Raw genomic sequence first — 136,813 nt, forward strand, 5'->3', positions numbered from 1 at the left:
GTATCAAACCAAGAGTTGTAGTATGACCAGCAGGAGACAATTGATGGCTGCAGTAAATTTGGTGACACTACAGTAAATAACAGTGAAGTTATTGAATTTTATTACTAATAAAATAATAATAAAAATAATGAAAATTCCTTAAAATTCAGATTTTGTATTTAGCATCAAATCAAGAGTTGTAGTATGACCAGCAAGACACAATTGATGGCTCCAGTAAATTTGGTGACACTACAGTATATAAGAGTGAAGTTATTGAATTTTATGACTAATAAAATAAGACAATAATGAAAATTCCTTAAAATTCAGATTTTGTATTTAGCATCAAACCGAGTTGTAGTATGACCAGCAGGAGACAACTGAAGGCTCCAATGATTTTGGTGACACTACAGAGCACAAGAGTGAAGTTATTGAATTTTATGACTTAACAAAATAATAAGACAATAATGAAAATTCCTTAAAATTCAGATTTTGTATTTAGTATCAAACCAAGAGTTGTAGTATGACCAGCAGGAGACAATTGATGGCTGCAGTAAATTTGGTGACACTACAGTAAATAACAGTGAAGTTATTGAATTTTATTACTAATAAAATAATAATAAAAATAATGAAAATTCCTTAAAATTCAGATTTTGTATTTAGCATCAAATCAAGAGTTGTAGTATGACCAGCAAGACACAATTGATGGCTCCAGTAAATTTGGTGACACTACAGTACATAAGAGTGAAGTTATTGAATTTTATGACAAATAAAATAAGACAATAATGAAAATTCCTTAAAATTCAGATTTTGTATTTAGTATCAAACCAAGAGTTGTAGTATGACCAGCAAGAGACAATTGATGGCTCCAGTAAATTTGGTGACGCTACAGTGTATAAAAGTTAAGTTATTGAATATTTGTGTAGTGCCTCTCTTCGCTGTTGCAGCGGTTTTGCTATTTGCAGACGGTCCCCGCACAGCCGTCTGCTCATAGACAATGTTATTTCTGCAGCTTGAAAGACAGCGACTTTTGATAAAACTGGCCTTGTAGCACATTGTCTAGCTTACAACGATTTGAAAGAGGCATTGTTTATGTTTTTACAACGTATATCCCATGAGTTATTGAGGCCGGAAGTCCGAATCTGTGAATATCTTGCCAACTTTACCTAACTGTTATGACGGGAGGCTGCTGAGGGTCTGAACGTTTCTGAGAACAAACACGAGTTAAGCTCGAAGTTCTGCTCTGGATCTGTTCCACTGAACTCACAAACTAACAACACGCAGTGGACGTGCTTTCATGTTGTGGATTTTCTTGGCGAGACAATAAATAGTTTTCTGACTCGTTCTTAAATAGGCAGCCTGTGTTAAGTTGTGACTGTTGAATTACCAATGCGAACCAGTACATTGTCCCTTATCACTCACCGTATTCCAAGCGGGAGCAGCAATGCATGCTGGAATATGTTGTTTACATCAGTTAATAATGGATGTCAATGTGAGCGGCAGATCAGCAAATAAAGCTCCAATAAAATCTTCAATAAGTTGTCTTATTTCTGGCAAACCAGAACATTACAGTGACTATCCCCAGTTGACATGGGCGTGTTTCCTGAACAATCACCTGGTGTTAAACACCTGGCAGAATAACAGTGATCTATATGGATGAAGCGGAATGCTTGTTTAACTGATCGGTAGCACAATGAGTAAAACGGTGGTCTCATAATTTTATCGCTGAATTACGTGGTTTGGAATCCTCTCACCGTACTTGAAAAATACGTGTTTTTTTTTTTATTTCGGCGCGCACATTTCTTTTTATTGTCCGTAGATGATATTTACATGGATATAGACTTTATTAAGTAGTTATGCCGACGTTTGTCGACGAGGTCTTCTTTATCTGGTATCTTCATTTCACGTTAAAGCCAGGTCTGATCGTGACGAATCTGCGGACGAAACATCTGGAGACGACAGCTATCGCCAGTTAACCTGATCACCAGTTAAACTGTAACATCCGGAGAAGCAGAAAAAGCTCAAAAGTGATTATCGGTCCACCAAGGACCACAACGGCCGGCGTGGGTCAACCACGAGTCGTTGGAAGAGGTTTAATGGACGCTATTTACTGGCACCGCATCGGGTTCAAGATTAACTGGTGTTCCGATCAACTGGTGATACCAACGTTTCTGAGACAGATGTTTCGTAGGCGTGGCTTTTCAGGACCCCTTACCCACTGACCAGGAAATAAACAATGGGACAACTTCGTCTAAAATGAGATTTCTGCTGTTCTATAAATTTCGGTCATGACAAAATAACTGGAAATAAGAGACTTTCTCATTTTAAAAGTCATGCGCTGTCGGGCTACATGAAAAAAAAAGTTACGTCAACTCGGTTGGGACCAGTGGAGCTGCGATCACTGTTTACTGTTAAAACCTGTTAAAGCAGCAGACAGGAGACCAGGACACGGTGTGCACGTTATTTAACAAGAAGTTCACCAAACCGTGTGATAAGAGAATGCTGAAGTGTTGCAGTATAACATCAATATATTGATACAGTATTGGCAGGTTTAGATCACATTGTAGCTACACTGTCTTATTTAAATACACAAACGTCAAAATTCTACCAAAACAGTCCAACAGTATTTAACGTATTGAATTTGAAATGCCGCAGTTTAGCAAAATTCACAGGACATTTATGTTCAAACCAGCAGCAGAATTTTGTTGTGTCATACTACTCTAAACTGACATGTCATTGAGAAAAGACCGCAATTCCTTTCGGTAAAACACATGTACGGGGGTTCTCTAATAGCTCAGCTGGCTGAGCGGGTGATCTATAGACAGGAACGTGAACTCATTGCGGCGGCCTGGCTTCAACACCAGGTCACGGCTTTTTGCTTTTAGGTTTTCTTCCTACTTTTCTGTCTCTCTATTAACCTGTCAACTAAAGCCAATATAAAGGACAAAATAATAACTAAAAAAGAGAGAAACATTTATTCACAGCTATCGGTAGTCTCCATCTGTGGGTGGATACCCCACACAGGACGTGTGTGTGTGTGTGTCTGTGTGTATATATATAATAAGTAAAATAAATAAATCCTGAATAACGGGGAAAATTAGATGAAGCATATCGACGTTCTGAAGGCAGGAATGAGAAATCTCTGGTTAGAACGTGATCAGATGGTTTATAGAATGTCATTGTTTTACTTAAAATGTGTTTAAAAGTAGAACAATTCAGATCCAACTGGTTAATCGAAATAATCTTTGAAAACAGTAGTAGTACTTCTCTTGCTGTTTCTGTCTAACCGTCGGACTGAAGCCACAGACTGTCACAAATTAATCTGGTGGAGATCGTCACACTCTACCGCAGCGAAGTGATATTTCCACCCAGTTAGGTGGAAGTCCTCATTAAACCGAGTATTTTACTGGTAGACTGAACAGCTCTGAGTCCAAACAGAGCAATAACGACAATGTTAAAGCTGACAACAAGAACATTTCGGAACAGTTTATTGACGTCTGTGTGTTTTGAACAGGCATCGGTACAGTCACCTATGCTATGTATTGCCGTTGTAACCGCTGTCAATCGGAACACCAGTTAATCTTGAACACCGGCAGCCCTGAGAGTGCGTCCTCCGCCTCTGCAGACACATGCCATTGGGGGTTTCTTTCTTTTCTCCACCCTGTAGAGATTGTTCGCCAGTCTCAGTCTGAAAGGGGCATCAGTACTCAAAATCCTGCAGATTGCCATCTGTGCTCCAATACTGTCATCTTGTGAGCACTGTATGAACACATTACATTAAATGAATACACCTATTATATTGTACACAATCTGCTTTTTGTCCTCAGGAAGTAACTAGTTGCCTACAAAATATGTAGATTTGAGTGCTGATAGCATAAGCCAAAATTTTTTGTCAAGCCCAGTTCAGACAATGTTAATTTTCAATCACAATTCATATAGAGTATGCTGAATGGGGACTTTTCCCCCCTTGCAATGATTACATGTTGGGGTCCGATAAGTAATTAATGGAATGGTAGTACCCAATTTAAATAAACCTTAATGCAGACGCTGAATGAAACATTTCGGTCCCATACTGTTCCAGGAGAAACCCTTCAAATACGTTTTCTCTGCTGACATTTACAGTCTAAAGTGCTTTTACAAATTGTATAAAAAATAAAGTAAAAATGAAGGATTGTGCCAAATCTCTCTTGCTTATCAATTTTACAAAGTGAAAACACTGTGTAACCAAGCGTATGTTGTGTTTGTCATGTATGTATCACTGTGGAACTGTTGTCATCCCCTCTCCCCAACCCCCCGTGGTGTTTCCGATCGGAACTTAGCATTGGGAACACAAAATGGCGGCCTCCGTGTTACGAGTAGGACGACTGGGTGCTCTCAAGGTAATAACATCTGAATTGCCTACTTGATGTTTTAAATGAGGTCTGCTTGGATGTCATACCTTCAAATATATTACCAAGCCGTTTATTCCATATAGTTGAGGTGAACTGCTTCTCAGTCGCTGGTTGCGTCGTTCGTAGACGGTGGGTTCGGCAGCAGCTCTACTCATGACCCTGTTGAACCTGCAGAAGTCAGGCTTGTAAAGTTACTTTACAGTTTACAAAGTGACACTGTTCACCTTATATATGTATATATATATATATATATATATATATATATATATATATATATATATATATATATATATATATATTTGCATCCTTCCTGTTCCAGCTCGTGTGCCACGATTAGCAACCAGCAACCAACTCTGCAGTGAGAAATCTTATTTTTAGGACAACTGCACATGAGTAAAGTAACCTGTCAAAAAATATCCGCTCTAGCTAATCCAGCAAATGAAATACCTTCATCACACTTATTTCTAATATCATTTAAAAGTTGAATTGCTGCAAAGTAGTTATTTATGTGCATCGGTCAAAATAGCCACTACACAAATAATATAACCAATGCGCAATGTTTTAAATCAATTCATTTTCATTTGAAAGCAATATCATCTTTCATTACATCAGTTAAAGGAGAAGATCACAGTACCATAGTATTCCAGCTCTTGTTACACTCACTACAGTTAGAACACTGAGATAACTGACTTGCAGTCACTATACCCACCCAAAGCACAGTCGGAGCAACTGTTATGTGGAATTTTATGGCATTTCAGGTGAAGAAATGCCTTAGTACATACTGTACTGATGCATCTCAAACAATTAAGTTATCCTGAAAAGATTTTTTTTTTCAGTAAGGTAAACTTTAATATTCTGTATTGATTACATGTTAAGTAAACCATTTTGAGCAATTCTCTTTTAAAAAAAAACTTTTTGATAACTATGGTTTATAACTCATGAAAATCAGAAATCTAGTATCCTAAATTATTACAATATTTCCTAAGATCAATCAAAAAGTAGGATTTACAATACAGAAATGTCCACCCTCTGAAAAGTATGTTCATGTATACACTCAATACTCCTTTACTATGAATTACTGCATCAATGCAGTAATGCAGTGTGACATGGAGGTGATCAGCCTGTGGCCCTGCTGAGGTGTTATTGAAGCCCAGGTTACTTTGATAGTGGTCTTCAGCTTGTCTGTATTTTTGAGTTTGGCATTTCTCATCTTCCTCTTTGCAATACCCCACATGGGGCTCTATGCGGTTCAGATCAGAGACTCATAAAGCTTGTCAGGAGATCGAAACAGGAAGTGCTGTAAAATCTCCTGGTAGGTGCTGAGTTGACTTTGGACTTCTTAAAGCACAGTGGACCAACATTAGCAGATGACATGACACCTCAAATCATTGCACACTGTGGACACTTCACACTGGACTTGAATTCTGTGCCTCTCCACTCTTCCTCCAGACTCTAGAACCTTGATTTTCAAATGAAATGCAAAATTTATTTTCATCTGAAGAAAGGACTTTGGACCACTGAGCAACAGTCCAGTTCTTTTTCTCCTTTTCCCAGGTAAGATCTTCTGATGCTGTCACAGATGCAGGAGTGGTTTGATATGAGGAGTACAGTAGTTGTAGCTCCTTTCCTGCAGACATATGTGCTTGGTGGCTCTTGATGCACTGACACCAGCCTTAGTTCTTGTGAAGCTCTCACAAGTTCTTGAATCAGATTTTTTTTTAACAATCCTCTCAAGACTTCGGTCATGCCTGTTGCTGGTGCACTTTTCCCTTCTCGTCAACTTTCCATTAATATGCTTCAATACAACACTCTGCCAACAGTCAGCCTTTTCAGTGAGGACCCTCTGTGGTGTATTGACCTTGTGGAGGGTGTCCATGATCCTCTTCTGATTAACTTTCAAGTCAGCATTGTTCCCTATGATTGTGGTTGCGTGAACTGAACGAGACTGATAGATGCATGTTATTTGTACTGACTGAACAGCAATTTACTTAATCTCAGAATTATATTTTGTAATACTTTGAGAACCTGGATTTCTGATTTTCATAAGCTCTAAGCCATAATGACCAAAAATTCAACAAACAAGAATGTTTATGTTTCACCTTACATGTAAGGAGTCTACAAAATATAAAATTTTCACTTTCTTAAATAACTGATTGAAAATATTAAACTTTTTCACAATATACTTATTGTTTGAGAGGCACAAGTGTATGACGCTTGCTTTCTTCTGTTGATATTGTGTAACACTGATAGTGGTGAATAAAAGATTCATATGATACAATAGATCAGTAAATATGTAGGATGATGTCTGGGCAAGATAATCCTAGAAAATAAATTATTTGTGCAATCACACATACTTTATAGAATATCAAGGTATTTGTGTAGCTATGAAAAGTCTTACTACAGGAAAACATACTTTTTTATTGTTTTGTAATGCGTATTAAATAACAATATTGTTTACCAGTAGTTAGCTATTTTTCTGTGCAAGTTTTCTTTATTGGTTTTTTGGAGGTTTGTAGAGAGGACTGAAAATTGACTGGAAGTTTGGTACTGTACTCATACCAAAAGCTGTCTTTACTCTTCTGCAGTGTCTCCAATTGGAGAGCTGGGGCATCTTGAGGAGTCGCCCAGCTGCTTTTTTCTGCACTCAAGTTGAAGAACCACCAAAACCAGCAAAAAAGGCACAGGCTGCAGGCAAGAGTAAGGCCGTTTGATTCTGTTCACTGTATGAAATTTGACATGTTGGGTTTTGCTGGCTGGTTGCTTTTTTGTGTTACCATAGGTTTACATACCATATGTGTGTGTGTATATATGCACTACCAGTCAAAAAATTTAGACACACCTTCTCATTTAGTGGTTTTTCTTTATGTTCATGATGAAATACATTGTAGTTTCTCACTGTAGGCATCAAAACTATGAATGAACACATATGGAATTATGTAATAACCAAAAAAATGTGGAATAAGTCAAAGCGTGTTTTATATTTTAGATTCTTCAAAATCGCCACCCTTTGCTTTGATTACTGCTTTGCACACTCTTGGCATTCTCTCAGTCAGCTTCATGAGGTAGTCCATCTCATCCCAAACCATCTGGACTGATTTTAGTTCAGGTGACTGTGGTGGCCAGATCATCTGATGCAGCACTCAATCACTCTCCTTCTTGGTCAAATAGCCCTTACAAAGCTTGGAGGTGTGTTTGGGGTCATTGTCCTGTTGCAAAATAAATGATGGTCCAACTCAATGCAAATTGGATGGGATGGTATGTCGCTGCAGGATGCTGTGGTAGCCATGCTGGTTCAGCGTGCCTTAAACTTTGAATAAATCTCCAACAGTGTCACCAACAAGCACTCCCACACCATTATGCCTCCTCCTTCATGCTTCACGGTGGGATCCATACATGTAGAGACCATCCGTTCACCTTCACGGCGGGTGGAACCAAAGACCTCAAGTTTGGAGTCATCAGACCAAAACACAGAGTTCCACTGGTCTAATGTCCATTCCTTGTGTTTCTTGGCCCAAACAAATCTCTTCTGCTAGTTGCTTTCCCTTAGTAGTAGTTTCTTAGCAGCTGTTTGACCATAAAGGCCTGATTGGTGCAGTCTGCTCTGAACAGTTGATGTAGAGATGTGTCTGCTACTAGAACTCTGTGTGGCATTTATCTGGGTTCTGATCTCAGGTGCTGTTAACTTGCGATTTGTGAGGCTGGTGACTCAGATAAACTTACCCTCAGCAGCAGAGGTGACTCTTGATCTTCCTTTCCTGGAGCGGTCCTCATGTGAACCAGTTTTGTCGTAGCGCTTGATGGTTTTTGCGACTGCACTAGGGGATGCATTCAAAGTTTTTGAAATTTTCCGGACTGACTGACCTTCAGTTCTTAAAGTAATGATGGACTGTTGTTTCTCTTTACTTAGCTGATTGATTCTTGCCATAATATGGATTCTGATAGTTGTCAAATAGGGCTGTCAACAGTGTACCAACCAGACTTCTGCACAACACGACTGATGGTCCCAACCCCATTAAGAAGGTAAGAAATTCTACAAATTATCCTTGAAAAAAGCACACCTGTGAGGTGAAAACCATTTCAGGTGACTACCTCATGAAGCTCATCCAGAGAATGCCAAGAGTGTGCAAAGCAGTAATCAAAGCAAAGGGTGGCTATTTTGAAGAATCTAAAATATAAAACATGTTTTGACTTATTTCACACTTTTTTGTTTACTACATAATTCCATGTGTTCCTTCATAGTTTTGATGCCTTGAGTGAGAATCTACAATGTATTATTGTAGATATAAGCAGCTTGATAAATCAAGCTGCTTATGAAGTTAGGTCATTACATTCTCAGTGGCATTTAAGGACTTAAAGAGTCACCATTGCAGAGTCCCCATATACATACTAAGATATTACAATCCAGGTTAACATTAAAGTCTGTGTGAAGTAAATTCGGAGGTTTGTTTCTCAACACATAATACACATCGGGAAATAATTGCCGCAAATGTGTGAAAGCCTGTGAACAACACCGATTAGCCACAACATTAAACCAGCAAGTTAATATTATGTGGATGTCTGATGCTTCTTAAACAGCTTTGAGCTGTTTAGGTCTGAACTCCAAAGATCTCTGAAAGAGTCCTGTTTGGCACCAGTATATCAGCAGCAAATCCTATAAATCCTAAAAGTTGTAAGGTTGAGCCTTAATGGTTCATACAGTCAGGTCCATAAATATTTGGACAATGGACACTGACACAATTTTCAGCATTACAGCTCTGTACACCACCACAATGGATTTGCAATGAAACAATATATGCTTTAAGTGCAGACGTTCAGCTTTAATTTGAGGGTATTTACATCCAAATCAGGTCTACGGTCTAGGAATTACAACACATTTTATATGTACCCTTCACCTTTTTTAAGGGATCAAGGGTTGGGGGTTGGGGTTGGTTGACGGACGGAGGTTCGGTCCATGAGGTCAGAGGCGGTGAGCTAACAGAGGAAAGAGCCGAACTTTCGGCTCGGTTCATAACGCCCAACAGGGGGCGGGGGTGGAGGTAGGAGGGGGCGAATATTTGGATCTCAAAATTAATATCTGCATACCACCATTGGGACCGAATATTCGGATATTCGGGTCCAGCCCTAGCAACAGGTTGAAGTTTCATGGAGAAAAGTAAGCAATGAAATTTTTGTCAAACTTTTCAGAGAATAACTGAAAACATACTTTGTTGTGCTATATCGTGATATATATCGTTATCGTGATATAAAATAATCCATATCGTGATATATGATTTTTTTCCATATTGCCCAGCACTAAGTCACATCATCAATAAATATAAGAGAACCAGCTCCATTGACAGCCATATATGCCCACGACATTATACTACCACCTTTACTGATGAGTGGGTCTGCTTTGGATCTTGTCTAGAGCAGAGACAGGGACAGAAAGACACTGAACAGGCTTATCAGGAGGGCTGGTTCTGTCCTTGACTGCTCCCTGGACTCCATAGAGGAGGTGGGTGAGAGGAGGATATTGGCCAAGCTCACATTTATCATGGACAATCCCTTTCACTCACTGCATATGAAGATGAGAACCAAAATGAGAACCAAAATGCTGAAAATTGTGTCAGTGTCAAATTATTTTCAGACCTGACTGTACTTACTCATCCAACATATTCCACACATGCTCAGTTAAACTGGGATCTAGGAATTTGGAGACCAAGCCATCATCTGGAACTCTGTGTTCCTCAAACCATTCCTGAACAAATTTTGCAATGTAGCAGGAAGCATTGTCTTAATGAAAGAGGCCACTGTCATTAGGAAATACTACTGCCATGAAGAGGTTTACATTTTCTGCAACACTGTTTAGGTAGGTATACGAGTCAAAGTAACAACCACCTGAGTGCAGAAATCAAGATTTCCCAGCAGGACATTGCCTCACACTGTCCCCGCTGGCTTCCCTTTTTCCTGTAGTCCATCCAACTGCCATCCCTTCCCAGGTAAATGACACACACTCACCCAGATAGCCACGTGATGTAAAAGAAAACATGGTTCATCAGACCAAACCACTTGCCTCCTTTGCTCTGTGGTCCAGTTGTATTGTCACATATCAATTGTTGGCTCTTTCAGTGGTGGACAGCAGTCAACATGGACCCTCTCACCAGTCTACAGCTTTGCAGCCCCACACACAGTAAGCTATGATGCAGTTTGTGCTCTGACCACTTTCAGTAATAGCAGTACTAAGGTTTAAGCAGTTTGCGCTGCAGTAGCTCTTCAGTGGGACCAAACCACACAGGGCAGACTTTACTCTCCATGTAAATCAGTGAGCCATGACTGACCCTGTTGCTGATTCACTAGTTGTCCTTCTTTAAACCACGTTTAGTAGGTACTAATCACTGCATACCACGAACACCCTGCACGACCTGCTGTTTAGGAGATGCTCTGACCCAGTTATCTACCATCACAATTTGGCCTTTGTCAGAGTCAATTAGACCCTTACAATGATAATTTTTTCTGCTTCCAACAAATCAATTTCAAGAACTGACTGTTGACTTGCTGCCTAATATATCCCACCCAGTGACAGGTGCCATTATAATGAGAAGATTAAAGTTATTCACTTGACCTGTTGCTTTTAATTTTAATGTTGTGGTTCATCAGTGTGTACTGGATTGTGGATTTGGATGATTAAATGTTTTTCATTATTTTTGTCTTCGTGATTTTTTTGGTTTGGTCATAAGTCCCATGCTGCACTGGAGTCCTACATTTCATGGCCTATCCCCCATTATTTAATTGTATTAAACTACGGCCCACTAGGGTGGTTCTCATGCTTGACTGGGAGTTACTACACTTACTACTGCCCACAGTTAGCTTGCTAGAAATGCCTACGTCCAGCAAATGTAGCTTTCCTGGATGCCAGTATTTGCAGAACAGCCAAGTGTCCTCCTGTAAATTAACTAAGAATGATGAGATGATGAATAGGTGGATTGGTTTCTTTAAAGAGCCACATTGAAGAGAGAGCTGAGGATCACTGCTAGTGTACAAGCTGACAGTCAGGTCTTTAGTGGACATGCCACCAGCATGTCACTGCAATTCTGCTTTTTTCACAGTAATGAAACCTAATTTTCTAAACTTGGTGATGTGTTGTAAACATTCAAATTTTACTGATGGTTATAAACAGGTTTTTGTGTTGTGACAAAGTACAAACAATTTTCATTTACTGCTGTTGACATGGACTAAAGTTTCTGGATTTGGAAATTAAATGTTGCGCTTCTGTTCTGTAAAAAATTTAAAGGAAAATTCCTGAAAAACAAGATGATCTTTTGATTTGAATTTTTTTTTTTTAACTGTCCATGTCCCATTTACCATTTTCCTCAACAGCAGAAGCTCCAGATGAGAGAACAGCCCTGTTAACCTGCAAGACCACAGTTGCCTTCCCAGCTAGACTTTTAGAGCCTAGAGTTTTTCCAGCACAGTCTCTAGGTATAACTGGACCAGTGGTTGGTTGCACTGCTGTTGTAGAAACAGCAGTAGCTGCAGCAGTTGCAGGCACTGCCAGTGAAATGGATGCTGCTGAGCCAGTGGTTGCAGTACCTGTGGCTGCCTCATCAGATCCAGCTCCTGAACCAGATGTTGCTCAAGTTATTCCTGACATAGCTCCACCTGTAGTTGACACAGCTCCTTTAGCTGTTAAACCCCAGGTTGAGACAAGCAGTGAAACCTCAGCACCAGATAACACAGCCTTCCCTGATGCTGGTGAGGCGGCAGCAAATGAGTCATCCTCCTCATCGTCCGGGGACTCCGAATCTGACTCTGACTCAGACTCAGAGAGTGAGAGGTCAGACGTGAAGGCTGATACCAGAATCTTTCCACATGAGATATCAGAATCCACTGTAAAAAAAGGGGCAGAAGTCCACGAGGTCACACGCGCAGAAGTGACAGAAGACTCTAATGAAGCTCAGGGGGAACCTGAAGCTACTCTCACATTTGGTGCTGATACTATACACGAGACAGCTGCAAACTCAGAAGCAGTTCAAGGTACCAGGAAGGCACCCACTGTTAGCTCTGATGAGTTAATTACCTCAGTGCCTGAGATCTGCACTACTACAGAAGATGCTGAAGAGGTCACCCGCCCAGTAGCTTCAGCTGAATCTGCAGTGGAAGCTGCTCCAGAAATGATACAACATAATGCAGGTGATGCATTTTCTGCTGTGTCTGATACTGAAGTAGAAACTCCAGCTGAAGTTGTGACCAAGGCTACGACTCCAGAAAATGACCACAGCGACAGTAACACCAAAACAACAGAACCTGCCTCTGCTGAAGCTGCTACACAAGCTGGAGACAAGCTTGCAGATGTTGTTGAAGCTGCTGCAGAAGCTGCTGAATCTTCAGCAGAAACTTCACCCGCAAAAGCTGAACCAGAGATTATAGAAGCTAAAGCCAGTCCCACTGAAGAGGCTGCTGAGACTGCAACTGAAGTTTCTGCCCTTGCAGAGGGTGCTGAGCAACTGGTGGACTCTGCTCCTGTCGTAGCTGAAGCTGCTGAAGAGGAGCTGCAGGTGGAGGCTCCTGCTGAACAGTCTGAGGGTACACACAACACCACCCTAACCCCAATTCTCTATTTCTCCCTGTTTTCTTTGTGGGTCTTTGAGCCACCACAGATGATCATACTTTTCTCTCTATCCCTTAGAACCAATCTGTGTGTACTAAGTGTTACCCAGGCATCAACTCTCTTACATATAATGGGTGCTTTTGGGTTTGTGGCTTTTATAATATCCTCTCGGAATTCTTTTAAATAGCCATTTTTTTGTTTTGTTTTTATCACTGTAACGTCTAACCTCCCATTGCCTTGGTTTCCAGTTTCACAGTTTTGCATGGGGTATATGTAGTGTACACGTTTCACTGTGCTTTCAGAGTTTTTTTATGCATTTCTTTTTTTTCTCATTTTCTGCATTGCTCCTCTTTTTGAGCATTGCTTGCATCCTGTTATTGACACACTAGAACAGCTACAGTCTGTTTTTCAAGATGAATGATCATGGTGATATTGCTTGTTGCATCCTGTTATACTAATCCTGCTCACATTTTGCTTTCTTCTCTTCCTTTTGTGACTCAGGAATCTACCACCTGTCTTTTTAAAAAAAAAATCTGCCTAGCCTCGTTTCCAAATCCGTCTTCACTCCCAGAATATTTCACTCATATTTTTATTATTTTGGCTCATCTTTGTTTGTAATGCCTCTGTGTGCATGAAATGCGGGTTAAAGGTGTCAAGTTAATGTTAATGTTACAGGTAATAATGGCACTGTTTGGTTTTATTGTTCCAGTGTAAGCTATTGCTGACAGTAATGTGTCCCTGACAGCACCTGGACGAGCAGAAGCTGGGAATGGTTGGAGTCAGTGGAAGTATTTCAGGAAACAGGATTACAGATGTTTTAAAAACCCATTAGGGCTCAAATCTTTAACATTCCAATAACTACTACCGTTTTGGTAAACTTTTCTGTCCAACACTTTCCTGACCAAATGGGTAATCCTACTTCCTGGAGTAACCCCCTCCTCACCATTGTCATTAATTTTACCACTTGGTCATTTCTTTTTATAACCTTGTACATCTCTTCTTTACCTGGAAACCTATAGGATAAGCACAGCATTAAATAATGAAAAATGTAAATGTCTTGAAATGTGTTTCTCTGATTATGGATATGAGATTATTTATGATGCACTGTTTATAACTTTACTGTCACAGCATGCTAACTGGTTTTCTAGATAAATTTAGATGTTAAAATAAATTAATATTTAAAGAACATTTTGCACCTCTTTTTAATCAAGAGTATCAAATCCCATGTTTCCAATACACTGCGACTTTGATTCCCTTTTTAAAACCTGTTTCATGCATGTCTGCCAGTATTGTTATTTCTGTAGTATTGGCTGACTTTATTGTTGGCAAACCAGTTTACTTTCACATTCTTTCCTCTCACAAACATGATCCTTTGGGGCATTTCACACCAGTGTGTCTCCACATTCTGTTGGGGGTAACTTGGCCTGCTGCCATAGGAAATGTCCCACCATAAACCAGCTTTTGTCAGCACATGTGAATATGTAAATGTTCTCTCCCCTCAAAAATCTTTTGAAATATTTACAAAACTAGCCACAAGTCCTAATATCAGGCTTTGCTGGCTGAAGATCAGTAACAGTTATGACACAGGATTACATCCAGTGTTGCAGTTGGCTTACCTTGTGGATTTTCTGTTTTGAAGCATGCACAACAGTAAGATTTTTATTACTCATTTTTGCACAGGACTTATATGCCATTTTGCTTCTTCCCCTTCTGCAGAGGCTATAACAGCGGCACACGTAGAGCCTGAGGAGCATTTTGACAACAGCACTTACAAAAACTACCAGCACCACAGCTACACCCCCTACACATTTGCCGACCTGGATGTAGAGATGGCCAAGTTTCGTCTCCCTCAGCCTTCCTCTGGCAGACCCTCACCCAGACACTAGAAGAACTGTCCTGGCTGAAAAAAATTGCTTAAAGATGATGGTGGTGTTTCACTTTATGTATGATCATCCCCAGATCTTAATTAAATTCTGGTGTTACAATGTCATATTAATAAAGTACCAAATGAGTAATGAAGCCTGTTTTGCATGTTGTGATTCTGTTTTCTCTTACATAAAGGAACAGGCATATGAAGGGATAGGCTAAGATCAAACACTTCTTTAATGCTGTTTTTTTGCCTTGGGTTGGGGGGGGGTTGTCATTTGAATAAAGCTGAGTGTGCAAGTGGTTTATCTGTGCTTCTATTTTAATGATCACAATTTTGCGCTTGCGCGTAATTCCCTAATTATCCTTGGTATCCTCGTTTTTAAGGAATAAACAATCACTATCTGTCATGTTTCTGTGCAGATTGTGAAACGTTATGAACCAAGGAACGTAAAGCTGGAGATATAATTCGAGAATGTGTGGAAATTGGGGCAGTAAATAGCATTTGTCAAGCACAAAAACCCCTAGCAGGGTGCAGAGGGACTCTCAGGCAATAGGACGTCATGTCTCCGCCCACTTTATACATATTCATGAGTCAAGCGCCCCTGCGTGCCCTTGCGCGATGACGCAACGCGACAACTGCGGGTCCCGATTGCTGCAGCCGCTTGTCAGTGTGACGAAGATTGGCACTCAGGTAAGCTGTCACTCAAAATCCCTCTTTTTCAGTTCCCTATCAATCAAACAATCTGGGCCGCACGCAAAAATGCCCCGGGGCGAGGAGTACGGCCCTAGTCGGGGCAGCGGAGGGTGTTTTAAGAAGGGTGGCAGAAGCCGCACAGCTACGGGGGAAAAAAAACTATACAAGGGAGGGGAGTAAAGAATATGTCGGCGTTTTGGGGGCAGAGGAGGATTGTAGGAAAGCAAAGGGCGAGAGCTAGAAACGAGGCCCGACAGCTGTAACGTTAGCGTGTAGGGGAGGGGAAGGAGAGGGCAGCTGTCCCCGCATGAGTGATTGACTGATGGGGGAAGGATTTGAGGATCAACCGGGCTAGCCTGGTGTGCAGCCTATGCTTAGTATTGTTGCAGTCGAATTGCTATACACAGCTGACAAGACATACATACTAATTTACAATGTTGATTGTTAACGCTGAAGCGACCGAAGGTGTCCCATTTCGACAAAAGCTCCATTCGTATCAATTCGCAGCAGGGTCTCTTTTTTTGTACCTGGCTAGCTAGGTTAGCTTGTTTTTTGGCAGTGATTCACCTCGCTAAATATGGCGCTTTGCATTTTGGCTATACAGTACCAACATGAAAAACACTTTAAAGTTAACAGTTAGCTACCTCGCTAATGTTAGCTCGGTCGAACGAGTGCCTTAGGTTAACCACAGATTGGGTGCGCAAGCTAACGCTAAATGTATAAATATAGCTAAATATCGAGGGGAAAAAAGGTTTGTTGTAGCCGAGGTACTTAGTTTATGAACAATGCTGTCCCGGTTAGAGGATGGTCGGCCAATGTTACCCCAAAAGATTTGTTAAACTTTTATCTTCCCTTGCCGTCTCGATCGGTGTCTGCAGCTAACGCAGGCTAAAAAGCTATGTCGTGGTGGGTGTGTTAACAGCAGTTGAAGGGTAACGCTAACATAAGCTCACTATTATCATTACAACATACCTCAGCTTCTCAATATGAGTCTCCTGTCGTTTTTGGGAGTGGCCCATATAAGCTATATGGAACTACTAATAAACTCTGACCAAGTGACTCTTGACTCTTTTTTTGAGGGTCCCACCACGTTACCTTGATTTGCCCAGATGTATATGCATTTTCAGCATGCAACTTTTTAATATTTGTAATATATTGCTATTGTTGTCTTCGTCTTGCTGTAATGTTAGTAAATATTTGTTAATAAGACTGTTGACTTATAACTTTATACCCATCTACCATAAAGTTATTAACAATTTGGGAAGATAAGCTTATTCTAATTTAAACACACAAACCCAGTAAACAGAGCTAATAACGTTAATAACCTTTAATTCTCACACCAGAACAGTCACTTTATTTAAAGGTCTTGTGCCTGCAGGCAGTCTAATTGAAACTATGTGCATTGTGTAGGTTGGCCACCTATCCCTTCTCTCTATAATGCCCCAGTGTTTGCAGCGTCTGCAGTGAACGTGATGGCAGCCCAGTCGGTTTCCATAGACAAGTACCCAAAGGGCGAGCAGCAGGTGAGAGGGAAAAAAATTGGTTTGGGAACCTTCACAACCTGCCCCTACTGGGTGAACTGCACTTTTTTTGTGCTTGTTTGCTAAGTAAAAAGGATAATGTATCTAGCCATGATAAGTCGGCCTGGATAACCAAACAAAGGGAAGATTTTCTCAATGTAACACTAGAGCACAGATGACATTAATGCTGTTACTTCAGCTTGTCTGTCTGTGGCAGACCACCACAAAAATAATCACTATATGGGAGACATCAGTGATGTTTTATGAATCTGTATTTGTTCCCAGCATTTCTATTTTTGTGCTTATGTAAATTACTTACTAAACATCTACTATACAAGGGCCAAATTTGGGGGCATTGAGACCTAAGAACAATCTATGACTAATGACAAGTTGTCTCACCCCAAGCAACTCCTTATTTTTAGGCTATGTGGTGTCCATCACATCGTTGGGATTTGATTTATGCTGACAGGCATTCTTTGTTGTTGGTAGACAGACATGGTGTGAAAATGTGTGAAAGTAAAGGAGAAGAAACTTGGCTCCTAAGTAATGAATCTGCCTCCAGTGGATCTTTGCAGAAACATTATAGTGTGTCTTGTTATTTGCATCAGGTGAAGGCATAGGTTAGGGATTACATTCTCATTTGCCTTTAGGTTATAACACCAGATTTAGTAATGTTTAGGTCTTCACTGAGATTATAAAGTAGCACTTTCTGGTTTTAGTCTAGTCACCACATGCCTACAAAGTTATGTTGAAAGACTGGAGGGTATGAGAATTCAGATGCATATTTAACTGAATGTCTCCACCAGAGATGCATAACAAGTCATTTTCCGGTCAAAAGTATAATAAATGCCCTTGAGTGCCACCCACTGATAAATTCTCTCACAAACGAGAGAGCTCGTGACACTATCTTGTTGATCAAAGCAAACAAGTCCTCATTCTTCAATTGAGTGTAACATGAAAAAAAACTTTTTCAAAAGGCTTTCCTAGCTATATCCTCATGACGTTGCAAAAGCTTCATATTGAAGCAAGGCTTGGTATTATGTTTTAACCTCTTGCTACACTTGGTCTTCACATGATGTCTTTGTGTCTCTCATTCTCTGCCTTTCTCTTCATCTTTCCCATCACTTTCTGTCTGTCTTTCTCACATTTGTTTTCCCTCTCACTGCAGATGCAAGGTGTAGTGAAAGTAGACAGCGATTCGGAGCAGAAGTTTATTGAGGGGACATTGGCAGAGGTGCCCAGCCCAGCACCCACAGAGCCACAGACACCCATGGACGCAGACAAAGCATCCATATATCGGTAGAGATACTTCTGTATATTTGTTGTTGAGAGAAACATAAAAACAGACAGAGGCTTCATCATCTTCATTTAAAACACCCTTCTAACTCTAAATCTGTCTTCTTCAGCTGGGAAACTAAACTGTGACTTAGAAACATCACATGCCATCTATGAAGTCCTACCCTCTATTCATGTGACTTTCTTATTGCTGTTTGGCATTTGAAATTGTGGCAGGGTGTGCTAACAACTGCTGCTTATTTATTTTATCTTTGTTGTTGTCTGATCTTGTGTAAATTTCTGTAGCATTTTGGTCTCACATATTCACATATATATGACACTATTATTAGTTTTTTTCTTTGAGTTTTCATATTCATGTTCTTTTACCGGAGAAGCCATCAAACAAGGCCAGAAATGAGGGTGTGGCTCAGCATCACATATGTGTGTGCGTGTGTGTGCGCATGTGTGTGCTTTTCACAGGCATCCCTTGTTCCCTCTATTGGCCCTGTTGTTTGAGAAGTGTGAACAGTCTACACTGAGCTCTGAATGCATCACCTCAGCAAGCTTTGATGTGGACATTGAGAATTTTGTCCGCAATCAGGAGAAGGAGGGGAAACCTTTCTTCAGTGAGGACCCTGAACTTGACAACCTGGTGAGGCATCACTGACTGTGAGGTCTAAAAGTTTTGAAATTTCTGGTTGTTGTTTTGCTTTTATGCTTCCCTCAAACACTAAAATTACTGTACAGTGAACTACAAATTGAGTTTGCACTTTTGCAGTCTGCAGCATACATGGAATTGTTCAAATAGAACAGCTTCCTATAACAAGCACTGGGTGCACTATAAAGTGGGAAGAGACAAACATATTGTGGCCCACAGCTTCATCTTCACAACACCACTAATTTTGATTTTGGTTTTAAAGTAGTTAGAGTGGTAACAGAGTCAAGTTTCTCTGTTAATTATTCTGTATCTGTTGAACCCTCAGCTCCTACTTTATATCTAGGTGATAGTTACTTGTAGAGCTAATAAGCAAATGACAAAATGATGGTTTTAGTTTTAAGGTATGACATAAAATGAATAACAAAGGTTACACACATATTTACTTCTCTTTAACCTTTGATCTCCCCAGCATGGTGACATGCTGTCCTGCCAAATCCTTTTGCTTTCCATCAACTAGAATTCGTTACCTTGTCAGAATGACTATACGTCACATTTTGTGTCATTGCACTGGCAAATTTGACTTTGTGTTTTAATTCAGGTAGTTGAGTGCAGCATGGGAGACCACTTCATCTAAACCTGACCTCTGAGGATGCAAGTGTCCCTTAGCTGGCCAAGATTGACACAAATACCAACACAACCTGGCATAGATATGTTTTAGCCTTTAGTGTATACATGTATGTTTGGTGTTTTAGCTTTTGTTCTTGATGGTCAAATCACTGTCTAATCCATCCACTATATCCTCTGGTTGACCAGTAAACATCCAAAATAATTAGTACCTAAATGTTCAGTTTGCTTCACAGGGAGGTATACAACAAGGTGAGTACAGATACTTTAGTATAATCCAATGCAAATACAAGCAATACTACATCAAAAATGTAACAAAATTCTGAAAAGAAGTAGGATGGAAGTGGACGAGATGCAAAATGGAACAGCTACATCATTTGTCTGAATGCTTTGTCATAAGACTTCTAAGAGGAAAAATGGAAGCACATTTAGCTTATGAAAGACTGCTATGGTGCACTGCCATGAACCCTCTGTGTTTTTTTTCTCTAGATGGTGAAAGCCATCCAGGTGCTGCGAATCCACCTCCTGGAGCTGGAGAAGGTGAGTGATCTGTGTAAAGACTTCTGCAGCCGCTACATCGCCTGCCTCAAGACAAAGATGAACAGTGAGACCCTTCTGAGTGGGGAGCCGGGAAGCCCATATTCCCCTGTACAAGGCCAGGCCCAAAGCTTTTCACCCACCAAGACTCAGGTATGCAAAGGTGAACTGTAGGCATCATCGCGAAACAAATTTAGGTGAAGAATCATGTACCACAAATAGCTGTCCATGCTGTTGTATATTAGCAAATTATAAAAGTAAGTTTACAAAACCTATCAATGTTAAAAACTCACACATATGACTCAGGCCTATTATGTATGCATGCATGCTCTGTAGACCCCCAGCTCCATCTCGGGGACCATCAGCCCCCAGGGTCAAATTGTAGTGCCAGCATCAGCCCTGCAGCAAGGAAATGTTACTGTGACAACTGTCAACCCAACCCAGGTGGTCGCAGGTATGTCACCATGGCATACAACCCCTCCCTCAGGTACTGTACTGTTGTGACTGCAGCTGAGATATTGTCATGCACGAGTGTGAAACGATCTCATTGTTGCAGCCTGCACTTTAGCACTTTACAGCTCTGCAGTTTATTATAATCTGAATTTATGTACATGTGTTCATTCAGGTGGCACGGTGTACCAGCCAGTCACAGTCGTCACTCCTCAGGGCCAGGTGGTAACACAGGCTCTTTCTCCTGGGACAATACGCGTCCAAAACAATCAGGTAGTATATCTTGCTATCTGTTCTGTATACATTTATCCCACTGATTTACTATTGGTATTATTCTCGTCCTTGCTGGAAGGCAGGCTCTGCGGTCCTGAGTGAGGCACATAGGCTTGCTGATGTCATCTGGTATTGCCTATTTGTGACTTGGTCTGTTGTCAAAGTCAGTGGCTTATACAGTAGACAGCGTGGAGGCATGACAGGAGCCCATAAATGACCCCAAGTCAAGAAATTTTTACTGGTGTAAATTTCCAACGTTTCAGTCTGCATATAAGTATCTACTCAAAAGCTTTTAATTGGTTAGAATTCTTGATGCTAGTTATGCTTAACATGTACAAAATGCTTGCATTAAGTAGTTTTACAAAGTGGCTTCAATGTCTCTGCTTTAAAATTGTAAACAGATAATTTGTAGTTTACTGGCATTAACGGTGTTATAGATAGTCATTTTATAGATGTGAATGCTTTGACTACATTTCTTGATTACTCTTTATGTCTGTACATCTTTTGTGATGACATTATTGTCTTGTGATTCATAACACCCAATTAGAAAGTGCATTTCATGATTTTACATACAGTGCATTAGATGGGGAAAATAATTTGTTATTGTTCTAAACAAAACTATTCTGCTACTCAGGCATTATATATTGAATGTTTTAAAAATGTGTTTTATTGACAATCTCAAAATACACTTGATATCTATGGGATATGATTACTCAACTGCAGTTGACCTATGAATGCATATCTTTGTCTTTGTCAGATGTTGTCTGTTGATAAGAGTAAACTTTGGAGGTATTTTTGCGATTGCTGTGTTCACTCAATGCAAATGATTTGAAGTTTTGACATGAAGTCCATATTCACACTGTAATTTCAACAATGTGTTGCTGTTGAGATGAATTTAGAGAAAGATGGCTAATTGGACATCTGTGTTCTCAGCTTCAGCTGCAGTTTCACCAGGACTTGAACCTCTTTAATCATGATGACAGCTCAACCAAGAACAAGCGGGGTGTTCTACCCAAACATGCCACCAATGTCATGCGTTCATGGCTCTTTCAGCACATTGGGGTGAGTCTGCGGGCATCACATCTTCTCCATGTGTATCACCCTTTTTGAAAAAAAGTACTGATGCATTTCTTTCCTGTTGTCTGATGCAGCATCCCTATCCTACAGAAGATGAAAAGAAACAGATTGCCACTCAGACAAACCTGACACTTCTGCAGGTCAACAACTGGTGAGTTTCCAGGTGGTCCACTAAGGCACTGCCCCATACCAATTAACTACACCATCTTAAGTTTATTTACAGCAATGTTGGTGATGCCATTAACTTTTTTACCTATTGTAGAAATATAATTGGTCAGACACTTATTTGCATTCCATACCAACAGGCCCAAAGTGAGTAAGGTTTACCTTATGTCAATTTAATGTATCATTTTGTAGGCTGAAAGAACGTAAAAGTAAAGCTTTTTTTTTAGTGAATACCAGTACAGACATCCTTTCCAAATGTCTTCTGTAATTTAACACAAATGACAAATGTGTGGTTCAGATCTTGGTGTCTTAGGCCTTGTCCACACGTAGCCGGGTATCTCACAAAACGAAGATATTTTTCTACGATTCGGCCTATCATCCACACGAAAAAGCAGATTTACGTCATCAAAAACGATTCTTTTTAAAAACTCCGACCAAAGTGAAGATTTGCGAATTCTCCGTTTTATGCGTCTTCATGTGGACATCAGTAACCGGGGTTTTGCGTTTCGAAATGTCACCACCTGCGACAAAATATGTTCTTACATCACATATGCGACCTGTGTCGCATATGTGACGTATGCTGATATCAATAAATCTTAGAGCAGGACTGAAAAAGGAATAGAGCAAAATCATTGGATTAGTTGTAAACAACCAGTGCACACATAGAAAACTGTCATTTTAAGACTTACGGAATATGTGATATAACTTACAAGAAGTTAAGAAAATAAAAAGAAACTTCTAAGACATAATCAAATGAAGATAAACCAAGACGTCCATGCTGTGTTTCTTTCTCTATTACAAGCACTTGAATTCTGCAAATTGTAAGAAGCCGAAAAGAAACTTTGCAGATGATGAAAGACAAACCAGAGCTCTTTAGAGGTCCCCTACGGCTTTTAAAGAGCACCTTAGAAAAATAAAACTGAAACAAAATGTGAGGTATATAAGAAATAACAATTAATTAATAATAATTCGGTAACGGTATGGATGCTCTCACAAGGTTTTGGGCGCTGTTTCTTGTACAGGCGCTTTTTACTTGCTTGTTTTTACAAGCCCAGATACTGCTCCACATTCAACAACACAGGCGAAGGACGACGTTAAGGACGGTTATTCTCCACCACCTTGCTAGGATTTGGGGAAGTACTGCCACCTAAAGGTCCGGCATGCTTATGAATGTGCTTAAAAACGCACTTACGCGGGTAGGTGTGGATGAAGTTTTTATCTAAAAATGAGGTGGTGTGTACATAAGTTTTTTTCTAGACGGAGGGGACAGGATATTCGGTTTTACAAAAACCCTGCTACGTGTGGACAAGGCCTTAGAGAACAGCTTTCTGACTAGACCCACAGTTTCAATTAAATCACAGTCAGATGTATTTTATCACAAGACATATTCAGAATTTTGTTGCTTTTAAGTCTGTTTCAGACTGAAAGAAACAAGTTTGTTGCTTGAATCTAAGAATTTGGGGTAAAGATAGTCCACACAAATTCCAGCCAGTACCAGAAAGAGAAAACCAACCTGCATCATCTTGTGTCTCCAGGTTTATTAATGCACGGAGACGGATTTTGCAGCCCATGTTGGATGCCAGCTCCTCTGAGACACCCAAAGCCAAGAAGAAAACGCCTCAAAACAGGCCACTGCAGCGCTTCTGGCCTGACTCCATCGCAGCAGTCGGAGGGAGCCAGCAGCAAGTTACCATGCCAGATGGTATGCAGCAGAAAACCTGATCTACAATTAGAACTGATTAATTAAAAGCCAATGAGTCACAAAGCGAGGCAGCTATTTCTCTGTGGGCAGGTTTTTAGATTTAAGGCAGAGAAAGGAATGTAAACTAATTTCAGGAGAACAATTAGTTAGTGATAATAACAAATGTTCTTTCCTGAGCTATTTTTTAGCACAATCTCACAAAATATTTAGAAAATCAAATTCTTGTCTACGAAAGTGCCAACATAGGAACCATATCTCACAGATATGTAACTGGTTTTGTTCTGCACACTGGTAATCCAGGATATCTGCAGGTCTTAAAAAGCATTGAACTAAAAACATGATTTCTAAAACAGAACTCAGTTTTGGGGTCACAGTTCAATGTGTTTTCAGGATAGCAAAGAAAGGAAAAGAAATGCTTTAAATGTCATTTATTTTGGAAAAAATAAAACATTCAAAAGTGTGTTATTGGCCATGTTTTGTACTGTATCAGTTAAAGCAAGTGTAAAATGAATGAAATACAGACGTCCTTTAAGACCGGCACATCATATTCAGAATTGACCTAAAAGAACCACTAAAGCCAGCAGTGCAATTTGAGCTTTAGGAGTCTGCAAAGTAAAGCTACCTTTCTCTCTTTTGTAGACACACAGCCATTTGGTTTGAATCAACTTTATTAGAATTGTCACTGGACAGAATCAACTGGGGCTTCATGTTTACACATAGTGGCTGTTGTTTGACCCACATAGTATAAGCAGAGAAGTCACAGATTCTGGCTGCATGAAAGCTAGTAATAAATGTTTACTAAAATTTGCATATTGTCTGCTCAATTTATCAACTAAGCTAGAACATTCTGCTTGAAACCTCTAGAATGTTCAGTTTTAGACTGAAATAGGAATGGACTTCTGCTACCGTTTGGATTACAGATAGTACCGAACTGAGCAATTATCCTTCCAACTAAACACCTTGTCCTGATTGATTTGTGACTAATACATGTACCAACAGATCCCTATTTAGAGACATATCATTTCTAAAAGTATTACATATTGCCTCACCTACCCTTCTTTTTGTTGGATCATTAAGTTTTGGAATGTTCCAGCCAAATGACAGACCTGTCCTGCTTAATTCAACAAACAGGTTGCATAAAATTAACATGTCTTACTAGCCAGTGATTGAAACTATTTGTCAGTCACAAAAGGCGACATCCAAGAGTAGCACTACAAAGTAGTTCTAAACTGTTGAAAGCTGCCTGTTAAAACAGTAAATAAAGAGATCAAAGCAACAGCAGGCAAGCAATGTATAGTCTTTGAAAGTTGCCAGTTTTAGCAATAAGTGGTGTGTAGATTTTTACATTTAAAAAAAATCTAACAACAGAACAGTATTGATGAAAGATTACACCTTCTAATTGCAGTTTTTAAATAGTAATTCTCTCTAGTCATTTCCTTATTTTCAGGTACAATGGTGACAATGAACGTTGAGGGCCTGCAGAGCCTGACGTCAGACGGCGCCACACTGGCAGTACAGCAGGTTATGCTGGGAGGCCACAGTGAAGACGAGTCGGGGGACAGTGGAGATGAGGATGATGACACAGATATGGCTGGGCTGGGCCTGGACAACAGCGACTCATTGCAGTAGAGGACACAATCCCTCACACACTGATATACACATTCACCAGACATGCATAAATAGGTCTACAGAGCACAGGTGCAGGAGGTTTACATAGAGCACAAAAGCACAGGACCTGCCGGAAAATGGTCCTAAACTCTTCCAACCCTTCATCCTGCTGAACTGCTGTATGCTTTGTGTGTGTGTGTTCATCAGGAGTTTCATTTCAGAGACCGTTTATTTTCCCATTAAATTTAGTTGAGTGCACTTTTTTGTATATTTAAGCTCAAAAAGATTAAATCAAACGGAAAAAATAAGTGTTAAAAACACATACGGCAAATTTTTATGCTGTCTTAGTAAATATTAATTGACTTTATTTTTCCTTCCTTTCTTTTTTTATCTCTACCTTTTCCCCAGTTGAATTCTAATTTTGGATGCCAACACAAGTTGTATCTGTAAGGGTTTGTCTTCACTTTTTGCATGCTTGTGTTTCAAGTAAATGTACACACTTACAATTTATTCCACGGCTCTCCAACAGGTTCCCACAGGCCAAACAGAGAACAAGTGGAGAGATTGAAAAGAAAAAAAAGAGGAGAAATGCTTATTTTTATATACAGACATAAAATTTGTGTGTTTTTGTTTCATTTTTGCGTTCACCTGTTTTGTAAGGAATATTTATGTACAGATTCATAATTGAAGCTAGCAACCCTGCTTTTCAGGGTTATATGAAGTTTTCTAAATAACATAAAAAGGAATTGAATGGTCATGAGAATTGCTATTTTAATTGGTTTTAACTTACAATACTAACAAGGCCTTTTCTGTTCTTTTCTAGAGATTTCTAGCTAAAAAGCACATAAAGAAAATCTGACCCTTGGAGAAATTGGTCAAAAAGACACTAAACTACGCAACACTTTTGTGCTCTGTAAAGCATTGTTAATACTTTTATTTTGTGTACTGCAATACCCCAGTTGTCTGAAGATATTATCTTACACAGTAATGTGACTGCAGTGCTTCAGCGTTTTAGAAATATACAGTTCAAGTTTAACTCACATTGTGTATACCATACATCTTTTAATCGTTTTTACGATAGTTGCGTAGGCACCACTTTCTCAAATCCACAATTCAGAACACTATGCTAAATCACATGGTCCTGAGATGGAAAGCCCTGGTAGGGCAGTTTCCTCAAGTGCAGTGAGATATGAAATCCATCATCAACAAGACGCAGTGGATGTTTTGCTCACATTCAGCTTTTATTTATGTACATGTATATGCTACTGCATTGAAAACAGAGAGCAGTTGGAAAGTTAGTCCTTGTTTATAGCCTGCCTGAAGGAATGGGAGTAAGCACTGTAGCCTCTGTCGGCCCCCCTGCCACTACAAACAATGTAGTGAAAAATTTGAAATCTCATTAGCAAAGTGTTGATATTACTGCACAAATTGGGGTGCCTCTTCTTTAGATAACTGTAATAATGTACTGTACAACAGTTTTCTGTTAATAGGTGCAGTAATCTTTTTTTCTATCCTTGTAAAGGTGAGACCCGGTTGATTTAATGTGGCCTGAAGGTTTAGTGACTCTAGGTGGGCCTTTGTTGAGCTCTCGGTTCTTCACTTGTGTCTGTCTTGCTTTATATGAAGCATTGTTCACTTTTCTCGTCTGTTTTGCCTTAGAGCTTTCTATTTTGGAATAAATGATGCCCAACTCTCTATCGCCCGCTGTCTCTTTATTCTGCTCCATCAGCTTTGCCTCTGTTACTGTTACATAAGCTGCTGTAACAATGTAAATTTCCCCTGGCGTGGGGAGAAATAAAGAACTTTATCTTATCTTATCTCCAAACAGGATTGTACTCTTGGGTAGTACTTCAGTTTGTCTCTATAGGTATCTTTTTATTTTGTTTTATTTTTTAGAAGTAACTTCGTGATTCAGTTGTCTTTGCTCAGATCAGGTGTACTGCGCGCCTCTTCTTTCTGAAAAACAAATGGGACAATGCTAACACATGAACATAGAACAAGTATTTTGGGTTACTGAGTCAGGTCTGGGCTGCGCAGTGGTGTAGTGGTTAGTACTTTCGCCTTGCAGCGAGAAGATCCCTGGTTCGCGTCCCAGCCTTCCTGGGATCTTTCTGTGTTGTGCATGTGTGGGTTCTCTCCGGGTGTTCCGGCTTCTTCCCACAGTCCCAAATATATGCCATTCTAAATTGCCTGTAGGTGTGAGTGCGAGTGTGATTGTATATGTAGCCCTGCAACAGACTGGCGACCTGTCCAGGGTGTCCTCTGCCTTCGCCTCAAGCCAGCTGGGATAGGCTACAGTACCCCCTGCGACCCTAATGAGGATTGAGCGGTGTATAGATAATGGATGGATGGAGTCAGTTCTCTGGTAAGGTTTATCACTATTGGCTTAATGTGAGTTTGTATTAAAGACATCTTTGGTTCCATCTTTACAAATATACATGACTAAGCACTGCTTTTAAGCTACAGTTCTTCCTTTCTGTTTTGTAGTGGATTTTCCAAAACCTCTACATATGTAGGAATTTGTGAAAATGTTAACAAAATGATGCATAAGGCATCTTTCATATTTATTAAAATGAAACCATTGCATTTTGGGTTTGGATCTGCACAATATGTAAACAAATTTGACTACATTATCTTGATAATCACATCTGGTCTGTGTGTTTTTGCATTTACACCTGATAATAAAATGCTATCTATGTGTCAGTTGTGCCTAGAATTTGATTTAATCTCACCATGCAAATTAGTTGAGTGTGTTTGACTGACTTGTCACTGCTACTGCATGCAATGCATGCTTGAGTTAGGAGGAGAAAGGAGAAGTGACCCTTCAATTTGTGGCAATTTTCTTCAGAATGTGACTGAGATCAAACCACAGTACAAGACCACCTCTAAATGTGGTCCTCCTGAACTTCTTGTATTGATGTCCCAGTGTGTGCTTTTTTTAATCTTAGGTTTTCTAGACTATGACAAATTAATCAATTTCAAATTGCTTTGTGAGAATAAAAATTGCAAATCACAAAGGGTGCAAGTTAATATATAAAATGTGACTATCAAAAAACAAAACAATGTCAAATTTGCCAGTAAGAATAATATAGCATACCCTTCATTGCTGTCTTTCCTATGTGCATGCAGAACTGGAGGTACATCCACTGACTACTACTTGTTTTATTTTTGTGCACTCAACGCTGCAGTGAAAGCTGGTGGACCTTGTACTGCAATGGAAACAGGAAGGTTGACGAGGCTGATTTAGAGGACGGTTCTGTACACCATGTCCCAAAAGTTCTTTCTCACTGGAGAGACTGGACAGCATGTTTGATTGTCTGTCACCAAAATGTGTTACACCTGGTCAATCAGGTACTATTTGTCTAGTCAAAGTGTCAGGTCTAAGTATATACAATTCTTGCTTGACCAAATTGTATTACGTTCACAACCAAATTTTAGAAGTGTTGTTACCATGGCGAAGAGTAAGGGTGGAAAAGCTACTCTTTCAGAGTCTGAGATTCATGCACAGACCATTGCTAGTCGAAATGCTGGAAAAACTTGTCAGCAGGTAACTCAAGCATCTGGTAAAAGTATCTGCTGGGTGCAGAAGTGTTTTTAAAGGTACAACAAAGTAGGATCTTTCAAAGTCTTGCGTCGGTGAGGACGTCCACATGGGGTCCGTTTCACAAAGCAGATTCAACAAACTCTGAGTGTGACCCTGAACTCTGTGTTGATCTACTCTGAGATAGGAAACTCTGAGTTTCCGGTTCCAGAACAGCTGATTTGAGTTGTTTTATCAACTCGGAGTAGTTTCACCCAGAGTTAAGCGTATGCACCACAACTACAAAAAGCCAGGACCAATGGAGCCATGATTTGACAAGCGGAGAGCTGCATTTTTCACCCCACTTGAATTGGAAATCTTAATGCGCTTATATGGCGAGTTTGGACACGTTTTTAGAAAGAAGTGCAACACCGCTGCAGTTGCAAAAGACAGGGAGACGGCGTGGGAGAACATTGCTGCCTGGGTCAGTGCAAAAGTTTAAATGTAGTCCTTTGCAATCACAATAATATTACAGGGGAAAACTGTTTGAATGGTAGCCTATTATTTCACTTAGGGTGCAATTACGCAGGGGAGAAGCGCACATGGCCGCAGCTTAAGATGAAATATAAAAACACTCCCTGGGAAATCCTAAAAAAAAATTAAAATTACTAATCCCAGTCTGGGGTTGCAGCACAATGGCATTAACAGAATATGATTTAAAATTAATTTAACAGATCTCATCATTCGCTTGCAATCCTGTGGAACTCCTCCTTGATGGCTCTAACAGGTTTATGTCCAGGGAAAACGACAAAGATGGGTAAAAGCTGTTTCAGGGCCAGGCACACTTTTCTGACCGCCCTGCATACAGTTGCCTTACTTAAGTGCTCTGCATCTCCGACGTTATACAAAGAACTTCCATTTGCAAAGAACCGCAGTGCAACACACAATATCTGATGGGATGTGAGAGCATGACTGCAGTTGGTAATGTTGCAAACGTAAGGACGGATTAGGTTGTGTATGTAGATTATGGACTGTGACGTGAAACGGTACCGCTCAAAAAGATAATTGTCCGGTAATGCAAGAACATCTATGCTTGGTCTGATAACAATCTCCCGATGAATATTTAATTCTCCGCGCAGTAATGCCACTCCTTCATCCACTGGATTGTTAACGAAAGGACATGTCATTTTGACAGACGGCAGAACTAGGCTATGCCAAAACTCGCCTGCTGACTGACTGAATGAATAAGGAAATCAAATAGCGTGTGTGACTAAAAGAGGGCGGAGACAGTGAGAAACTCAAGGTTTACTGAGAAAAACCTGGTCCCGACCAGGTTGGGTTCATAGACTCTGTTACTGCGTTAACTGACCGAGAGCTTAAGTTACCTCCCTGTGTGAAACAGGCTAGTTACCCCTCTTTCTCTGGTTTGAGTTGCCTCCCTTTTTGAAACGGAAAAATCTGAGTTTCCCTCATTTCAGGCTTAACAGATTCAGAGTTTTGACTAAACCTGCTTTGTGAAACGGACCCCTGGCCTAACAGCAAGAACCAAGGATCTGATGAGAAAGGCCAAGGGTAAAAGACTCCAGTCATGCCGGCAACTCAGAGACTGAAAAGTCTTGGAGAAGATATTTCTAAGAGCGCTATGCATCGTTATTTAACAGAAACAGTGGAGCTGAAAGCTTACAAGAGGCAACGTACCGGCAACGTAGGAAACTGCAAAAGGAGAAGAGACTGTCTTTCACAAAGAAGTACATAACTCTCACTCCAAAAGACTGGGAGAACTGGATTTTCTCTGATGAATGCCCTGTCTACTTATTTCCAACACCCGACAGCCTGATCTGTAGACATGATGAAAAAGTACCATCTTCTGAGCAAGTGAAATTCAGGGCTATGTCTGCTTCAGGTCTCTCAGAGCTGCACATTGTGCCTCAAGGTACATTCCCCTCCAAAAGTATTGGAACAGTGAGGTCAGTTCCTTTATTTTTGCTATAGACTGAAAACATTTGGGTTTGACATCAAACAATAGATAAGAGAGAAGAGATCAACATTTCAGCTTTTGTTTCCAGGTATTTACATCTGGATCTGATAAACAACTAAGAAGATGACGTTATTTATAACAGAACACCAAATTTTTAGGTGAGCAAAAGTATTGGAACAGATGGACATAAAATACATTAAAATGAATAAGACTTAATATTTAGTTGCAGTGTTTCCTCTAGGATTTTTTCCAGCAGCAGCGGCGGCAGGCTCCCCCCCAACCCACACAAACACACGCACGCACGCACGCACGCACGCACAAAAGAGTAGATACTGACAGCAAGATAGTTATCTGTAGTTTACCTTAGTACTTGCGAGTACCCAACACAGTGCAAGACTGCTGTGAAGGTGGAGACATGCAGTGGTGGTGTATTTGCTGCGATTAAAAAAAAATAAATAAAAATTTAAAGGAGCAGCGGCTGGGATTTTAGCAGCGGTGAGCTGCCACTGCAGAATGAATGTAGTGGAGACCCTGTAGCTGTAAATCCTTTGCTTGCAATAACTGCATCAAGTCTGTGACCCACTGACATCACCAAAGTTTTGCATTCTTCTTTTGTGATGTTTTTCAGGCATTCACCACAGCCTCTTTCAGTTGTTGTTTGTTTTGGTGGGTTACTCCTTTCAGTCTCCTCTTCTGGAGGTAAAATGCAGTTCTATAGGGTTTAAGTCTGGAGATTGACTTGGCCAGTTTAAAACCTTCTACGTTTTGCCCCTTTTTTCAAGATGGCGCCGGTGAGTGTGGCAGCCATCGTACCTGGTCCAGCATTGCTACAACTTTTTAAATTATTTAACTTTTTGCACGACATTCACCATGGCGTGTCCTGGTCATATCAAATACGACAGAGACACACTAATGAATATTGGTTTATCACCATATTCTCGAACTTTTACTGCCGATGCGTCCTGGCCCAGCGAGATCCTGCGGTGCCCCTCCAACAAAGGACACCGGAAGCATAACAGGCCCTGGGGGAAATGAGCCGGCATTAGGAACAGGCTGAGGCTACGAGCACACTGGCCACCACTACCTAGTATCCTGCTCGCGAATGTCCAGTCCCTGGACAACAAGCTGGACAAGCTCAGAAGGTACCAGAGGGACACAAGAGACTGCAACATCAACTGCCTCATGGAGACATGGCTGACCCCCACAATCTTGGACCATGCCGTTCAACCAGTGGAGTTCTTCACAGTTCATTGTATGGACAGAACGGCTGAGTCGGGAAAGTCTGAAGGTAAGGGTGTCTGTCTCATGACCAACAACTGGTGCAGAGATGTTGTTTATCTCTCAAAGTCCTGCTTGCCCAACCTGGAAATTTTAACAATCAAATACCGGCCTTTCTACCTCTCCTGGGAATTCCCCTCTGTTATTCTCAGTGCCGTCTACATTCACCCGCAGGCGGACATGGATGCTGTATTAGCGAAGCTACATGAGGCTAACTCCGGCTACCCGGCTAACCACCGGGAAGCTGCCCTCATCGTGGCCGGGGATTTTACCAGTGCCGACCTGAGGAAGGTGATGCCAGAAGTCGCCAGCCATCACCTTCCCCACCAAAGGAGACCAAACTTTGGACCACTGTTATTCTCCCTTCAGAGATGGCTATGCAGCAGAGACTCAACCACCATTTGACAGGTCAGACCATGCCTCCATCCTCCTCCTGCCCAGGTACAAGCAGCAGCTGAAGCGAACAGCCCCGGCAGAGAGAGAAGTGACGTGTTGGTCTGACCAATCAAAGGCTGCCCTGCTGGACGCCTTGGAGACAGCAGACTGGGGAATGTTCCAGTGCAGCTCTGGTGATAACATTAGCATATTTACGGAGACGGTTGTGGGATTTATTGGGAAACTAGTGGAGGACACTATCCCCAAAAGAACTATCAGGGAGTTTCCAAACCAGAAGCCATGGATGAACAAAGGCATCCGTGACGCTCTGAACTCCCGCACCGCCGCCTTCAACACAGGACTCACTACTGGAGACATTAAATCTTACCAAGCCGCTATGTACAATGTCCGCAGAGCCGTGAGGAAAGCCAAACAGAGGTAATAATAATAATAATAATAATAATAATAATAATAATAATAATAATAATAATAATAATAATAATAATAATTTTATTTGTATAACACCTTTCAGAAGAACATTCACAAAGTGCTTTGACAGGTAGAACATAGTTATAAAGAGAAATAAAAGAGAACTTTACTAGAAGGCAAGTCTGTAAAAGTGGGTTTCAAGAAGTGATTTAAAAGAATTTACTGATTCGGCGAACCTTATCTTCTCAAGCAGGTCATTCCAAAGCCGAGGGGCCCTGATGGAGAAGACGCAGTCACCCTTGGATTTAAGCCTCGACTTTGGAACAACTAGGAGGGATCCACCCGAGGATCTAAGGCTGCGCGAGGGGATGTATGGGGTTAACATGTCTAAAATATACCCAGGGGCAAGGCCCTGGCAAGCTTTAAAAGTGATCGTAAAATCTTAAAATCAATTCTAAAACAGACAAGGAGCCAGTGGAGGGAAGCCAGAACAAGGGAGATGTGCTGTCGTCTGTTAAAACCAGTAAGAAGCAGAGCTGCTGTGTTCTGGACCAGTTGGAGGTGGGAGAGGGATTTCTGTGTGTGGTAGGACAGCCCCGTCTGCCTCCACTCATGTTGTGTGTATTGGATCAGGTCTGTGCAGCTGGGAGTAATCATCCTAATGCACCTTGCTTGCTGGGCAGTGCCACGCCCAGTTATATGGGAGAGGGCTGTGCATCTTGCACGTGCATCCTCTTACCTGTTCCTGGAGCCAGAGGGTGACATCAGTAGCGTGGTTTGGTGTGGATGTGTGGATCCGTGTGGTGGTTTCGAGACGCTGGCTGTCGAGCATTCTCTATTCACTTTCGTCAGGTATGTTTCGACGCAGTCATTCTATCTCTGGGCGATATTAGTGCTGTGTCTGATGTGCTTTCTGCTTCCCAGCAGAGTCGGCCCGTATCCTGGCCGAAGGCCGGGAGCCAGGTGTGTGTGTAGCCTCGGAGCCGGCCATAATAATCCACGCGCTGCGTTGGACTTTTGAGGTAGGTTGGCTCATTCCTGTCTGTCGTTTTTTATGCATCTTTGCTGGGCTGCACATGAAATACCGATGAATTCTGGTTGCTGTTGGCAGTGATCGTGCTGCATTTTTCCACGGCTTTCTCCCCTGTTGCCTGAGAAGCTGCGTCTTCACTGACGGGCGGCTCTACCTCTGAAGCGGACTACTGCTGTTCTGTCTGCGGGGTCACTACGGCAAGCTCTCCGCTCATCGGCAATTGTTTTATTGTTTTTTTGTATGATGTTTTAAAAGAAATAATAATCTTGGTGTGCGCGTGCCTACTGCCTAGCACACCTGTTAGTGTTATTATTCTTCTTATTAGTATTAGTGGAATTATTAGTATTAGAATTATTGTCTACAGATCTTGGGATCCTTTATCGTTAGTTCTTGACTCAGCATTTATTGTTATTTGCATTCATTTATTGTTAGTTTTTTTGGGGATTGTGTGTTTAGTTATCCGGTTATCCTTTTTTTGGTTTTGTAGATTTTTTTATTTGTGTTTTTTTTTTTGTTTTTTTTTTTTGGGGGTTTATTGGGTTGACTGGGTGGGGAGTAAGTGGCATATGAAGGCATGATCGGCCTTGGTGGTGACCTCCTGGGCTCAGTATAGCATGGTATCGGGCAGTGTTAGAAATCTATGGTCTACATCCCGGTGGTCAATGTCGGGACAACTGAAGTCATGCTCTACCCTCGTACCAGCCTGGGTGCCCTCAGTTATGCCCAGGTTATAAGTCTACCTACTGCAGTCACTGAGGTGAGGTCTGCCACAGCCACAGTATCCTCCCAAGTGGCTGGCAGTCCTGCGCAGAGTGGAGTAGAACCGGTAGACCTGTCTGCCTTGGCAGAACAGGATCAACCCGAGGTGCGGTCTCTACTGCAGAAATACAGCTCTTTCTTCTCTGCACATGATGGCGACTTGGGTTGTACTGACCTCATTTCACATGACATCCCACTGCTTGACAACATTCCTGTGCGACAGCGTTACCGGCCTATTCCTCCATCGGAGAACGAGGAGGCCAAGGCCCACATTAACCAGCTTCTGGAGGCTAAGGTCATCAGGGAGAGTAGTAGTCCTTACGCCTCTTCCATTGTGTTGGTCAGGAAGAAGGATGGCAGTCTATGCATGTGCGTAGACTATCGACTTCTCAACAGCAAGACAAGAAAGAATGCTTTTTCTCTTCCTCGTATCGAGGAGAGTCTTGACACCCTTTCTGGCGCATGTTGGTTCTCAACCTTGGACTTGGCCAGCGGCTATAACCACGTCCCCGTGACTGAGCAGGACAAGCCTAAGACAGCCTTTTGCATGCCCTTTGGTCTTTTTGAATGGAACCGGATGCCATTTCAGCTGTGTAACGCCCCAAGCACCTTTCAGCGGTTGATGCAGAGGATGTTTGGGGACCAGCAGTGTCAGTCTCTTCTCCTCTACCTCGATGGCATCGTGGTGTTTTCCTCCTCTATCAGCCAGCATCTGCAGCGTCTGGAAGGCGTTTTGAGTCGTCTCCAGAAGGAGGGCTTAAAAGCCAAGTTGGAGAAGTGTGCTTTCTTTCAGAAGGAGGTGGGCATGTCATCTCTGGGGAGAGTGTTTCGCCAAGTGGCAGCATCCCGGTCATGTTTTAGAGCTGCATTCTTTTTGGGATTTGCTAGCTACTATAGGTGCTTTGTGGAAGGGTTCGCCAAGTTGGCAGGTCCCCTACACAAGTTGGTGACAATAATGGCAGGCAGCCGGTCCAAACGAGGCCAGAAACAAGATTTTGGTTCTGCATGGACACCTCAGTGTGAAGAGAGCTTTGAGGCCTTGAAGGCAAAATTGGTCTCAGCTCCCATTTTGGCATAGGCAGACTTCTCTCGTCCCTTCATCCTGGAGATTGACGCTAGTCACAGTGGTCTAGGAGCTGTTTTGTCCCAAGAGGTGGAGCGTCGTGTTAGGCCAATAGCTTATGCTAGCCACGGTCTTCGACCAACTGAGCATAATATGGCCAATTACAGTTCCATGAAACTGGAATTTCTTGCCCTTAAGTGGGCAATGACAGAGAAGTTCCACGAATATCTGTTGGTACACAAGTGTGTTATCTTCACAGATAACAACCCCTTAAGCCATCTCCAGTCTGCCAAACTGGGGGCCACAGAGCACCAGTGGGCCGCCCAACTTGCTGTTTTCGACTTTGAAATCAAGTATCGGTCTGGCCACAGCAATACAAATGCTGATGCCCTTTCTCGGCAGTATGTCAGGCTCTAGCTTGGCTGAGCAGGTCCTACCTGGTACATCAGTTCCAGCTTTTCTTCAGCAAGCTGCTCCCCCAGTCTCAGTGGCTCCAGCAACCCAGTCCATGGTGTCTGCCATTCCGTTCCATTCTCTCTCTGACATTCGTTCGTTGCAGGAGTCTGATCCCCTCCTGAAAGAGGTCTTGGTCTTTTGGAGAAGGCAAGTTCAGCCGACCCCAGATGAGAGGTGACAAGCCAGCCTTGGCACCGCTGCGACAGTGGGATCGTTTGGTGGAAAAAGATGGTATGCTTTACCGCAGGCTTTCCCGCTCAGATGGAGGGGAGGAGAATCTCCAGATGGTCTTGCCGGCTCTCCTGAAACAGGAGATGTTGAAACAGCTCCATCAAGAACATGGCCACCAAGGTATTGATTGGACTACTGAGCTGGTACGAGAGCGCTGTTACTGGCCAGGAATGTGCTCCGACATAAAGCAGTGGATTAGAGAATATGACCGCTGCCAGGTTGCAAAGGACTCTGGGCCCATTCCACACAGCTTTATGGGCCATTTGCTTGCATCTAGGCCAAACCAGATTGTGGCCATTGATTTTAAAGTGTTGGAACCCTCCAGAAATAGTTGTAATGACGGATGTGTTTAGTAAATACACTGTGGCTGTCCCAACAAGGGACCAGCATGCATCCACAGTTGCCCAGGTCTTGTTGAATGAATGGTTCTTTAAGTTTGGGGTACCAAGTCGCATTCACTCTTACCAGGGCCGTAGTTTTGAGAGTGCCTTGATTCAATTCAATTCAATTCAATTTTATTTATATAGCGCCCATTACAGTCAAATTGTCTCGAGACGCTTTACAGAACCCATATGCCTGACCCCCAGAGCAAGCCAAAAGGCGACAGTGGCAAGGAAAACACCCTTTTAACAGGGAAAAAAACCTCGAGCAGAACCCGGCTCTAATGTGGGGGGACCCATCTGCCTGCTGGCCGGGCGGGTTGAGAGGGACAGAAGAGGTAGAGAGGTAGAGATAGAGGGGTAGAGGTAGAGATAGAGGGATACAGATAGAGGGGTAGAGATAGAGAGGTGGGGGGTGGGACACAAGGACCATAAAACACAGCCACACATCTGAAGCATCCAGCATCCAGCTCTGGGACCAGGGACACTCGGAGAAAGGACACAGAAAGAAACAGAGTGAATGTAATGCAATAATGGTATATATAGTAAATACATAGGTAGTTAGAGAAGGGCTCAGTGCATCAAGAGAGGTTCCCCAGCAGCCTAGGCCTATAGCAGCATAACTAGGGGCAAACTAAAGGGACGTCAAGAGGGGAAGTCAGTTGTGCAAATGAAAACACCAGCTCACCCCGTCAGGGTCACCCAGTCAGCCCTAACTATAAGCTTTGTCGAAAAGGAAGGTTTTAAGCCTGGTCTTAAAAATAGAGAGGGTGTCCGCCTCCCGAACCCAAACGGGGAGCTGGTTCCACAGGAGAGGTGCCTGATAACTGAAGGCTCTGCCTCCCATTCTACTTTTAGAGATTCTAGGAACAACAAGTAAGCCTGTGGTCTGAGAGCGAAGAGTTCTGCTAGGGTAATATGGTACTATCAGGTCTTTAAGATATGATGGAGATTGGTTGTTAAGAGCTTTATATGTCAGAAGAAGGATTTTGAATTCTATTCTAGATTTAACAGGGAGCCAATGAAGAGAAACCAATATAGGAGAAATATGATCTCTCTTGCTAACTCCTGTCAGTACTCTGGCTGCAGCGTTTTGGATCAGCTGTAGATGTTTCAGAGAGCTATTGGGACAACCTGATAATAAGGAATTACAGTAGTCAAGCCTAGAAATGATCCAGCAGCTCTGTTGCTTCTATGGGGTAGAGAAGTCCAGCACTACCCCATACCACCCCGCAGTAATTGGACAATGTGCGCGGTTCAACCGAACCCTACACAACCTCCTGCACACCCTGCCAACTTCACGGAAACAAGATTGGGCCTCCTGCCTCCCCCAGGTGCTCTTTTGCTATAACTCCACACCTCATCAGGTCACAGGAGAGTCTCCTTTCTTTCTAATGTTTGGTCGTGAACCTAGGCTCCCTGTTGACTTTCTGCTGGGTCGAGTCCAGGACCCTGTGCCAGGGAAAGTGCAGGATTTGGTAGCTGAGCATCAGGAGAGACTCAGGGTAGCCTTCGAGGAGGCTCATGATCGGTTGTTAACAGCTGCTGGTCGCCGTAAACAGCAGCATGACCAGCGTGTCCATGATGAGCCTCTGCGAGTCGGCCAGCTTGTTCACCTTCGAGACCATAGTGCTAGGGGCCGGCATAAAATCAGTGATATTTGGAGTTCTGTGGTGTACGAGGTGCTAAGAGTCCCACGCAGCAAGGGTGCAATTTACACCATTGCTCTCGCGGACGACTTGGGGAAGGTGCGCAATGTGCATCGCAACATGTTCAAAGCCAAAGTAGGACCTGACCTGCCTGGTCCTACTCCTGCTTCTCCTCCCGCTCCTCCGCTGTCATCAGCAGTGCCTGAGGGTAACTCTGCCAGTGATGACGACCTATGGGTGTTGGTCCCTGAAACTCCTTTGCCATTGGCCACACCTGTAGCCGGCAACGCAGGTTCTATGGAGCCTCTTGCAGTGATTCCGCTGAGAGGTTCTCCTGTTCTTGGGACACCTTTGGCGCAGGGAGGTGCTCACATGTTGGGCTCTTCTCCACCTCTGCCAGAATCAGTCAGTGTTAGCCAGCCTGCTGTCTGTCGGACAGGCTAATCCACCACTGGCCAACACTCTAACGTGCATCGTCTTCCACGGCCAGTTGGTTGCATTGACCGTGAAGTTGCTGGACCTTCAAGGGCTGTGTCTAATGTCCAGTCTGCTTTCCACTGGCCTTGGTGTTAACTCTTCAGGTTCCTCCTGGAGGCCCATCGCCGGGGCGACGATGCAAAATTGGGGGGTAGGTGTGGGAGGACGGCCCCGTCCGCCTCCACTCATGTTGTGTGTATTGGTCTGTGCAGCTGGGAGTAATCATCCTAATGCACCTTGCTTGCTGGGCAGTGCCACGCCCAGTTATATCTGGGAGAGGGCTGCGCGTCTTGCACATGCATCCTCTTACCTGTTCCTGGAGCTGGAGGGTGACATCAGTAGCGTGTTTTGGCGTGGATGTGTGAATCTGCATGGTGGTTTCAAGACGCTGACTGTCGAGCTTTCTCTATTCACTTTCGTAAGGTATGTTCCGACGTGGTCGTTCTATCTCTGGGCGATATTAGTGCTGTGTCTGATGCGCGTCTTCACTGACGGGTGGCTCTACCTCTGAAGTGGGCTGCTATTCTGTCTGTGGGGTCACTATGGCAAGCTCTCCGCTCATCTGCAATTGTTTCATTGTTTTTTTGTATGATGTTTTAAAAGAAATAATAATCTTGGTGTGCGCGTGCCTACTGCCTAGCACGCCTGCTAGTGTTATTATTATTATTATTATTATTATTATTATTATTATTATTATTATTATTATTATTATTATTATTATTATTGTTATTATTATATATTATTATATATATTGTATTATTAGAATTATTGTCTGTAGATCTTGGGATCCTTTATCATTAGTTCTTGATTCAGCATTTATTGTTATTTGCATTCATCGATTGTTGTTTTTTGGGGGGGATTGTGTGTTTAGTTATCCGGTTATTCTTTTTTTGGTTTTGTAGATTTTGTTATTTGTGGGGGTTTTTTTTGTTGGTTTATTGGGTTGACTGGGTGGGGAGTAAGTGGCATATGAAGGCATGGTCGGCCTTGGTGGTGACCTCCTGGGCTCAGTATAGTGTGGTATCGGGCAGTGTTAGAAATCTATATATTTTGCCTCTTTTCCTGTGATTAACAGTTTGCCTCTTCCCTAGACAGGAGCTGTTGGGCCAGGTGGCGAGTGGCCGACTGATCCCCCTGCGGTGGTGGTCCCTTCACTCCCTGTACAGTAGTGCACTTGGGTGTCTGTCAGTGGTTTTTGTTTTGTTCACGTGTGGTGTGTCGCATCAGGACCCTTCCCCTCCCCCTTTAGTTAGTCATCTCTGCCTGGTAAGCCCTTAGCCCTGTACCTAGTGCCTGTATTTCGGGTGGCAAACTTAACTAAGCCCCGGAGGATTAGATTAATAATGTGCCACTCACTGAGTTATTTCTTGGCATCGCCTCCACGAGATTTTTAGTGAGGAAGATTGTAAATTTTTTAAAATATTGTTAATAAATTCTATTTCTGTATATTTTATTTGGAATCACGTCAGTCTCCGGTGTCGTTCGTACCTGTGTGACCTTCCTTTTTGTCTGTATTGGAGCGGTGGTCGTCCCTAAATATATCTCCTGGGGGTGAAACTCCCCCAGGTGGCGTTGTCGGACACGTGGTAAATAACAAACATACATTTAACCCTCGTAGCCTTGCTACATGTGGAATACCCGATAAAAGGGCGTTACAGTAATCAAGACGGGAAAAAATGAGGGCATGAATGATTTTTTCAAGGTCTGACTGAGGGAGGATTGATTTGATTTTGGCAATGGTTCTAATCTGGAGGAAGCAGGATTGGATGACCTTGTTGATGTAGGGCATGAAACTGAGGTCAGAGTCAAATTGGACGCCTAGATTTCTGGCAACCGGCTTTACATTAGACCGAGGATGTTGCAGGAGAGGCTGTTGTTGGGATTTGGAGGGTTGAACAGTATGATTTCAGATTTGGAGTTGTTTAATTGTTCGAAGTTTTGTGCCATCCAATGGTTTGTATCGTTATAACAGTTAAAAACAGATGCTAGGCTTTCAGCAAGTCTCAGCAGGAGGTATATCTGTGTGTCGTCCGTGTAGCAATGAAAAGAAACATTGTGACGTGTGATAATTTGACCGAGCGGGAGCATTTAGGTAGAGAATAAAATTGGGTCACAAACTGAACCTTGCGGTACACCACAAGTAATTGGAGCTGAGGAGGAGGAGTGGTCATTGATGGTGAGTGAAAAGGATCTGTTTAAAAGATAATAATAAAACCAGTCAAGTGCAGTATTGCTGACACCAACCCAGGATCTAAGACGGTCGATTAAAATGGTGTGGTATACTGTGTCAAAGGCTGCACTTAAGTCTAAAAGAATTATAATTGCGCTGTCTCTTTCACTATGAGGAGGGCAGTTTCTGTGCTGTGAAGAGCTGTAAAACCTGATTGAAATTTTTCAAAGATGTCATTTTGACACATAAATGATAAAAGCTGGGTAGAAACTACTTTTTCTAAAACTTTGGATAAAAATGGAAGTTTGGAGATCGGTCTAAAATTGTTCAGAACAGAGGGGTCAAGGTTGGGTTTCTTTAGAAGGGGTTGGACCACAGCATGTTTAAAAGCAGCGGGGAAATGACCAGTTAAAAGGGAACTGTTAATAACTGATAAAATGCTCAACCCAACTGTCAGGCCTGCAGCAGCAGGCTCTGTGTAGGACTCTTTTTTCCTCCTCCCTTCTGTTTTCCTTATTAGGTGTGCTTGGCATGAAGGCTGTGGCGGTAGGTGATGGCACTCTGTAATCAGCAGAAGCACGTGCAGGTGGACCGGAGCCAATTAGCATTCCACTCTCTTACAATATATTCAGACGCCACTCATCACTCGACGCTGGATTGTTGAATGACACAGTCATTCTGTCCAGCCTCCGTTGCCTGTAGAACCTCAGTAACCTTTGTCTCTGTTTTCCCTAGTCTGAACTGCCATCTGTTTGAGCTCAGCCATTCCTGGTCTCCTGGACCTTCCCTTCCGACTCTCCACCACATTCAAACACGTTTCCCCTCTGGACGCTCACCTGGATCATCAAACCACCTCTGACAACTTTCCCCCTCTGCACGCCTGCTGTCACAGGCTCAGCCATTCCTTTCTCATGGCCAACCCTTTGTTCTCCAGCCCACTCCTGCCTTGTATTCTCAACTAAGTCACAGTCTGTGCATGCTTAGACTAGTCTAGTTTGTAGTAGTCTTTTTTGTAAATATTGTTCCTAGTGAGCTTGTTGTAGCTCTTCAGTATTTTGTCTGGCTTGCCAGTTTTGCTCTTAGTTTCCTTCCCTGTTCAGGTTAGTATATTTTGCCCAGTAGTTACTAGTGGTCTCGTACTGTATGTATAGTTGCTCTTTTGTATTCTGGTTTAATATACCAGCTTAGTTCTTGATTATCACTCTGTTTCAGGTTCCTAGTATTTTTCGGTAATTATTCATTGTGAGTCTAATTTCCTTCTGGTATTACAGTCTGGCATACCTGCGTTTTCCTAGTTAATTCTCCGACTCTGTTCTGTACTGTTCCCCAGTATTTCTGTTAGCTTTGCGGGGAGTATTAGTTGCTTTCCTATTTGTTAAGCCTGCCTCACTTCTAGTTAAATCCTCTGGTTCTGGTTATTGTAGTTCTCACAGAGATTCTCTTGTCCTTCGAACAGTTCTTTGAGTGTAATCACTCTTCCATATCCGTGTATCTGAGCTTACTCCGATGTTCCTTAGTTCGCGTGTTGTATTTCTGTATTATCCTATGTTGTTCTGCTTTCCTGCTCAGGCGTTCCTTGCCTTAGTCTGTGTAGTTTAGTCCGCCAGCCTCTTGAGGCAGTATTGGGTTCCTCATTCCTGTGTACTCTTGCCTTTTCACTTCCAGTTTCAGTCATCCGGTTTATTTTTGTAATAACTATCTCTGTAACTAAACTGATTATTTTGTACATATCTGTCTCCATCTCTTTCCTGCGCCTGAGCCTCTCAGAAGCCGCAACACAAACAGTGTCAATAACCTCTTTAAAAAATGTTGTGGGAATGCTGTTGAGACTGCACGAGGTTGGTTTCATCTTCTTTATAATGTCGATTATGTGGGACAAAGAAACAATTCTGAAATTGTTGAAATATGAAAAAATGTGCCGAGTAGAAGATAAAAGACCGACAGGCAGGGTAATCGATTGTCTGATGTCCTTAACTTTGTCAGTAAAAAGCTGCAAAAATGTTTCACAGGTTTCTTGGGGGGATCGATAAAATGACAGGAGGAGGGGGCAATAAGAGAATTTATTGTTTTGAATAAAAATCTGGGATTATAATGGTTTGCTAAAATCAACTTAGAAAAAAGGCTGCTCTTGCTTCTTTAACTGCAGTTTGACACTTTTTCATAGCATCTTTCCAAATTTCATAAAACACATTGTTACGGCTGTGGCCGTAGTTTTGGTAATGTTGTGTTTGTGGTTCTGAAATGTTTTGTTGTCTGGGAGTGGGTTTCTGTGTTTGTAGATCTTTGTTTTGTCCTTGTGGTTTGTTTCGTCCTGTTGGTTGGTAGTGGGTGTTCTGTCTTTGTGGATCTTTGTGTGCAGGAGCTGATTGGTGGCAAGGCGGACCCAGCGCTGATTGGCTGGAACCTATTTTAAATCTTGGCGGCCGGCAGTGATGATGGGAACCTCTCTGACAGCAGCACCCTGTGGTTTTTCCCAGACTCCAAACTTTGTGACTTGATACCCGTGTTTTCTGATTAGATTAAGATAGTGTTTTTTTGTTTGTTAGACTTAGGTTCATTTTTGTAGAAGCTGTGGTTTTGTTGGGTAGGATCTTTTGTTTGAGTGCTATAATGCCTCTTTAGTTTATATCTAATTTTTTTTTTTTTGCTTGAATGAATAGCCCATGTGGTGGCCTCTTTGATTTGTAGTAGATTGTAAATAAAACCTTTTGTAATTTTTTTTCAACGAAACTGTTCATCATTTTCTTTTTCTTTTTTTGGGGACTGGGAAAAATATTCCACCTTATTTATTTATTTTTTTTTTTAAACAAACATTATGCTACGCACCTTCCCCCTAGACGGGTGCGTAACATAATTTGGGGGCTCGTCTCATTGCTTTTTTTTTTCGCGTGGATTCGTGGTGAGTATTTCTCTGGTTTGTTTAATAGTGCTTCTGTTTGGTTGGCAGTTTTTCTCTGTGTGTGGGGGTAAGTATGGATTTAGATGAGTTTGCACAAAATCCTACCCTGGATAAATTAAATAGGTGCACCAAAGCAGATTTACTACTGATTGCCAATTTGTTTGATATTTCATTGCCCTTTATGGCTAAAAAGGCAGAAATTAAGGCCCAGTTGGCACAGCGTTTGGTGGAGGAGGGCATAGTAAAAGCAGAGTCTAAGTATGTCAGTGCTTCTGTGGGTGTGCCAAGTCCGATGGAAGTGGAGGCGACCACGGCCAAGCCGATCCCCAGCGGCCTGGTGGATGTGGGAGCGGAGGCTGCCACACCCGCTCGGGCCTCTCCTGATCCTGTCGCTCTCCTACAGGCTGAGGTGAGGTAACCTCTGGTGGTGTGGGGAAAAATCTGCACATATCACCTAAAACTCCTCCACGCACAAACTTCGTGTCCGCTGAGACACGTGAGTATTTTTACTGCCATGAGTCTGGGCATTTGATTTCGAACTGTCCGGCTCTGAAGCGCAAACAAAACCCAAATATTAAAAAACCTAAAACTGTTGGTTTTGTTCAGCCTGCTCTTGCTCTCTCTCTGGTCAGCACAGGTGAATCTGCTGAGGTGGATGAAGCTTACCGCCCATTCCTCCTCAGGGATTCGGTGTCGCTGATGGGTCAAGAGGAGAATCAGGTTCCAATCACTATTTTGCGCGATACGGCGGCTGCACAGTCCCTTATTCTGCAGAGTGTTTTGCCGTTTTCTGACAAATCTTTTTGTGGTTCCAATGCTCTTTTGTGGGGTGTTAAAATGAGCGTGTTACAAGCACCACTGCACACCGTTTTTCTGCGCTCACCTCTCGTCTCTGGCCCGGTTAAAATTGGCATTCGTTCTCGTTTACCGGTGCGCGGTGTTGCGCTCATTCTTGGCAACGATTTAGCGGGTAAAAAGGTTTTTCCGACGCCCGAAGTGATCGACAATCCTATTGTGGATTTTTCGGCCCCTGCTGCTGTCAGTGACTCCTCTGTGTTCCCGGCTTGTGCCGTTACGCGCGCCCAGACGCGCAAGTATGGTGATGTAATGGATTTATCTGATTCATTCATGTGTTCTGATGATGATCTGGTGAAAACAGAAAAAACTGTTGAAAAATCTGGGAAATGTGTAGTTGAAGATTTGTTACCAACTGATGCTAACCTGTCGTTCGTTGTTGATAGGGCTGAGTTTGTTCTTGCACAACAGAATGACCCATCTCTGATAACCTGCCTCTCATCTGCTGCCAGCGCGAACGCCGAAAATCCCTCCGTGTACTGCATTGATAACGGCATATTAATGCGTAAGTACTCCCCCTCATCCGGTGATCTAGGTTGGAATTCGTTTCAACAATTAGTTGTGCCTCAACAATTTCGTCCTCAAGTCCTTAGTCTTGCGCATGATAACTTTTCTGGTCATTTAGGAATTAAAAAGACTTACCATCGCATTCTGCGTTATTTCTTTTGGCCAGGTTTGAAGAGTGATGTGTCCAAATTCTGTAAGTCCTGTCATGTCTGCCAGCTTAGCGGCAAACCGAATCAGGTGATTCCACCTGCTCCTCTGCACCCAATCCCAGCTCTCGGTGAGCCGTTCGAGCACATAATCCTAGACTGTGTAGGTCCACTTCCCAAAACAAAGTCCGGTCATCAGTACCTTTTGACTCTGATGTGTGTAGCAACTCGATACCCCGAGGCTATACCGCTGCGCAACATTAAAACCAAGGCTGTCATAAAAGCCCTGGTAAACTTTTTCTCCACATTCGGCATGCCAAAATTTATCCAGACAGATCAAGGTACTAATTTCACATCCAAACTGTTCGCTCAGGTTCTCTCCACTCTGTCCATAAAACACCAAAAATCCAGCAGCTTTCATCCAGAATCTCAGGGTGCACTGGAACGATTTCATCAGACGTTAAAGTCCATGATGAGGAAATATTGTCTCGAGTCTGGTAAGGAGTGGGATGAAGGGTTGCCTTTTCTCCTCCTCACGGCGCGTGAAAGTGTGCAGGAGTCTACAGGCTTTAGTCCCGCGGAGTTAGTGTTCGGTCACACCGTGTGTGGTCCTCTGAGATGGCTCCGTGAGAAATACCGCTCTGATACTCCAGGCCCACCTGTAAATGTGTTAGATTATGTGAGTTCTTTTAGAGAGTGTCTGCATAAAGCCTGTGATGCTGCACGCAGCTCTCTCTCGGCGTCCCAAAAGAAAATGAAAAAGAAATTTGACAAAAGAAGTGTGAAAAGAGAATTCCAAATTGGTGAAAAAGTCCTAATTCTGCTTCCGATTCCTGGTTCCGCCCTTCAGGCAAAATTTTGCGGTCCGTATGTTGTAGAAAAAAAGTTAAGTGAAACTGATTACGTTGTGGGAACCCCAGATAGGAGGAGGAAGACTCGCGTATGCCACATCAACATGATGAAGGCTTATTTTGATCGTGACTCGGATGTCACTTCGTTGTCTCCAGCCGTGCTCTCTGTTTCTAGTGTCCCTCTGCCTCCCTCTCAGTATTTCCCTGAGAGTGACGGCCTTCGTGTCTCTGTTGCTGACCCTTGCGCTCGTCTCCAAAACTCAGAAATTCTGACAGATTTAAAATCCCACCTTTCCCACCTGAGTGACACCGCCATAAATGATATTTCCACTTTAATCAATAATCACCTGTCATTATTTTCAGACACTCCCTCCCGCACTACTGTTCTGTCTCATGACATTGATGTCGGTGATCATGCGCCCATTAAACAACATGCCTACCGTGTGAATCCCACTAAGCGCGCTCTGTTTCAGCAGGAGGTAGCTTACCTGCTGGAAAATGGCTTGGCAGTCCCTAGCTCCAGCGCGTGGAGCTCTCCGTGCTTGCTCGTGCCGAAGCCAGACAAAACCCCTCGTTTCTGCACTGACTTCAGAAAAGTTAATTCTGTAACGAAGCCTGACTCCTATCCTCTGCCCAGGATGGAGGACTGTGTTGACCACGTTGGTTCGGCCAAATTCGTGACGAAATTGGATTTGCTGAAGGGCTATTGGCAAGTCCCTTTAACGCCTCGTGCCTCTGAGATCTCTGCTTTCGTTACTCCCGACAGTTTCCTGCAGTACACAGTCATGCCCTTTGGTCTGCGGAATGCTCCTGCCACCTTTTAGCGGCTCATGCATAAAGTTCTGACTGGTGTTCGTGACTGTGAAGTTTATTTAGACGATGTTGTTGTTTACTCGAACACGTGGCATGAGCATGTGAAAGCTCTTCGTGTTATCTTTGACAGGCTGCAGAAAGCGTCCCTCACCCTCAATCTGGCCAAATGTGAATTCGGTAGGGCCACCGTTACGTATTTAGGTAAGGAGGTAGGCCAGGGACAGGTGCGCGCTCTCTCCTCAAAAATCCAGGCCATCATTGATTACCCCGTGCCTCAAACCAGGCGCCAGCTCCGTCGTTTCCTCGGAATGGCAGGCTATTACCGAGGCTTTTGTAGAAACTTCGCTGACGTTGTTGCTCCTCTGACTAGCCTGACCAGTATTTCTCGGCCATTCGTCTGGTCTTCAGCATGCCAGAACTCATTTGAGTCCGCTAAAGCGCTCCTCTGCAGCACACCTGTCCTCTCTGCTCCTAACTTCTCGTGCCCCTTCAAGCTGGAGGTCGACGCCAGTGCGCGTGGTGCTGGTGCGGTGCTGCTGCAGGAGGATGAAAGAGGTGTTGACCATCCTGTTGCGTACTTTTCAAAAAAATTCAACAGACACCAACTCCAGTATAGCACCATTGAGCAGGAGGCACTATCGTTGTTACTCGCCCTGCAACATTTTGAAGTTTACGTTGGGTCTAGCTCGCTGCCCGTTCTGGTCTTTACTGACCATAATCCCCTCGTGTTCCTGGCACAGATGGGTAACAAAAACCGCAGGCTGATGAGATGGTCACTGCTGGTGCAAGAATTTAATATTGAAATCCACCACAAAAAAGGAAATGATAATGTGTTAGCTGATGCTCTGTCTCGTGTACATCTCCCTCCCTAAGAGAACAAACATTATGGGGGAAATGTTTGTTTTTTTAGGTATGGGGGTGTTACGGCTGTGGCCGTAGTTTTGGTAATGTGTTTGTGGTTCTGAAATGTTTTGTTGTCTGGGAGTGGGTTTCTGTGTTTGTAGATCTTTGTTTTGTCCTTGTGGTTTGTTTCGTCCTGTTGGTTGGTAGTGGGTGTTCTGTCTTTGTGGATCTTTGTGTGCAGGAGCTGATTGGTGGCAAGGCGGACCCAGCGCTGATTGGCTGGAACCTATTTTAAATCTTGGCGGCAGTGATGATGGGAACCTCTCTGACAGCAGCACCCTGTGGTTTTTCCCAGACTCCAAACTTTGTGACTTGATACCCGTGTTTTCTGATTAGATTAAGATAGTGTTTTTTTGTTTGTTAGACTTAGGTTTATTTTTGTAGAAGATGTGGTTTTGTTGGGTAGGATCTTTTGTTTGAGTGCTATAATGCCTCTTTAGTTTGTATCTAATTTTTTTTTTTTTGCTTGAATGAATAGCCCATGTGGTGGCCTCTTTGATTTGTAGTAGATTGTAAATAAAACCTTTTGTAATTTTTTTTCAACAAAACTGTTCATCATTTTCTTTTTCTTCTTTTGGGGACTGGGAAAAATATTCCACCTTATTTATTTATTTATTTTAAACAAACATTATGCTACGCACCTTCCCCCTAGACGGGTGCGTAACACACATGTAAGTGAGAATTCTTCCATTTCCTTTCCTTCTTTCTGCAGTCTCTTTTAAACTATTGTGTGGTTTCATTAAGCCAGGGCTGTAGTGTGCTACTGGAGTGTTTGAGCTTAAAAGGGGCAACACAATCTAAATTGGATTGACAATTGTAGTTAAAAAGGGAGACCAGCTCATCTGTGTTAAAATTTGGATTAAAAGCAGTTGAAGAAGCAGAGATGAAATGTGGAGTTAAAAACACAGCGGCGTCAATACAATTTTTAAATCCTATTATTCCTCTCTCTATGAATCAGAATCTCCACCCGATCCAGCAGAGATGACCTCTTTCATTGAGAATCTCAATGCTCCCACTGTTGATCCGGATGTGGCTAGTGGGCTTGATGCTCCTATTAGTTTGCAAGAAATTGCAGCGGCCATTAAATCTATGCAAAACCGCAAGGCCCCTGGCCCTGATGGATTTGGTGTTGAATTTTTTAAAAAATTCACAGACAAATTAGCACCACTTCTCCTTCCAATGTATAATGAATCCTTCGATCGTGGCTCATTGCCCCCAACTTTAACCCAGGCATCCATAACCCTTCTTTTGAAGAAGGGCAAGGACCCTGAATCTTGTACCTCTTACAGACCTTTGTCCTTACTGAATGTGGATGTTAAAATTCTAGCCAAAGTCCTAGCACTTCGTCTGGAAAAGATTCTTCCCACGATCATATCAGAAGAACAAAATGGTTTTATCAAAGGACGCCACCTCTTTTACAACGTTCGTACACTTTTGAATGTCATTTTTTCCAAAAATTCTTCTCACCTCCCTGAAGTTGTTATTTCGATCGATGCCGAGAAGGCATTCGATCGTGTCGAGTGGAATTATCTCTTTGCTACACTTCATAAATTCGGATTTGGTGATAGATTTATATCTTGGATTAAACTTCTTTACACCTCCCCCCAAGCTAGTATCCGCACAAATGACACTCACTCCAGTTATTTTACGTTATCTCGTGGCACTAGACAGGGGTGCCCTCTTTCCCCCTTACTATTTGCCCTGGCCATTGAGCCACTGTCAATTGCTTTGAAATCTCTTCCCCTCTTTCGTGGAGTCTCTCGGTCTGATATTGAACTCAAATTGTCACTCTATGCAGATGACCTGCTTTTATGTGTATCAAACCCACTAACCAGCATTACATCAGTACTATCCCTGTTAAAGACTTTTGGCTCCTTCTCTGGCTACAAGGTCAATCTTCTTAAGAGTGAACGTTACCCCATAAATTCTTCTGCTTTATTACTCAAACAATCTGATATTCCCTTTAAACTTTGCCTGTCAGGGTTTAGATATTTAGGGATTAATGTGACCCGCACTCTACCCTCGCTTTATGCTGCAAATTTTTCCCCACTGGTCAATCAGGTGAAGGTAGACCTGCAGAGGTGGAACTCCCTACGACTTTCGCTGATAGGTAGAATTAACGCAGTGAAAATGTCTGTATTGCCTAAATTTCTCTTCCTGTTTCAGTGTATTCCCTTGTTTCTACCCAAACTTTTTTTCAAATCTCTTGACCAAATTATCATCACCTTTCTGTGGGGCGGTAAGACTCCCAAGGTGCGATATTCACTTCTGCAACAGCTTAAATTTAATGGGGGTCTCGCATTACCCAATTTTTTGTTATATTACTGGTCAGCAAACATTCATAAGTTCATATATTGGCTTCAGGCTCCGGGGTTATTATGGTGTAAATTAGAGGCTCAGTCACTCCTTTCGTCTTCCCTAACAGCCTTACTCTTCTCCTCTCTACCATTGAATCCCTCTAATTTTACAGGTAATCCTGTGGTGCTTTCCTGCCTTAAGATTTGGGTACAATTCAGGCGTCATTTTAAATTTGTGTCACCATCCACCTATTTACCCATAACCAAAAATCACTTGTTTCCCCCATCATTAATTGACTCAACTTTTATGATTTGGCATCATCGAGGCATTAAGGAATCTATACAAGGATGGTATCTTTTACACATTTTCAGATCTGAGGTCAGACTTCTCTTTACCTCCTTCCCACTTGTTTCGTTATTTCCAACTCCGACATTGTGCTTCTACTTTGTTTCCGAGCTTCCCTTCCCTTCCTGCTAACCAGCCATGGGATGTTCTTCTAACTTTAAGACTTAGTCAAAAATCTCTTATATCCAAGATATACGCACAATTAATGACATCTGATGGCGGTGGGGCTGCTAAAGCGCGGGTTGGTTGGTCGCGAGAGTTGGGTCTGGATCTCACGGATGAGTTGTGGGATAAAGCTGTCCATAGCATACGGTCTAGTACACCTTGCGCTAGAACTTATTCAATTCAAAGTGCTGCACAGAGCCCACCTATCGAAATCCAGATTATCTGAAATCTATCCGAATGTTGCAGACCTATGTGACAGGTGCCATACCTCTCCTTGTAATCTAAGCCATATGTTTTTCTCGTGCCCTAGGTTACAGAAATTTTGGGGTGATTATTCTACAATCATGTCCAGGATTCTGGGAAAAAATATTGTTATGGGCCCGTTAATGGCAATATTTGGGCTCTCTGTTGACTCCTTGCATGTTAGCCCTATACAGTCAGACTTATTAGCTTTTACATCTCTTTTAGCAAGACGTCGTATCCTACTTTCATGGAAAGCTCCCAAACCTCCATCCATCTCTCTCTGGCTTAGGGATGTTATCTTCTTTCTCAAATTGGAAAAGATAAGACACTCTGTAAGAGGTGCTTCTTCTAAAATTGTTCATAAATGGCAGTCCTTCATAGATTACTTCAATGTCATGCAAACCTTACCCCTGGATTGATCCTCTTTACCTACCCCCCCCCCCTTTTTTGATTTATTTATTTTTAATTAGAAAATGTTGTGTTTTTTTATTGTTATTTATTAATTTATTAATTTTTTCTTTTTACTCGTTTATTTATGTTATGTTTCACTTTTTTTTTAAAAATATTTACAACTACTTTGCACATTGCATAGTTGCTACATTTTGAGTTTACTCAATTTTATTGAACTGTACAGAGACTCTGTTCCATTGTTCAGGTTGTTGACCCTCCCCTTGTGAGGGTCTGGTGTTCTGCTAGTTGGGGAAAAAATAGTGGGAACTGTATAATATGTATAACCTCCTATTTTGTCTGTATCATTATCAGCTTTCCACAAAAAAAAGATTAATAAAAAAAAAACAAAAAAAAAACACAGCGGCGGATTGGAGCATTCTGACCGGTCGGTAAAACTGCTAAAACTACACTGAATAAATTAATTTGTAATCAGACACACAGATATCCTTGGTCAAAAGATTGTAAGGACTGAGACCGCTGTACAACACCAGGTCAAGAGTGTGACCCTTAGAGTGTGTGGGCACTTCAACTGCTTGAGTGAGATTAAAAGAGTTTATTGTATCTAAAAAGTCTGTGGTAAACGTTTGAGGGGGGCAGCAGACATGTATGTTAAAATCACCTCCGACAAGAATTTTCTGAAACTTGGACATATAAAAAGATAAAAGCTCAGAGAATTTGTGAATAAAAATACTGTTTGTCGTAGGTGGTCTGTAGATAATTAAAATCAAAGATGGGACCTTTAAGTGAATTATAAAACCAAGATATTCGAAAGACATAAAACTGTGCCTGACAGTCTGGGTTGATGTAAATGAAAGAAAATGGGGGGGGGGGTTGCTTCAATCAGTGCGCTATGAGGAGAGGAGGGTCTATTGTAAAAGTTCATGGTTCATGGTAGTTATTGGAAGGGGCATGGCAGTACCAGTAGTGAAGGACTGTTTCAGGGGAGTAGGTGGCACGATTGTTAAAGATGGAGGAGAACGGCAGGGGGCGATGACATGGACAGCAGTGACCTGGCGAAGCACTCTTATGGGTGGCAAGGAGGACAGAGGTATCGATGGAGGGGTATGTGAGTTAAACAGTCAGTCACATGGGGAGCACTGAACCAGGTACTGAATGTTAGCTGCCAGCATGTGGCTGCCCAACTGGCTCGGATGTAGTCCATCACGGCAGTACAGGGAGAAGCTGGAGTCACAGCCGCAGATGAGGGACACCAGGGGACTATGGCAGGGACTAAGAACTGTGACGGTCTATGAAGCAACACCGTTGCCCATGGTGAGTGCTGACATCTCTCTGGCAGATGAACTCAACAACTTTTATGCATGCTTCAAGACTCGCAGCTGAGAGGCGCGCATCCTGCCTGGTGGAGAGGAGGGGACACGCACCATGACGGAGCATGACGTGAGGCTGATGTTTCAACGCGTGAATACCAAGAAGGCTGCAGGACGTGACGGTATAACAGGCCGTGTCCTGAAGGCCTGTACCAAACCAGCTTGCACCAGTGTTCACGGAAATATTCAACCACTCACTCTCTTAATGCATCATCCCCAGGTGCTTTAAGCAGTCATTGTTCCGGTCCCCAAGAAAGCCAAACCCAGCTGTCTGAATGACTACCGGCCCATTGCCCTCTGTGGTGATGAAATGTTTTGAAAAACTGCTAAGACACTTCATCACCTCCTCCCTACCTACCTACCTGGACCCCTTACAATTTACATACCAACCCAATAGATCCACAGAGGACACCATCAACCACCTGCTACACACAGCCCTGGCCCACCTGGACACTAGGAAAGGGAATTATGTGCGAATACTGTTCATGGACTTCAGTTCAGCATTCAACACCATAATCCCCTCCAGACTGGTCACTAAGTTGCAGGACCTTGGACTCACCTCCTCCCTGTGCAAGTGGGTCTACACCTTTTTGACACAGCAGTGGTTTGTCTGATCTCCAACAACGAGGAGGACTATTTGATGGAGGTCACCCACCTGGAGGATTGGTGTAGAGACAACAGTCTCCTCCTGAATGTCAGCAAGACCAAGGAGCTAATTGTGGACTACAGCAAGAAGCAGCCGTGGTCTTACTATCCACTCAGGATCAGCAGGACAGAGGTGGAGAGAGTGGACAGCTTCAAGTACCGTATTTTCGCGACCATAAGGCCACCGTATTAAAAGGCGCAGTATCAGTTACAGGTGCTATTTCTGTATTTAACACATACATAAGGTGCACCGGATTATAGGGCACGGGCATGGTAAAACATACCGGTACCCTAGCTTAAAACATGCATGTTTTAAAAAAGGCAGCGGAAGCAAAACTGAGTTCAGATGTACTTTATTGAAGTATTTAGCAATGTTTTCACGTTGTTTTTTGATCAATCCTCATTCACAAATCCATCAAAGTCCTCATCTTCTGTATCCGAAATGAACAGCTGGGCTAGTTCTCCATCGAACACGCCAGGTTCCCGCTCGTCATTGTCAGAGTCAGTCTCATTGGCGTGCGGCTCCTCATAAATGATGCTGGCTTTTGCGAAAGCTCGAACAACAGTGCAAGCAGACACGTTAGCCCAAGCATCCGCAATCCATTCACAAATTGTGGCGTAACTCGCCCGGCGCTGCCTCCCAGTCTTAGTAAAACTGTTCGCCATCTGTCATCCATCGCTCCCACGCCATTTACAACTTCACTTTGAACGCCCTGTTTACACCGATGTCCAGCGGTTGGAGTTCCTTCGTCAAGCCTCCCGGAATGATAGCAAGCTCTGAGTTCATTTGCTGCACTTGGTTTTTCACAGTGGCTGTGAGATGGGCGTGCATGGAGTCACAGATCAACAGGGACGGTGACGCATGGGATAAACTATCTGGTCTCTTTACGTACACCTCACTCAGCCACTCTTTCTTTTTCTCCTCGTCCATCCTTTTGATTGGCCTTAACGATGACTCCGGCTGGAAACTTCTCTTTAGGCAGCGTCTTCCTCTTAAAAATCACCATAAGTGGCAGTTTCTGTCCATTAGCATGGCAGCCAAGCACAACAGTAAAAGCCGACTTTTCGTGCCCCGTTGTGCGTATCACTACCGTGCTGGTCCCCTTCTTCTCGACAGTGTGATTCACCGGGATGTCAAAAGTCAGCGGCACCTCGTCCATGTTGGTGATGTGGTTGGGCTGGATGTGTTTGTCGGCAATCTTTTTACTGCAGTAGGAGCGGAAGATGACCAGCTTTTCATTGTAATCTGCTGGAAGTTGCTGCGCCATGGTAGTCCTTGCCCGGATGGAAAGATGCCGCCGTTTCATAAAACGAAAGCACCAAGACGGACCTCCTTGAAAATGTTCAATTTTCATTTCTTCTGCAAGCATTATTGCCCTCAGTCGAATGGTGACTGTAGAGATGCTTCTCCCAGCTGTTCTTTGATCATTAATCCATTGCTCAAGTCGGTCTTCCAATTCGGGCCACCTCGCCTTCTTTCCACAGAAACTCAGCTTCGTCTTCTTGACTTGGCGAAGCTCGTTTTCCTGCTTCCTCCACTTGCGAACCATGGATTTGTTGATCTTGAATTCTCTCGCAGCTGCTCGATTCCCATGTTCCTCCGCGTAGCTGATAGCTTGCAGTTTAAACTGTGCTTCGTAAGCGTGTCTCTTCGCAGGTGCCATTTTAAGGGGTCCTTAGCCAAACCGATGTTGTTTTGCATAATGCACATACCGGCACTATATACCAAATGGAGGCATGCCTTTAGCGTCTTCTTTCACGCCCACACTTCCCCCTTTAACACTCTCATGCTGTCCTCTGTCACGTCCACCTTTTCTCTATATAAGCGCTCATCAAAGTTACACAACAACATTTACAGATTTTGGAACTCGGTGCACACATAAGGTGCACCGCATTATAAGGCGCTCCGTCCATTTTGGAGAAAATTTAAGAATTTTAAGTGCACCTTATGGTCGTGAAAATACGGTACCTTGTTGTTAACATCACGCAGGACCTGACGTGGTCCTGTCACATCAACACCCTGGTGAAGAAAGCTCGACAGCATCTCTACCACCTCAGACGTCTGAGGGACTTTAAGTTCCATCTCAAAGTGCTCAGGAACTTCTACACCTGCAACAATTGAGAGTGTTTTGGCTGGGAGTCACCACCTGGAGGGCAGCAGCACCCAGCAGGACTTCTTGGCCCTGTGTTCCACTCGGCTGAGCGCACCATCAGAACCACCCTCCCCAACCTGCAGGACATTTACAACAAACAATGCAGGTTAAAGGTCAGGAAGATTGCAAGTGAGCCCATCCATCCCAGCCATAGACTGTTCTCTCTGCTGCCATCAGGGCGGCGTTACTGCTGCCTGAGGGCAAACACAGAGGATGCGGAGGATGTTCCGCATGCAAAATCCAACTCTGAAACTGATCATAGACATTGAGCACTATTTATTGTTTAAGTAATCAATGTAATAGGACACACCAGGGCAACAAAACACACCTGTCAGTCACATGTTCCAATACTTTTGCTGACATGAAAAATGGGTTTGTTCAAACAAAAGGTGCTCTCTTCTAAATTGTGTATTAGATCCAGATGTAAATACCTGGAAATATAAGCGGAAATGCTGATCTCTTGTCTCATATTCATCTTCTCACACTGCCCGTATGACTCAGCAATGGTGTTCTGAGCATCTACCTGGCTTTCTGCGTCAGGAAGCATGGCCACTAAACTCCCCTGTCCTCAACCCAATTGAGAACTGTTGGGGAATCCTGCACAGTCACATCTTTACCAGTCCACCACTGACCACCATGAAACGGCTCATCCCTAGGACTGTGCGGAAGTGGGAAAGATAGAACCATCTTTACCCAAGAACCTCATACATTTCATGCCCGAAAGACTGAAAGCGATGATCAAAGTGAAAGGGGGAATACTGGTTATTGAATAAATTGATTATATTATGTATTCAGTCTTTGAGCTTTGTTTTTCTGGGGAGAATGAACTTTTGGGCATACCTAATATGGAGGTCCTGCAGTGGAAAACCACCTAATGACTTCCACCTAATGACATGCAAGGATTCAATCTGTTAACTTATGGGACGGGGATTTCCAAATCATTGGATTAGACAAACAGGTTCAGTGCCTGCCTTTAGTTTTCAAAAGGTCACACCATTGTTAATTCACAACTGGATTGTCCTGTACTGACCTCCATATGTTTGTGGATCCAACTGAGTGACTTTGTGATGCGAGTGTAAACTCCTGGCTTGTTCCTCAAGGCACAGCCACTTCCCCAGCTGGTCGCTCCCACCAACTTCCATACAGACAAGTCCTCACAGGCCAGAGGACCTCCGCTGTCCCCCTGAGGAGGCACACACAGGGGGGAAGTCCCCATCTGTTACTGCCAATCTGTTACTGCCTAATAAGCAGATGAAATGTATGAAAGAGAGAAAATTATCACAATTTCTTTTACCATGTAGATATTTGAGAACATTTCAGCATATTTTAAAATCACATGGTATGTTTCCACTGAGTTTAAAGAGGACTATTTCAGTACAATTGGATTTATTGTGATTATTGCTAGGTATAGTGATATTCCAGTAAGTATAGCATTGTGTTTGTTACTTGCAGTGTCCATTTCAGCTGCCAAAATAAAAAGAAGTGGTGATATTTCAATGTCATATCAAAGGAATACTTGCACAAACATGGCGGCGCGACCAACACTTTTGGCGGATTCTCCTAGCAACAGATCAGTGCAATCAGATGTGAATGGTACTATGAATGTAACCAATGTGAAAGTGAAGTGTGTGTATGAGCGGCAGTCTCTTTTGGAGCTTCGTGACAATGTCCGTTATTGCGATAAACAGAAACTCTCCATCAAACAGTTCAAACTAAAGTAACCTCTTGGGTGACAGTTGAAAATGACAAAAAAAGATAAGTAAAGTTGCTTTATAGCGAAGCTCCACGCAACCCAGAGATACTACCATACCTTGCACATCATTATCGCTGTATTATGTTCATAGTCCTTATTAAAGGAACTCATTTTGTAATAAAGCCTATTTGATCAAGCTTTTCTAATGTTATCAGTGGTAAAGAGTCAAATTCAGGCCCTTGACCAAAATCTTTATTAATAAGCAACACAGGTCTGTAAGACGCTGGCTCTTCAGGGTCTGCTTTTTTTCAAAATCAAACTGATGCTAGCCAAGGACATTTTTTGTATATGGTGGTCAATATTGAAGTGCTAGTTTGGGGCTGTAACTAATTAATGAGCAAGCTTATTTATACAAGCTTTTTTTATTGCATTAGGTCGATGCTTATAAAATTCACATCTTCTAAATGAGTTTACCCACAGATTTTTGCTGCTGTTAAGTTAGTGTTAAACTTGTAAAGTTTCTCATTGGTGTGATTTTATATAAAGATTTGTAAAATGATACAAAGATGGAACCAGTGAAAATCATTGGTTCCATACCAGTGATGTTCCTGTCAGTGTCTTTTCCCTTACAAATCTCTAATCTTTGCTGTAGTATCATAGTTTTGTTTCAGCCCTAAAGCGTATGGTGCCAAATATTTACAAGGTTTTGGCATTCAATGACATCCTGTATTGACTCCCCAGTGATGTGTCAGAGCTCCCTGCCCCAGCCTCAGCATCTGCCCCTGCCTAGCTCTCTCTCCCTCTCTCTCTCCTCCCCTGCCAATAGTCTGTCTATGCCTGCCACCAGCTCTGCTCTCGCATTCCCCAGGCTTCACCAGCTCCAGCTTGTCTCGCTGGACTCGATTCCCCTGAGCCTGCCTACCCCTTTAGTTGAGTTTTCCATCTTGTGAGCATCCCCGTTTTGAACCAAAATTAAGGTTTTGGAGTGGCTGAGTCAAAGTCCAGACTTGAATCCATCTGAGATGCTGTGGCAAGACCTTTAAAGGGCAGTTCATACTCATAAACCATCTAATGTGAGTGAATTAAAACTATTCTGCACAAAAGAGTGGGCCAAGAGTCCTCCATGGTGATATAAAAGACTAATTACAAGCTATCACAAACATTTAGCTGCAGTTGTTGCTGCCAAGAGTGGCCCAACCAGTTATTTGGTTTAGGGGGGCAATTATTTTTTCACAGGGTTGTGAAAAAATTACCTGACAGGAATCGATTCCTCCCTCCAGGTATCCTGCACAGATCATCAAGGAGGAGATTAAGCCCTTGTAAACTTCTGGTTGGTTACAGGTCTTGGTGGAGATGAGTGGAACCATGGCTGAGCGCAGAACCACACTGGTCTCTCCTAAAGAAAACACTTCAGTTGTGAACAAAAGTTTACTCACACTTGTAAAGACTATGTATATTATGGCAGACTTAAGAGTTCTAGGAGTCATTCAAAACTCAATTTACACAGAGTAAACTAACTGGTGGAACGCTAACCAGAACCAGGTACTACCATGCCACCCTTAGACTTGAGAGGAGAACTGCTCTGACTGGTAGAGAACTGGACCGTTACAGCATTCACATTGCTGCCCTGAGTGAGACCCATCTAGCAGCAGAAGGACAGCTGACTGAGACTGGTGGTGGATACACCTTTATTTGGATAGGTAGGCAGAGCATCGTGAGGCAGGACTCAGCTTTGCCATCAAGTCCAGCCTGGTCTGCAAACTGGCTGTACCTCCCAAAGGCATCAGCTACCACCTGATGACTGCGTCTTCCTCTCCCAAACACTTTGCTACGCTCATCAGCTCCTACACCCCCACAATGACAAACCCAGATGACATAAAGGAGAAATTCTATGAGGACCTGACTTCCACCATAATGACAGTGCCAAAGATTGACAAATTCATCATCCTTGGCAGCTTCAATGCCAGGGTCGGCACAGACTATGAGTCATGGGAAGGAGTCCTTGGCAAAAAATGGCATAGGCAGGTGCAACAGCAATAGCACCCATCTGCTGGAGACCAGCATGGCCCATGAACTCTTGATCACCAACCCAGTCTTCTGCCTCCCCAAGCACAACAGGATCTCTTGGATACACTCCCAGCCTAAACATTGGCATCTGCTGGACTATGTGATCATCAGGCAATGGGACAGGCAAAAGACACCAAGGTTGCGTGTGCTGCAAAGTGCTGGATGGATCACAGACTTCTTGTGTCCAAACTTAACAACAAAATTAAACCTCCCAGGAGGCCTCAAGGCTTTAAATCCTGAAAGTGCCTGAATGTCTCCAGGCTCGTCAGTGCCTCTGCCAAGCAATCTCTGGCTGAAGAGCTCACCAGCAGCCTGCAAAATCTTAATACATCAGGAAACGTAAAGTAGGATTCTGCCACCTTCAGAGATACAATGTATACTGCTGCCCTACGAGTGATAGGACGTACAGCTTGCAGGCACCAGGACTAATTTGATGAGGGAGATGACCACATCAGAGATCTTCACCAGCATCATCTGCACAGAGCCCTCCTCAATGACCCAACCTCTGTTTTAAAGCAGACCGCTCTGACGAAAAGCAAAGTTGCCATCCAGCCAGAGCTGCGAAAAGTGCAGCATGACTGGCTAAGTGGAAAAACTGAAGAACTTTTACAGCATGCTCAAGGCTATCTATGGCCTTACCACATCTTGATTATCCCTCTTCCTCAGCACAGATGACAGAGAAAATCTTCCAGTGCTGGGCTAAACACTTCAACAGTGTCCCTCAGCCATCAATGATGAAGCAGTTTCACGTGTCCCTCAGGACCCAGTCAACATTGCCCTTGATGAGCCACCAAATGAAGCAGAGGCCATCAAAGCCATCAAAGGACTTCCCCATAGCAAAGCACCTGGGGCTGATGCCATCCCAGCTGAAATATATACAGCTGGTGGGCCACTTCTGACCAATCGGCTGGCTGACTTATTCTGCATGCTGTGGAAAGAAAGAAAGAAAGAAAGAAAGAAAGAAAGAAAGAAAGAAAGGAAAAAGAAAGAAAGAAAGAATGAAAGAAAGAAAGGAAAAAGAAAGAAAGAAAAGACAGAAAGGAGTTCAAATATGCCTCCATCTTCCATCTGTACAAGCAAAAGAGCAACAGGCAGGATTTTAGCAACCATAGAGATATCTCTCTACTGTCCGTGGCTAGGAAGAACCTGGCCACAGTCCTGCTGAACCACCTGACTGAACATCTTCAATCACAAGACCTTCTACCAGAGAGCCAGTGTGGTTTCAGGCAGGGCCACAATATACAGTAGACATGATCTTTGCTGTTCTTCAACTCCAAGAGCAGTGCAGAGAGCAGAATGTTGGCCTATACTCCATCTTTGTGGACCGGCTTTTGACTCTGTAAGCCATTAGGGCCTGTGGAAGATCATGTCCAACACTTTCATCACCATGGTGAGGACAGTGGTAAATTCTTAGAGTCTATCCAAGTGTGAAATGAAGTCAGACAAAGCTGCATCCTGGCACCAGCTCTCTTCAACATTACGTTTTCTGCCATGCTGACAGACTACTTCCACTCCAGGGACACAGGGGTCGAGCTGCGCCACGGCATGGACAGAAAGCAGTTTAACATAGAAGACTTCAGGCCAAGACCAAAGTGCAGCCACTTTCTGTTTGCAGATGACTGTGCTTTGAACACTACCAATCAGTCTGAAATGCAACTGAGCATGAACAAATTTGCCTTATCATGCGTAGACTTCAGACTCACCATCAGCACCAATAAAATGGAAGTGATGTACCAACCAGCTTCTGGAGCTCCCTACACTGAGCCTCTCATCAACATAAATAGTGAAACCTATAAGCTACAGAAAAGTTTGTCTACCTTGGTAGCACTCTGGCTTGCTTAGGCAACATCAATGAGGAAGTCATGTTTAGGACTACTCCTGGAAGTGGCAACTTCGGCAGGCTCTGTGTCACTGTGTGGGAGCGCAGAGGGCTTAGTCTGCAGATCAAACTTAAAGTCTGTCACGATGTGTTGTAGAGGGATGGAAAAACATCCAACAAATGCTGAGGTTATAAAGGAACTCTTTTGAGACTGTTGGAAAAGCGCCAGGTAATGGCATTGGGAAGCTGGTTGACAGAATGGATAATGAACTAGCGTTTATCAAAGCAAAATGAGGCTACTTTAGAGAATCTAGCATTTCTTACGTATTTATTTACTCCTTCATGCTGTACTTCATAATTCTTAGGGCTAGGGTTGTCTTCATTATTGTTCTACAATGAAGAAAATAATTAAAGCCACTGAGTTGGTTGGTGTGCCCAAACTTCTGACTGGTATTGTGTGCGTCAGGAGGCATCACTACAGATTGGCAAGTTTTTATATTATATTAGAGTCACCTTAAAAAGTAGCTGTGGCAGTGTGAGCGATATAACAGAGTAGCAATAAGTTGTTTTCCTCATTCAGATTTACCATCTTCCTCTGTTGCTCCCCAGCCAGAGATCCAGCACATGGTGCCCTCCATAAACTCCTCTCCATAGTTGGGAAGGCAGATGGGCTGCACAAGACCTACAGAAGAGAATGTTAATGAACAGCAGTTCCAAGAGTATCACACACAACGTACACAACTGTGTGTAGTACATTGGAAAAGGAGCAGTCACTTCCACTTACAGGATTAATCCAGCGGGAAGGGGGTAGGAGAGTTGTAAGATAGGAATCTTAGCTTGATAAAGCTAAAAGTAATTTTTGATCTGTGTTGTTTATAGCAATGGCATTCAACTATAATTCTAAGAGGTCCAGTTAGAGAAAATGTATTAAAGCAAAGATCTGGAACATCACAATGTCTAACTTGAGTTAATGTGATATATGTTGATGTAGCCTAGTAGTTGTATCAACATCTGTATGTAACCTGTCAATTTTTTAAAAAAAAAATCAGTATGATTCAAAAACATTTTGACAATTTTTATTGTTACTTAATATTAAAGTGTACAGATATATAAAGCTGTAGATGTGTATAATGGTCTTCTCTCATTAAGTAAAAGAAGGGCTGCATTTAAAAATAAGAGAAAATAAAATAATTTGAAAAACTCTGCATCTTAATATAAAGTTCATAACTTGAGAAAAATAAAGTTTAGCGGCAGCTTTGTCACTTTTTCTTTAACTGTCTCTCATCTTGGCTCAACAGTCTCAACCAACTTTACAATATGTAAATCTCTACAAATCTTAACAATTGAACATTTTTACAGTTTTTCTTTCCCTTTTATATCCCACTCCCTACTTTCTGTTGCTTAGTGAGAGAATTGAGCTGTAGCTTGTCCTGCCAGGATTTTAAATCTAGGCCTGAATGGTGTCAGGGCCTTTTTCATGTACATGTGGAGAAGTTCATTGGGGGCCTGGAACAATATTTAGTCTGAATTATGTTAATGGCTTAAACTTGCATGCTATTTACCTGTGGGTTTTCTGAGGGCTGTACTACAAAGTGAGATTAGTGAGTTAGCGGGCATGTTGAACATAAAGTCAGAGTTTTCAGCATCACAAAGGTGGCTCTGTTTTAACCTGTTAGATATCCATGGTAACTTATGCTATGGAGCTAACCTGGTCCAGATCAGGTTATGTTCAGATTTTTGATTTAATGTGGAAGCTAAATGTTTCCTGACAATTCTTTATGAGTGATACAGACTCTCAGCTGAGGGAAAATATGTTACCTGCAAACATGTTGAGCTGTACGTTACTGAAACCACTGAAGCTGTTTAGTTACAGTATTACACACTGTATTTATCGCATTGCCAGAGGAATCCAACATGTATTTGGATGGTGAAGTCTGTTTACTCTGCTGCTACTGGGGCTGATAGAACAAAGATTGGAAAATTGATTAGTTTATTAGTATTTATTAAGGAGAATGTTCAAGTAGCATTCATTTCACTTTGATTTGACCACAAAAAACAACAAATTGGAATGCAAGGAATTATATTTTGCCCAAAAGAATTGCATTATTGAGGGCCTAAACATGCTCAACAACTCACGAAAATTTGCAAACACATCAGACCTGGCAAAAAAAACCCTGATATTTGAAGGGACTTGCTCATGTGTATAGCAAAACGGCTCCATAGCCCTCCCTGCAAAATTTGTAGCATCTACTGTTTCACCTACATCTAGGAAATTTGGTCAGGGCATACAAAAAAGTCAGTGGCAGCCAAATCCTAAACCCAACAGGAAGTCCACCATTTTGAATTAGCTGTGAGATTTTGGGGCATTTTTCATCATTTTCAAAAGCAAAGTCCTCATAGGGGGTAACTCCAAGAAATCTCAGATTTGGCCAGCACACACTTGCCCCTAGGCAATAAAAAATATCTTGGAGTGGGAGGGTCTGAAATATATAAAAATATATATTCGGCAATAAAATGGCCCAAAGTTAATCGGTGATGGTGAAGGATTTTCAACATGTACCATGTACATGCTTACTGCAACAAATACTGAAGTATATGTGAACTATGATGAATTTCCTTTCTGTTTCATGTAGTGAAATACATCTGAACAGTCATACATTCACTTAATGTTGTATGCACTGAAGTACCTTTGAATGGCGATGTATCCACAGTAGAAAGTGGAAAGTACATTTAAATAATGATGGACCTGCATTACAAAAATTTGTAATGATGAACAATGGATCAGGGATCTTTGGCCACCTCTGCTGTGTCTGATTATAACACTTTTACAGAGGAGGACAGGACACCTTGAACTATACATATGAATTGGCAAGTTTGGACTCAGCACATTCTTGAAAAAGGACACTAATACCATTAAAAACAAGTGGCCTGGCCAGCTTCATCAGTGCAATGTCGTAATTCAGTCCTCTGGGCCGGTAGCGAGCATGGTGTATGATACTTTCCACAGTCAGAGATTGGGCTCCATGGATCAGCTGCTCTGTCAGTCCCACATGGACAGCCCACAGTGAGGAATCTTCAAACCTGAGCATAGACATGAAGCTAATTTCCATTAAAACACAATATTTCTGTCAGTAAATATAAAGAAAACAGAGAGATAACTGCACACAAAATATACCACTTTTCTTTCTCAGTCTACAGTGGCAAAGCTGTTGCATGTTCACGTGTTGTTAATGTAAATTAACTCTTGCTAAATGTACACATGTGAACAAAAGTTTACATACACCTGTAAAGACCATGTATATCATGGAAGTCTTGAGTTTCCAATGCTTCTATAAATCAGATTTTTTTCTGTGATAGAACCATTCAAATCCACAGTTTTTTGTCACAAAAAAAGCAATGATGCATTTCGGCTCTTTCATAGATTTATTGTAGGTCTTTTGCAAAAAAATCAATGCTAATATTTAATTCAATGTTCCTTGGCCATTTTCACTTCAACTAGATGCTTTTGGTAGCTATCCACAAGCTTCCGGTTGTATCTTTGACCACGCTTCTTGACAGAATTGGTGCAGTTAAACAAAATTTGCTAGCTTTCTGACACAGACTTGTTTCTTCAGCTGTCAATTGTAATCATTCACAGGTAGTTACAAAGTCATGCTGCTGAAAAAAATCAAATAACTCAGCTCTCTACGTTAACAAATCTGATAATTCATGTTGCTGTGAGCCACAGACGATAGACGATAAATCTGTGAAAAAAACAAAATGCATTGTTGTTTTTTTTTGTGATAATGAAGCATGGGTTTCAGTGATACAACCTCAAAAAGTGGAGCTAGGAGTCAGTGGAAATGATGTATATGGTCTTTACAAGTCGATGTAAAAGTTTGTTCACTACTCCAAGTTTTGGGATGTTTAAACCAACGGCCTCAGAAACTTGTTAATGGGATGGAGCTAAGAGATCTCTAACCTTGCCAGGTAAAAGGTGAAAGAAGGGAGAAATCCGAGACCAGCTTTTACAACTTTGCATGATGAACTGTTGGTGTCTATGTAGCAGTTGTTTTAATCTGGCTACATGATACCTTCTTATTCACCAGTTGATTCACACGGAATTGCACTAAACAAACATAGGAAAAGGTAGTTTTACTTCAGTAGTGAGAAATCCTGTTAGGCTCTAAACAACTTAGATTAGTCAGACACCAACACAATCAGTCTATGATAATTTACACACCACTTCCGTCCAGAAAACTACATGGTTTTTCTATGAAATTTGGCACAGACAATAAAGGTCCCCAGTCTCTTTTCCACCATGACATTGACATTTCTGGCATTTAGTGTACTGTCTTCACAACTATTGCATGGACTGTCACAACATTTGGTTAAGATGTTCACAATGCTCAACTATTAAATGGTTTGTCATACAATTAGGTTGAGACATTTATGCTCCCCTCAATATTGAATGTGTGAAAGTCCTCTGCCGTACCCATTGCCCCACCATATCCTGCTCTGACTGCTGAATTTGTTGCTATTTATCTAATAGAATCAGCCTTCTGTCACTTCCAGAGTACTTTTTCACGTCAGCTTCCTGTCTTGGTGGTAGAGATGCAGCGTTCTATTGTTTACACCAGGGACCAGGTGATGAGCCTCCAACAGTGTGCTGCCTGAGGCACAAAATCCCCACAGAGCTGAGAAGGAGATACGGGGCCTGCAGGGCCGGAAGGAGGCAATGGCAAATAATGGGGAATGTAAGGTCTTTGGAGAAGAAGATGGATGAGCTAACATCACTAATGAGGAGTGACAGTGTGTTTCATGAGGGCTCTGTTATATGTTTCACGGAGACATGGCTACACAGTTGGTGAAGAGGGACAGGAGTTGCAGTGAGAGTAGCAAGAAGAGGAGAGTTGCTCTCTACGTGAACAAGTGATGCAACCCCAGATGCGTTACTGTGAAGGGATGTGTGTGCTGCCCAGACATTGAACTGCTAATGGTAACTATTCGTCCATATTACTTTCGTAGAGAGTTTTCTCAGACTACTGTCATAGTTGTTTACATTGCTCCCGCAGCCAGTGCATCATGGGCTACTGATGTCATCAACTCTGTGACTGCATCACTACAAACACTTCACTCCAGTGCCTTCATAGCCATCTCTGGGGATTTTAATCACATCACTCTTAAATGAGCTACGCCCACCTTCACACAGTGAAGGGACAACAAAACACTGGGCCTCCTGTAGGCTCTTGTTAAGGGAGCATACAATTCCATAGCTCTCCAGCCTCTGAGCAGTCAGATCACAACCTGGTTCACTTTAAGCCCATCTACATTCCTGTTGTCCAGCTGCAACCAGTGATTACCAGAACTTTTCGGATGTAGTCACATGCTGTAGAGACTTTGCAGCATGATTTGAGGTGCCAGACTGAGATGTTCTTCGCAAGACACATGGGGAGGACACTGATGAGCTTATGTAACAGGTGTGTACACAAATGAGTAATTTCACCTAAAATCCCCCATTGTTTGTGTTTACATTGTTAATTGATTATTTTGCTCAGGATATCATTGTCATTGTGTATTTATTTATTAATGTTTCTTGAGGAGCTTTATTTTATTTTGACTTTGCAACTTTTACTCTCGCAATATTTCTGTGACCTTTACCCTTTTGTGATGTCACTTCCTCTCTGTTCGTGCTCCTTTCTTCAGACCAGTGTTGCCAACTTGGTGAATTTCTCGCAAAATCTGGCGACTTTCCAAAGCCTCCTGGCGACTTTTTTTGACAAAAGCGACAAGCGACAAATCTAGCGACTTTTTCTGGCGTTTTGGAGACTGACATGAAAGCTCGGATCGTTCTGTAGTGACTGTCCTCAACGAGCAGCAGGTGCTGCTGTGAGCTCCTCCCCTTCACAAAGCGCAGGCGGTCAGTCTAGTAACCCCACAGCAGTCCCACTGTCTGATTAGAGGAGACCCACGTCACTCCACAGCCAGACGGCAGCTGAATCACGCATGCAGATCCCGTCCTGGCTTACAGAGCGGGATATAAATGAAAATGTTTCTTTAATGTAACACTAAAATAAATCACTGCATTTAGCCTCTAGTTTCAAAACATATTTTGGGTGTTTTATACTCACTTTTTGTCTCTCCCACAATGTTATTCCTCTCTCCTACAACGTTGATTACAATTACATGCAAACAGGAAATTACGCAAATTAGGCGATGACGTCATTTAGTGACTTCTAGTGACTTACAGGACAGCCAATAGCTACTTTCCTTACTGAGGAGTTGGCAACACTGCTTCAGACGGTCTGTGAATCTGATAGGAATGGGTGAGTGAACAGACAGCGCTTTCCATTTGTAGCTTTAGATCCAGGCAAAACACGTTTGAATGTGGTTTAAGGCTTGTTTTATTATTTCTGATTTATTTAGTTTAATGTCTGAATTTTATGTTGTTATTTTTAGTTGTAGAATACAGCAAGCTAGTGAGGACCTTAGGCTAGCTGGTGAGGGTGCGTGGTTTCCCAGTACGTTTTCTTCTCTTCTTTAGAGCAGCGAGCGTGACACCTCGTGGTTGCTGTACCAAAATTACTTTATTTTCATCAGGTATGTGAGCTTCCTCTCTTATTTGTGTGTCTTGTATTTTGTTTAATTGTTTTCATAGTTCTGCTTCAGTGTTGGTATTGTGTTCTCTGAAGAACAACAACAACACACACACACATACACCCACACACACACACACACCCACACACACACCCACACACACACACACACACACACACACACACACACACACACACACACACACACACACACACACACACACACACACACACACACACACACACACACAAAAACTCACTGTTGGAGCCATTTCAATCAGCAACCACTAAGTAGTGCTGTGATCTAGATACCTGTTTATTTAAAGGCCACACTAATTAACACAGGTGTGGCGCATATGGGAGGTCTATTGTTTTTGAGCGTGACGAAGACGTGAACTGTTGGGAAGACATTGCACTTTGTTGATATTGGTGAACTCCAGACGGTAAATAAATTTGATATATCCATTCATAATTATGAGTGTGGACAACTGCGTTTTGTAAATATAGAAATATAGACTCTATTGGTGTTATTTTTGCCACGACGGAGTACAAGGGCACGTCAGAGCAGCCAGAAGCCACGCATTCTTTAATGGACATTTTTATTTCATTTTTTGGATGCAAGACAATATTTTATTACATTTTTTTTCATGATCATGTGATATTACTTATTACCCCTATATAACTGCCAGCATTAAATTTTACTTATCTATTCTAGCCTTATTGTAGCTCACTTATTTCAGCAACTTCAGTAATGTATCGTACTTATATCTTATTGCTTTTTAACATTTTAGGCACTCAATTTCTTATGTTATGTCTTTTTTTATACCTGCGCAATATCTGCCAGCAGAATTTTCGGGATTATTACAGTCTGGTCAATCAACCTAACAGCAGAAGTAAATATGTTTACAGTCTGGTATGAATAACGGTTTTGGTCTCTATAGCTAACTTGACAAACCTGACAACAGTTTGTTACTTAACTCACTTGTTTAAATTGTAGTAAGGTTTAGAGTTATTTATAATTAAGAACTGTGCTGCTTTGACTGACAGGTGGGTGCTGTCACAGGACAGTCCATGGCTCAGAGATGTTTACATGGCCCTCCTCAGCTTCACGCAGTGTTCTACCTTTTTGCTCATTTTTAAATTAGCTAGGAGTTGGAGGAGTCAGGCACTGCCAGGATGGTGACAGTCTGAGCCACCACACTGAGCTTTAAAACTGCTGCACAGAAAACCAATGAGTAACATTGCTGACAGTCCTTATTTATATACAGTCTAAGTTGGTTTTGTCCATCTGTCCTCACTTCTGGGTGGTTATGTAGTGTGTAGATTATCGGAGTCTGATTTTCTGACTCACCCATACACACAGTGTGCTGCAGTGAGGATCCAGCGGGATGTTATGATGGAGCCACCACATAGGTGTTCGCTCTTGTAGTGGAGGCTGACCTGCCAGGGGAACTGACCAGGTTTGGAGATGTTACCTCCAACAATACGAGCGTTGTACTGTGGCCTAGATCCACACTCTGAGGACAGACATATGGGTCATAACTTAGCAATTTCACAATGTCAACACCAGCTTACACAAACTGATATCAGTCAAAACCAACTATCCCACAGCTTATAGAATTCTCTCTGACCAGATCCTTTTTCACATTCAGTTTGGTAATACTTTGAAATACAGCCAGCAATTTATCACGTAACTACTGGAACAGCTAACTTGTAATAGTGATACTGGAACTGGCAAAACAAGACAATAGAGAATTCCTCCCTGTCTTGTTTTTCCAGAGGAAAAAAACAAATAAATCACTCCAAGTATTGTTTTTCCAAGTACAGTCCAGGAAAGAAAAGTATAGGAAAATGGTCCTGACAATCTTCTTGCATAATGTGTAAAAAAGAAAAAAACCAAACATTTTAAGCAGAGAGAAGTCAACTTGTTAAAATATTGCTTACATATTCTCAGTGGGTTATTCAAAGAATTAAAATATTAGCTTCCTCAATAAACATCTTATTGAATACGTTTATTGCTATTGTTTCCTTCTCAACAGACAATAGAATCCTTTCAGAAATATCCATTTGAGAAAGGTCCATTTTCTACTCCAGTGTTCCTTATGAACTCCTGGAGTGCTAGATCAACTTGACAGCTAGGAGCCAATTTTTTAAGAGTAGTTCCATTTATTTATTTGTCCCTATGTCATTTAATGCAATTTAGCAAATCCCTGTAGTGTGGCAAAAACTACTAAAGAAGGTTAAGGCCTTATATTGACAAAATTGTTTTTTAGCTGCTTTCTTTCCCACCAAGTTCAACACTTGACTTTAAAACTGCAAGGTTTTTATTGTTGGATGCTTTATCAGATTGGGATCTGTTTGTGTGTGTGAGTTTGGAGGATTTGACAATAGTTTTGATTTTTTTGGACAATGGTTTTGTTGTTTCTTGAACCATTCCTGAGCAGTTCTTGCTGTGTGGCAGGATGCATTCTCCTGTTTGAGGGAGGCCATTGGTGTTGGGGAATGTCATGGCGACTTAAAAAACCCAGGTGCAAACATGAACCACAAGCAGCCAAGATGTCTGTGTAGTTTCTCATTCATCCGGGTCATGGTTATCCAAAGTTGTTTAAATCAATCCAACTGGACTTTAAGAAGGTTCCTTGAAGACGTTTCACCTCTCATCCAAGAGGCTTCTTCAGTTCTGGTGGTGGTTGATGTTGCCTCAGCTTATAACATCTGTGAGGTGTGGTCAGTGTTATTCACATTCCGACGACCATTGCCAAGGCCCGTCTGGCTCCTCAACGATGGTCGTTGGGAGCCAGGGAGTGACAAAGGGGGTCGTTGAAATGCGAGTTTCACCGAGCCTCGTATGCTAATGGTGGTCGTTAGCATGAGCCACCTCACCTGAGTCATTCTGCTGAGTAGTTCTTTTAGGGAGTTTTGAAAAGACTTGATTGTAAATTGGCGAAAGATGATGTCGCAGACCACCCCCCCGTTCAGAGATGGCTTCTCCATTTTGACATGGATGGCTTCTTTCACGCCTCTCTCAAACCACCTGTCCTCCCTGTCCAAAATCTGAACATCGGTGTCCTGAAATGAGTGTCCCTCTTCCTTGAGGTGAAGGAAGACCGCCGAATCCTGTCCTGAGGAACTGGCTCTTCTGTGTTGAGCCATACACTTGTTAAGTGGCTGTTTGGTTTCCCCTATGTAGAGATCTGAGCATTCCTCGCTGCATTTAACTGCATACACCAGGTTGCTCTTCTGACTGTGTGGTGTGGGGTCTTTTGGGTGGACCAGTCTTTGTCTGGGGGTGTTATTTGGCTTAAAAAAGACAGGGATCTGGTGTTTGTTGAAGATCCTCCTCAGTTTTTTTAGACAGTCCAGACACATACAGGATCACTATGTTGTTTCGCCTGTTCTCCTTCTCTTCAGTTCTCACTGGGTTGTTCTTTCCGGATCTTGTGTGAGCCTTCACAAAGGTCCAGTCAGGATATCCACAAGTTTTCAGTGCCCCTTTCAGGTGTTTGTGTTCTTTTTCCTGGCCTTGGGTACTGGTGGGTAACTTGTCGGCCCTGTGTTGCAGGGTCCTGATGACCCCTAGCTTGTTCTCCAGTGGATGGTGAGAGTCAAAAAGCAGGTACTGGTCCGTGTGTGTTGGTTTCCTGTATACTCCAACACTCAGACTTCTGTCCTTTTCTATGTGGACCTCACAATCCAAAAAGGGCAAATCATTGTCCTTTACATCCTAGTGTAGTGTTGGAACACACTGTGGCACCATACCCTCCAGAGCATTATTTGAACAGTATTGTTCTGCAGAAAGTAGTGTGTTGCTATAAAAGCAGAGAGGAAAAGGCAGACAGACCATCATAACACTTACAATGTCGGTCTTTCCTAAAGAGAAATTGCGAAGAAAGTCAAAGTGTCCGTGAGTAGTTTTCTTCACCAGCTAAAGGCACTCAGAAATTGGAGGAAGCTCTGACAGGAAGAGGTCTGGAAGGCCCAAAGCCACAACAGAATCAGAAGACAAGTGTCTGAGAGTCAACAGCTTGTGTGATAGGTCACAGGACAACAGCTTCAAGCACAGCTTAATAGTGGTCGTAGTAAGCAAGTCTCAGTTTCTTCTGTGAAGAGAAGACTTGGAGTTGCAGGCTTGACAGGTGGAGTTGCAGCAAGAAAGCCATTGCTAAGATGTCAGAATAAGAAAAGGAGGCTTGCCTGTGCCATGAAAAACTGCCAATGGACTACTGAAGACTGGAAGAAGGTATTGTGGACTGATGAAACAATATTTGAAAACTTTGGTTCATCACACAGGATTTTTGTACGCCATCGAGTAGGTGAAAGGATGGTTCCTCAGTGTGTGACATCCACTGTCAAACATGGAGGAAGAAACATGATGGTCTGGGGCTGTTTTGCTGCATCCAGGGTCGGTGACAGAGTGAGAGGTACCTTGAACCAAAACGGCTACCACAGCATTCTGCAGCGCCATGCAGTATCCTCTGGTATGCGCCTAGTTAGTCATGGGTTCATCCTACAGAAAGATAATGAACCCAAAACCTTATGCCAAAAGTACCTTAGGCAAAAAAGAACAAGATGGTAAGCTTTAAAGCATGGAGTGGCCAGCACAATCTTCAGACTTAAACCCCAATGGGCTGGTTTGGTTGGACAGAAGAGTGAAAACAAAGCAACCTACAAGTGCCACACATTTATGGGAACTTCTGCAACTGAGTTGGGAAGAACTTTCTGAAGAATATTTGATTTCCATTGTGGAAAGAATGCCACGAGTATATTCAGCTGTTATATCTGTCAAAGGTGGCTACTTTGATGAGTCAAAAGTTTAGAATATATTTTGGTTTCTAGATTGTTTTTTTTTTACTTAATTTGTTTATTTGTTCTATGCTTTCATTTCAGAGTACAATGAGACATTAACATGCATAATTTCCAACAAAAAACTGGAAAAATTGTGATATTCTAAAACTTTTGAACTGTAGTATAAATGTGAGTCCAATATATTGCTTTGAGGGATGTATTAGTTTCATTAAATGTTATTTCTTAAATTACTTAGCAAGGATTTCCTGGCTCAGTGTGGGCCTTTACCAACACAGAACAGTGTGCATGATTGACATGCATACAAGAAAGGCAATGTGTCTGTGTTAGCTTTTTTGACAGAATTCTCTGGATTTTCCTGCTATTTTTTTTTTTTTAAATGAAAGTAAAAAAGGTCTATTATATGTGAATGAATGAAACCCCAATTACCAATACTGGCCAATATTTATTTACTACTTTTTATCAATGCTCATTCTTTTTGGACTGGCAATTTTGCTGTTGCCTGACATTGAAAATGAATTATCAAGTCCATCAGGGTATCAGAGGCCACGGCATCCTGAGTAGTCTATCATTTACAAAGTGAATCATATGCAACGTAAAGCCTCTTCTTCCTCATATCTCACACCCACACTCATCTGTGTGGGGGCAAAGATAAATTTAATGACAGGGTTATTTTTCAGGCTTGACATGGTTCTTCAGAAAGGAAATAATATGATTTTCACATGCTGAGTAGAAGTCATAAATCTTTATATGTACTAGTAAAATTGGCAGAGTGAGCATTTAAAACTTGTGAATATTAAACCAAATTATCAGCATGCAGGCCTGCTGATGATGGCTGATGGTGAAGGCAGGGTTCACCCTGGACAGGTCACCAGTCTATCACAGTGGTACGTATAGAGACAAACAAGCACACTCACATTTACACCGACAGACAATTTAGAATTACCAGTTAACCTCAGCATGTCTTTGAACTATGGGAAGAAGCCTGGAGAAAACCCACACATGCACAGGGAGAACATGCAAATTTCCTGTTCTCCCAGGTTTCAAACATATCAGGCCAAATTACTCCAGTAATTCGGCATAACCCTAACCCTAACCCGGCCCATGCCGGGATGTGAACCAGGGATCTTCTACCTGTGAGGTGACAGTGCTAACCACTGAGTCACTGTGAAGTCCTATTCAAAAATTACCTGTTTTGTTTTGTTTTATTGCAAAATGCAACTATATATTGTTCCAAAATTGTCACTTGTTGACTTTTTTTTTTGGTTTATATGTTATGTGACTTCTCATGAATACTTCACTTTTTTCACATTTCAACTCACCCATAATCAGAGAGCTGCCTTTTTCCAGGTCAGAGAGAATTGACTTATTTCTAAAGAGGGCCCTAAACAGAAGGATGCAGGATTGAACATCCTTTTGATCTGTGAAATAAGCTGTAGATCTTAATCAATTAGCACTCCTACATTTTTTTCAGACTGGCTTCACATTATCAGACAAGGGACCAATGCTGCTCTCGCACAGACTATTAAGGTTTGTAGGACTGGATAATATGATATGTGATTTGGAGTTAGTGAACTCAGGAAAAAAATCTGCCATTCAGCAGTTAACTTCACAGAGACAGTCTAAAACAGCAACGTTTTTAGGACACCAGGTATCAGTAGAAGGCACCTGTATGCCAGCTGCATAGCAGCAAAAACATATGTAGTGATGTTGCATAATTTGTCCAAGTGGAAACCGAAATAGAAGATAAAATGGGACTAAAAATGTAACCTTGTGGCTTGCAACAGGTAATGTAAGCTGCAGACGAGTAATTCCTTATGAAGCAGGCTCTTTGTAAAGGTTGGAATACAAAAAGAAGGTACAGTGCAATGACACCTACCCTGTTTTCCATAAGTTTAAATAAAATGGCATGATCTGGGCAGTTTGTGTGCCATGTAAAGATCTAAAACTTAACTAAAACTTCTAAAGTATGCTATTATGACACATAAACACTAAAAGTTGAGAATAAACCAGTTTTCTAAAACAAAAAGAATTAAAGCTGCAAGCAGTGTTGAACGGGTCCTCGCATCCTTGCTAGTCGGCGAATCCAAGCATGTCCACCAGGTGGCGCTGCGACCGAGAGTGTATTTCATTCAGTGGATGCAATGAGGGTTGGACTCTGATCACACATGTAAAGTTTCAGGCAGATTGGAGCATGCACAGGCTAGTTATGCAACACTTCCTGTCCATCCACTAGGTGGCGCTATGACTGTATATTTGTCTATGTATGTCATCAGGACCAGACTCTGATAACACATGTAAAGTTTCAGGCAGATTTGAGCAAGTACAGGGTAGTTATACAGTCTTTCCTGTCCATCCACCAGGTGGCATGATCACTGCGGCTGTATATCAGCATGTCAATGTCATCAGGGGCAGGGCTGTGATTAAATATGTAAAATTTGAGGCAGATTGGAGCATGCAGAAGATAGTTACACAGCAGTTTATGTTTCATGGCGAAGCATTCACATTCTGAAGGCCGCCATGGCCACACCATTTGGCTTCTAACTTATATGACTTTTCATCACCAAGTCCTGCTGTGTGGACCGGTCTGCTCTCGAAAATGACAAAAGTCATCAAAAATCTCACAATTAATCCAAGATGGCGCACTTCCTGTTGGGTTTAGGGGATGGCTCCAAGAGGCTTTTTTGTGTGTCCTGATGTACTCTATAGGCCTCCCAAATTTCTTGGATGTAGGTTAAACACACTGCAAGGGCTGTTTTTTGAAAATGCTGTAGGGGCGCTATAGCACATGCAGCATTGATATCCATACAGTGTCCTTCCATTCGCCGATGGTGATGTGTGTGGTAATTTTGGTGAGTAATGGAGTATGCCTGAGCTGTCAAAAAAGTACTTTAATTGTCACGCAATATTTGGTTGCTACGGCAACAGCGTTCCATGAAATGTCAAAGCCTTCACAATGTGGGATTGTCAAGAGGTGAAGACTTGGCTGACAAGTTTAAAGCATTATATCACAACGTTTGTAGCCATAGTGCATGTGAAGTTTGGGCCAGACTGAGTCATGTGCAGCTGAGATATAAATAATTCAATTTTCATGGCAAAACATCAAAGTTCAACACGCCGCCACAAACACGCCCTTTCATGACGAGTCCCCATTTTCTCTGTACATCATCATCAATGTGTTCAGGCTTATGTCACCACATTTGAGGTGAATTTGGCCAACGGGCTGGCAATAGCACATGAAAGTGTACAAAATATCAAATTCCTGATACCACAATCAAAGACAATGACTGTGAATGTATGTTACCATATGAATGTCCTTAGGGCAGGACTCTGATCATGCATGTAAAGTTTCATTCAGATTAGAGCATGTTCAGCAGAGTTAGACAGCACTTCCTGTTTCATGGCAAAGGATCAATATTTTTGGGTGCTGCCATGGCCACATCCTTTGACTAAAAAAAACTTTGCTAACTTTTCATTAGGAAGGACTGTTGCATATGCTGGCCAAATTTGACATCTCTTGGACTTATCCCCGAGGAAGAGTTCATCACAAAATTTTCACAGTTAATTCGAGATGGCCGACTTCCTGTTGGGTTTACAGTATGGCCGTGATTGACTTGTTTGCGTTTCCTGATGTGCTGCATATGCCTACAAAATTTTGTAGCTGTAGATGAAACATCCTGCGTGTTGGCTAATGCCACATTTTCAATTTTGTAGGGGGCGCTATGGAACCATTTTGGCACACATAAGCACAAGTCCCATAAAATATCAAATTTTTCACCGGTCCTGATGTGTGTGCAAAGTTTCACGCGTTTTCAAGTACGTTAAGGCCGCCAACAATGTGATTTCCCCGTCCGACAAAGAAAGAATAATAATAATAATAATAATAATAATAATAATAATAATAATAATAATAATAACAGTAATAATAGTAATAATAATAATAATAATAATAATAATAATAATAATAATAATAATAATAATAATAATAATAATAATAATAATAATTCCTTGCATTACAATAGGGTCCTCTGCACCGTCAGTGCTTGGACCCTAATAATAATAAAAATTCCTTGCATTACAATAGGGTCTTTGCACCGCTGGTGCTCGGACCTTAATAATAATAATAATTCCTTGCATTACAATGGACCCTAATTAAAGCTGCAAGCAGCGCTGAACGGGTCCTCGCATTCTTGCTGGTCGGTGACCCCAAGCATGTCCATCAGGCGATGCTGCGACTGAGAGTGTATTTCCGCCCATGTGACAAGCGCTGGATTCTGAGCACACAGGTCAAATTTCAGGCATATTGGACAATGTACAGGCTGTTTATGCAGCACTTTCTGTCCATCCACCAGGTGGCACTATCATTGTGACTTTATATTGGTCTATGGTATTCATCAGGACCAGACTCTGATCACACATGTAAAGTCTAAGGAAGATTGCAGCATGTACAGGGGATTTACACAGCACTCTTTCATGGTGAAGCATCAAAGTTCAGTCAGCCACCATGGCCACGCCCTTTGACTGTTGTGTGCGATTTTGACAAATTCTCATCCTAATGTCGTGCTGTATATACTGTTCAAATTTGAGGTCTTTTAGAGCTACAACCTGTGAGGAATAAATCACTGAAAATGAAAAAAAAACAGCCAAAATCTGACATCTAATTCAAAATGGCGGACCTCCTGTTGAGTTTAGAGTATGGGTTCAAGAGGCTTTTTTATTCATCCTAATGTGCTACATATGCATGCCAAATTTCATAGACATCGGGGAAAGTTGCTGTGGGGGCAGACGTTGATGTTTCATGGCGAAGCATCAAAGTTCGGGGGTCACCATGGCCATGCCCTTTGACTGATGCAGATGATTTTGAGAAGTTGTCATCATTATGACCTGTTATATGTACTGGTCAAATTTGAGGTCTCTTGGTGTTATCCCCTTTGAGTGGTTAACCACTGAAAATGGCGAAAATTATCAAAAATCTCACAATCTAGAATGGCGGACTTCATGTTGGGTTTAGGTTTTCGGCCCCCCGAACTTTTTTGTTCACCCTGATGTGCTACAAATGAACACCAAATATCGTGCATGTAGGGGAAATGGGCTGCGGGGGAAATTTATTAATAATGCTACAGGGGGCGCTATAGCACATGCAGTGCTGAGATGCATACAGTGTCCTTCCTTTATCCAATTGTGATGTGTGTGGCAATTTTGGTGAATTTCCAAGCATTTCTATTGTGTCAAAAAGTATTTCCTGTTTTATGGCCAATGATCAAATTTTCAGGGGCCGCCATGGCCACGCCTTTTGGCGTTTGAGGAACCTTTTGAAAACTTTTGATCATGATGTCATGTTTTCTATACTGGCCAAATTTGAGGTCTCTTTGAGTTAACCCCTAGGAGGAGTTCGGTCTCAAAAATGAAAAAAAATTAGCAAAAATTGTCCAGTTAATTCAAAATGGAGGGCTTCCTGTTGGGTTTAGGGTATGGCTCCGAGAGGCTTTTTTGTGCATCCTGACATGCTACATATGCCTCCCAAATTTTGTGGACGTAGGTGAAACGTGCTGCTGGGGCTGTTTATTAAAGTTGTTGCAGGGGGCGTTATAGCACATGCAGTGCCGAGATGCATACAGTGTCCTTCCTTGAGTCGACTGTGATGTGTGTGGTAATTTTGGTGAAGTTTTCAGCATTTCTAACCTGTCAAAAAGTATGTTGTTTGTCATGGCAACAATGCGTTGATATGGCAACAGCATTGTATCAAAAGTCAAAATCTTCACACTGTAGCATTGTCAACGGGTGAAGAGTGAGCTGATAAATTTCCAGAATGATATGACAAAGTTTGAAGCAATGGTGCATGCAAATGTAATTTCTAAACTTGTTGTTACCAATAGGTGGCGCTATGACTTTTCTAAATTTTTGAGAGTGGATGTCCTCAGTCTGGGCCTGGTGTCCAGCACATGGAGTTTTGGGCAGATAGGATTGGGATTTGCTGAGATATAAACATTTTAGTAGTCATGGCGAGACATCAAAATTCATTGCGCTGCCACAGACACACCTTTTGATGACAAGTCACCATTTTCCCTGGGAATCATCTTCAACATGTTTAGGCTTATGTCACCACATTTGAGGTGAATCTGGCCAACAGGCTAAGAATAGTACATCAAAGTGTAAAACATGACACTTCAGGTTGCCAGCAGGCGGCGCTCTTACTGTGAACATATTTCATCCTATGGATGTGATCAGGGCAGCACTCTGATCATGCATGTAAAGTTTCAGGCATGATTGGAGCATGTTCAGGGCATTTACACAGCACCTGATGTTTCATGGTGAAGGATCAAAATTCCAGAGACTGCCACGGACACACCCTTTGACTTTGGAGGAACATTTTAATAATTTTTGATCACTAAGGCTGCTGTATGCACTGGCCGAAATTGAGGTGAATTGGAGTTCGCTCTAGAAAAAAATTTAAAATGGCCCAAAGTCTTACATTCAACCAAAATAGCTAATTTCCTGTTGGGTTGGAAATATGGCTGTCACTGACTTTTTTGTTCAGCCTGATGTGCTGCATATGTGTACCAAATTTGGTAGCTGTAGGTGAAACGTGCTGCCCATGGGAAATTGTAGGGGGCACTATGAAGCCATTTTACAACACACCTCCACAGTTCCTATAAAATATCAAAATTTTCACCAGTTGTGGTGTTTGTGCAAATTTCCATGAGTTTTTCAGCATGTTTAGGCCCTCAAAAATGCAGTTTTGTGGAGCAAACCCTAGGGTTCCAATAGGGTCTTCACACCATTCGGTGCTCGAACCCCAATAAACCCTAGGGTTTCAATAGGGTCTTCCGCACCGTCGGTGCTCGGGTCCTAATAAACCCTATGGGCTGCACAGTGGCATACTGGTTAGCACTTTTGCCTTGCAGCAAGAAGATCCCCGGTTCGCTTCCTGGCTTTCCTGGGATCTTTCTGCATGGAGTTTGCATGTTCTCCCTGTGCATGCATGGGTTTTCTCTGGGTGCTCTGGCTTCCTCCCACTTCCAAAAATATGCTAAGGTTAATTGATTATTCTAAATTGCCCGTAGGAGTGAATGTGAGTGTGATTGTTTGTCTGTATATGCAGCCCTGTGATAGACTGGCGACCTGTCCAGGGTGTCCCCTGCCTTCACCCGAGTCAGCTGGGATAGACTCCAGCCCCCCCTGTGACCCTAATGAGGATTAAGCGGTGTATAGAGAATGGATGGATAAACCCTAGGGTTTCAATAGGGTCCTCCGCACCATCGGTGCTCGGACCCTAATGAACTTTAGAAATTGGCCTAAAATGATTAAGGATCAAGGTTAGATATCTTCAAAAGCGGTTGGAACACAAGTACCTTTTGATGAGGGGCTGTTAATAATCATTCAAACATTGAGCCCAACTGTGTCAATAAGCTCTTTAAGAAATTTGGTAATAATGATATCAAGGTTGCACATGGTTGGTTTAATTTCAGATGAAGAGGACAATGTCACAGGTTCAAAATTGCCCAGATAGAATCGATGCCTAGGAGCACTGATGCTGTTTTGGTAGCACTTAGTGAAGAACCTTACTAAGAAAGTTCATGTTGCTTTGTCCTTTAATTTGTCGGCCATATGTAACAGAATAATTGCATGAAACTCTTATTTGCTTTTTCAGTTCAAACTGTGCTTCATACAAATATCATGAAATACAGTTGTCAATCTGTACTTAATAGGCTCATTTGCACATACAGACTACTTGTCCGGGTGGGCAAAACTACATGCACACCAAAGTCACACCCCAAGTCATGCAAACACATCTTCACAAACCACAGCACATGTGATCTTCTCATTCCATATTAACCCCTTGACGCCTGAATTTATTTACAATTAAATAAAAAAAAATTGTGTGCTTTTGCTTTCCAGCTGATGCTAAAATAAGTAGAGATTGTTAGTTTATCTATTACACATAGAACAGAAATATAATAATAATAACAGATACATAATAATTAGGTCCCACTCCGACTGGTCCTACGAGAAACTAGTGCTTGAAAAAGGTTCCAAGGTAAGTATTGAATATGCACAAACCGGCATTAGGGGAATGGATATACTATCTCAGCTGCAGTTTGAATGAAAGTGGTATGTTGCGAATTCACGACAATAGGCGTTAAGGGGTTAAATCTGCAGAAAAAAGTTCAATGATCATGTTATAGTCTGTTTTCTTACCCAAACATTTCAGAGTGGTCACCAACCCTGAGCTGCACTGAGTCTTACTGTGGTGACACAGGAGGTGAACATAAAATCACAGAAAAGCTCAGCAAACATGGACAAATACTACAAGTTAACGTATTGATTTTTTTGTGACTTTCTAGATAATAAAATGCAGCACACAAAATATTGACATGTAGAAGAATATTTCTTAGATTGGTTCAAATACATATTGAATAACACTTACTCCAAGTCAGTGAAGATATCTGACAGCAAACGTTTAATTCAAGTACTACAGTTATGAAGGGTGACATGGTGATCAAGTGGCTATCACTGTCGCCATACATTAGATTCTGGGTTTTAACCTGCTGCCCTGTTTGCATCTTTCTGTGTAGAGTTTGCATGTTCTTTCTGTAGTCTGAATATATGCATGGTAGATAAATTGGTGATTCTGGCTGTCTGGTTGTAGGTGTGAGATGTATGTGGATGTGACTGGCTGTATGTCTCATGGCATTAGTTTGGTGATGGACTGGCAATCTGTCCAGTGTACCCCACCTTTCACTTAGGCGCCACCTAGCAAGATTGTGACTTCACATTATTCATCTGATGACTAGATTCCATTGAGGCTGTCCCATATAGAAGCTGTTCTACAACTCTTTATGATTCTCATTAGCCCCTTTTAGACATAGGATACATACCAAGTTACAACATTCTGTCATTCACACATAGGTCACTTTCCTGTTAAAACTCCTCAAAGATTCATTCACAGTGACAGACATGCAAGATTTGTCATACATGTGAAATTGGACAATACACCAAGTGATGTATAATACATAATAACGCAATGAAACCATAGACTAAATCTAAAGTAACTGAAGTAATAGCAGCTTATTGGACTATACAAAACAGCCTAGTTAATCTATGATTTCTTAAAAACTGAAAATTCTGTCCATTTGTCATAATAACCTAACAGCTTCTTTACCAACAATACAATAAAATATTCTGACAGCTGTGATGGAGTTCAGGACTCAATCTGTGGACAGACGCTATATAGCAAATGATTGAACTGTAGATTAGAAACTGTAACTTTGTGTGTGACAACTCACCTGACTGAGGTGAAGAAAAGTGCGCCATGTTCCAATAGAGCATTACCTGGATTGAATCCATCTCTATGTCTGGGATAATTTATAATTACACATATTTAATTTAAAATAGTGATCGGTGGTTAGTAGTGATGCCTCACAGCTAGAAGACCTCTTGTTCACTTCCAAGGGCTTCCGTGTGGAATTTGCTCAAAGGTATGTATTGAATATGCACAAACCAGCATTGGGGGAATGGATACACTATCTCGGCTGCAGCCTGAATGGAAGTGGCATGTTGTGAATTTGTGACCATAGGCGTCAAGGGGTTAAAAAGAAACAAGACAAGACAACAGAAGGGGGTTCATGTATGTTGGCTTTTCAAAGGAAAATCCCTCAGGTAGCTAACAAAGATTAACAGGACGCATTGAGGTACACTACACTATCCACACAAAAGTTCTGAAATGTTACAAAAGACTTACAAGTTACTCTGAAATATGCTAGCTTTTCAGAATAAAATATCCACACAAAAGTTCTGAAATGTTACAAAAGACTTACAAGTTACTCTGAAATATGGTAGCTTTTCAGAATAAAATGCACTTATATAAATGATACCTTATGTATAATTATAGAAAGACATTTGAACTGACAGAAGCTGCATCGGCACACCCAAAATTTCTTCAGAAATTTTCTAATTTTACTTGCAGCTCAATAGATTTTCAATTGTAGTATAAAGTAAACAATACAAGTGTGTTGCGATTTTGGCAGTAAACTGTGTCTTTTGCTTTCTGTGATGTTTTTTTGACCAGCATTGATGCTGAAATGTGGAAAAAGCCTTCACTAAATCATTTCACACAGCCTGAAGTACAGTTGCTTGTGTGTGCCTAACCATTAATGTGACTGGGGACAGTTAAGACCTGTGTCGTGTTGAAACGTTACTAGGTCAGAACTTGTAAGACTTCAATTGCAACTTATATGGAACAATGAGCACTGTGTTCATTCAGTAAGGAAGCCCTCACATTCAGTTCCTGTCAGATTTACAGAATGGAGTGCATGTCTGAATTAGGCTATAGAAAAGCTCAGGGAAGCAGCTGTAAACTACTTTTTATTGCAGGTTATATGGTTAACAAGACGTATATTTGACAAAACAATTAGTTTGTTTTCTCGAAGTCTTTTCTCTTTCAAAACTGAAACATGATGTCTGAAAACACCTCTGATAAAGCTAACAGTAAAGTTCACATTTGTGTTGCCTTTTCGTCTCTTTGTTGAGCTTGGAATGGACTCATGGTGCTTTTTGAGGCCACCAAAAGAACAAAACACCCATTTCAACTTAACTTACTATGATAACTTTGTGGATGTTACTTGTGTAAAATTTTTAGGGCAAAAAGAAAAATAAATCTATTAACTTGAATGTTATTTGTATATTGCAAATGGGAAAAGAGTTGAGTCGACTGCTGAAAAGAATTAGACAATGTTATATACATTCAAATCAAGCAGGTTCGGATTATTTCTGTGCTTCTCAATGTCACTGGCTATTAGCATTGTTAGTTTGCATAATTTCTCATTTATTCAAATGGGGAAATACACTGTACCTGAAGGTTGCGGCATTCTGGAGCTTAATGACCTGTGACTGGCTTTGGTTGATGGACACCAGGGTGGTCTGAAGGTCCTGCTCAATAGATGTCAGGGAGATGAAGAAGGACTCCACATATCTGACAAGACACCAGTTATTAAAATACTAGGACAATATTTATTTTCTTTTTGTTCTTCTCCTGTTTCTAAGTGCATCTCTCCCCCCTCTCCACGTCTCCTGTGTTCCCGTCTCCCTCTGCATTTCCCTCCCTTTTAGTTAGCTCCTATGTTATTTATTACTTCTTACCTTGTGTGACTCTTAAACTGTTTGCTCCCCCCTCATTAGTTCTATGTCTTGTTTATTAATGAGTTTTCTGTGGATACCCTGTGTGTTCCCCTGTCAGTTGTCAATTCCTGTGTTCAACAGTATGTGCTCCTGCCTCACTCCCTGCTTGCCAACTTACATCTTTGCATTCTTCCGTTACCTTAGGTTTTTCCCTTTAGATTTTACATGGCCATTTTACTTCTGTTGAGTCATCTTTTGCTGTAATTCACCAGGTAGAACCTGGCAGCACCTCCTGTGTTTTCATCTTCAGTGAGTTTCACTGAAGTTTACCTAAGTTTGCCCTATCTGCCAGTCTCTGTCAGACTCTCTAATAACCTTTACAATTCCTATGTAGTAGTATAAATCACTATACAGTGTATTGCTATCTGATAAGCCTTTTCACCACAGATCTGTTATTCAAACTGGATGTGTTTTATATTAAAGTGATCTATAGCTGTCATGTGCAACAGGCATGCTTTCACCCTCTAGTGGCTGTACTAATTATAACAAAAACAAAATTCAGGTGATGTACCTATGAAGCCGCAAAGTCAGTGTAGAGAGTCAGGGTGGATGGACACGTCAACCAACTTCTTGACAGTGAAATTAGTTAATTTCCTTTTTTAGAACCAGTACTTCATGTTGTTCCTTTTAACCATGACTGTTCAGAAACATGAACTGCATGCTTATTTGTGCAATTGTGATGACAAAGGTCCTTAAACTTAAGAAAATACTTACAGTCATGGAAAAAATTATTAGACCACTCTTATTTTCTTCAACTTCTTGCTCATTTTAATGCCTGGTACAACTAAAGGCACATTTGTTTGGACAAATATAATGATAACAACAAACATAGCTCATAGGAGTTTAATTTAAGAGCTGATATCTAGCCATTTTCCATGGTTTTCTTGATAATAACCAAAATCATTTAAGTTCTTACATCAATAGCTATGGCATTGTACTGCCAAAAATTGTGCTTTTAGGCATTCCATGTTTTCTGTCTGTTTTAGTCACGTTATACACACAGGAGTTAGTACTTGATTGCAGAGCCATTGTTTTTGATGACTGCAGCCATGCATCTTGGCATGCTCTCCACCAGCTTCTGACATTGTTTTGCTGTCATAGCAGCCCATTCCTGTTGCACAAATTCAAACAAATTTGCTTTGTTTTTGGCCTTGTGGTTCTCCATTTTGCATTTGATGATTTTCGACAGGTTTTCAATTGGATTTAGATCTGGTGATTGAGAAGGCCAAATCATGGTTTGAATGTTCTGGTTCTCCATCCAGGCATCAACTGACCTTGCCGTGTGGCAAGGGGCATTGTCTTGTTGGAAAATCCAGTCATTCGAGGCAGGAAAGAGTTTTCTAGCTGATGGAAGATAACTGTTTTCAAGAGTAGCCCTGTACATGATCTTGTTCATTCGCCCTTCACATAATTGGATTTGTGCTGTTCCACCCATACTGAAACATACCCAGATGATCACTGATCTACCCCCATGATTTACTGTAGGGGCAAGACAGCCGGGTTTGTAGGTTCTCCAGGCTTCCTCCTGGAAGCCTGGAGATGCCTTACTTACTGGTTAGTAAGTTGGCTGAGGGCGCATCAGCTGAAAATTGGATTCATCACTGAAGAGAACCTTAGCACAATCATCAACAGTCCAATCCTTGTGATCCCCAGCAAAGAGTAACCAGGCTCTCCTCTGCCTTTCATTGATGAAAGGCTTCTTCTGTGCCCTGTGTGACTTCAGACCAGTTTCAAGAAGCTGGTTTCAAACTGTCCTTGCCGAATAAGTCACATTTCTCGACAGTGCCCACTCATTTTTAAGGTGCCTGGAGGTCTGATGATGAATCCTGACACAGGAATGGATGAGTGCACAGTTATCTCGTGGGGTAGAAAGATGTTTCCTGCCGCAACCAGCTAGCAATTTGGTAGTACCATATTTGGCTTGTTTTTTCTTGGTGTAATAAATGGCTGTCTTGGAGATCTTCAGTTTTTTTGCTACCTGTCTCTCACTCATGCCAATTTCCAGCATTGTCAAGATGGCTGCCTTTGCAGCTTCACATAATTCTTTTGTTTAGGCATTATGTGAGAGCTGACAACTTCTGAGTTGTGCTACGGCTTGAATGAAACCAAGAAACCACTCTACGTCTTTGCATGTGCAGTGCTGCTTATGACAATCAAATGGCCTCATATATACCCTGGGAATACAATTAAGTTTAAGCATGTCAAATATGACATAAAGTATTATGTAATCAGCTGCATTTTTCGTCACGTTCATCGTATTCTTCAGCTAATATACCTTTAGTGGTACCAGGCATTAAAATGAACAAGAAATTGAAGAAAACAAGGGCGGTCTAATAACTTTTTCCATGACTGTATTTTAACCAAACCATGACTGTCCCCAACCTAGGGGAATTGTTTTTAGAAAACAAAAAACTTGCTAATGACAGCAATGGGCATGCATGGATTGCAAAACAAATATTAATTGTTCCCTAACTCTCCATTTGACATGTCCACACAGATATACACAAACCAGGTATTTAAAAACAGTCACTTCAGGAGCTGTTTGAAAAAATTTTGTTTAGATGATCTAAAGTGCTATTTACATGTGAATGAAAGGCCTAAATGTTGAAGAAATGTTTAGGTTTGCTAAATTTCTGTTTTAGTGAGGACAAGACCTGACTAAGTCTGACAGATAAACTATAGGAAATAGTCAGAGCAGCAGTGGGACTCCAGCACTGAAACCCCAATGTTAACAAAAACATTTTATTCTTGAATTTGTTTCTTTATTGAGTTCTTGGAGAACTTATTTAAGTTCTCCAAGATGCTTAACCTACCTGCTTAAAAAGCTGTGTACAGATGCACAGAGAACTGATGCTGTTTTAAATGTAAAGGCTGCTCACACCAAGTACTGATTGGATGTAGTTCTTTTTTTATACTGCCTTTTGTATGAAATTTACTGATAAACAGAAACTATTTAATAGTCATTTTAGTTTCAGTGCTTAATATTTTTTGCATAGTACTGTTACTAGTTCTGGACCAATGTGTTGGAACATCATACAGGACAGCCAACTTTTCAGAGCTATCATAACCTTCTGACCAATGTTAAAGAAACCAGATCAAGGCAAGATGAACTAAAAAGGGACATGGTCGAGAAATTGACCATCACACCATTAACATTAACAGCACAAAAGAATCCAACATTTGGGCCAAAACCTGGAGTATCCCAGCTGCTTGCAGGCAGAGATGCCCAACCAGTTGTTCCAGTCTTCTGAGCAAACCGTCTTCCATTCTCCCTTTCTTTGAACCTGCAAGACTGAACTTCTACCACTCAGACGCACTGACACACACACAAAGACATAGAGATGGTGAGTATGTTGATACATGTGTCAGTATCAGTACAAGTGTATTTCGGAATCAACACCAATAGTAGTGTTGTTTTGACATTGCTGGTTGCTGACACACAGCACTTAATTACTTTATTAGATCATATGTTATAATGAGAAAACACAAATATTTTAGAAATCTGTCAAAAACTTGTTTCAAACAAAAAAAAATGTTATTTATTAGGCAAATAACAAACTTTAACATGTAAATAGTTCTTATCCACATATGTTAACCAAAAATTGTAATATTTTGTATGACCTTCTTTGGCCCTGATAACAGCTTACATTCTTGCTGGCATTGTTTTTAATGTACTTTTTTAACAGTCTCTTTTGTTATTGAATTCCAAATATTTTCTAGCTGTTCTCAGAGACTTGCTTTGGATGAAACTTTTGTGTGATCTATATTTGAATTCAATAAATCCCAGATCTGTTTAATAGGATTCAAGTTTGGACTTTGACTTGGTCAGTCCATCAGTTCCAGTACTCCAAATTCCTTTTTCTTGGTCAAGCTGACTTCAGCCAATCACAGGGCTTTTCACTCAGAGCAGGTAAGAGTACTCTCTTACCTGCTCTGCAGGAAACAGGGGGGGAAGAGGGGAAACAGGATGTAGTGGGGCAATCAGACACACAGATAACTCTCACTTAAGAGAATGGGGTTTAAATCTTAGTGAAGGAACAAATAAATGATGAGTTGTAGCTTGATGATTTTTGTGTTTCAAGTGTGAGCATATACCTGTACGTGTCTGGTGGGAGGGGCTTAGAATAGAGAGGGCGGAGGAAAGAACTGCAGCAGGAAGACTCTGGAAATTCTGGCATTTTTTCTTTTACCACATTTCTCTCTCCTGCAGTTTTAACTTTAACCATTTGCTTTTAAAACGAACAAATACAAATGTAGTCCTATGTACTATATGTGAGTGTTTGTGCGTGTCTCACCGCAACCGAGCTCGTCCTCCTCATTGTCACAGTGCACCACTCCATCACACTGAGCCAAAGTGCTGATGCACTGAGATGATGAGCCACAACGAAACTTCCCCACACAGCTCAGACCGACTGTAGATAGGGATGAGACTGAAATCATGTGTGGTTCTTGAAACTGACAGCAGTGAAGGTAGATTGTGTGGTTCAGTTCTATTTAAACCATATTTAAGAACAAACAAGATATGATACAGAAGATAGTATATCAGAATTTTGTATGCACAGTAGTATGCAGAAATAGGTGGTCCTCTACATTAATGAATATTTTAGGAAACCTGTGTGCTTGCTAAATGCTCCGAGTTTTTTCTGGGACAAAATTAGTGTGAATAGCTGCTTCAGAGTCGAAATATCAATGAAATTAAAGCTACAATGTATAAGATTTTAAAATGAACTCCTGTAGAATTTCCTCACTGATGGTTGCATCAAGGATCAGGACACCTCATCCTACCATCTTACACTGTATACTGTACATACTGTATAAAAAATACACTTCACTGTAGCATACTGAGGAGCAGAACAATCCAGAGCAACACACAAAGATCCAAAGACCCTTTCCCAAAGCTATAAATTTGGTAAGACACCATTTCAGAAGACAGATAACCCCAAATTCACCTCCAAATGGAACATCTGCTGATCGGATGATTACTAATAAAGGACCATTAACAGCTCTCTTGGAGACAACAGGATGCCCCCTACCTCAACCAGAATCAGATAGGGGTCATAAAGCATCAACAGTGAGAAAAACCACACCGCTGCAGAAGAGGATCTGCATTCTTCACAGTGACCCTGATCGCCCTACCTAACACACAGAACTTGGTATGCTGGACTGAATTGAACAGTTTATAAATCAGAACATTAAGGAAATACAGCATCACCAGACTCAGTCTCTGATACCAGGCTGATCAGGACCAGTATGGAAGAAGAACATTTTAAATCTGAAGTGTTTGTGGAGAAGAAAAAACAAGACAGCAACAGCCCCGCTTCCCTCTGTCACAGACCACCGCTATAAAGGCAGAGAGAGACTTTTCACACAAAGCATATATACTTCCTATGTCCTATTTTTCTTATTATTGAATGTATATGCTTGTATTTTTAGCTATGTAATAAGTTTACTTCCATATAGCCTGAAGTCTACAATGTCTAAGTTTATTGTTATGTTTACACCTTTTTATTATTATCTCAGGAACCATATGAGGTAAAAATATTGTGTTTGGTGTCATTCAAATCATCTATTCAGTGGTATTTTACATCTGTGATCATCATAGACATTTAACAATTGGATTTGTACATTTAAGAAATTAACTAAGAGTAAGGTATAAAGTTATCTGGCCTCTGGCCTCTCCTGGACAGTGAAGCTCAACACCACCACTTGGGAGGAACACATCCATGATTGGTTGGATGCTGGTTTGAATTTGGCTCCAAAACTTTCTAAACAGTCACTGGAATGCAAAGCGGCTTGTAGAACATGGGGCTTGTAAGACGCAAGCTTAGAAGAAAAATACAACTGACTTGGGCTTGAGAACAAAAGAACAAAGAAAAGAGAAGATTGGGCTAGAAAAAAAAAAGAATTTTTGAAACAGCCTTTTTCATAAAACTTAAACTAAAACAAAGGCTTAAAATTAGGTTCATTTATGACAGCTGAAAAAAATTTATAATTTCACTTGAAACTATGGCTTTGTTTTTCTATATTTACTTAAAGTTTGACTTCTTAAGTTAACTTTAATACTTCAACAGCGCAAATACTCTTCTTTAAAGCTCTGAGCTTTGACTCTTCCTTCTGCTAAATGAGTGAAGTTACAAATTACATCTGGATTTCCAATTCTACAGTGATTCTAAATTCATCACCTTCTTACCAACTGCTTCCAGTGACAATCACAGTTCATTAGTTTATCTGCATTTATTCATTCATTTATTCACTGTCTGTTGGTGTTTATTGTTATGCGTAGTATTAGTTAATAACAGGGCCATGCAGAGACCTTTGGAGGGGCAGGTGCTCAAAGTTAAAAGGTGGCACATGGAGCACAAATTTGAAACACAATACAGAAACATACCTTACAATATAACTGGCTGAATTGTAGCAACCCATATTCATGAAGAATGTAACATGGAATCATGACATACCATATCATTGTTCACACCTCATACACTATATTGCCAAAAGTATTCACTCACCTGCCTTGACTCGCATATGAACGTAAGTGACATCCCATTCCTAATCCATAGGGTTCAATATGACGTCGGTCCACCCTTTGCAGCTATAACAGCTTCAACTCTTCTGGGAAGGCTGTCCACAAGGTTTAGGAGTGTGTTTATGGGAATTTTTGACCATTTTTCCAGAAGCGCATTTGTGAGGTCACACACTGATGTTGGATGAGAAGGCCTGGCTCTTGGTCTCCACTCTAATTCATCCCAAAGGTGTTCTATCGGGTTGAGGTCAGGACTCTGTGCAGGCCAGTCAAGTTCATCCACACCAGACTCTGTCATCCATGTCTTTATGGACCTTGCTTTGTGCACTCGTGCACAGTCATGTTGGAAGAGGAAGGGGCCAGCTCTAAACTGTTCCCACAAAGTTGGGAGCATGGAATTGTCCAAATGTCTTGGTATGCTGAAGCATTCAGAGTTCTTTTCACTGGAACTAAGGGACCAAGCCCAGCTCCTGAAAAACAACCCCACACCATAATCGCCCCCCTCCACCAAACTTTACACTTGGCACAATGCAGTCCAACAAGTATCGTTCTCCTGGCAACCGCCAAACCCAGACTCGTCCATCAGATTGCCAGATGGAGAAGCACGATTTGTCACTCCAGAGAACGCATCTCCACTGCTCTAGAGTCCAGTGGCAGCGTGCTTTACACCACTGCATCCGACGCTTTGCATTGCACTTGGTGATGTATGGCTTGGATGCAGCTGCTCGACCATGGAAACCCATTCCATGAAGCTCTCTGCTGAAGCACTGTTCTTGAGCTAATCTGAAGGCTGCATGAAGTTTGAAGGTCTGTAGCGATTGACTCTGCAGAAAGTTGGTGACCTCTTGGCACTATGCACCTCAGCATCCGCTGACCCCGCTCTGTCAGTTTACGTGGCCTACCACTTGGTGGCTGAGTTGCTGTTGTTCCCACACACTTCCACTTTCTTATAATACAGCTGACAGTTGACTGTGGAATATTTAGGAGTGAGGAAATGTCACGACTGGATTTGTTGCACAGGTGGCATCCTATCACAGTTCCACGCTGGAATTCACTGAGCTCCTGAGAGCGACCCATTCTTTCACAAATGTTTGTAAAAGCAGTCTGCATAACTAGGTGCTTGATTTTATACACCTGTGGCCATGGAAGTGATTGGAACACCTAATTCTGATTATTTGGATGGGTCAGCGAATACTTTTGGCAATATAGCGTATCTTTGTTTGGGGGCAGTCTATGTTTGGCCTGATGAGGAGGCTGCTGCTGATATCACTGGAGGTGGGCTGTATTGATCCAATAGTGTAGACACTCTCAGTGGCCAACGGTTAAGTCTCAGGACTACTGATCAGAAGGTCAGTGGTTCAAACCCTGATGTGGTCATAAGCAACATTTCATGATGCTGTAATGTATTTGTGACAAATTACTATTGTTGAATTTAGATCACCATTAGACACTGGACTGTTTAACTGTGGCTACACTTCCTGGAGTCCTTGCTTTTAAATTTCATACCTTTCCAAGACATATAGTGTATAGCCATGGATTTGCTCCATGGGTGCTGATTCATAATCTGCCCTTTATTATTCGCAGTGCTAATAATAAAGTTAAAAAAATAATAATTAAATGAAATAGAAATCATGTATTTAAATGTATTTGTGCTTTTATTCAGTTTGACTATCCACTTTGCGCAAGACAACAAAGTTATAAAATTTATATATTTTATATTTATGCATATTATATTTAATTTGTCTGTATATACAAATGTTATAAACAAGTACTGATATCTTTAAATGAAAGATTGAGAAAATCACAATTCAGATTCTTCTAATTATTATTGTTATTGTATTTATACTGCAATAGTCCAAAGTTATGTGAAAATGCATGTACATAGTTTTAGTGAAATAACATAACCTATGCCTCATTGCCTCTAGAAACACAGGAAACACACTGCAACTCACTGACAGTAAAATAATACATCTGTCTTATGCACTTTGCCCATGACAAAAGAAACACACAGGAACAAAAAGAAGCCTGGCAGACTTTATCCTCTCAGCACGCTGTGTGGTTAACTAGCGGCTATAATTGATGAGAGATGTGTCCAGAATCAGACACACACACACACACACACACACACACACACACACACACACACACACACACACACACACACACACACACACACACACACACACACACACACACACACACACACACACACACACACACACACACATACACACACACACAGAGGATGCTCACTTCACTTCGTCAGTCATCTTATAAAAATACACCGTGCACAAACGGATACCGTTGCAAAACCTCCTCACCATCAGGACCATCAGTTGTTGAAGTCCTCCTCTCGGGTCTCCGGTTTCTAGACTAGCGGCGATAGCGCTGAGCTACAGGGCACATCTGAGCACCTCGGGCAGTGAGTGAGGGACGTCTACGTAGATCATGTGACCGACCGAGGGTAGATCTGAATTATTATTATTTTTATTTTTGTTTTATTTATTATTTTGGGCCTCAAAGACTTTTACACACACACACTTACAAATAAAAAAACCCAAAATTAAATAAAATTAAAAAATCAACTTTAACAAAAGGGCACTTTGGGCATCAAGGGGCAAAGGGGCAGGTGCTTCAGCCCCCTCCGTCCCCCCTCTGCACATGCCTGGTTAATAAATGTTTGGATATCATCATCATCGGTTCTACCATGTATTTCTTTGCTTTGGGAACTGGAGGTCAACAAAATCAGAACCTAAGACGATCAGATAACAGACTGATCAATTTCTTTTTCATCAAAGTCTCTTTGAGACTTAGTCTAAATTGATAATTTTCTCAGACAAGCTGAGCATGGTGCCCCTAAATTAACAAGTGCAATTTTAAACATAAAGTGCAGTTTCTACTAGCAGGTGTGTTGCAGCCAACACTTTTATCTACATTGTTTGGTGCAGCCGTATGAGGCTAATTTTGCAGTTGCAGAGACTGCTGAATTTATACTACTAAATTTAAAGCATGAAATATATAAAAGAAATGCAATTAACAAAATGAAAAAAAACATTCAAATGAAAGAGGAATTATACAAATATATGGTTACAGGAAAGAAGGACTTCCCATGACAGACTGATATTAGCCTCTTGCTGCAGGGTGCCTCTAGCAAGAACAAGAGTACTGTGTAGAGGGTGAGAGATGTGTTTTGACAATATCCTCTGCTCTGCCACTGCATCGACTGTCAATTGTATAAATCCACCATCAGGACTGAGCTGCATGTCTTAAATGTTTTCAGCTATTTGGTGTTATCCATCCTCAGGTTTTTTGCTCCAGCAGACAACAGCATAGAAAATGGCTCTGGCCACCACATATTACATATTTTGGATCATTGTCTTGTTGAAAGGTGTGAGGCCCAAGATCAAGTTTTTCTACAGAATGCCTGAGGTTTTCCTCCAAGTCTTAATGTAGTCTTATTTTCTCATGATGTCATTAATTTTGACAAGGTTGTCCTTCATCTCTTAGATGCATGACTCTGTGATACACATCTGTCACATGCACCACCCACAGCCACAGGTTACTTTTAGTTGCACTGTGGAGAAAGCTAAGATATGGTAAAATGGCTAACATTATGTATTGCATTTATTGCAACAAGATCAGCCAAAGCATTTTTATGCCAGCTCATCAATTTTCCAAATTTAAATGTTAAAAAAAGTGTCTATTCATTGTCTGTGACATGTGCATGGTCATCAAAAGTTCTATCTCTAAATGAATTTAACTTACAATGTTCCATCAGGGAATGTCTTTAAACAGAAAATGACCTTATAGATAGATAATAGTTAGCTTGTTTAATTGTAGTAATATAACACCAATAAATTAGGCAGACCATATATGTGTAATAGAGGATAATCTACATTAAAAGAAAAGGAAGATAAATCAATAGATGAACATGGCTCAATACCTTCACACAGTCTTAGTAGTAGTGTAATTTGGGAGGAATAGCACAAGGTATTGATCCAGGCTCTGATTTGAGTGTTCGACCAGTGTCTTCTTTGTCTAGCTGTAGCACCTTTGTTAGCAGATTTAAGACCACGTTGTGAATCTGGAACTGGATGTTTTGAGAACATGCTTCTGATTGTCCAGCTCTATAATCTATGATCTGTTATCCACAGTGACTGTGCACAATCCAACACCATACTTTGGCTGTTAGGCTGAGTGTTGCCCCTTACACCGCCATAAATACAGATCAACTGTAAAGTTAAAGCACTGACCAAGACAATGGCCCTAAACAAAGAGACTGGAACTTTTCAATGACCAAATACAAATCTTTAAAGTAAAAAATTAAATTAAAAAACAGCTTCAACAGCTTTTAAGTTCATAAGAATTTAAAACAAAAAAAAAACATTATCATACGAATAACTAAGGCACCTACATTCAGTATAAGTCAAATCTATTACTAGATAGGAAGACAAACATGTATTCATCTCGTGTGATGGCAGAGACAGATAGCAGTAGATACACAGTAGATGCTTGCTGTGCACTAGCTCTGAATAAGCACCAGTGAGATTTGTTTGGGAACCATTAGGTAGAATCTAAAATAAGCTTTTCTAATGATTCCTTTTCGGAACAAGTTCTAAATTTAAAGTGCTTCTTCATGCGCAACCATTGTTATAGTGACATCGAAGGATAATCCATCTTTAATTACAGTCTATGACTGGATTGGATGAATGAGTGGTAGAAATGAAATGGTGACTGTTGTAATGTCATTCCTGTAAACAGCAGCAACTCTACCACCCCACAGCTCAGGATGAAGTTTGTCAATGTACCTTATGTATGCTGAGGAGGTGGTCTGTTTTAGTAAGAAGCAGTTCAGGGGTTTTTGATAGATGTCAGTAAAGCAGAGGGAATTTAAGTTACTGTCAGTTATAAAGTCATTCAGAAAGAGGCTTTGTTGGTTTAACAAATGTTGAGCAAAGTCAATTTAGGGTGATACTGCTTTGTAATTGGCCGTGTAAACCAATGAAGGGGCAGAGCTTGGACAGAACTATGTGTTGTTTATTGTAGTGATGTAAAGACCATAGGGGTGGAATGGCGTTTTGGAACTTAATTTGCCTGCAGACACGTGACCTCTTTGCGATTATGGCCTTTGCCATAGTATTCCAACTTTGTGAGAACATCCATGCTTTCTGGACAGAGGTGGTTCTTGAAGTTATGATAATCTGAGGTAGAGTAGAGCTGCAGCATAGTCATGGCCATGGTTAGGGAGGTCAGCTTGAGGCAAGGAGTTGGCAGTCCAGGCAAAGAGAAACATATTTAATCCCAGGAGTATCCATAGCAGTAACAAGACAAAAGCAATCCACTAAAGAGGAGAGATAGCCTTCAGGGGCTAACGGCATGGGAATTTTACAATACTGCTATTAGGTGAAAACCCACCCAAACCTAGGAAGACTGCCCAGATGGTGATGAAGAAAGGAAAGGCAGGTAAGCTCATGGTAGGTACTGCTGTCGTGGACAAACACTGAAAGGTGACTGCTCTGGTAGGAGGATGATGGACTCAGGCTGTGAATCAGTCCTAGTGCTAGGATGACAGGGAACTTTTTAGTAGGGATGCACCGATACCACTTTTTTCCAGAATGAGTAGTGCACGAGTACTGGCATTTGAGTACTCACCGATACTGATTCCGAGTACTTACGCCATTACACATAAAATTACTTTGATTTTTAAAAAATTTTTCCACAGATGTCGTCTGTTATTTGGACAACATTCCTCAGTATGTTTTTCTTGTACATGGGTGACTGTCACAACTTTCACTGCAGTATGAACAAAAATGCTTTTATAAACATGGCACTGCAACACATACTGTAAGATTTCAGTAAAACTTTGTCATATACTGAGTGCTGACATTTAACAAAAGTGCTTTAAACATGGCACTGCCACACACATCACCAAAAAACCTGAGTGCAAAATTGTCACTTTCTGTGGTCTGTGTTTTTAACAGCTTTGCCACATATTTAACTTCAAAACTTACTCAAAATATTCATTCAAGAACCAACATAAAACTATGGCTGAGCATATCAAGTGATCAACATGTCATCACAACATCTGTCTGTGATGATTAAACTTATTTTGTGTAAGTGAGGGGCAGGTTCTTTTTGATAAAAAGAAACTTCTCTGCATTTTCAGCTGTGAGTCTGTTGTGTTTTTCATCAACGATGTAGGACACTGAGCTGAACAGCAGTTCACTGTCCATGCTGCTGCATGGGGCTGACGGGTATCTCTTTAACATTTGAGCCAGAAATGGAAATCGCACTCTGTGAACTCCCCAGTATTGTAGAGGGTTTTCCTCTTGAGCAGTAGTGGTCTCTCCAAGATATGTCTCTAACTGAATGGCAGCTCCCACTGGTGCAAGGCCCGGTGATGTTGATTTCCGCTCACTTGCTATCTCATCAAACAAACTGTCCAGACTGCTGCTGGCTTGCAACTTACGAAGCTTTCTGACAGGTGGCTCCCCAAGATCCTCCTGCTTGTCTGCCTATCCTGTGCACATCCTCCGCAGCTCCAGCATCAGCATCTCCTTGGCCTCTGTAGCAGTGTCAGTGTTTGAGAAAAAGCGATCTTTGTACCTAAAAAAGCAGTAATAATAATTTAGCTGGTTGAAAGAGACACACAAAGACAGGCAGGCAGACAGACAGACACAGACAGACAGACACACACACACTTTACCTCGGATCGAGAAGAGTCGCGATGCAGTACATTGGGTTTGTTTCCCCGTCACTGAGGCGTCTCTTGACGGCTGCAGCCAAAGTCTCCTTCATGGCTTTAATGCCATGGTCCTCGTCCGTTTCATTGGTCAGAAGTCTCATAAGCAAGGTCACAGCAGGAATGACATCAGATGCAAGTGAATCACCTGAGCTCATTTTTCAGGTTAGTTCCTCAAACAGAGAAAGCACAGACAAAGTTTTCTCAAAAAGTGACCACTGATGAGCAGTGACGATGAGGTTGTCAGGAAGCTCGTACTCTGACCCGACTCTGACCCGAGGGCCCTCTTCTGCTCAATGAGAGATTGAAGCATGTAATAAGTGCTGTTCCAGCGGGTCGGGACATCCTGTTGGAGGCTTTCAACGGGCTGGTTGAATTGTACTTGTACACTATATTGCCAAAAATATTCACTCACCCATCCAAATAATCAGAATCAGGTGTTCCCATCACTTCCATGGCCACAGGTGTATGAAATCAAGCACCTAGGCATGCAGACTGCTTTTACAAACATTTGTGAAAGAATGGGTCGCTCTCAGGAGCTCAGTGAATTCCAGCGTGGAACTGTGATAGGATGCCACCTGTGCAACAAATCCAGTCGTGACATTTCCTCGCTCCTAAATATTCCACAGTCAACTGTCAGCAGTATTATAAGAAAGTGGAAGTGTGTGGGAATGACAGCAACTCAGCCACCAAGTGGTAGGCCACGTAAACTGACGAAGCGGGGTCAGCAGATGCTGAGGCGCATAGATGCAAGAGGTCGCCAACTTTCTGCAGAGTCAATCGCTACAGACCTTCAAACTTCATGTGGCCTTCAGATTAGCTCAAGAACAGTGCTTCAGCAGAGAGCTTCATGGAATGGGTTTCCATGGCCGAGCAGCTGCATCCAAGCCATACATCACCAAGTGCAATGCAAAGCGTCGGATGCAGTGGCGTAAAGCACGCCGCCACTGGACTCTAGAGCAGTGGAGACGCGTTCTCTGGAGTGATGAATCGTGCTTCTCCATCTGGCAATCTGATGGACGAGTCTGGGTTTGGCTGTTGCCAGGAGAACGATACTTGTTGGACTGCATTGTGCCAAGTGTAAAGTTTGGTGGAGGAGGGATTATGGTGTGGGATTGTTTTTCAGGAGCTGGGCGTGGCCCCTTAGTTCCAGTGAAAGGAACTCTGAATGCTTCAGCATACCAAGACATTTTGGACAATTCCATGCTCCCAACTTTGTGGAAACAGTTTAGAGCTGGCCCCTTCCTCTTCCAACATGCACCAGTGCACAAAGCAAGGTCCATAAAGACATGGATGACAGAGTCTGGTGTGGATGAACTTGACTGGCCTGCACAGAGTCCTGACCTCAACCCGATAGAACACCTTTGGGATGAATTAGAGCGGAGACTGAGAGCCAGGCCTTCTCGTCCAACATCAGTGTGTGACTTCACAAATGTGCTTCTGGAAGAATGGTCAAAAATTCCCATAAACACACTCCTAAACCTTGTGAACAGCCTTCCCAGAAGAGTTGAAGCTGTTATAGCTGCAAAGGGTGGACCAACGTCATATTGAACCCTATGGATTAGGAATGGGATGTCACTTACGTTCATATGCGAGTCAAGGCAGGTGAGTGAATACTGTTGGCAATATAGTGTATGTTCTCCAGTTGAGAGTAGGCTAAAGCGGAGTGTTTAAAATGTCCCACAATTTTTTCGTCCCACTGCCACTGCATCAGCTACACTTCTCTGAGCCAGTAGCCCCTCATTTACAGCCAGCTAAAGGGTGTGTGCGACACATGGGAGGCTCGGAAGCTCCACGTCACTCATGGCTTTCACCACGTTCTTCACGTTATCTCATAGCACAACATGGACTGCACTTTTATTAATGCCCCACGTCTGAAGCATAACATCAAACTCATCTGCAATGGCTTGGCCGGTGTGCAAACCTCCGAATTGTTTTGCATGCAGTATGGCCTTCTGCAGCTTAAAATCATTATCGATCCATTGTGCAGTCAGGCTGATGAGAGACATTGGGCTTACACTGCTGCTCCAAATTTCTGTGGTGAAGCTTAAAGTTTTAACATCATGCAACAGGTTGTGGATGCGTTTTTTTCATGAAGTCGTGCAGCTTCGGTAGCATCGTGTCTGTGATATGGTTACGGCTAGGAATCTCATACCTTGGCTCCAGTATACAGAGAAGACGCTGGAATCCCAAATTATCGACCACGGACAGTGGCTGGTCATCCAGGGCAATATACCCGGCAAGAGCATCTGTCATTTTGACAGCACGTGAGTTGTCTTGGGACACTTTCTCCTGCTTAGCCAGTGTCTGCTGCAAAGTTGGTTGTCTTTTGTCGGTGTCGCGAGTGAACTCATTATATTCTGCGTCATGCTTGGATTGCAAATGTTTAATTAAGTTGCTTGTGCTGTAACCGGTAGATTTTGTTCCTCCTCTGGAGACTTTTGCTGGACATAATTTGCATTCTGCTTTGTTTTGTCGCTCTCATTCACCTGAAAATAGTTCCACACTGCTGACATGACTCGTCGCTGCCATAGACTGTATATAAAGATGGTCACTGCCCGCGTTGCAGCCAAGTGTGTCGGTGCCGTAAGTGTATCGGTGTCATGGTATCGTTGGCCATTTTATGAGTACGAGTACGAGTACAAGTACTCATGCCTCGTATCGGACAGATACCCGATATCAGTATCGGGATCAGTGCATCCCTACTTTTTAGCAGGTGAAACAATGAGCTTATGTGGTTGTGCTAATCCAGTGAAAGTGTCTGCTAATCTCGCTTCGTACTACAGCCCTCTGTACTACAAAGCAAGATCAATGGGTTGGCCAAGTATGTACAGATTAAAGTCAGTTTTCAGTTCCACAAAGGTGAATCATTTTTAACCTGCTAGATCACCATGGCAACTTATATTGTGCAGATAACCTGGTAGAGACCAGATTATGTTCAGAGTTTCGGATGAAAATTGGCTATAAGAGGTGTCTCTTGTTCACCTGTTTGTTTCCTGACAATTGTCAGTAATAAAGATTTTCAGCTGAGGGAATGTTTTATATCACAAACCTGTTGAGCTGTATGTTAGTCATTTCATTGGACAAGGCCTGTAAACATAGTGGTCAACTGCAAACTGCATGTGTTGCATTGCCAAGGGGAAACCTACATGTGCTCAGTTGGTGATGCAGGCAATGCATAAATGTTTTTATATTTGGGCTTTGCTGTCCAGTCCACTTTACACTGCTGGAACCGCAGCTGATAAAACACAGATTACAAAATTCATTAGTTTATTGGGACTGTTCACAGAGATTATTCAATTGAAAACATTAATTTCATTTTGAGTCTAAAGCAGAAAACCTAGGTTAAAAAAGAAAGCTAATAACTACCATTGTGTATGCGTTATCTCTGACTAATACCTGTTATCTCCAAATGGGAGTTTATGTTTTGTGGAGCCGGCATATACAATTGAAGCCTGGCTTTGTCCAACTTGTGTTGTAGTGCACCCCTCTGTTCAAAATTAAAAGCTAAAACCTAAATTTTCAGTGTTCACAAAAGAGAGATGTTGTCAGGGCCCCCTCCCTGGTCCCTGCATCAGCCCCCACCTGACCTCCCTTATTCGTCCTCTCTCCTCTCTGTTAATTCCCTCTGTTTTCCTCTCTTTTGGTTCTATCTCTCTCTTCTCTGTCCCCTCATCTGATTCTCGCTGTGCTGCTCTCCAGCGGCTGCACCATCACACTAATCAGTCCCATCATCTGCAGGACTCCAGGAAGCTGCAGCGCAGCACATCTGTCCCTCATCAACTGCCATAAAAGCCAGTCTCACGCTCCACACCCTGCCAGATAGTAACTTCTGCTATTGCAGTCAGTTGTTTGGTCTCGCACTGCAAATTTCTGCTGTGCGCTTCTGAAACTGTGCTAATCCTGTTTTTCTTGTTCACAGTTCCGCTGGCCCCGCTGTATGGTTCTGTCATCCTGCTACCCCAGTCCAACCTCTGGATCCCCTGCCAACCTCTGGATTTCCTACCCACTTCTGGATTCCCTGCCAACCGTGCCATCCTCTCCTCTGAACCTCCTGTCAGCCACTCTGGAACGAGATGCTCCGGACCACCCATCGCCACTCTCTGCCGCTGTTCCACTCTACGAAGGGCCGGTTCCCGGAGCGGCCCGGGATTGGCAATTAGGTATTTTTGAATGTTTTCTTCTTTTTTTTTAAAAAAAGAAAAAAGTCAGCAATAGTTATTGTAGTGTCATTTGCAAAATTGAGGCCCATAAGTTGTGACTCTGGACTTCAAACTGGTTCCAGTGCAACAATGTGTCGTTGGTTGCTAAATCTGCCACCTGCTAAATCTGCCTCCTGCTCTTAATCCAACGTATCCTAGTTTCCCACCACTGAAGACCAGTCCGAACCCAGACACAAAAACTGAAAGTAGAGAAGGTTGCACGACAGACACCAGGCTGTTACTGGGTGCAAAAAAAAGAAAAATATGGAAAATATTTATGATCTTATTCATATTAACTTGTCCTATAATAGTGGCACTATGTAAAAAGATTATACTCTGCTCACATGAGATAATTGGCAAATTAAAGTTGAAAGTGGAGGACAAACTGTCGGTGATCTCATTATCTGAATGCACTGTGTGGGGGTGGAACCTCAGTTGTATAACGGGTAAGGACTACATCAAATGTTGGAGTAAAGGCAGTCCATCCTACAGTGGTGCATTATTGTCAAATGGACAGCGTTCACATAACACTGAATTTCTCACCTCCAAGACCAATGCCGAGAGTGAGAGTGATCACAACAATGATGCATGAAGTGATGAGCAGTTCCAAGCGGTGGGCCAGCACTCTGTTCTTCCAGCCTTCTGCCAAGTCATCTTCTGATGAGAAAAGGGGATTGAACATTTATGGGTGTCTCAATAGGCTCCAACACTAAGAAGCTTATGAAGCAACATTTAAGCCACAGAACAATGTGCTTCATCACACTAACAGTAATTTTTCTTTAGTAAAAGCAGAAAGTTTAACTTGTATTTTATATTAGTTCCTAAAGCTGTGTATTCCAGGATCAGCTGTCCCTGATTAAGATATAAATCTTCAGCAGGACAATGTATGTGGCCGGCAAGCTCAGTCCCTTCGCCTCATTCCTAAAATATATAATCAAACAGGGGAAACACTCACAGATCATACAGAAATACACATTGCTTTTAAGCAGTATTATAGTAAATTATACACCTCTGAATGTGACAATGACCCATCACGGCATAGACTCTTTCTGGATAAACTTAACCTCCCATCAGTTCCAGTGGAACACAGTTCTATGCTAGGAGGTGAAATCTTCAAAGTAGAGATTATGGAAGCCATTAAATCTATGAAGCGTGGCAAAACTCCAGGACCAGATGGTTACATCTTTGAATTTTATAAAAACATTTCCTCATCAGATATGCTCTCTGCTTCAAGCCATGTATAATGAGTCATTGTCAGTGGGAAGTCTCCCCCCCAACCCTTTGGAAAGCAGTTATAACAGTTCTACCAAAAAATGGTAAGGATCCGCTTCATTGCACCTCCTTTCGGCCTATCTCGTTGCTAAATGTCGACTACAAAATTCTATCAAAGGTGTTAGCAATGAGATTGGAAAAGGTCATCCCACAGATAATTTATCAGACCAAACAGGCTTCATTTCAGAAAGATACCCAAGCTCGGATCTTGAACGGCTTTTTAATATGTACCTGTCAGGGCTGTAACCTTTCTCCCCTCCTTTTTGCTATCACGATTGAACCTCTGGCTGCCACCCTTAGACAAGCCAAGGACTTTGCCGGTATTGAGCGTGGGGGCCTTGTTCATAAAATATCCCTATATGTGGATGACATCCTTTTATATGTCGCAGAGCCTCTTTCATCTATACCTGTCATACTCACTAACCTAGACCCGTTCAGAAAAGTTTCAGGCTACGAGATCAACTTTGACAAAAGTGAAATGTTCCCTATAAATCAGGCAGTCACTCAAATATTACCATCACATTCTCCATTTAGAACTGTCAGTAAGGGCTTTAAATATTTTGGAGTTGAGGTCACATCTGCAATGTTCTGCGATATTCTGCTGTCCATAATTGGACAAATTAACCTGATCAAAATGATTGTGGTGGGGTACCCGTATAGCTCAATGGGTTAAGCGGGTGACCCATGTACAGAGGTTGGTCCCCGATGCAGCGGCCTGGGTTCGATTCCCACTTGCGGCCCTTTGCTGTATGTCTTCCCCCCATTTCCTATCTGTCTCTCACTGCACCTATCAAATAAAGCCAAAAAGGCCAAAAAAAAAAACAACTTAAAAAAAAATGATTGTGGTGCCAAAATTTTTTGACCTGTTTCAAAACCTCACAATTTTGATCAAAAAGTCAGATTTTAAAATCTCTCGACAAAAGTATACTGTCTTTTATTTGGAACGGAAAGCCACATAGAATCAAAAGGGGTGCCCTTCAAAGACCTAAAAAGCTTTCTGGCCTGGCCTTACCCAATTTCATACATTATTACTGGTCATGCAATATAAAATCTATGTTGAACTGGACTGATGAAAACCCAACCAATAGTCCTGAGGTCTGGGTCCAAATGGAGTACACCCGCAGCCCAGTTAATTTGAAGTCTGTTTTATGCGTCCCAACAACTCTTCCTCTTAGCCAATTTTACCATAACCCACTCATCACTCAATTAGAATCTGGTCCCATTTTAGAAGACATTTCAACTTCCAGACTACCTCAATATTTCCTCCTATTAGAAACAATTATTATTTCCCACCCTCCCTTAGAGACAGGACCTTTAAGGCATGGTACTCAAAAGGTATTAAATCTACCTCAAACCTATACGTTAATGGCAAATTTGGATCATTTATTCAGCTCTCTGTTATTTAATCTACCCAATGCTCACTTCTTCAGGTATTTGCAAATTAGACATTTTGTCCAGATGAGTAGTACATCTTTTCCAAATCTCCTGGCAAAAGACACAGTTGATCCCATTTTGTCATTATCCCCACATTGCAAACATCTAATCTGTGTCTTATATAGCAGTATAGATAAATGTGTTCCTCACTCACTTCAGGATATCAAGAGACTTTGGGAAGTGACCGCAGAGAAATGACAACTAATGAATGAGAGGCAGTGCTTAAACTAATAAATACCTCATCCCCTTGTGCTAGGCACCACCTAATGCAGTTTAAGGTTGTGTTGAGGGTGCACTTGACCAGGGCAAGGCTGGTGAATATATTCCCCAAAACAGATCCTTCATGTCCTCATTGTCAAGGCCAACCTGCCCAAGACTTAATACATTTTGGTCTGGCATTTTTGGTGCATATATTACAGTTTTTCTCAGTCGCTTTGGTACATTTCTCAGATCAGAATTGAAATTCTCAAAACTACTTGTTCAATCTTCACATCACTGTGTCACTTGTGCACATCAAAAAAGCAGTTTCTCATTTCTTTGAACAAGTTGCAAATGCTTTGGTACATCCATGCAAATGATTCTGTACAATTCTCTGCTGTATCCTACATTATCAATTGTTTATGTCATGTTGATCAAAATGTATTATCATGCATCTCTGTTGAATTGTCTCACCCTCCACAACATTTTGGCATTAGTTCATCGTATAAGTCTTTCCATGCAAAATGGTTGAACAAGTTATCATAATATGTCAAGGATGTTTCTATACATTTCCATTAGACTTTTTTTTCTAAATCTGTCCTGAATTGGTAAATTGGTCCCAGGTGAATCTTGACTTTCTCTAACAAAGGAAAATGTGTGAAGGGTTGGGGTTTTCTAAAATTGCTCAAAGGTACATCTCATGAACCATCAACTGGCAAGTATATATATAGCTGGAGCACAAAACAATGTTACGCTGTCTGACAATGGAAGGACAAGGAATTGAACGGGGTCAAGAGCCAGAGAGAAGAAGAGGAAGAGGAGTGAGGCTGCGTAGCGGAGGAGTTGGGAGGCCAAATAGAGGAAGAGGCCGAGGACATATGTGTGTTCTTGATGAGATAAGAGCCCACTTGTAGACCACGTTCTCATATGGGCTTACAATGGCCGAGGCTGGTCGAAGGGTGCAGTCAAATGTTGGGAGAACAACTGTGTCTTCAGTCAGACTTTTCATCGAGAGAACAGGTATGTAATCTGACCATAGGCACTGTACTGTACTGTAATGCTGTATATTTTCTGTAATGCTTCATACAATATTACAATATTCCACTTACATTTTACAATATACAGTCAGTATACTTTATACAGTGACATTTTGTCTTACTCAATTTTGTGTTTTGCATTTTGATATTTTTTTCACATAGGACTGCAAGACAACCTCACAGGGGTGGCAGAGGGCCTCTTTTCACACCTGAACAGGAGGAGGCTATCTGCACCATGGTTGTAGAAAACAATACCATAAGACTAAGGGAGATAAAGAGTGCCTTTTTAGAGGACAACATCTTTGCAAACATCCAAACAGTCAGCATCTCAACTATAGACACCAAATTAATATGAAGCAGTTGTACACTGTTCCATTTCAAAGAAATGGTGAAAGAGTGAAGGAGCTGCGCTACCACAGGTAAAACATGTATGAGCATGCAGCAACTGTACCTCACAGTAAACACTACAACATCGTATAGTGATATACAGTACAGTAAATGTGATCTTTACACATTTGTAGTGGCTGTAGTGAAGAAGATGCAATATGTGCTGTATACATTTGACAAAACTATATCTTGTCCAAAATTACAATGCATGTAATTTATAAAACTCATTTTGTGTCTTCTGGATATAGTGTATAATGGAACTGGAAGCAAGTGAATCACCGCACAACTACATGGATGAAGCTGGCTTCAACCTAACAAAATGCAGAAGGCGGGGTCGAAATATCATCAGCCACAGAGCTACAGTAGATGTGCCAGGTCAACGGGGCGGGAACATAACCATGGGTGCTGCTATCTCTGAGAATGGTGTGGTAATTTACTTTTGACAGATGAACTAAGGATTCTGAGAAAGAGACTGGCTTTTGCAGGTAATCCATGGTGTTTTGCTATTTGTACCAATTGTTTTGAGAAATGCACTTACTGTTTTGCAAATATCAAGGATGATTCGAGAAATGTACCAAAGCGACTGAGAAAAACTGTAAGATGTTTCAAATAGATATCACTCCCAATCCCACGTGTGCCGGACTTGGATATAGCCAGGAGATTTCTTTACTTTAAAAAAATGCTCAGGTAGTAATAGCATTCACCTCCTTAATAGCCAGACATCTCATACTAGTGGTGTGCAATACTGCAAGATTTGGTATCGATCCGATACCAAGTAACTACAGGGCCAATATTGCTGATACCAATACTCCAGACTAACTTTTGCAATAGAAGATTCTAAAGATAATTTTTTTGCACAGTTACTTTGGTAATGTTAATTTTGATCTTTTATTCCCCCCCCCCCCCCCCCCCCACCCAGTTATTGTCTTTGATAATAAAGTGCGACAGACATTGTCAGTTCGTCGCATCCATCTGGTCCCACCTGGTTACAGGTGAAGCACCTCACGAGCTGAACATTAGCTTATTGACAGACATTTACCAATGTTCCCTGAACGCCTCACAGCGCAGACTGTGGTAGATGCTGTGATCAGACAGGTTTGAGAGCAAAATTTACTTTGAAAAGAGTGGGATAAAGTATCCTCATTTCAGAGTAGTCCAAGATGAAAGCGATTGATTTTATCGACGTGTTGTTTTCTATGAGCGGAGAAAACAGCGCACGTAAGTGCACTACGTCTTTTAAGAGCAGTCAATTGTTCTTATAGTGGTTAGAAGCTAAAAATTATGATTGTGATTAATAATTATTTAATTTTGTAGCCCTGCTATACAGCACTAATCTTCGTAATTGTCTCTGGTTCAGTATCTTCCTGCCTGCAGTCTGATCATCAGCTGTGTCTCAGTTGGACTTCTCCCTCTCTGCCTCCTCTTTCCTCAGTGTTGGTTGAGGAACATACAACAGCTAAACAGCTCATTTTACACATTAGACAGGAACAGACTGACAGAGCCATGGAAGAAATTAAAGTTATACTTTCCACCACTATAATGTATGATGTAGCTGAGCCTGCTTGCTTGTTTGTCTGGCACCACTGAGTCACATGACGGTACAACATCCAATCACAAGAGGAGGATTAGCTGCTGCTCCTCAGACAGGAGGACCTCTGACAGTCAGGTTGCCTGTTCGTTGAAGCCGCATCAGTTCAGATATACAGGACAGAAACCGAAACTAAAATATCGGTATCATTATACTGGTATCATTCAATACCAATGCTAGTATCGATATTATCGATATTTGGATCCATCTGTCCACCTCTATCTCATACTTCTTTCCTGGAAAGAGCAGACACCTCCAAACTTTACTAGATGGATTAGAGACACCATGCATTTTCTAAAACTTGGAAAAATAGAATATACCCTGAAAGGCTCTTAGCACAATTTCAGTTTTGCATTTTTCATGGAATTTCCTTCAAAGAAAACACAAATTAACACGGGCATTACTTTAAAGCAAATCTATACTCAAATGTTTTCCTGTGGATATTTGGTACCAGGGGACTTAAAAACCTACCTAAATTTTCAAATAAAACTCTAATTATGTATGTGTGAATGCAAGTCAAAACCACCCTAAAATATCAGATTAGTAGTAGCCGTTCATTTTTCATGTTCTTTTCTAGAGCATCACAGTGTCTCACCGTGGATAAATGGCTGCACCTTGGTGATCGGCATTGTTGGGCTGGGTGCAGTCGGAGGCTGGTGTTCTGCAGGGTTGGCTGGATATTTCTCTGATTGTGGATCAGTGGCAAAGCTGCCCAGCGGACTGACATTCAGAGTGTTGGGGGTCTCGACAGTGGGGAGGTCTTCCTCCGTCACAGAGATCACCTCTATCTTGTAGAGGTCTGGTTGCTCGAGTGCCTCAGCCTTAGGTTCCTAAATGAAAAACAAAAAAGTAGGAAACAATTATGTCTTAGTCTAACATCTGTAGATTTATTTAACAGGGGCATCTACGGATGAGACAAGTTTCAAACATGTATTTTAAATCAGAGAGGTGTTTTGCAAGACATTTGACCCAAAGACATGATATGGAAATGTAACTGTGAGGGTAATCAGTAAATAAACATTTAACATCGTGAGAAGGAAGGTCTTCTTACAGGAGAGAACAACGTTAAAAACAACGTCAGAGTGCAGGTAATCTGAAAACTAGGTGTACCTGTGAATTGTGCAGCATTGAATGTTTGATGCTGCCATTGTGTTTTCAAATAAAGGCCTGATGTATAGATTGTCTGATGGTGTGGTAATGTTTGGTCTGCCTGCCCTGGAAGCAACTGTTCCAGTTTTCTTGAAGTGAAGTGTTTTAGAGGGCCAGACACTGCTCACTTAGAAGTCTTCACTTTAGTTAGGATTTGAAGTTAGGAAAGCTGTTTTTTTCTGACACTGTCACTTAATTATGATGCTATGTTTCCCACTATCACAATGCTTCTTGGTAAGCGATGTTCTGCTGGAAACTTGAGGCAAAGCTATATTTATAACAAATGAACAATGACTGCAAGTGGATTTACTTAAACAAGGCTCTGATGAGTTGATCCACCTGATAGTCTTCTGATGCAACTCAAGGTTTTGTTTCATCAGACCAGAGAAATTTTCTCCTCATGCATTCAGAGTCCTATAAATGGTGCTTGACAAACTTCAAGCAGATTATCAAATGTATTTTATGCAGAGTAGCAGGTCCTCTCTGAAGATGGCTTCTGTAGCTCTGTTAAGCCTTTTTTAAACTCAGGTGCACACATATAAACACATTACATACATGCACAGTAGGTTGTACAGATATATTCCAATTATCTGTGTTGAACATATCCACCCACCACCATTTGCATATATTATTTTATTACATTGTTATCAATTTGTTCATAATTGTAAGCTTGTATACTTATCATTTACTCATATGCGTACAGTATGCTCATTTGCATTTGTAGCTGTAATGTTTTAGTAGATTAATCTGTGGATGCAAGAACCAAAGCTCACATAGGCACCTTGGGCAGCTAGGGGTCGTGTGGGTAAGGCACAGGGAAGCGAGTGCATCAATCAGTTGATTCCCAACTGCTTATAGCTTGCAGTATGCAACCACATTGAGCTAATGTGCTTGTGGTTCTGTATTTGCTAAGTAAAGACAATGCTTTAACTTAATTTTAACAATGTGCAGCTCTGAGAGACCTGTAGTGGACATAGCCGCCCATACCATACAATGGGCACTGAATTTCAATAGCTCAGAAGATGGTGCTTCGTCATCTCTATAGATCAGGTCGTTTTGGCTGTTGTGTGTCGGAAATAGGTAGAGAAGGCATTCATCAGAGAAAATCCAGTTCTCCCAGTCTTTTGGAGTCAGAGTTATGTACTCCTTTGCGAAAGCCAGTCTCCTCTCCTTTTACAGTTTGGTGAGTCGCGGGGTACATTGCCTCTTGTAAGCTTTCAGATCCAGTGTTTTTGTTAAATAATGATGCACAGTGCTCTTAGAAACATCTTCTCCAAGATTTTTCAACCTCTGACTGAGTCGCCAGCATTGACAGGCCTTTCTCATTAGACCCTTTGCTCTTGCAGTTTGGCCAGGTGGACATCCTGAGCGAGGCAAGTCTTTGAAGGATCCTCCTTTGTTGTACCTTTGCCACCACTTCTGTATCCCGCGGATACTTCAGCCAAGGGCTTGAGCTACCTGCTGTCGAGTTTCTCCTGTGAAGAGCAATGGCCTGTGCATAAAACTCAGACTGAAAGATTAGCTTTTCCACCCTTACTCTTGGCCATGGTAACAACGCTTCCAAAACTTGGTTGTGAGTGTAATGCATTTTGGTCAAGCCAGAAATGTATATAATGGGACATGACAGTTTGACCAGACAACCAAGGGCAGATTCATACACAAACCTGATGCATCAGATTGACAGAGGTCTAATAGAGGGCACAGTGATTCTGACATTGTGGAAGCTGTAGTCAAGTCAATCGGTCCAAGTTTGAATATTAGGGATATGCTAAGGCAAAGCGTGATCTTACCCATGCCCATTTAAAGACTATTTTGAATGGACATTTCAAGGGTAGACTTGAAAAGTGTTATAGTCAACATAACACAAGACAGTTATGAGTCTCCTCAAAAATTTCTCTTTAAAGCAATCGAGTTAAAGGAGTGGGAGTTATTTGCTTCAAGAGAAGAAGAAGAAATTCTTGAGGTCAGCTAGTAGAGGGCTGTTCAGTGACCATATCAAGTTTCAGCTTAAGTCTTGTCTTGATGATTACAGAGTGACAGATGCAATATTTCAACAAAATGAGGCCACTCAGAGTTGCGTCAGGAAAACAATCCCAGCAAAGGAAAAACACAAATAAAGTACCAGAAGTAAATGAACTACAGGCAGAAATGCTAACCAGCCAGAAGAGTCCAGGGGCAGAAGGCAGAATGGGGGATCAAGAGAACTGACACTTAAGCCTAAAAACTGAAATGCACCAGCTGTCAACAGTTCAAGAGACTCTGAACCTTATAAAACAGTCAGGCTGCTAAGAGATGAAATGGCTGAAATTAGGAGAAACATAACTAACTCTCCAGGGCTCAACCACCAAGTAAGAATGAGTGCCAGGAGCAGATGTGAAGCCTGTCAGGAGCAGATAACAGGTGACCAACGTGAACACTCGTTTAGGTGCGGACAGTCAGGACACTTCTCAAGAGGTTGTAGAGGAAAATGGGGACTGAGTGGGAAATCTGATGGCATGAAGGTGTAACCCAGACTGTCACTACCCCAGAATCATTGTGCCAAGCCAATCTGAAAGAAATGATAAGGTGCATAAGCTTTTTTGTGATTGAATCAGGAGGTGGAACTACAGAAGAGTGGGATGACTACCCAATGATCCAAGATGGCGCCCCGAGCGGCAGCCTTGGTGCTTCGCTGTGCCTTGTTTTGTCTGTTTTTGTGCGTAAATTGTGGGTCTGCCTTCATCAACAATTATCACTATTTTTGCACTACAATATTTGCACTATGTGGTGGCCCCCACCACCTGCTGCTACTGGTCACTTTATTCACTTAGTCACTTTTTTGTTGTACAGTGTACTTAGATGTTAGTTTTTATTATAGTAGATGTTAGCTTTTATTATAGTATGTACTTTATTTTTATCTCTACTATTTGTTAAATGTTTAATGTAGCAGCATTGCACCGAGTCAAATTCCTCGTTTGTGAACCTCATGAACAATGGCAATAAAACTCATTCTGATTCTGATTCTGATTCTGACTAAACAGACTGTGGGTGCTATCTATGCCAGTCATCTTTCCTTGGACCACCAAGCCAAGCTGAAGGCCCTCATTTGGCATAAGTGTATGATTTATTGCTTCTTTGATGGAGTGGCAACACAAGCAATGTAGCCAGCAATCACTGGCTACAATGATGGAATGGAGCAGCACCCAGAAGACACTACCGTGGTAGGAGAAGCTTTCTCCATATAGCAGATGGGTTAATCCATATTGTACAGAACTGTGATCAGAATGACAAGGAGGGCATGGTGAGACTTGGGAGGCTAAAGACAACAGGCCAGATGAGAGAGGTCAAGTGCAGTGTGAGAATAGGTCCCCTTCCTACAAAACAGGAAGTCCTCTCTGAAACAGAGGAGATCCCGAAATGGCCAGAGGGATTAAACCTCAGTGAAATTGTTAACTGCCTGCAGAATGGAAACTGGTCTAGGATGACTATCCCTGTCACTAATGACAGCAGCTATAACATTAGTGTCACTGCTTGCACAGTATCGGGGCAGCTACAGCAAGTCAAGATTGTTTATCCAGTAGATGTTAGACCAGCTAGTGCTAATGACACCACAGCAACAACTAGTGTTAGTGGAGGCAAAGCCAGCAATTCTCAAAAGCAAAAAGTTAAACACAGACAGCTGAATACAGGCAAACAGGATGCACGGGATCCCCTGATCATCAGAAAAAGTAATACAGATGAAACAAGAAGAGTATGTTGCATTTTCAAAAGATGAGAATGTTGTGGTATGCATCCATGTCCTCATGGACAGTGAAGGTACATCATCAGCCTCAGAGTGACTGTTAGGTCCCTGGACACCTCCATGGCCACAGCATTTCTTGCTCAATTTGACTGAACAACCAACTCTTGCAAGAGCCCTGGTAGTTCTAAACTTCTTTTAGTTTACATTAATAGAGACCCCCACGGTCCTGGCATCACTCAAGACTATAGAATTTTTTTTAAATTTTATTTTATTTTTACTATGTCTCACTGCAATATTATGACAGATGGTTTAGTGGACTTCATTACTTGGATATTGTCCAGAACTTTCATTATTGATTGTGGGATTTTCACAGATGTACCTTTCTAAACTATGTACAGTCCGGTTCAGTTTGCCACAAATGGACTCCAATCAAGTTCCAAGCACATCTCAAGTATTAGTAAAGCAACAGAATACACTTGACCCTAATATGGAGTGCCACAGCAAGCAGTCTTAGTCTGTTTGTAAATGAGAGATTTCTGATTAATACTTTTGCAAAAAAAAAAGTTTTGTCATTATTGGGTATAAGTGTAGGTTGATGGAAAAAAAATCTCAGTTTCTCAGTTTTACCCATTTCAAATATATCTTACAACACTAGAAATAGTTTAAAAGGTAAAGGGGTCTGAATAGTTTGCGAACTGACAGTAACCAATGATTATTTCTCTTTAACTATTTTTTTCTGTCAATCAATAGTCCCGTCTTAAAAAAGATAAAATAAAGTACATGTTCATATGGTAGAAACATTTATGTGAAAATATGTGCAAACAATTTAAGAAAAAAAAAACTCAACCAAAGGACAGATTAATAGGCTTCCTTCTTTCATGACAGCGGTATTTCAGCAGCTTCTAGTTCATTGCAGGCCTGCTTTTTGATGATTCTTGGTTAAATCTTTTCCATCCTGACCAATGATCATCCATTAGTCAGGATGATAGCAGGTGATAGCTTGTCTTGGCAGTAACACAACTGTGCCGTGCAGGTTATACCTAACAAGCAATTGTCTGTGCAGATGACTTTGGGCTTTGAAAGACCTTCTTGACTCCTTCAAGTCTACGATTTCCTTTTTCAGAACTTTGCTTAGCAACTCAGACTTTCCCACTGTAGTGTTCTGTCACAAGGCGGGGGGGTTGAACCCAGAGTGCAGGCATACAGACGGCAAAAGTTCTTTTAAACCAGGAATTTATTTAAAACAAAGGAAACATAAGACACGGGCTGAGCAGACCGACATAAACCAAACTCCACACAGAAATCAATGAATTTAACTAAAACTAAACAGGGCTCAAACGAAACAAGGCTAATCAACAAAAACTGGCCACCACATGGGCTGAAACCTAAAGGAAAATGCAATGGCTTCACTCACAGTCAAAAAATTCACTGGGAGGTCAACAGACCGGAACCAAGGCAGACCTGGGCAGAGTGAACTGGCGGGGAGCCAGCAGAGACAATGATCCAGCACTGACTGGTGGGGCGAGTCCGGCTTTAACAGCCACTGATCAGGCTCAGCTGCACTCTCACCGCAACTGAGTGCAATCGGCCAGGACAGACAGCTGGTCCATGGTGTAGCACAGAGGAAGAAGGGGCCATGACAGTACCCCCCCTCTATATGCGCCTCCTGGCACACGACTGGGCTGGTCAGGGTGCTGGTGGGGAATTCCAGAGGTGGAAGGAAGGTCCTGGGGCAGGCAGGGGAGACCTCTCCGGAGGACGACCTGGGGGCTGGACAGGCAGGAGGAACCGCTCTGGAGGACGGCCTGGGGGCTGGACAGGCAGGAGGGACGGCTCCGGAGGACGGCCAGGCAGGAGGGACTGCTCCGGAGGGACTGCTCCGGAGGACAGCCCGGGGGCTGGACAGGCAGGAGGGACCGCAGGCTGTGGATCTCCAACAGGTCCTGCAGTGGCCCAAGGTGACAGGCCGGCAGCAGACAGGACGGGGACCGTCTGGAGGCCAGCAGCTGACAGGACGGGGACCCTCTGGAGGCCGGACTGGGAACCGGCAGCTGGCACGACGGGGACCGCGCTGGAGGCCGGACTGGGAACTGGCGGCTGGCACGACGGGGACCCTGCTGGAGGCTGGACTGGGAACCGGCGGTGGCAGGACCCCACTGGAGGCCGGACTGGGAACCGGCGGCGGCGGGACCCCGCTGGAGGACGGACTGGAGGCCAGGCTGGAGGCGACGGGACCCTCTGGAGGCCGGGCTGGGGACCGTGTTGGAGACTCCTCTGGGGGCCACGCTGAGGACTGGACTGGGGACTGGACTGGGAACTGGCCTGGGGACCCCTCCGGGGGCCAGCCTGAGGACTCACTTGGTGCTGGGGCGGCCACTGCAGGGGGACCACTCGGCGCTGGGGCGGCCATCTTGCCAGGGGAGGTATCTGCTTCCTCTGGAATCACCCTCAGGCTGGGGGGAAGGGCAACAGACCCTGGTGGGTCTCCATCCCAAGCTCCACCAGCCTTCTTGAAGGCAGAAGGGAAGGGGGTGTCACGCCCCTCAAGGACAGGTGAGGAGGCTTTAAGCCTTTTAAGGACAGGGGCGTCGACCCCCAACAAGGACAGGAGTAGGGGGGGCGGCCCCAACAAGGACAGGAGTGGGGGGCGGCGGTCCCAACAAGGACAGGAGCGGGGGGCAGCGGCCCCAACAAGGACAGGAGCGGGGAGCGGCGGCCCCAACAAGGACAGGAGCGGGGGCCGGCGGCCCCAACAAGGCGCGGGAGGCAGCGTCGATCCCCTCCAGGACTGGGGCTGAGGTACAGCGCTTTCTGGAGCTGCACCTTCTATGCGAAGGCTTCCCCGCAGGTGGCTCAACAGAAAGCTGGGGGGCAGGCTTCGGCAGGTCACTGGGTGGCTGTGAGCTGGCAAAGAACCACCTGCCTGGTGGCTCACCAGGTCTAAAACAGGCGAGGAGTTAGCAAGCAGGCTAGGCAGGCAGATCAGGGGTGAATTCAGAAATTTTAAGATGGAATCCGGTAGGTGGGGAACCAGCTAAGGCTTTTGGGCAGCCTGCCTGCACCCCACAGACACCGCTACAGCCTCCACCTCCTGTCTGGCTGCCTTTTCCCATTCAGCCAGCAGACAATATAAATCACCTAGATAATCATAAGCGTCGTCATCCTCAAAGAAAATATCCATGGAGGAGATGGAAGACAAGGGCATAATAAGGCTCGACTGTGTGTCTGCTGGGTCCGTGACTGGCTGGATCATTCTGTCACGAGGCGGGGGGGTTGAACCCAGAGTGCAGGCATACAGACGGCAAAAGTTCTTTTAAACCAGGAATTTATTTAAAACAAAGGAAACATAAGACACGGGCTGAGCAGACCGACATAAACCAAACTCCACACAGAAATCAATGAATTTAACTAAAACTAAACAGGGCTCAAACGAAACAAGGCTAATCAACAAAAACTGGCCACCACATGGGCTGAAACCTAAACGAAAATGCAACGGCTTCACTCACAGTCAAAAAATTCACTGGGGGGGCAACAGACCGGAACCGAGGCAGACCTGGGCAGAGCGACTGGCGAGGAGCCAGCAGAGACAATGATCCAGCACTGACTGGTGGGGTGGGGCGAGTCCAGCTTTAACAGCCACTGATCACTGATCAGGCTCAGCTGCGCTCTCACCGCAACTGAGTGCAATTGGCCAGGACAGACAGCTGGTCCATGGTGTAGCACAGAGGAGGGAGGGGCCTTGACAGTTTGTGGATGAGTCTAACAAGTTGATCAAATAGGCCCTATTTAAACTGGTTCAGAGAAGTCAGCAGCTTCAGTCAATTGTAATCACTCACAGGTTAGAAAGTCATGCCACTAAGAAATTTGATTAACACAACTTTCTACAAGACTAAAACTGATAGATTGATATTGCTGTATATGTTTTTAACCAGCAGAATATGGGGGGCGTCTGTGGCTCAGGTGGTAGAGCGGGTCGTCCAATGATCGAAGGGTCGGCGGATCGATTCCCGCTCTGTCCTAGTCATGTGCTGTTGTGTCCTTGGGCAAGACACTTTACCCACCTTGCCTCCAGTGTTGCTACTCACACTGGAGTATGAATGCGTGTGAATGTTGGTGGTGGTCGGAGGGGCTGTAGGCGCGGATTGGCAGCCACGCTTCCGTCAGTCTGCCCCAGGGCAGCTGTGGCTACAAATGTAGTTTACCACCACCGAGTGAGAATGTGTGAGTGAATGAATAATGGATTCAATGTGAAGCGCTTTGAGTGCCTTGAAAAGCGCTATATAAATCTAATCCATTATTATTATTATTATTTTTCCAGAATACCTAAAATAAACAAGGACCAAAATACATGATTGTTTTTGTGTGACAAAGACAGATGTGTTTTAATGATCCCATCATACAAAATTAAGACCAGCAAAAGTCATTGGAAACTCAAGACTGCCATAATATATAACAACCTTGTATACTAGTCCCTACACCAGAATGGTTGCTCTGTTGTCCAGCCTGCTCCTAAAGGCTGATTAGACCAGAACTGCTACAGTACTCCAGTCCAGCCTTGCACCTGCCTTCACAAGAGCTGCCACCCCCATTATTCGATGACAGCTCATCCATCTGTCTCTGTGTTAGGTAACTTCCAGTAAAAGCCCTTCTTTGGTTTTATTTATTTTATTTGAATTGTACCCACCGCATTCAGATTCCCCTTTTTATTAGTTGTGGTCGCATTTTGCTGAATGCCATACTTTCAATAAATTATTATTAACTCTGGCTTCAACAGCGCCCATCACCTGTATTCTTGCCACCCTAGCTGTCCATAGCAGCAGGGTGGTAACATGTATTGTAAACCAGTACTTTGTCGTAATTCACACAATGAAACAAGCATTGTTTTGGAATATGTTGCTTTATAAAAACATGAAGATTAAAGGATTATTAAAATATTTGGAGATTATTATTCTGTATCTGTCTTATAAAGAGGAATAGATTGCCAATATGACATCTTTAGAGCTTCTACTTCTTTACCATATCCCACTAGTGCTATAAAAACTGTGAGATTTATGCAATCTGTTAGCAGCTAAAGTAAGTAGTTATCATAATTGAAAATGTACCATCACAACAAGTTTTGAGGATAATTTTGCGAGGCCTGTAGATTCTTATATCTAAATGGCCTTCTGTCTACATCACCAAAGCTGATAATTGAAGTTGTTGTATGATATTGTTGACCCAGCAGAAAGACCCACTGTTGCAAAAATACTAATATATATATAATGTTTGCTCACTTTTTTCTATCTTTGGGTTTTACAGGGATAATAAATCTAAGAAAAAAACAAAATGACAAAGATGCATGTGTTTCAATGATTCCATCATAGAACATGATATACGTCATATAATATAGATGATACATGAAGTAAATGTAAAACATTTTTTCACAAGTGTACATTAATCCATTGCGTGTGCATGGATTTCAGATTTCACATATACATTTGTTTTTCTATCACATGACCCCTGGCTTCAAAGAAGATTCTAGAAAAGGCGCATCACATTTTCCTCAAAAATCCCAAAAATATTTAATCAGTTCACAGTATCTGTTAGCTAGTTGTTTCAGCACTCATGTCACTGACTATATTTTGTCCACTTACTGTTGGAGGAGGTGATGTGCCAAGAGTATTGGCAGCAGGATCTGTAAAAAAAACCAACAAAAAAACAGTCGAGTAAGTAGAGGTGATTTTGATGGAGGGTGAAGAAGAATGGTAGAAAAAAAAATCCTTAATAGAAAGGCTGGATAAGCTGTATTGCTGAGTTCAAAGTTTTGTCAAACATACTGATCTCGGCAAAGCTTTTCATCATCATGCCATTATCCACACTCGACTGCACCTTGTCTAAGACTTTACCCCCAACTCCCTGGTTTGTTCGTCCTCTCTCCTTTTCCTTTTTCCTCCCCTGTCTTTTAATGGCTGCTTTCCTGCCGTGCCTCCACTTCAACACAAAGAGAAACCTGAGCATGTGAGTGCTGCCACTCGGAGGGGGGATCGAGTGACCCTGCAAGTCCGACTCTGTGGGTAAGATTACATACTCATGTGTCCCCAGAAAGTCAGGGAGCCAGTAGGCAGGTAGGTGGAAGAGGAGTAAAGGTGCTGATCACTCCCTGGTCACAGTCCAGCTGCCTCACTGTCCAGCTGCTTCCTGCTAATACATGTTGATACATGTACAATAGTACAAGTCAAATAAAGTCTTGTTTTTTAAAAGGACAGAGTCACAAAAGCAGTTTCTGTTTGTTCATAGACACCGGATGCTATCCCAATATATAAGGGTTAGTAAAATGTCAGCTGTGTTAATTAAAGCAGTGAGAATGTCATTCATGGTTTACCCCTCCTAATACCACTTCAATGGTACTGACCACAGCTATCTCAGAGCACTCCTAGCTACACTGCCTGTCCAAAAAAAGTCACCACTTGGATTTAACTAAGCAAATAGGTAAGAGTCTACCAGGGGATAATTACTGCAGTGATGAATAAGTTTGAGCAGGCAACAACTTATTTAACCCTAGCTGATGCAGTGAGTAACTTCTTATTTCTTAAACAACCAAGTCGAAAGACATATCCTGTGGTCGTGGAAAGGATGTTAATCTGTCTCAGAAGGGTCAAATTATTGGCCTGCATCAAACAAAGTAAGGAGATGTCTGAAATTACTAAAATCAGGTTAAGAACCATCCAACGCATTATTAAACTTGGAGGGATAGTGGTGAATCATCATCTTCGAAGAAGAAATGTGATCGGAACAAACTCTTGGATGATTGTGATCGGGATCACTTAAACGTTTGGTGAAATCTTATCAAAAGAAATCAACAGGTGGCTATGTTTAATAGTGAAAGTAAGAGCATTTCCACATTAACAATGTGAAGGGAACTCAAGGGATTGGGACTAAACAGCTGTGTAGCTCTCAGAAAACCACTGATCAGTGAGGCTAATCAGAAAAAAAGGCTTCAATTTGCTAGGCAGCATAAAGACTGGATTCTGGAGAACTGAAAGAAGGTCATGCGGTCTGATGAGTTCAGATTTAACCTGTTCCAAAATGATGGGTGCATCAGGGTAAGAAGAGAAGTGGATGAAGTGATGCATTCATCATGCCTAGTGCTTACAAGTCTGTGGGGGTTAGGGTTATGATCTCGGGTTGGTCAGGTTCAGCAACGTTATGTGCCCTAAGAATGAGGTCAGCTGACTAGTTGAAAATACTGAATGACCAGGTCTTTCCATCAGTGGAATTTTTCTTCCCTGATGGCACGGGCATGTTCCAAGATGACGATGCCAGGATTCATGGCTCTCACATTGTGAATGAGTGGTTCAGGGAGCATGAAACATAATTTTTACACATGGATTGGCCTCCACAGAGTCCAGACCTCAGCCCCACTGAGAATCTTTGTGACATGCTGAAGAAGACTTTGCGCAGCGGTCCAACTCTCCCATCATCAATATAAGATCTTGGCAGAAAATTAATGCAACTGTGGACTGAAATAAATGCTGTGACATTGCAGAAGCTTATCGAAACCATGCCACAGCGAATGTGTGCCATACTCAAAGCTAAAGGTGGTCCAATGAAAAATTTGAGTGTGAAACTTTTTTTTGGACGGGCAGTGTATTCAAATTATGGTATGTTATGGTGTAAGCTGTGTAGTAGCCTTCATACCGCTGCATAAGCCAGTCCTTTCCCACTCATACAGAGGTACAAGCCACTAGTAACCCCTCTGATTCCCACTACTCCATGCTTCATAGCAAACACATTCAGCCAACCTTGAATAGGTGTAGAAATGCAGGATTACATAATGCATTAAGGTTAAACAACGTGACTTTGAAAGCAATATAAGCAATGAAATAATCCCGTTTCCATTTTGAACCATACGTATCATACATACAGACTGAACTCACAGTATTCATTGGGTTTATGGATGCCTCCCACCCAGCCAATGGGCAGGATCTGAAGATGGAAACCCATCCCAACACGACAGTAGAGCAGCTGTTGCTTGATCCTCTGATTCTCTGATTAGATGAGGACTCGAACCTGCATTATGAAAAGATGATAGGGTGTTTGGAGCATGCATTTTTCCTTGGCTACCAGGTGAAACACAGATGCCTTTGAGGTGTGCCTGGAGTGTCTCAATAAGCCATGACAATGAGGAAATATAATGGAAATTTATAACAGCATACATTGTGAAAAAAGTACAACTGCTACTAAAAACATGAAAGACAGTTCTGTTCTCTTCAAATGGTTTAGTAACTCATGACAGTGTGAAAGTAATTGTCTAAATGGTAAATGGCCTGAAATTAAATAGCACTTTTCTGCCTTAGCATTACTTAAAGCATTTTACAATGTTTCCTATTGAAACATCAATGGTGATAGAGCTGCCATTGGAAGCAGCTTCATAAATAGCGTCTCGCACAAATAAGCCCAAAGGTGCTGGGAATCAAACCATCAAACTTGTGATTAGTGGACAACCTGCTCCGCCACCATGTTATAACATGTCGTCTTCTGTGAAATGATGTGTATGTGTTTGCATTATTTGTGCTGTAAGGACCTAAATCTTTTCACAAAATCACATAATGGGGACTTGGGTTCCTTTTGGGGTCAACAATCATGTCCCTGTAAAATATATCATTAAAATTTAGCATTGGCTTAATGTTAGAGTAAGGTAATTGGGACAAAGATTTTTAAATCTTTATAGTCCCTTTGAAGAATCGCCACTTTTTTGTGCTGGAAAGGTTTGAGTGTGATCCTGGGAGCTATGCTGTTATGGGCAATAGTTTCTGTTAGGGTCTCCCAAGGAAAACTGGTCCTGGTGGAGGGATCAGACAAACAGCGATTCATGAAACCCCAATAACATCGAGTAAAAGGAAAGAAGGCACCTTGGCCAGAAAAGGGAAACCGGGGCCCCCTTCTGGAGTCAGGCCTAGACGGGCAGCTCACCTACAAGCTTCTGCTGGCCAAAGCCTTGCCTTGTTAGGCTTGGTCAGACACAACCCCTAATGGGAATGTGGGGCTGCCACCACTTAGTGAGTCTACCACGCACAGGGCAGGAAACTGGGATCGAGTTCTATGTCCACTGGACAGGAACCAGGGCTGTTGCAGGAGGTTAAGAACATCCTCAAGACAGGCACCACAGGACACCCCAAGAGGTATATTGTCTATGGCTCAACAGATCAGAGCAGTTGGAGGGCATTAAGGTAACCTACACAGTATTAGGCAGGTGGTTTTAGTCTCCAAGCTAATCAGTGTATGTCTGTATTCTTGTATTACTCATTTTTAAAAATCTAAATGCTTGACTCCTACCATTGAAGTGATTTGGTGGCTCTATTTTTTGCTGGAGGGAGCATTTTGCTGGAATGGTTTAGGTTCACTTGTTCCATTAAAGGGTGGACATACTGCAAATCAATACAAAGCTTTTCTGATTGATCACCTTAATCTGATGACTTGTACTATACTCATGGGAGTGATCTCTTGACAATGACAATGTTCCTGTCATGATTGGTCAGTGAAGGGCACAATGAGAATAAAAATAATGCGAATCACAATCACCAGATCTCAGCATGTTATACAACATGTAAACCACCATCATCTTTAGAACACCAAATGAGGGAATATCTTTTGGAAGAATGGTGTTCATCCCACCAGTAGAGGTCAAGAGTTAGAGAATCAATGTCAAGGAGCTGGTGGTCTTAAAAAAACAGCATAACTGTCTTAATGTTACCCATATGTATATAGTAAAAGAACTTTTTTTTTGCATGTATTTCATGTTTTTTAGGGTTTTAACTCTAAAGCATAAAACCTATGCATTCATAATTATCCTGTTCTTCTCCTTCTTATTATTGTTATTAATTTAAAAAAGCAATTATAATATTAATAATTATTATTAATCATAATCATTTTAAATCATTTAGGGGTTCAAACCCCCAAACCTTACTGAGTTAGTTCTGATTCATTATTATTTTTCCTCTCATATAAGGACTCAAATTACTGACCTAGAATGAACCGGAAACATGTAACTTTGCCAAATAATTTAGAAATAATGTGCAAATGATTCCTAAGAAACCAAGTTGAGCCAAGTTGGTCACATGGTGGTATTGTAATTAAGGCCTAGAAATGCATATATGAAACAAAATCTATGTCCTTTACATCGTCAGGCAAATTTGGAATTTGACGCACAACGCTAGATTGGTATGCTGCATAAAGGCCTTTTTGACTGTATCAACACCAAATTTGGCATACAGCATTGTGGGATGGAGCTACAAAACTGTAGCAAAAATGGGCAAGATCAGCAAGTAAAGTCATGATCAAATACGTCTACCAGTGCATTTTGAGCTGAACCTAAAGGGAGTGCAACAAATGCCTCAAAGGTGTATTTAAAAATTTGGGGGATGTTATCTAAGTTTGGTGCAGATGACCTGGGGCTAGGGTGAGGGTTAGAGTCATTGTCTGCCACTCATTGTCTGCCATCTTATGGAGTGGGGTGACCATAAAACACACAATTTGATAAATGCATGATAAGACACATGATACATGCAAAGTACAACTAACATGGAAACTAATTATAGTTTACTGCTATGGTGTACGGCTCTGGCTTTAAGTATACTACATATATAGCTGGTGGTAAATTCAAAAATATGTAGATGAGCAAATCAAGTATAGATAAAAATCTAATTAAAATTAATACCACTATTTCAACTGAGCGAAGAAACAGGACAATTAAATGTGGTCTGTTAAATATTAGATCTCTCTCGTCTAAATCTCTGTTAGTAAATGATTTGATAACTGATAACCAGATTGATTTGTTCTGTTTGACTGAAACCTGGTTGCAGCAGGAAGAATATGTTAGTCTAAATGAATCAACTCCTACTAGTCATACTAACTGTCATGTTCCTCGAATCACGGGCCGAGGAGGAGGAGTGGCAGCAATTTACCTCTCTAGCTTAAAAATGAACCAGAGACCTAAACCTAGTTACAGTTCATTTGAAAGTCTTACTCTCAGTCTCTCTCATCCAGATTTAAAAGCTCAGAAACCAGTTTTATTTGTTGTTGTATATCGTCCTCCTGCTCCTTACTCTGAGTTTTTATCTCAATTCTCAGACTTTTTATCAGATTTAGTGCTCAGCTCAGATAAAGTCATTATTGTGGGTGACTTCAACATTCATGTTGACGTGGACAGTGACAGCCTTACGACTGCTTTTAATTCAATATTAGACTCAATTGGGTTTTCTCAACATGTAAATAAACCAACTCATAGTTTTAATCATACCCTTGACCTTGTTCTGACTTATGGCATAGAAATCAAACAGTTAACAGTATTTCCCCGGAACCCTCTTCTTTCTGACCATTTTATGATAACATTTCAATTTACAACAATAGATTGTATAGGAGTTAAGAATAAATATCATTACAGTAGATGTCTGTCTCACAATTCGGTGACTAAATTTAAGGAAATAATACCCTCTCTATTTAATCCAGCACCACTTACTGATATAATGGAAGGGAAATATTATAATTTTACCCCCACAGAAGTGGATTATATTGTTAATAATGCTGCAGCCTCACTGCGTACAACACTTGATAGTGTTGCACCTATAAAAAAGAAAGTTCTATCTCAGAGAGGACCTGCTCCTTGGTATAATTCCCAGCTGCGGACTTTAAAGCAGGCGTCCCGAAAGCTGGAAAGGAAGTGGTACTCCACTAATTTAGAGGAAGTTTATGTAGCTTGGAAAAAAAGTCTAGTAATTTATAAAAAAGCTCTTCGTAATGCCAGGACAACATATTATTCATCTTTAATAGAGGAAAACAAGAACAACCCCAGGTTTCTCTTCAGCACTGTAGCCAGGCTGACAAAGAGTCAGAGCTCTGTTGAAACTTGTATTCCTTTAGCTTTGAGCAGTAACAACTTCATGAGCTTCTTTACAAATAAAATTATTACGATTAGAGAAAAAATTAATCTGGCCCTTCCTGCAAATGTCACAGATGTATCATCGAGTACAGATACTTTAGAATTGGCTGTAAGACCAGATGGATATTTAGAATTTTTCACCCCCATACATCTCTCTGAACTCATTTCAATAGTTTCTACATCCAAACCATCAACATGTCTTTTAGATCCTATCCCAACTAGACTGTTCAAGGAGGCTTTACCTTTAATTAATTCCTCAATGTTAGATCTGATTAATCTCTCTCTAGTAACAGGTTATGTACCACAGGCTTTTAAGGTTGCTGTAATCAAACCTTTACTTAAAAAGCCCACTGTAGATCCAGATGTTTTAGCCAACTATAGACCAATTTCCAACCTCCCATTTCTCTCTAAAATTCTGGAAAGAACAGTTGCAAATCAATTATATGAACATTTACAAAGGAATAGCCTGTTTGAAGAGTTTCAGTCAGGCTTCAGAGTGCATCATAGCACAGAAACAGCTCTGGTGAAAGTTACTAATGACCTTCTCATAGCGTCAGATAATGGACTGGTCTCTATACTTATTTTATTGGACCTTAGTGCAGCATTCGATACAATCGACCACAAACTTTTATTACAGCGACTAGAACATTCTATTGGCATTAAAGGGACAGCACTGGACTGGCTTAAATCCTACTTATCAGACAGGTTCCAGTTTGTGCATGTCAACAATGACTCTTCTGAGCATACTAGGGTTAATCATGGAGTTCCTCAGGGTTCTGTCTTAGGACCAATACTGTTCACATTATACATGCTTCCCTTAGGCAACATTATTAGGAAGCACTGTATTAATTTCCATTGTTATGCTGACGACACTCAATTGTATTTATCTATGAAGCCAAATGAAACTAATCAGCTAGCCAGACTGCAAGATTGTCTTAAGGACATAAAGACCTGGATGACCTATAATTTCTTACTACTAAATTCAGACAAGACTGAAGTCATTGTATTTGGCCCCAAACATCTTAGAGAATTGCTTTCAAAGCATATAGTTACTCTGGATGGCATTACATTGGCCTCCAGTACTACTGTGAGGAACCTCGGTGTTATCTTTGACCAGGACATGTCCTTTAACTCGCACATAAAACAAATCTGTAGGACTTCCTTTTTCCACCTGAGAAATATTGTGAAAATCAGGAACATCCTGTCTCAGAGTGATGCAGAAAAACTAGTCCATGCATTTGTTACTTCTAGGCTTGACTACTGTAATTCCTTATTATCAGGTTGTCCCAATAGCTCTCTGAAACATCTACAGCTGATCCAAAACACTGCAGCCAGAGTACTGACGGGAGTTAGCAAGAGAGATCATATTTCTCCTATATTGGTTTCTCTTCATTGGCTCCCTGTTAAATCTAGAATAGAATTCAAAATCCTTCTTCTGACATATAAAGCTCTTAACAACCAATCTCCATCATATCTTAAAGACCTGATAGTACCATATTACCCTAGCAGAACTCTTCGCTCTCAGACTGCAGGCTTACTTGTTGTTCCTAGAATCTCTAAAAGTAGAATGGGAGGCAGAGCCTTCAGTTATCAGGCACCTCTCCTGTGGAACCAGCTCCCAGTTTGGGTTCGGTAGGCGGACACCCTCTCTATTTTTAAGACCAGGCTTAAAACCTTCCTTTTTGACAAAGCTTATAGTTAGGGCTGACTGGGGGACCCTGACGGGGTGAGCTGGTGTTTTCATTTGCAAAACTGACTTCCCCTCTTGACGTCCCTTTAGTTTGCCCCTAGTTATGCTGCTATAGGCCTAGGCTGCTGGGGAACCTCTCTTGATGCACTGAGCCCTTCTCTAACTACCTATGTATTTACTATATATACCATTATTGCATTACACTCACTCTGTTTCTTTCTGTGTCCTTTCTCCGAGTGTCCCTGGTCCCAGAGCTGGATGCTGGATGCTTCAGATGTGTGGCTGTGTTTTATGGTCCTTGTGTCCCACCCCCCACCTCTCTATCTCTACCCCTCTATCTGTATCCCTCTATCTCTACCTCTACCCCTCTATCTGTATCCCTCTATCTCTACCTCTACCCCTCTATCTCTACCTCTCTACCTCTTCTGTCCCTCTCAACCCGCCCGGCCAGCAGGCAGATGGGTCCCCCCACATTAGAGCCGGGTTCTGCTCGAGGTTTTTTTTCCCTGTTAAAAGGGTGTTTTCCTTGCCACTGTCGCCTTTTGGCTTGCTCTGGGGGTCAGGCATATGGGTTCTGTAAAGCGTCTCGAGACAATTTGACTGTAATTGGCGCTATATAAATAAAATTGAATTGAAAAAAAAAAAAAAGTAAGGGCAATGCAGAGTAGATTGGTGGAAATGGGCAGCTGGAAGCAGTGGGCTGGAGGAAGGTCAGCAGCAGCATCCCACAGATGGAGATTAGGCCAGTTGGTGGGAGAACAACCACAGATCTGAAGCATCCAGCTCTAGGACCAGGGACACTCGGAGAAAGAACTCAGGGAGAAACAGAGTGAGTGTAATGCAATAATAGTATATATAGTAAATACAAAGGTTGTTAGAGAAGGGCTCAGTGCATCAAGAGAGGTCCCCCAGCAGCCTAGGCCTATCGCAGCATAACTAGGGGCAAACTAAAGGACATCAAGAGGGGAAGTCAGTTGTGCAAATGAAAACACCAGCTCACCCCGTCAGGGTCCCCCAGTCAGCCCTAACTATAAGCTTTGTCAAAAAGGAAGGTTTTAAGCCTGGTCTTAAAAATAGAGAGGGTGTCCGCCTCCCGAACCCAAACTGGGAGCTGGTTCCACAGGAGAGGCGCCTGATAACTGAAGGCTCTGCCTCCCATTCCACTTTTAGAGATCCTAGGAACAACAAGTAAGCCTGCAGGCTGAGAGCGAAGAGTTCTGCTAGGATAATATGGTACTATCAGGTCTTTAAGATATGATGGAGATTGGTTGTTAAGAGCTTTATATGTCAGAAGAAGGATTTTGAATTCTATTCTAGATTTAACAGGAAGCCAATGAAGAGATACCAGTATAGGAGAAATATGATCTCTCTTGCTAACTCCTGTCAGTACTCTGCCTGCAGCATTTTGGATCAGCTGTAGATGTTTCAGAGAGCTACTGGGACAACCTGATAATAAGGAATTACAGTAGTCAAGCCTAGAAGTAACAAATGCATGGACTAGTTTTTCAGCATCACTCTGAGACAGGATGTTCCTGATTTTCACAATATTTCTCAGGTGGAAAAAGGAAGTCCTCCAGATTTGTTTTATGTGTGAGTTAAAGGACATGTCCTGGTCAAAGATAACGCCGAGGTTCCTCACAGTAGTACTGGAGGCCAATGTAATGCCATCCAGAGTAACTATATGCTTTGAAAGCAATTTTCTAAGATGTTTGGGGCCAAATACAATGACTTCAGTCTTGTCTGAATTTAGTAGTAAGAAATTATAGGTCATCCAGGTCTTTATGTCCTTAAGACAATCTTGCAGTCTGGCTAGCTGATTAGTTTCATCTGGCTTCATAGATAAATACAATTGAGTGTCATCAGCCTAACAATGGAAATTAATACAGTGCTTCCTAATAATATTGCCTCAGGGAAGCATGTATAATGTGAACAGTATTGGTCCTAAGACAGAACCCTGAGGAACTCCATGATTAACCCTAGTATGCTCAGAAGAGTCATTGTTGACATGCACAAACTGGAACCTGTCTGATAAGTAGGATTTAAACCAGTCCAGTGCTGTCCCTTTAAGGCCAACACAATGTTCTAGTCGCTGTAATAAAAGTTTGTGGTCGACTGTATGGAATGCTGCACTAAGGTCCAACAGAATAAGTATAGAGACCAGTCCATTATCTGACGCTATGAGAAGGTCATTAGCAACTTTCACCAGAGCTGTTTCTGTGCTATGATGCACTCTGAAGCCTACCTGAAACTCTTCAAACAAGCTGTTCCTTTGTAAATGTTGCAACTGTTCTTTTCAGAATTTTAGAGAGAAATGGGAGGTTGGAAATTGGTCTATAGTTGGCTAAAACATCTGGCTCTAGAGTGGGCTTTTTAAGTAAAGGTTTGACTACAGCAATCTTAAAAGCCAGTGCTACATAGCCTGTTACTAGAGAGAGATTAATCAGATCTAACATTGAGGAATTAATTAAAGGTAAAGCCTCCTTGAACAGTCTAGTTGGGATAGGATCTAAAAGACATGTTCATGGTTTGGATGTAGAAATTATTGAAATTAGTTCAGAGAGATGTATAGGAGTGAAAAATTCCAAATATCCATCAGGTCTTATGGCCAATTCTAAAGCAACTGTACTCAATGATACATCTGTGACATTTGCAGGAAGGGCCAGATTAATTTTTACTCTAATCGTAATAATTTTATTTGTAAAGAAGCTCATGAAGTCGTTACTGCTCAAAGCTAAAGGAATACAAGGTTCAACAGAGCTCTGACTCTTTGTCAGCCTGGCTACAGTGCTGAAGAGAAACCTGGGGTTGTTCTTGTTTTCCTCTATTAAAGATGAATAATATGTTGTCCTGGCATTACGAAGAGCTTTTTTATAAATTACTAGACTTTTTTTCCAAGCTACATAAACTTCCTCTAAATTAGTGGAGTACCACTTCCTTTCCAGCTTTCGGGACGCCTGCTTTAAAGTCCGCAGCTGGGAATTATACCAAGGAGCAGGTCCTCTCTGAGATAGAACTTTCTTTTTTACAGGTGCAACACTATCAAGTGTTGTACGCAGTGAGGCTGCAGCATTATTAACAATATAATCCACTTCTGTGGGGGTAAAATTATAATATTTCCCTTCCATTATATCAGTAAGTGGTGCTGGACTAAATAGAGAGGGTATTATTTCCTTAAATTTAGTCACCGAATTGTGAGACAGACATCTACTGTAATGATATTTATTCTTAACTCCTATACAATCTATTGTTGTAAATTGAAATGTTATCATAAAATGGTCAGAAAGAAGAGGGTTCCGGGGAAATACTGTTAACTGTTTGATTTCTATGCCATAAGTCAGAACAAGGTCAAGGGTATGATTAAAACTATGAGTTGGTTTATTTACATGTTGAGAAAACCCAATTGAGTCTAATATTGAATTAAAAGCAGTCGTAAGGCTGTCACTGTCCACGTCAACATGAATGTTGAAGTCACCCACAATAATGACTTTATCTGAGCTGAGCACTAAATCTGATAAAAAGTCTGAGAATTGAGATAAAAACTCAGAGTAAGGAGCAGGAGGACGATATACAACAACAAATAAAACTGGTTTCTGAGCAACCTTAAAAGCCTGTGGTACATAACCTGTTACTAGAGAGAGATTAATCAGATCTAACATTGAGGAATTAATTAAAGGTAAAGCCTCCTTGAACAGTCTAGTTGGGATAGGATCTAAAAGACATGTTCATGGTTTGGATGTAGAAATTATTGAAATTAGTTCAGAGAGATGTATAGGAGTGAAAAATTCCAAATATCCATCAGGTCTTATGGCCAATTCTAAAGCAACTGTACTCAATGATACATCTGTGACATTTGCAGGAAGGGCCAGATTAATTTTTACTCTAATCGTAATAATTTTATTTGTAAAGAAGCTCATGAAGTCGTTACTGCTCAAAGCTAAAGGAATACAAGGTTCAACAGAGCTCTGACTCTTTGTCAGCCTGGCTACAGTGCTGAAGAGAAACCTGGGGTTGTTCTTGTTTTCCTCTATTAAAGATGAATAATATGCTGTCCTGGCATTACGGAGAGCTTTTTTTTTTTTTTTTTTTTTTTTTTAAATAAATTACTAGACTATTTTTCCAAGCTACATAAACTTCCTCTAAATTAGTGGAATACCACTTCCTTTCCAGCTTTCGGGACGCCTGCTTTAAAGTCCGCAGCTGGGAATTATACCAAGGAGCAGGTCCTTTCTGAGACCTGGTTAACACAACATGTATAAAAATAGACATCTCTGGCTATTTGCACATTACTAATTGTACAGTTCTTATTTGATTTATATTTTTCTGTCTACATGCACATCATCTACCAAGTTTTTAGCTTTAGTATATACATTCTGTACATAATTATGCCTTTATATTTTTATATCTCTATGCCTCCTGTGTGCTCTGCTCTCACTACTTATTTCTCTATATTCTGTATGTTTAATATGCTGCTGGCTTGTTGAATTTCCCTTGGGATCAATAAAGTACCAACCAACCTAGGACCTGCCATTTTCGTGTCACCTACTGAGTTTGATAAGTCGCAAATACTCTATTTCTGGCCAAGATGTATGATAGTCATAGTGTGAGTACTGAATGTAAATCAAGTTTTATTTGTTTAACATGAAAAACTGTTCTGAAGTCTTCAGCTGCACTGCACAGTGATCATAAATCTGCTAAAGTGTGAGAAACAAACAAAACTGTTTTAACTCGTATTAGGTACCGCAGTCTGTCATGTTTTAGCTAATGACAACCTGCTGCAAAACCTGCAGCCTGTTTCCTTATCATTTGCTTACCATAGCGTAAGCCCAACTCCATCCATCCATCCATCCATTATCTATACACCGCTTAATCCTCACTAGGGTCGCGGGGGGGGGGGGGCTGGAGCCTATCCCAGCTGACTCGGGCGAAGGCAGGGGATACCCTAGACAGGTCGCCAGTCTGTCGCAGGGCCACATACAAAGACAAACAATCACTCTCACATTCACACCACGGGCAATTTAGAATGATCAATTAACCTCAGCATATTTTTGGACTGTGGGAGGAAGCCGGAGTACCCGGAGAAAACCCACGCATGCACAGGGAGAACATGCAAACTCCATGCAGAAAGATCCCGGGAAAGCCGGGACGCGAACCAGGGATCTTCTCGCTGCAAGGCGAAAGTGCTAACTACTACACCACTGTGCAGCCTCAAGCCCAACTCCATGTTGATAATTAATTATAGCCATAGGGGGGCTGGAGTGTATTCCAGCTGACTTAGGGTGAAGGCAGGGTTCACCTTGGACAGGTCACCAGTTTATCACAGGGCTACACATAGAGACAAACAGTCACACTCACATTCATACCTACGGACAATTTAAAATCACCAATTAACCTCAGAATGTTTTTGGACTGTGGGAGGAAGCCAGAGAACCTGGAGAAAACCCACACATTCACATGAATAACATGCAAACTCCATTCAGAAAGATTCTAGGTCCAGGGATAGGGTTAGGGTTAAAGGCTGGTTGCAATTAGCCTTTAAAGCCAGAAGTTGCACACTTTTGTGAGCAACCACTGTGTGAGGTCTTAAAACAAAGGGGCTCAAGACATGCGGTCCTGAAAGTGCAGCCTCTGACGCTGCAGACACACAGCATTGATTTTATACCTCTGCTCAATTTGCTCTGAGTGGAACTAAAGCAAAAAGAAATTTCCCTAACCTTTTTCTTTCAGCAGGGATTCCTTTATGTGCACCTTCCAGAGGTCCCTGAGGTAAGTGCTGTGGTCCTCATGCGAAACCAGTGCTTCTTGTTTCTTTGCTCCCACTGGCCAATTGCACACAGTTAGAACCAGGAGCAGAAAGAGGCTGGGTAGCGGGGAGAAAGCATTCATACTGAAACAAATCAGACCCCTGCCTGCAGATGAAAACACTGATGTACTACAAACAGTCATTTCCACTGATGAAAAGCCACAGTCTTGGGTCTGGTGATCCCATCTGTCCTGCACGTCCAGGTTAGGCCTCCTCTTCTTCTGTTCAATCCCACGAGCTCCTCCACTCCTCCTCAATGTCTATTTCTACACTGACGCACTGACAGGGACACTGTGAGATATGTAACTGTACAGTCATTATCAGTGATATGTCAGTGATCCTACTAACAGCCTTAGCATACATGCTGTTTACTGAAACTGCTGCAGAAAGCAACTTGCTGTAGTTTCACTAACACAGCTTGTCCAGTGTCAACCTACTGGAACCGACTGAGCTTGTATTTTGGATTTCAGCCACTGAAGGATGGCAACAAGTACAGTTTGACAAACTTCATCGTTGGGATGTCAATGTAAATATGTTTTCATTTCACCCAATCACAGCTGTGACTGACAAGAGAAATGCATACTGTCTGTTCACAGATTGGAGAGGGAGCTGAGCTGATAATGGGAGTAGAGGCAGAGGCAAAAGAACACAATACAAGTACAAATACAAGTTCAGGTATTTTGTGGTGGTAACCTGAACTGACTCATTTTCATTATAAAATTATGCAGTGTTTTCTAGGCTGATAAGTATACCACATGAAGAAAAGTATGTTGAAGTGGATGTTGAACTGATATGCGACAACCCTGTGTAATTCTTTTTTGCCCTCTTTCAATCTAGCTCTCAATCCCCTGATATTCCTCAAACTATTTGCTTTTAGAATAATCTGATGAAAATTTAACATTCAACAACTATATACTGGAAGTAAATTTGGGAGGGCAATGTTAAAATTTGCAGTTTGACTTAATGGTGCCAGTGTTGTCACTATTCCAATTCCTGCAACCAGACACAATGATACAAAAATGTGTTTGTTTGGATTACTGTCACAGTAACATGATGACACTGCAACTGGTTACAGGATAGTTTTTTTGATTTCCGGGGATGAAGATATACTTAAAGCTGCTAATGATGAGAAATTAACTTTTGTGACATTCATAAATCAGATAATTTGAAAGCTAAACCAGAGAATGACATTGACAAAGCAATTCATAGCACATATCGCACAATGTGAAATGGCACAATGGTCAAAATGTGTACATTTACCATCCCAAGACAAGTCAGGACTGATGACAAATCTCAGTAGGCACTACATGAAGTCACAAATTTTGAGCTGCATGCAGACATCCACTGAGAGGTCAGCATGGACGCTCACAGACTTGGTTAGATGGCAAAATCTACACCAAAAGCATAAATTGACCTTAACACGGGCCTTAGATGTGAATCAGTGTGTGAGACAGACATTTGGACACTTCGAACTTTCTCTCTGAGCAATCATGTCTATTGTAAATACTGCACAACACACATAACAGACATTGTCTTTAACCCATGTATATTGTAAGTACCGGTATGTCAGATAATGTTGTTATGAAGTCAGTGTTTTAGTGGTGCAGAGCAACAGTTTGGAAATGGCTAGTCACTATTTTATACTTGTTCTATTGTCCAAACAAAATTAGAACAGCTGTTACTGTTGACCTACTGTTGCTCAAATTGCTGATGAAGGTAATGCTGGTACAGATAGAAAGGTGTCAGAATACACGGTGCATCGCATTTTGTTGCTTATGGGGCTGCATAGCTGTAGACCAGTCAGGGTGCCCATGCTGACCCCTGTGAACTGAAGAAAGCTTCAGCAATGGGCAAGTGAGCATCAGAACTGGACCACGGAGCAATGGAAGAAGGTGACCTGGTCTGTTGAATCACGTTTTCTTTTACATCAGGTTAATGGGAGGATGCGTGCTCGTCACTTACCAGGGGAACACATGGCACCAAGGTGCACTATGGCAAGAAGGCAGGCAGGCAGGCGGAGGCAGTGTGATCCTTTGGGCAGTGTTTTGCTGGGAAACCTTGGATCCTGGCATCAGTCTGGATGTTTCTTTGACACGTACCACATTGTTGCAGACCATGTACACCCTTTTATGGAAACGGAATTCCCTGATGGCTGTGGCCTCTTTCAGCAGGATAATGCACCATGCCACAAAGCAAAAATGGCTCCAGAATGAAACGAAGATGAGCACAAGTTTGAGGTGGCCTCCAAAATCCCCAGATCTCAATCCAATTGAGCATCTGTGTGGACGGGCAGGACAAACAAGTCTGATCCATGGAGGTCCCACCTCGCAACTTACAGGTCTAGCACTAACATCTTGTTGCCGGATTAGGGTTGCCACCCTTCAGAAATGAAAATAAAGGACGCCCATCACGGCTGCTTGGGGCCACAGTTCAGTAAAGATGGAAAGATATTCACAGATTCAGATTTCCGGCATCAATAACTCGTTAGATATAGGTTGTGAAAACATAACTGATGCCTCTTTTCCATTGTCATAAGGTAGACAATGTGCTACAAGCCCAGTTTTATCAAAAGTAGCTGTCCTTCAAGTTGCAGGAATAACATTGGTGTCAACAGGAGCCAGTTGAAGGCTGCAGTCATTTTGGTGACACTACAGTGTATCAGAGTGAAGTTACTGAATATTTGTGTCTCTCTTTGCTGTTGCAGCGGTTTTGCAGTTTGCAGACGGTCCCTGTTCACTCCATAGACACCAGTGTTATTCCTGCAGCTTGAAAGACAGCTACTTTTGATAATGCTGGCCTTGTAGCACATTGTCTACCTTAGAACGATGGGAAAGAGGCATCGGTTATGTTTTGATAACCTATATCTAATGAGTTATTGATGCCGGAAATCTGAATCTGTGAATATCTTTCCATCTTTACTGAACTGTGGCCCCAAGCAGCCGTGATGGGCGTCCTTTATTTTCATTTCTGAAGGGTGGCAACCCTAATCCGGCAACAAGATGTTAGTGCTAGACCTGTAAGTTGCGAGTTATTGATGCTGGAAGTCTGAATCTGTGAATATCTTTCCAACTTTACCGAACTCGGGGCCACTACCACCCAAGAAGTGGTATATTTAATTTGGGAAAAAGCATTTAGCCATACTTAAAGGTTTAAGTGCTTTATTAAGATGGAACTAAGAGTTTTGTATTGTTTTATGATCACAGGTTCTGTCCGAAAAGAAGTGGCATCATTTTTAATCGTGAAACCAAACTAATGAAATGTCATGACCAACCAGTGTGCAATAGAATTAGAATTAGAATTAGAATTAGAATGGCTTTATTGTCATCATGGCATGACGAAAATATAAATAGCTTCCACTGGACAGTGCACGACAACAAGCAATAAGTAATAGAATATCAACATTAAATAATAAAATCAAATGTACATATATAAAAAAACAATATTAAAAATGCCAACGTGTGCAAAGGAGGCCAGATATTTACGATATGGGAGGTAGATGAAATGGAATAAGAACCAATACTGGATTCTGCAAAAACATAAACAACTGAATGCAGAATACTGGACAAAGAAATTCTCTACAGACATTTTTTTAAAATCTAAATCTTAACACAATTGACTTATGTGTGTGTGCATGTATTTACTGATTTATTTAGTCCTGTTAACATATCAGAGTTCTGAGTTTTTCTTTGGATAGGCAAAGGCCATTTATTGATTACATATAGGGTATTAAATAAATGTTTATTAAAAACTAAAAAGCATAATAAAAAAAAATAATAAACAACTTAGGCATTTATTGAGTCACTAAAATACTGTAGAGTCTAGGACCACATCAGCATGATTATAAGCAAGTAAATTCACAGCCAGATACTGATGTTCCTCACCATGTCTACTTCAGGAGATGATTAGATGATGATAAACTGTGACCTGCTGGTTGGGTTCTCTGTGTTCTCATGTTTCTTACATGTTGGTCTCCTGATGCTGCCTTACTTCAGCCAATCCATTAGCAACAGAAAACACAGTTTGTACCCACTGCCAGGGGTTCCAGTCTTCCCACTCATGTCTGTACATTTGCAAATGTTTTTGCTTCTGTGGACGTGGTGGAGTTTCGCTTGTAGACATTTTTAAACGCGCGGTGCAGCAGCGTCTGTAACCAGGCAACCAGAGACAGGACCATAGGACCGGGCAGTACCGGGTTGGACCGGGTAGGACTGGGCACACAGAGAAGGTCTATCCGCTGGACCTCTCATCGGGTCCTCGCTACATAGATATGAATAAGGAATGAATAGGTCCTACGAAGATGAAATTGGCTGCCCTTAATATTTCCTGTGTTTTATTTTGTTCATTCTACACTTTGGATGAGTGTGTGACAGACGTGTATGGGACATTTATGAAAATACGGAACGATTTGCGTCCCGTATTGATTCAGTACGGGACGCAACAATTAATTGTGAAATAAAGGACGATTCCGTATTTTAAGGGACGGGTGGCAACCCTATGCCAGATACCACAGCACACCTTCATGGGTTTAGTGGAATCCATGCCTCCACAGGTCAGGGCTGTTTTGGCAGCAAAATGGGGACCAACACAATATTAGGTTGTCAAAATGTTGTGCCTGATCAGTGTATTTAACTGCAAGGATTGTGCAAGTTTTTTCCACCCAACATCTGCCCGAACAAACTGACAAACCCTTTTGATGAACTAAACTAAACTAAGAGTACTAGTAATGAACAGAACCTTCATCACAGAATGCCAATAGTGATGACAGTTCTAGCTCATCCCAAAGGTGTTAGATGAGGTTGAGGCCTGGTATTTGTGCAGGGCAGCTGTTCCACTCCAAAGTCTGAAACACATTTCCTTTATAGAAGGGGCTTGGTGTAACAGGAAAGCTACCTGACGTCTGAGAGCCACACTCTGGAACTTATTGCAAAGCATATGCTACCGATCCTGACAGACCAAGCAGAAACAGCAAAATTCCTGAATGTATTGCTTTGCTATACCATGTAAATCAATGGTTTCAAAAACTTTTTCATTAGACACATGTAGTCTCTGCACAGTCTTAGATTTTTTTTGGCAGACTTTAATCTGACCTTCCTGTTTTTGAGGTTCACCAATGGTTTACAGCTTGTGGTGAAACCTCCGTATTCTCTCTGGTGAAGTCTTCTCTTGATTGTGACACGCCAACCTCCTGGAGTGTTCTTAAACTGTTGTGAAGG

General features: G+C 41.9%; 3 protein-coding genes across 8 annotated transcripts; 2 read left to right on the top strand and 1 right to left on the bottom strand.

Annotated features, from left to right (window-relative positions):
- Nucleotides 1-4,211: 4,211 nt before the first annotated feature.
- ndufv3 (NADH:ubiquinone oxidoreductase subunit V3) lies at nucleotides 4,212-14,973 on the top strand. 4 transcript variants are annotated; one of them, XM_055015040.1, is made up of 4 exons: nucleotides 4,212-4,355; nucleotides 6,953-7,064; nucleotides 11,724-12,929; nucleotides 14,671-14,973. In XM_055015040.1, the coding sequence occupies exons 1-4, from the start codon at nucleotides 4,311-4,313 to the stop codon at nucleotides 14,838-14,840; spliced, it is 1,533 nt and encodes a 510-aa protein (XP_054871015.1). In that variant the 5' UTR covers nucleotides 4,212-4,310; the 3' UTR covers nucleotides 14,841-14,973. The 4 variants fall into 4 exon arrangements, with proteins under 4 accessions (XP_054871015.1, XP_054871016.1, XP_035801637.2 ...); XM_055015041.1 differs by having other exon boundaries at nucleotides 11,727-12,929; XM_035945744.2 differs by lacking the exons at nucleotides 4,212-4,355; nucleotides 6,953-7,064 and adding exons at nucleotides 10,216-10,345; nucleotides 10,476-10,536.
- A 441-nt stretch (nucleotides 14,974-15,414) lies between these two features.
- Nucleotides 15,415-27,101, top strand: pknox1.1 (pbx/knotted 1 homeobox 1.1). 3 transcript variants are annotated; one of them, XM_023264789.3, is made up of 11 exons: nucleotides 15,415-15,514; nucleotides 16,928-17,040; nucleotides 18,206-18,336; nucleotides 18,793-18,964; nucleotides 20,084-20,284; nucleotides 20,468-20,618; nucleotides 20,757-20,854; nucleotides 21,788-21,916; nucleotides 22,006-22,082; nucleotides 23,632-23,798; nucleotides 25,246-27,101. In XM_023264789.3, the coding sequence occupies exons 2-11, from the start codon at nucleotides 16,990-16,992 to the stop codon at nucleotides 25,425-25,427; spliced, it is 1,359 nt and encodes a 452-aa protein (XP_023120557.1). In that variant the 5' UTR covers nucleotides 15,415-15,514; nucleotides 16,928-16,989; the 3' UTR covers nucleotides 25,428-27,101. The 3 variants fall into 3 exon arrangements, with proteins under 3 accessions (XP_023120557.1, XP_035801641.1, XP_035801640.1); XM_035945748.2 differs by having other exon boundaries at nucleotides 20,468-20,585; XM_035945747.2 differs by lacking the exon at nucleotides 16,928-17,040 and having other exon boundaries at nucleotides 15,428-15,514; nucleotides 20,468-20,585.
- Nucleotides 27,102-27,186: 85 nt separating this feature from the next.
- Nucleotides 27,187-118,116, bottom strand: tmprss3a (transmembrane serine protease 3a). Its single transcript, XM_035945743.2, has 14 exons — nucleotides 118,010-118,116; nucleotides 117,827-117,867; nucleotides 107,919-108,153; nucleotides 101,951-102,064; nucleotides 88,236-88,352; nucleotides 87,133-87,256; nucleotides 83,615-83,734; nucleotides 80,962-81,008; nucleotides 69,311-69,476; nucleotides 64,296-64,465; nucleotides 61,971-62,066; nucleotides 58,752-58,894; nucleotides 56,836-56,988; nucleotides 27,187-27,362 (listed from the first exon to the last, which is right to left on the bottom strand). Exons 1-14 carry the CDS (start codon nucleotides 118,035-118,037, stop codon nucleotides 27,318-27,320), a joined length of 1,599 nt encoding a protein of 532 aa, XP_035801636.1. The 5' UTR covers nucleotides 118,038-118,116; the 3' UTR covers nucleotides 27,187-27,317.
- Nucleotides 118,117-136,813: the final 18,697 nt, after the last annotated feature.

This window comes from Amphiprion ocellaris, chromosome 11, assembly GCF_022539595.1.
Source record: "Amphiprion ocellaris isolate individual 3 ecotype Okinawa chromosome 11, ASM2253959v1, whole genome shotgun sequence".
Taxonomy (NCBI): domain Eukaryota; kingdom Metazoa; phylum Chordata; class Actinopteri; family Pomacentridae; genus Amphiprion; species Amphiprion ocellaris.

Coding starts and splice junctions, on each gene's coding strand:
- ndufv3 (XM_055015040.1), top strand. CDS start 4,311: ATGGCGGCCTCCGTGTTACGAGTAGGACGACTGGGTGCTCTCAAG. Junction 4,356..6,952: donor GACGACTGGGTGCTCTCAAG/GTAATAACATCT, acceptor ACTCTTCTGCAG/TGTCTCCAATTGGAGAGCTG. Junction 12,930..14,670: donor TCCTGCTGAACAGTCTGAGG/GTACACACAACA, acceptor CCCCTTCTGCAG/AGGCTATAACAGCGGCACAC.
- pknox1.1 (XM_023264789.3), top strand. CDS start 16,990: ATGGCAGCCCAGTCGGTTTCCATAGACAAGTACCCAAAGGGCGAGCAG. Junction 18,965..20,083: donor ACCCTGAACTTGACAACCTG/GTGAGGCATCAC, acceptor TTTTTTCTCTAG/ATGGTGAAAGCCATCCAGGT. Junction 20,619..20,756: donor GCATACAACCCCTCCCTCAG/GTACTGTACTGT, acceptor GTGTTCATTCAG/GTGGCACGGTGTACCAGCCA.
- tmprss3a (XM_035945743.2), bottom strand. CDS start 118,037: ATGATGATGAAAAGCTTTGCCGAGATCA. Junction 83,735..87,132: donor AAGCAGCTGGGATACTCCAG/GTTTTGGCCCAA, acceptor GTGTCTTGTCAG/ATATGTGGAGTCCTTCTTCA. Junction 56,989..58,751: donor GAGGAATCGATTCCTGTCAG/GTAATTTTTTCA, acceptor GTGCCTCCTCAG/GGGGACAGCGGAGGTCCTCT.